Genomic DNA, 122179 nt, shown 5'->3' with positions numbered 1-122179 from the left:
GTTTTGCAGGGGTATTTGGTTTTTAGACAGGTTCCAAAAAAAAAAAAACCAAACCAAAAACAACCAACCAAAAACAAAAAAAGAAAAAGAAAAATTACACACATTCAAGTTACCAATTTTCATTTAAATACAGTATTTACTGATGCATTTCTTGAAGTCTTTAAACAAATGTTTATTCTGGAATAGAGAGAACCTCAGAATGGTATTTGACTAACCAGTAGTTTCTTTTATAATCCAACCCTGCTTCTAATGTTAAGATTTCCTGTATAATGGATAAAGAGCTAAGACAATTCTCGCTTTCAAGTAGAACTGTGAACGAGCAGAAAACCAGCAAGTTAACTTGGTGCAGTGGCACTCACAAGTACTCTGTGATTTTGTTGACTTCCACTTCACTGGGATGCAGTAGAAGGAAAGTGTTAGAAGTTTATCTAATAAGCTCTACCAAAGAAACAAAACAAGCACACCAAATACAGTCTATTATGCTCCAGGCATCCTGGCATAGCAAATTTTTGCATATTTGTTTTAAATCTTTTAAATTCCTATTACTGAAAACTAAGTGTTCTTTATCCCACCCAGAGACAGAACTGCCAAACATCAGATGTGAGGAACAGATGTGAAACTGAAAACCACTTGTTTGTCACATTTTTCCCCTCCCCACTTTATAGTCTAGGTGTAAGAAGAAAAAGTTCTGAGCAATACAGTTGTCGCACTGGGACAACCGCTGTAAGCTTTTTCTGTCTTTTCTTTCCCGCCCCCCCCCACCCCCCTCCCCCCCCACCCCCTTCATTGGCTACACTAACTTGGTGTGAAGCCATGCTAAATGTTACAGCATAACTATAGCTTCAAAGTGATTAACCTAATACCAGAATGAAAAAGGCAATGAAAAAAACAAACAAACAAACAAACAAACAAAAAGAGAGATCTAGGAAACAATGTTACATCACCAATTTTCCACATCAACCAAATCATTAAAAGGTTACCAGCCATCACGTTGCTCATAGTAAAATCGACTCCAGTGGCAAAGAATTAACATGAAGCTATTTTGTGGTTGACATGGATAGGCTTTTTTTTTGTTGTTTTGTTTTGTTTTGGGTTTTTTTTGTTGTAAAGGAGTTGATCTGACTGCCATGAGGCAGGCAACACTGGTTGCAGAGCGCAGCAGACGTATCAAGAAGTTATTATTTGTTGTTGTTTTTTGTGGGGTTTTTTTTTGGTGGGTTTTTATTTTTTTTTCTTTCTTTTTTTTTTTTCCTTTCTTTTATTTTTTTTTTTTGGTAGATCTGTGAGTCTCATCAAGACAAAAAAAAAAAAAAAAAGAAAAAAGAAGAAAAAAAAAAAAACAACCAAAAAAAACAAACCAAAAACGTTTCTTGCTCAAGAATTAACAGTCAAACATTAATATACTATATACACCTTTGCCATTTACACATTAGCATCAGGCCATTTATTACAAAACACTATACACTTTCCACTGCAGGCGGGTTATATATGGACAGCAATTTTCTGCAGATAAGACAGTGAATAGACTCTCCACTCCAGGTTGATTAGGAATAGTTTGGTGGGCCTTTTTTTTTTTTTTCTCCTTTTCTTTTTTTTTTTTGTGGTTTTTTTTTTTTTTCCTTTTTCTAGTTTTAAATATTAGCCAGACACAGAGAAAGGTTGGACTGTAAGGCCTGGGTGCACAGTCTTGATGGAGCGAGTTAATCGGTTATGTGCATTTCACTAATCTTTCGTCTGAGGCGGGGAAACTTCTTCACTGCCTTCGTAGTTTTCTTGTGCTCGTTGGCCAGTTCGCTGAGGGTTGTTCATATGGTGTGCTGCCGGGCCTGTATATGGCTGTCCATGCACGTGGTTATTCTGGAAGAAAGCACAGACATTTCAAAGGGGCATGAAACTTGGGGGGCTGTTTCCCAAGACTACTGACTGACTCTTCCCCTCTACAAGCCGACTATCACAAAATTCCCTCAAGCACACCGAAATTCCGGTGTAGTAGCAGCTACGTGAGCACATGTTGCAGTTTCTTTACTCCTCTGGAATCACACCTTTCACTTACCCTTTATAATTGACACAAAGTAAACACACTTTCAACTTGTGGAGATGAAAGGATTAAGTAAAACAGTAAACCAAGCTTTTGAATAACAGTTACATGCAAAGCAAAAGCAGCAAGAAAGGAACAGAAAAAAACCCGAAGAGTCCACCTATGTGCTGCAGACTTTGAACTAAGCACGATTTTATCAAGAGATTCAACCAGCCTGATTTTTTTCCTAAGACAAGGCACAAAAGGGTACTTTCACTTAGAAGGGAGAAAACTCTGATGCTACAGAACTGAATGAAATCCAGACCAGTAGTAGTTTTCTGCAGATGCTCTGCCCCACTTTCAAAAGCCATACACACATCTGGTGAATGAAAACATCTCATCTATCTACTGTTTTGCAGAGTTTAACCAGCTGTGGAGAAATCAGGAATATGAGGATTGTGTGTGTTAGTGAGAAATGCCATCTCTTGCAAGAAAGTGAACACATCACATGGGGAACGGTGAGGTTACAGTATGTGTCTGAGCTCAGGAGGAGCTCAGAAAGGAGTGGGGAAAATCTGCATGACTTACCAACTGCTCTGCTGAGAACACCAAGTAAGGAAAGCAAGATCAAGGGAAAATGGGTTTGGGCAGGAAAGGAAATTACATTAGCAGACTTGGAATACATAAAATGAATTGGAACAAAAAATGGCAGCTAACAGGGGATCTAGTAATTTAGTACATTAAGTTAAAAACTGGTTATGATTTCTTTCAGATCTGGCTTTACATGGAAAAACACTAACAAAGCAGCCACTTAACATAAAGAGATCTACATTTTTGTTTGTATTTAAGATGTAGAGTTCAGTGTTCATAGCACAAATTATATGTGAGAAAGCTATCTGCATTTTTCTGAAAGGCTTTTGAGATCTGATTTTGTATTTTAAAACAAGAATGCTAAACAAGCAAATATGACAGATGCAAATTTAATATGCCCTAGGCTGTGAAAACTTCTGTTCCCCTGTTCTTTCCATCACTCCCTGATCTGCTAAGACTAAAATTCTCACCTGGAACTCTGATGGTGAAACTGTTCCTGGCAAACTGGAGGGGTATTTACCTAACTGAGGGGTATTCACCTCTCCTATGAGGACAGACTGAAGGAGTTGGGGCTGTTCAGTCTGCAGAAGAGAAGGCTCCGAGGTGATCTTATTGTGGCCTTCCAGTATCTGAAGGGGGCCTACAGGAAGGCTGGGGAGGGACTGCTCAGGATCTCAGGTAGTGATAGGACTAGGGGGAATGGAATGAAGCTGGAGGTGGGGAGATTCAGGCTGGAGGTGAGGAGAAGATTCTACACCATGAGAGTGGTGAAACCCTGGAATGGGTTGTCCAGGGAGGTGGTTGGGGCCCCATCCCTGGGGGTGATTGAGACCAGGCTGGATGAGGCTCTGTCCAGCCTGATCTAGTGTGGGGTGTCCCTGCCCATGGCAGGGGGGTTGGAACTAGATGATCCTTGTGATCCCTTCCAACCCTGACTGATACTATGATACTATTTTTAATTCCCCTACATAGCATATTTGACCATAACACACTTTTGACTAAAAGCCTAGCATTTAGGGTAACTTAAATTATACAAAAAGCTAATGTGGAACTCTGAATAAATGGTTCAACTCTGGGCTTTTACCTGTTGATATTGGGAACCAGGTGAATGGGGATACAGTGGGGCATCTTCAGGTGGAGAAGACTCATGTTCATCTGGGGCATCAGGATCATCTGGTTCCTAAAGTTTGAAAAACATTTATTTAGGTAAAACATTACAGTTGTTCTATCTAGAATGAATCTCACACACAAGTGATTGTTTCAGATAGGCTTGGAGAAAAATTCCATCCTACTGTGTCACCTACAGCTTGGACTGCACGACATAAAGTGGAAAGAATGCATAGGAATGTAACTGAAACCAACAAAAAGATAAATCCACATTCATAGAACGTGTTACTTCTGCATCCACCAGAGACTGCTGCTAAGGTTCTATTGTTTTATAGCACCACTTCACTCATTTTTTCAAAGGAAGACAAATGAATTCTTTACCTCCTCTGGGCAGAGCTCACAAGCTTTTGCAAGAGTCACCCTAGCACTGTGTGACCTCTCTAGGAAGTAGCCATTTGATGTTTCATTGCTTTGTATTGGTGGAGACCAGTTGTTATAGGTGTACTGGGGATTGCCAGTGTATGGCCTACGCTCGAGCTCGTCTCCAAGCCATTCTACCGCCCAGGTCCATTTTCTTTTCAAATCGCCGTTGCTCTGCAGATGGAAAACAAACGATTCAGAGTTGTTTCCTGTATTCTGCAAAAGACAAATGTTTTTCCCTTCCTATACTCAGAATAACTGAATGGGCTGAGCCAGATTGGAGCTCCAATGGTCATCCAGTCTGACCTCCCCACAGTCAGCACGGACATCCTCAGTTAGATCAGGTTGTCCAGGGCCTCGTCGAGCCTCACTGTGAATATCTCCAGGGAAGGGGCCTCAACCACCTCCCTGGGTGTAATAGGTTGGGGCAGATCCCCTCCCCACCATGGGCAGAAATAACGACTCAAACAAACAGATTGCAAAAGAATCGTGGAAAGTTTAGATGAGAAAACAAAAACCAACCATGAAAGTTTCACAGAGAACCACAAGCACCATGACAAAAGAGAGAGATCCCAGAACATACCCAAGAACGTCCCATCCCCACCTGAGGGTACACCCAACCTCCCCAGAGCTCTTTCTCCCCCCGGCCCCCAACCCAGCCTTGGGAGGCGGCTCACGCCGTTTTACCTAGGCAGCAGCAGGGGACGAAAGAGGAAGTGAAGACCCCAGGAGGAAGTGAAGACCCCGTGCTGATCTATTATAGGGGAGCAGGGCATTATGGGAAATGGAATACCTGGTTTCCTGTGACCACCCCCCTTGGGCTGGGCCCACCCCCTTGGGACCTCCCAGGTGTGGTCCGTGCAGTGGCATCCGGGCCAGCACCCAGCCTAAACCACCACACTGGGCAACCTGTTCCAGTGTTCCACCACCCTCGCAGTACAGAGGTGGTGGAGTCACCATCATTGGAGGTGTTCAGGAGGAGACTTGATGGGGTGCTTGGTGCCATGGGTTAGTTGTTTATTATTATTATTATAATTACTATAATTATTATTATAAACAACTTGTTCCTACAGAAGCTATTAGAGAACAGAGCACAAACACATATACTGTTGCTTAACAGATCCCTGAAAAATCCTTTTTTGCACAAGGAAAATGTTGAATTTGAAAATGATTCTGTAGATTTGTAGCTGTTTCACTGAAAAATGAGTGTAAATGTAATCAAACTGCAATCCCATATATTGACCATCTGATACAGGAAGGTTTGAATGAGTTGTACTTAGAAGTTGCAATTTCCTCTAAGTGATGGTAACTGAACAATTGGTGTTCAGGCTTGTTGTTTTCTTTCTTTTTTTTTTAACAGAACTGGAAAAAAACATCTGAAAAAATAAAGCATCAAGAAATAGAACAGAAGGTATCACCTGAAGAATCTGGTAGGCTACAGCACAGTTGGTGAAGAGAGCTACCATGCACTTTATACACTGGTAAGCTCTCTTCTGATAATGATTCTTCGAGCGTTGAATGGTGTCGAATAGTCCATCCCTGTCATCTGGGATTCCCTTAAGTGCATTGTGAATCCTACAAAACAACAAACAACCCAAAACTTCAAGTGTTAAGAATTTTAGTGTTTGAATGAAACTTTCAACTTACAATGTAATTACAGAAAGGACAGCTCACATTCTGACTCCTGGTTTTAGCAAAGAGGTTTGTTAGAAAACTAACTTGACGTCACTTGGGTAACTCATACTTTTAGCACAGCTGGTAATATTTAAACACTTTCTATTAGAGATAGATATACATAAAAACATGCAAGTATGACTAATTCTAATTACAGCAATCAAGTTTAACTGCTTAATTTTTATTACTGGTTTTTCACACTGACCTCATTTATAAAACAAACCTGTTAACCCAAAAGGCCCTTAAAGAACTGCATCAGTTAAATCCTCAACCTAACAGTGCTTCTCAAAGATACTCTCCTTTAGATGCAGCTGGTCTGAAGAGGGATGAAGGATATGGACTTGTGCATGAGGAAAGGGATTTGGGCATTCCCTGGAACTAAGCCCACTTTTCATGCCTCTGCACCTGAACAAGGGGTTGATGAATCAACTGCCACCCTGAAACTGGGCAAGAATTTTTGTCTTTGAGAAAAACAGCCAGGAGGGCATGGTACCTATGTGGATGTCTCAAAGAGCTACACTCTCTGTAGGAAAAGCAACTGCCCTCTTTCTTTACAGCCCTGGTAACAGCCAGCAAAGAGAGTCCATGCAGCCAGCAACCCAGGCTCCACTTGTAAAGCATCAATGAGCTGATTTTTAAATGAATGGAACCTGTAACACTATTATCCCAAACTTGGCAGCTGAGCTTCTCAAATCAAGAGAAAGCTATGAGAACGATGCCAAGGAACAGCAGCAGCCATCTCACAGTACAAGAGCAGAACAAGCACACCATCAGAAGATCAGATGATGTTTGTTTTCTAGTAGTCAGAAGATACTAACTACCATTTGGGGCTTTTTCTTTGGAAGAGAAGACAAAGATCATTAAAACTCTACAATTATCACAGCAAAACCCAAGAACAGGACAGAGACTAGTCCTTCATGTTAGTGGAAGAAGTGACAGCAATAACTCAGGGGGTGACTGCAGCTGGCCACTTGATACCCCTCTGCTGAAGCCTCACACAATTCCAATGAACACTGCTATTCCTGAGACTGCAGCCTTGAACAAGAAGTGATGTTCCTCTTCAAGTATAGCGAAAGCCACACTACAACATTCAACCTCCTTTATAAAACACAGCACTATCCCTAACAACCACTTCCATGATTTCACAGCTGTATTTCCACCCTGAAAATACATTATTACACTTTGCATCTACTGAACCACGCTCAGCCTCCTGCATTCTGGGGATTTAAAGACACCTTCTGAAGTCCTTTTCAGGAAGAAACTACACACAAACTGCATTATATTACAAACAACTATACACAAACCTGAAAAGCCTATGCATAAAGGGTATTCCCATCCCTTACCTAAGCTGCAGTTCTTAGAAAGAACAAAGAAATCCCTCCAACTCAGTCTTCATGTTTTGGAGTGGGGTAAGCTAGATCACTATCTCCTCCTAGAGTATCTTCTAAAGCAAGGCTAGACAACTGATAAAACCCTAAGAATGCAGTCTGCTTCTCCAGATTAAGTACACGAGTTCATTCCAACACCCTTATTGCCACAGCTCTTACACAAAGTATTTTACATGTCATGAGACATGGTTGAGAATTATTTTGTAACTCCAGTACTACCTACATTCACTTCTTATGACAAAAAAATATGTTCTGAAATATTGACAGCTCTCATGCTGATGACTTCTATTTTGTGTTTCCACATCTACTACTACTTCTGTATAAAACACCTGAAGAAATTTACTCTTCTCTTAAGTGGTCAGTATTTGCAATAATTGCAATTTCAAATCCCAACTTTCAAATGCCCTATTCTGTAGGGAGACAAAAATTATGTTTGAAATTGGATGAATATTTAATATACCCAAGTTGAAATTGACTTGAAATGTGATCACACCGAAAATACTGATATATGAATTATGCTTCTCTCTCCAATTCACGCAACTGACCTGCTTCTTAATAAGACCAGGCTACAAATGGACCTTGAATCTTGAATGAGATGCTTCCACAAAAAAAATCAGAATCAATCTAAGCATCTCACAGTAAATGACAATGAGTTCAGCCTAAATGGCACGTTCTCTTCTATGTGAAAAATACTGGGTTTATAGGACTAAGTAGCAAACTTTTCAATAGTAAGGAAATTGAGAAGGTGAAAAATTGTAGTTTAACATAAAATTTGAGATGAACTGGAAAAAAAAAGCTTTGTTCCTTTATTTTGATGTGATGTATGTTTAAAGTCAAATTCTTGAAAGGATTAGCACCAGAACCATGGGAAAACAAGCAGTACAAAACATAATAATCCTGAGTTATAAAACACCAGGTAAATACTAACCTGTGAGTTTGCCAAGAGTCCTCAATTAATAGGATTTGCAGAAGCAGATCCAAGTAAGGTCGAAGCTCGTATGTATATGAGTATGCAACCTGAAAAAGTAAAGATGCAGAGGATCTAAGAAAGCACTCCTTGAAGCCTGCAGACTGCACTGTGTAACACAAGAACACAATCCACCTGGATTTTAACAAATTAAAAGGGTACTTCAAGACATAAACACCTCCAGGGATGGGGCCTAAGCCCAGGCTGGATGAGGCTCTGGGCAGCCTGATCTAGTGTGGGGTGTCCCTGCCCATGGCAGGTGGGTTGGAACTAGATGATCCTTGTGGTCCCTTCCAACCCTGACTGATACTATGATACTATGATGATGTACACTATTTAAAGAGAGCTGATTCTGTCAAGAGTTTCTTGGAGGTTGTGGGGGGGGTTGGTTTATGTGTTGTTTTTTCTTCTTTCCTTTTGTTTCTTGGCTGGGGGGGTGGTGGTGTTTGTGTGAGGTTTTTTTGGGGTGCAGGTGTTTATTGGTTGGTTGGGGATTTTTTGGTTTTTCTTTTTAATATAGTAAGTTTTGTAAAAGACAAAGTGTTTCCTCATGGCTTTTAACATAACTGATCTGAAGCACCAAGTATAAGGTGCTGAAAAAGCTACCTTAAAAAAATATAAAATGGTGTTTTTCACTGATACTGCTACCTTTGAACAGTATATTCAAAGGTTGTCCCAAAATGTACAATATTTGGCTTGCAAAGTGATTATTATTATGATTCTTTCAAGTGCCAATCAAAAGACCATAGAAAAATCTCATATTTACATGGGGGGGAAAAAAATGAGTGAATATAAAGACGAGCTAACAGACGTTAAAAAAAGAATTATTATTTGGAGTGCAAAAATCTGAGTGACTTACAGAGATTACAAAGGAAAAACAAGACAGTCCCAAAGACTCTTTTCTGAGTCTAAAGCCAAATATGTTCTGCAGACTTGTAATAAAAAACTTAGGAACATACTCAAAATAATTATGAAGGAGATCTTAAGAAATAACTCTAACTGGCCATGCAGTACAAGAAAAGCTTTAGGAAATGTTCCTGCAATACATTCCTCAGTCACCTTACTTCCCATCCTTAACATCCTAACACATAAAAGCTCAACTGCTTTCCTAAACTCATAAAAAGACATCTCAGCACTCCAATATGATGTAAGACCTAAGAGTGTAAATACTGATGGAAGATGTCATCATAAGTAAAGCTTATTTATCAAGCACCTGTTCAGTATTTAATGCAACATTCCTGTATATAAATACACAGCTATTTTTCCATCTTTACCTGCCAAAGAAGTTCACTGAGGACAGTGGAAGAAAACTGAGGATTCTCCCAACAGCAGAATCGAAGCAGCTTAATGGTCTCTTCAGAGTTGCTGCAATCTTCAATAATTTTCTTCACATAACTAGTTCTCACAAACAAAATGTCTGCTACGTTCTGCTGCAGTGCCATTATAGGCTGAGATAAATTAGGATCACCGTAAGGGTTGCCAAGTGGGGGATTACCTAGAACAAATGGTTATTACAGATGAAAAAGCACTGAAGTACTTTCTGTGTAGACACAACAAAATACAAACTGCTGTAACTCACCCAAAACCAACAGATGCAGGGAAACCTCAAGCCTGCCTTAACAGTTAGTGTTCTTTAAAAATAACTACGGTATGAAATAACTAAGTTTGCTGATTGTGAAGCTTGACATCTGCTGCCTGAGAGAGCTGCTTTTCCCTCCCAGGTAAGATGATGCAGTGACAATAAAAGCAGAACAGCTGGGGACATGTTCATACACAAGAAGAGAAATTTGTTAGTTTCCTCAGTGAAATCCTCTTATCTGCTTCACTGCTTGTGTAACAGCCTGCATCTATCGTACTTTTAGGACACAAGGTTTATTTACCTACTCACTAGGCAATGGGAAAGAGTTCAGAGGAATATTTGTCAGAACAAACCCATCTGAATCACTGAAGTGTGGAAAGAAGTAATACAGTCTTGAAAGAATAAAAATTACTGCATCTTATTCAGCAGCCTTCATTTTATCTACGGCAAGACTGCTGGACTTGCTCCTGCTGTTTCTAAACTTAGTAGGATTCAGCATTATTGTTTGAAGATGCCTAGAAGCCCAAGGGAGAACTCTTCTAGCCTAACATTCTGAAGCAAAAAATAACTTTGTTCTACAAAGAGTAATTATTAGTAGTCAGAATAATGTTCCCACATCATTTTTTTTTTTTCAGTAGAACATTCTGAACATTGTGAATATACAATTATTTTTCACAAGCAGAAATCTCCTTTTAGTGTAAGCCTCAAAGAATGCACTGGAAATAAACCCAAATAAAAACTGCCAAATTGTTCTGAAGCTTATTATAGCACAGTAAAATTTTCAGTTCATTAATCTTACTATAGCACATTCTGGCTTATTGACTTCACAGCCCAACACATCAGGCTGTAATGAGTTTGCCATTAAATAGATTCTCAACAAATTCCTCATTAGGTTTTCTAAATTATGCTTAACAGAACATGTACATACACAGGCTATAAAGTCCATGCAGCCCAACATTCTGTCACCACTTCTCAAAAATAACTGCACTCTGTTCAGCTACGAGGTATTAATGATTTATAACGTGGCTGAGCAATTTCTAGCTGATTATCTTTTATAAATCAAAGTGCTGGCTCCTGTTTCATGTCTTCAATGTGAACAAGCACCAAATGATTTTCAAGAGCTATCCACAATGCAAGGCCTCTTCACTGACAAGCAGCATGAGGCATTTCAGAGCCTGCTATAGTGTTTTCCCTGCATAGATTTACTTTTATACTGGTCATATGAAAGTAATCTATTATATTATTGCCTATTCAGAGTCAAAAGACCTTTATGCAACTCTTCAAAACAAGATTAAACTATTCTAAAATCATTGCTATTTTGTAATCAACAATCTACTACTTTACTACTCAGATTTTAGCTTTAAGGAATAAGCCAGAACAGCACAAATACAGACCAGACTTCTGTCTTGTGCTTTTTAGTAAGGCAGACAGCTTTGTTTACAACAAGGAGATTTCTGTCTTTAAATAAAAGGAGTTACTAAACATAAAAGGCAAACATGTTCCAGTTCATCCATTTTACACATAACAGGTAAATATGCACAAAATACATTTATTGATATATTCAATTAGTGTACTCTACCATTAATAGAAGACTGCATCCGGGATGACACATTGCAGCAACGGATCAGTTGTGACACAACAGTGTATAGTTTCCCCAGTTCAGCATACTGGTATTTAATTGGAGGACCTGGACCCTCATCCAGAGCCACAAGCATGAACGTTGCAGGAACATTTAGTTTCAGAAGTTGTGTCTTCTCTGCTACACCTTTATGGGGGGAAGGGGTAAAGATGCATTTTGTTTCTGGTACTTCCAACACTTTCTTTTTTTTTTTAAAGAAAAGAAAAAGAACTACTCTTTACATGATTCAGAACTTTTCACTTGCTGGGTTTTATTATAACCATCCCTTATGTTTCCTGAGGAAAAAAGACGGTCCAGTCAGTAAAGATGCACGAGACAATAATGTTCAGCTGAAAAATCACACTGAAGGGCAGTTGAAAATGACTACAATTTCTTAACAGTACTCATTAACACTTAAGTAACTATCATCTGTGTTAACAGCAAGGCATCAAACAAGTCTTAGACAAATTCATCTTTTTATGGTGAGGGCCATGATAGGATGAATACTTCCAACAGTATGCATGTCCTAGATACACACTACAAATTTAAGACACTTCAAAATGTGTCATAGCAAACAGTTAAGTGTGAAAAAGTGGCAAACTCAATTTAAGAAAACAAACAAAAAGTGGTCAAAACCAAACAAACCAAGAAAAACCTTCAAACCACACCCCAACCAGAAGTCCCCAAACATACAGCTAGTTTAACTGCAAGAATACTTTGTCCATACTACACAAATGCTTACCAGTAAATTCATGCTCCTTCTGATCTCGTATTCTGTCTCTCAGTTTGGTTAGAAGTCAGAATTTTTTGTATGCATTTTATTTCGAAATACAACTGGACCTTACCTATCATCTCTCTGACAAGAAGGAATCCAGGCAGCACCTTATTAATTTATGGCATTTTTAAAAGCCATGTAGATAGTTCTGTAGTTACATCCTCTGTAGAGCTGATCTCTCACTTGCTTTGATGTGAAGAATGTATTACTTGATTTCTCAAGTGTCAGACAATTTAATCTTTCCCCTAAAACTTTGGGTGCTGCAGAGAGTAGCTATTGTGGCTTCTCAACACTAAACATCCATACAGCAACCTTCAGTTAACAGCAGTAAAACAACCACAGCTGCTTAATATTTTTGTGTTTATCTTTGCAGGGTAGACTGTGATAATGACCAGACCCATAAATAAAATTGTTATGCTTTTCTGTCTGGCTTCTGAGGGCTTTCCTAGTCAGAAGCTTCAACTGCACTATGATAAGCTAGCAAGGAAGAAAGTAAGTTAGTTACAGGAGAACTGAATTTCTCTTTTCAATAATGACACGAAGTCTGCTCTGAGAGTCAGAGTGCAGACAATCCCGCCTGACAAGAGAATCCTTTGGTAGACAAAAGTGACACGCATTATAGATGAAATTAAGGTAACACAATTGCCTAAATTAATTGCACAGATAGCAAATTAAATTCCATTAAAATTGTTTACCTGTATGAAAGAGCTTCTAGAACTTTGTGTGTGTCAATTCTATGTGGAAACATCAAAATAACTCCATTTGGACTGATATATTTGTCTAGCAATTTAGCCACCAAGTCATCTATCAGGAACTCACATTTTAATCTGCTTGCATGAGCAGATAACCAGCAATGGTCAAGCTGCTCACTACTGTAGGTGTTCTGTAAAACTTCCAAGGGCACTTGATCTCTCAGCCTCATACCACTTTACATAAAACAATGAAAATACCTTGTGTTGGAGTGAGGAGAGTGACAAACTATCACTATGGCACAGTGTTCTATCTTGTTTAGAACCTGCTGTAGAGAGATGCCTTGTCACTTAGGCTACCACAGATGAAAGAGAAATGCTACAAGACCCTAATAACTTGGGAAAGCAAGAATGAAGAGCTCTGTGACAATTCATTAGATGTGAAACTCTGACTATCCTCAACTTCAGAGTGCCAAAGTAATCCTTTATTCATTTGACTTGCATTTTATTACTTTTAATTGCTCTTCCTCAGGGCAAATATATGAAGTAGCAACAGATTAACCCACCTGAGAAACAGTTCATTCAATCAATCACCAATTGACTTTCATCATGCTGGTAATGCTAACAGAAAGCATGATTACAGCTGTTCATTTGAATGCCAATAGGACTGATAGCAGCTTATCATTTTTCTTGAAATAGTTACCACTAGTAGTATTATATTCTATTCCTAGCATACAGCCTAGTGACTCTATATGCACAGAGCCTACATAATCCAGAACTTAATACAAGTTTTTGTATACTTCTAAATCTATACCTATTTTTATTTTCATAATGCTAGACACAATTAAGATCCTGAAGAAAAATGGGTGATGCTAGAAATGCCACAGTCAGTATTTCATGCCCATCACAAAACCGATAACCACCTCATCTCAGATGCTAAAAATACATATTCCTTTGTGGTCAAACTCCCTCATTCCATTTTTCATCAGCAAATTCAGAAAATCACTTGTCTCAAGCACGGGGAAGCTTTATTTAGGCCTTGCAGAAACCTTGTTTTTTCTTGCCCATTTACCTTGAAGGAAAAACACCATCTGATAAATTTACAGTGGAATTTCCTGATGCATTCTTTTACCTCTTATGATGTCTATGGTGAAAGCATTCTGGCAAGAAGTGATGTCTAAAAACAGACAGATTGATCTATTTCCTGTCTGCCACAGAGTCTTTAAAGGGAAGACAGATACAGAATCAGTGTTTTGCATTCGTATCTGTGAACTTGAAAGGTGAACTAAAGAAATTAATACTGAAAGGGCACAACTGGAACATACAAAGCATGATCATCTACACTGGTGTTTCCACAAGGGAGAGTCATGCCTCTCTTCTCTCTTTTGAACTTTTATCTTCCTCTACTTCTTCAGGCTCAAATCAGCTGACAGACCCACATGCTCCGTGGGTCTCATGACTTCTCTGCAAATGAGCCATGCACAAAGCATTACCTCTCTTGCCATTTTTTCACCCTCACACCCTCTCAAGACAGACAAGTCATGTATAATCTTCCAAGGATGGCAGAAAAACTAAAGCCCCAAACTCCAAACTGGAGGAAGACAGATGCTCTAGAGAACATTCGTACGCTGTCTAACATTTGTGTGTTGCCACAGCAACCCCATGCAGTGCTACAGGCTGGGGTCAGAGTGGCTGGAGAGCAGCCAGGCAGAAAGGGAGCTGGGGTGCTGGTCGACGCTAGGCTGAACATGAGCCTGCAGTGTGCCCAGGCAGCCAAGAGGGCCAATGGCATCCTGGCCTGCATCAGGAACAGTGTGGCCAGCAGGAGCAGGGAGGTCATTCTGCCCCTGTACACTGCACTGGTTAGGCCACACCTCGAGTACTGTGTCCGGTTCTGGGCCTCTCAGTTTAGGAAGGAGGTTGAGTTGCTGGAACATGTCCAGAGAAGGGCAACAAAGTTGGTGAGGGGTTTGGAACATAAGCCCTGTGAGGAGAGGCTGAGGGAGCTGGGGTTGCTTAGCGTGGAGAAGAGGAGGCTCAGGGGAGACTTTGTTGCTGTCTACAACTCCCTGAAGGGAGGTTGTAGACAGGCAGGGGCAGGTCTGTTCTCCCAGGCAACCAGCACCAGAACAAGAGGACACAGCCTCAAGCTGCACCAGGGGAGGTTTAGACTGGATGTTAGGAAGAAGTTCTATACAGAGAGAGTGATTGCCCATTGGAATGGGCTGCCCAGGGAGATGGTGGAATTGCCATCATTGTAGGTGTTCAGGAGGAGACTTGATGGGATGCTCGGTTGAATGGGTTAGTTGATTAGGTGGTGTTGGATGATAGGTTGGATGCGATGATCTTGAAGGTCTCTTCCAACCTGGTTTATTCTATTCTATTCTAATGACAACAATCCACCTGAGGCTGAAAAACTGGGTTTTCCTGCTGATACCTGTGTAACTGGATCATTAATAAAACAGTTTAATTCAGTGTCATAAGCATAAAGATGTGTAATTTGCTTACCTAGATTGGCATACATCACAAACAGATTGAAATACTGCTGCAAATGGCGCCCATGTTCAGATACTTCCCTTCTTAGAAGATTTAGTACCGCTCTCAGTAAGTGATCACTTAAACTTAAGTTATCATAAGTCTATTAAAATAAAAGAAACCAATAATTAGTGGTTCAATCTGAGATTCATACAAGCTCCAAAATACTAGCACTGGTTGGTCTTCTGCACCTCACAAAAAAGAAGATAGAGAATAAGACTCTCATCACTAAAGACCATGTAAGTTGAAGAAATCATGCTCTTAGAGAAGCTTTCAGTTGAACTTTTTCACCAATAGCAGCTAAGCTTAAACACTCAGAAAAGCACCTGCAGTTCCACTGAACTTTATAGACTCAGAAAACCACATCACCTCTACAGGTGCATTTCAAACATCTCAAGAAACAAAACACTGTCAAACCGTGTGTGGCCTGAACTTAACATGAATTATTTTCCTGGATACGGTAGTGAAAACATTCCAAGAAAGTAAAGTGGGACAGTACGAATACAAAATGTCATGCTGTAGGCATTGAAACCATGACAAAGCAAAGCTTCTAGAAGGTTTATCTTTTATCATGGTATGATACTTATCATAGTATCAGTCAGGGTTGGAAGGGACCACAAGGATCATCTAGTTCCAACCCCCCTGCCATGGGCAGGGACACCCCACACTAGATCAGGCTGGCCAGAGCCTCATCCAGCCTGGTCTTAGAACATTTTAATACAGTCCAAGCAACAATACTGTATGACAATTATTACATTAAGACTTTGTCTTGTTTTGGTTTTGTTTCTTTTGTCAGTTCCAGGTGTATAAAATTAGGCAATTCACTGCCTACTCCTATTCAAAGCTAAAATTTTTGGCAATTTCAGTGTTGCAAGATACAGAGGAGAAAAACCTGGGGAACTAAACTCCTGCACGTTTTGCTGGGTTTTGTTTGGATTTTTTTTGTTTCTTTGTTCTTGGCTGATTGTTCTTTTTTTAAATTCTAAATTAAAAACAAGGATTCATTCCTCCTCCTCCCCCCCCGCCCCTTAATTTGCTATAACCCAGGACTGACTTTGCTGATTTCACACCTGCAACTCAACTCAAAGCTCTCACTACTTAGCCTTCACAGAGGTTTACAAGCAAGGGAAAAATGGGATGCCAGTGACAGCAGCTCTCACACAAACTGGCTGAATTACATCATGTTATGTAGTGCAAAATGGGACTGTTCAGCTTTCTTGTCAATACTGATGCATCTGCTCCAGAATTTACTTTACATCAAATGCTCATAATGAAGAAATAAGACTAAATTTCAGAACCTTTCCATTAGTATCAAACTTATTTAGTATTTACCTGACTGGAAGGTCCAGGAGAGGCAAAAGGTGAAGGACAGGGTCCATCTTGCAATGAAAAATGTGCAATAAATACTATAAGTTTTGCAAATGCACCTCTCACTTCTGCACTAGGGCATTCCAAAAGGTACTCAGAGAAGCGGTTTGAAACATTAAAAAGGACGTTTTGTGCAAACCAAAAGCGTACATTCTTGCTGTGACGAAGGAGGATGCATAATGCATCATACCTGAAACAGAAGATGACACAGCTGAGAGTATGCCCAAACACAGACATGAATGAATTTTAGCAGATACACTCCTTGAAGAAAGTTTAAGTTAAAGGCAATGCCCAAATATTTAGCTCACAAAATGCCTACAATCAGAGAAATTGTAGTCCCTACAGTGAGGCTCTGTTACTAGTAAGGCACATATTTAAAAGTTACTTTTGATTAGAAATCTTAGCACTCAACTGTGACATTTTCTACTATTACCCACAAGAAATATGGGATGATTATATCCCCTAAATCTGCTCAAAGCAGGTCCTAAATTGGCAGCCATAATGGCTGGGAGAGAGGTGGGGGAACTGGGGAAGAAGATGAGCAGCAGAAAATATGAGGTGGATTTTGTGAGCCATGTATGGGACATAACTAAATATGTAACCTATCAGAAATGTATATTCTCAGTTACACATGTACATAAAAACCCCTCAGAGTAAAATTATCTGTTGCAGAGAGGGTCTTGGGTGACTTAAGCCTCTTTTCTTGAAACAGTATTTGAGCCCTGCTTAAAACAAGAGGAGTAACTTAGTTACTCTAAAAGCTGGTATTGGAAAAAATCTTCATGGGTTTTCCATGTGTTAGACAACTGCTTACTAGTAGCTCATAAACTCCTGGTCCTCACAAATGTTAGATTTTTCTCCCTAGTTCTATTCACACTCCTCTTCCCAACGCAGAATAATCTACCTTAAGAGCTAAAAAGCTGTGATGCTATGAGTATCACAGTATAACTTAGGTTGGAAAGGACCTCGAGGATCATCGAGTCCAACCTATCAACACAGACCCCATGACTAGACCACGGCACCAAGTGCCACGTCCAATCTCCTCCTGAACACCTCCAGGGTCGATGACTCAACCACCTCCCTGGGCAACCCGTTCCAATGATGAATGACTCTCTCGGTGAAGAACTTCCTCCTCACCTCAAGTCTAAACCTCCCCTGGCGCAGCTTGAGACTGTGTCCCCTTGTTCTGGTGCTGGTTGCCTGGGAGAAGAGACCAACCCCTTCCCGACCACAACCACCCCTCAGGTAGTTGTAGAGGGCAATGAGGTCACCCCTGAGCCTCCTCTTCTCCAGGCTAAACAATCCCAGCTCCCTCAGCCTCTCCTCATACGGCTTGTGTTCAAGGCCTCTCCCCAGCCTTGTTGCCCTTCTCTGGACACATTCAAGTGTCTCAATGTCCTTCTTAAACTGAGGGGCCCAGAACTGGACACAGTACTCAAGGTGTGGCCTAACCAAAGCAGAGTACAGGGGCACAATGACTACCCTGCTCCTGCTGGCCACACTATTCCTAATGCAGGCCAGGATGCTATTGGCCCTCTTGGCCACCCGGGCAGTAAGATTGCACTGGGAGTGCAATCTTACCTGGGAGTAAGATTGCACTGTTGGTTATACTACAGATTTGAATAACAGGCCCCATAGCCATGTACATAAAGCACTCTCTTAGGAGAGAGCCTGAAGACTAGCTATGTATTTCAGAAACAGAATACACATTAACTGCAAAAACAGGCTGAAAAAAGGGATTTCTTTAAAAATACTCAAACCATGAACAAGCCATTCTGGGAACTTGTCAGAATACATAACCTGTTAGTTTTGCCCTAGCTATAGATTCTACTCCTTTATCCTTTTTTAAAATAAGACAGAGACATTGAAGCTCTACTTGAAAATTAATTTTGAAGATGTTCAGCTCAGCAGCTTATTTCAAAGCTATCCCCACCCCACCCCCAGTATTTTCTGTTCAAAATTTCCCTCCTTTTCATGTGCACCTTGATCATGTATTCAGAGGAGAGGGGGAAAATGGGACTGGCCACTAACATCTTTTATTGTAATATGTATCTGAGTGGGATCTTTTAACAAACACCAAACTTCCAAAACTGTTAAAAGACAAGATACCAATCACTAGCAGGGCCACGGACTATTTTCTTTGTATGAAATCCTGTGGTGAAGAGAAATCTAGCAGCAAGCTGAATACTAATCATCGTTATTTCTTCTGCATCAGGCAACAGATGATCTTGTCCTAAAGAAAAATCAAAATACTCACATGTAGACAAAGTCAAAGCAATTAACTTTGAGTAATTTACATTCCAGATTGCTATTTTCATCTTGATACTGTGTTCCAATTTACCAAGACACTTGATCAAACCAGCCTCTAGCTTCTGTAACATATCATTTGAAAATGCAAGCTTTAGACAGGTACCTGGAGGCTAAAATGTGTCAGTTTTAAACATTCCCTCACCTTTGAGAACTATCTTCAGCAGAACAGCACACAAACAGAAGTATTTTAACATGGCCTGTACATAAGCTGAATAATAGTTTAAAGTTTATAAAAGCATTTTTTGTTAAGTATTCTGGCACTTTATCACTTAGATGATAACAGGTGTTTAACTGCAGAGGTCCATAATGAGAGTATTCATACAACCATAAAAAGGCTTGAGTTGGAAGGAACCTCATAGGTCATCTAGTTCCAACACCCCTGCCACAAGCAGCAACACTTCTCACTTGACCAGGTTTCTCAAAGCCTCATCCAGCCTGGTGTTAAAACACTTCCAGGGATAAGGCATCCACAACTCCCCTAGGCAACCTGTTCCAGTGTCTCACCACCCTCACAGTAAAGAGCTTCTTCCTGATGTCTAATCTAAATCTACCTTGCTCTAGCTTAAAACCACTGCCCTTTGTCCTATCATTACATGCCCTTAGAATCAGTCCATCAACAGTTTTCCTGTTGGCCCCCTTAAGGCACTGGAAGGCCACTCTCAAATCTCCCCAAAGCCTCCTCTTCTCCAGGCTGAATCCCCTCAGCATGTCCTTACAGAAGATGCGCTCCAACCTTCCAACCATCTCCTCTGGACTCTCTCCAACAAGTCCGTTCAAAGGAGAACACACAAAACCTTCACCGGCTATACAAATACTTCACAACACAAATCAAAACTCTTCTTGCAAGAAATTAATCCACAATTATTGCATTAATGTACTAACCTGGAGGAGGATTTAAGTAGACACTATTACAAGTAAGCAATTTCTTTATGAACTGGAAATATTCTAGGCTGTACTGCATACGATTATGCATGAACTGCACGTTCTGCTTCCGTACGCTCCGTTCGATGGCTGATGGCATTTTAATCTGATGGGGTTTAGTGGTGATAGCAAGTTCTGAAATGTATTTTATTAGTTCATTGTCTTTGTCTATCGTGTCCATACGCTCGTAAAAAAGAATGTAAGCGTTCCACCACCTCTTCTGGCGTCTGTAGGACATACGCTTCATCATGTGATCAAACACCTCTCCCATGTACTCTCCACCAAAACATTGGTTCTTCATCTCTTCGTCATCGTCCATTTTACACTCGGTCACATCACCATCATCGAATTTATACCATCGATTCTTCTCACCATCTCCCCCATTCCTCTGGATGATGTAAGAGTAATAATGTCCTCCGCTGGCCTGGCCGCTGTGCACGAGTACACCGACAAGCCTGTATTTTGTGCTCCCAGAGTGCTCGTTTTCAGACTGTTCATTTTGTATTATCTGGTTTTCAGGGTTTACATCATCTCCTTCCAATTTCGCTACACCTGCCACTGTGTAAGGCTCCATGTCCAGCTCTCGTGGAAACTCAAAATAATCATTGAATTTGATTGCACATTCCCTTTCCCAGTCATAATCAAATCGTTTCAACTGGATTGCAAGAACCGGAGGCAGCTTCTTAATCAACAAGCGTTTCACTGTATCAACCTACAAAAGGACATCAACAGTTACCAGCTCTTCAGTTTCCATTCATATACTCTCATCAACAACCAAATTCAGTAATTACAGGGTAATTTTTTTTCCCCTCAAGATGAACTAAGTATGGAGGTAACATCACAGTTACACACAAACTTACTATATAAGGCATTGTTACCTTTTTGTTGCATTTTTCACAATGATATGCATTTGCACCTTCCAATAAATCTCCCTTGACGTACTGCTCCAGAGAATCCAAAAGGTTTTGGTGATTTCTTATATCAACATTTAGAGTTGTGAAGGATTCCTCGCATTCATACCTACCAATGAACAGACAGATGTATGAGATAGGCAGAAACACTTTCAATTTCCACCTTTTATCCATGTCAAATCCTGGCAAAAGGAGTTCAGCGGTTGAAAAAGAACTGAATTCTTTTATTGCAGTCTTCCTACAATTACATTACAGTACCTGCACTAACTATAGCTATTTTATGAAGATCACAGAAATGACTTGTAGGTCTCTAGTCCACTGAAAACCCTCCATGGAAGTTAAATGTTTTAGCATATCTCGTTTGTAAAGCAGCTGAAGGAGCATCACAGACTCTTGGATAACTTAAGTGAGTAGACACAAAGCACAGACAACAAAGTAGAGTACTTTTCCCATTACTGACTTTTGCAGTCATGCATTAGACTGAAAAATATTGTATAGTATCTAAAGACAACAGTTCAAAACAACTTCCAATTAAAAAATTAAAAAACTAAAAGCTTTTAATTTTTCTAGCTGAAAAATCCTGAATAGCTGTGAATAGAATAAATAGAATAGAATAGACCAGACCAGGTTGGAAGAGACCTTCAAGATCATCGTGTCCAACCTATCATCCAACACCACCTAATCAACTAAACCATGCAACCAAGCACCCTATCAAGTCTCCTCCTGAACACCTCCAGTGATGGTGACTCCACCACCTCCCTGGGCAGCACATTCCAATGGGCAATCACTCTCTCTGTGTAGAACTTTCTCCTCACCTCCATCCTGAACCTCCCCTGGTGCAGCCTGAGACTGTGTCCTCTTGTTCTGGTGCTGGTTGCCTGGGAGAAGAGACCAACCTCTGCCTGTCTACAACCCCCCTTAAGGTAGTTGTAGAGAGCAATAAGGTCACCCCTGAGTCTCATTTTCTCCAGGCTAAGCAACCCCAGCTCCCTCAGTCTTTCCTCATATGGAGAAAATCACTTTGCATATTTATGACTTGCTTTTTCTTACTGTGTGCTGATACAACCTTCAAACACATTACTAGCAGCAATACTTGAGAGACAACCAGTTAAAATACCTTGGAAACAAATAGGTTTTTGTTTATTTTTCTTTAAAGATAAAGCAGTGATGAATAAATGAAAAAAAGTTGCATCTAATCTAACATAACCCTGCAGGGCTTGTTTCTCTGCTATGCAATCAAGCAAGATTTTATAACGCTGAATAAATTAGTACTTAGAAACACTTCAACCAAAACAGTACATTCATTAATTAAATAAGTTACAAATTTGGAAAGGCTGTTAAATCTGTCACACCCCAATCCAGTAGTTTAGGGGAGGATAAAATGGATGACAAACTAAACTACAACCAGGGTAACATTTTTATTAAGAAGTGTAACAATGCAAATCCAGTGGAGCTCCAAAAAGACAGGTAATACTTCAAGAGTGGATGGTAACTCCCATTGCCTCACATCTGTGTGTTCCATTTAATTACTCATTGCATATAAAATAACATCAGTGCTTTCATTGTATCTTCAAAATTTACTTCCAGCTACACATTCTAACCCATGAAACAGAACTTTTAAGTGGAAGACCTTAAAATTCACATGAGCTCAACTGAAGTTGAAAGTTTACCATAATAAAATCAGATTACATAATTTTCCCCCCTGTATTTTGATTGCCAACTGTAGAACAGTAAGTGGCCAGCATTCATAACAAAGAGAATTTGCAATGGTAAGGTGCAGAGAGATCTATATTGGGAATCATATGAGATCTGAAAGATATAGTGAACAGTTAAAAAGGCCAACTCTTTGGGACAAAAAATTTAACAATTGAAAAAGCCAACTGCTGCACAAGTCCATCATTATGGCCACTTTAAATCTTGCACACAGTTTTAATCATCCACTTCTCTAGACTTTTTCTTCCATATGCCTGGTGAAGTGCAACTGTAAATGCCTAATTCTACTCCTTCACTAAGTATTTGACATTGATGAACATCAACAAGATAAGGAGCTACAGACTTAAGTCTGATGTGGTATGGGTGTTTGTTTGGTAACACACCCTCCATGCTGAAATTCATCATTCATATTTTACATTAATTAAAAATATGGCACAAATCTTAAAAGAAAAGCATTCTACACCATCCTCCTTAATTACAGCTTAAACAGTGAGTATCAACTGAATTTCACCCATTGGAGTTTAAGATTCACACTGGGGTCAGCTCTATCCACACACTACACAACACAGAATCGGTTCTTGGCCATGCCATAAATCTTGAACATTGCATTTAGTCCTTCAATTGTTTCCACTTTTAACAAGGTAAAGCTTTTGCTGTATCTTTTCCTCCCCTGATCAATATGAAATGTTTCACATACAATCTGCTGTGTAGAAGCAATATGAAGTATTTCAAGGCACCTGAAGACACACTAATGTTAAAGCTGCAGAAAAAAAACCCTAAGATATCAAAACCTACAAGCTTTCAAAAAAAAAAAATCCAAAAGAGGGGAAACAAATCAAAACCAAAAGCAAAACCCAAAAAACCACCACCAAAGCAAAGCAAACAAACACACATCATCACCACCACCACCACACCCCTCCAACTTTGACTCTTCAGTCACTTTTATAAGGATACAAAAACACAAGTTGCTTTTCTGTAAGAGGGAGGAATCTTAGACACATACCGATGTGGGCATCCTTGACAAATCTTCTGATCAGCAAAGGACCCTCCTAAAACTTTACTCAGCATTGCTGGATGGCCCAAAGCTTTTAAAGCTTCATCTAAACTGTCCACCAAGGAATTAAAAAATTCTAAAGCATCATGTTGTTCACGCAGATTTACAGGTTCACCCCAAAGTCTGAAAGCAAAAGCACATTCTTGTCAGACATATTTGGCAATTTATTTTCTAGGAAAAAAAGAAAGAGTATTCAAGCTATTAGTTGCTCTTTCTTATTGAGCAAAACTATGTATTGTTTGATGTACTTTACCACCTGATATCAGTTTATATCAGTTTTTTTTTCTCCTGTATTTTGATTGCTAACTGAAGAACAACAGTAAAGGGCCAATATTCACAATAAAGAGAATTTGCCATGGTAAGGTGTAGAGAGATCTACATTGTGAATCACATGAGATCTGAAAGATGTAGTGAACAATAAAAAGGCCAACTGTTAGTGACACAAAATATAACACAATAATAAAAAACATGTCCCTGACACTTAGTGGTAAATAAAACCAAGCTTTTGTGTGTAACTTCACACAATTCAAAGTCTCAATATCAATGTTAAGAACTGCCAGAATTCAAAACAATCATATTGCAGTAAACTATAGTAGTCTGTTAACACACCACAGAATAGTGAAAAGGTAAGACAAAAAGAAATGCTGATTTGCACCTAACATCTTTTCTACTATGATCAGTTTTGTTGCATTTCAGTGGTCCAGTGAACAGACATTAATACTAAATTTTCTATTTACCTAAATTGTTTCCAAAACCCTCTTGGTACATAGTACTGTAGCCTGGAAGCTGCTAGATGGCCAAAAATTACTTGGAGGTGCCTCAGAACTCCAATATTGTACTCTTTTCTATCTTCTGTTTTACTCAGTACTGGTTTGTCTTCATATTGATGTGGGTAGCCAAACACATCATCCCGTGGGTCAACGTTGCTCTGAAAGGCAGAAGAAAATGTGTGCATTAACTTTGATAATTAGCTGTCTCAGCTAGTTATATCCTTTGTTTAATTCAGTAATTTTAATCTGAAGAAATAATTGTCTTTGTATGCACTAAGGTAGTTGTGGTAGCAAAATGGTGTATGGTGCACTTTCAAGTACCAATTCATGAAAAGCAAGTCTGCAAACCCTGATGCTTACATCTTTTGAACTGCTTTCTCTGGCAGCAAGCCCATTCAAGCAAGAAACGTGATGCTATTTTCTCCACTGCTAGCAGTGGAAAGCAGAAGGGTTAGCAACTTCCATTTGGTATAACATTCCCATAAAACAGAATTCTGTTTTAAAAATAAACCAGTTCCACGTAATTAAATTTACCTCATTGTCCTGCTTTTCATCCCCAGACATGTCATCATCTACATCACTGCCTGTGCCTTCGATTGCAAGAATCCCATTCCTGATGGCAGGAATCATGTACAGCTGCTGAATGACAGAATTCATGTAACAAGTGGCACCAGCATTTTTCAGTCCTACAAATCCCTTTGGTGGCCGAGGCCCAACAGGTGGTAGATATTCCCATTCTGTAAGCGCTTCACAAGCTGAAAGAGAACAGGAAGATATTTTGTTATAAAAGATCTAGAGCATCGATGCAGCACAAAAGGGAGTTGCATAAAATTAGCATTCAGCCTGCATCACACTGTGACTTAATAATTTAACTGCTAGGATTAACAGAACTTCTAGGAAGAGTAGTTCTATCTGCAATCTTCACATTAAACCATTTTTCCTAAGACATAACTAAAAAGGTGGCCAGACAAAAAAAATCAGTCTATTAATGTATGAAACAGAAACCTTCCCTCAGTAGCAGCAAGTTCTTTACCTGAAGAATTCAGATGAATGACTCTAGAATACTAATATAGCCTTTCACAAATTTATGATTCTTTCAAAACTACAATATTTCACTGACTCCTCACTTGCTAGGATGGGCAAGTTTCAGATAGTTGTTTTTTTTTTGCTCCTGAGCTTTCTCCCTCAGACCTCTCATCTCTTCAGAGTACATTTACACTCACGTTTCCTGTGCTAACCTGTTGCTCTGTGATTTTAACACAAAGATTCTGATGTAAGAGAAACAGCAAGCATGCATGTTCTCAAGCAAGCTTCACTCGGTATACGAAACACACAGCATGCGCAGCTCATACGTGTTCTCTCTTCTGTCTGACATAGGATGGAGATCTGGTGTTCCATGGTGCTTATCAAGTACTTCAGTGGAATGCAATGCCAGAAAAATCTTTCTCATGGTGAGGTGATAAGAAATACACTATTTCCCAGTAGAAAAGGATGAATAAAAAGCATAAGATGGGCTGAATCAAGAGGAGTGTGGCCAGCAGGCCAAGAGAGGTGATTCTTACCCTTTACACTGCTCTTGAGAGACCCCACCTCAAATACTGCTTCCAGTTCTGGTGTCCCCATCATAAGAAGGGCACAGAGCTGTTGGAGGAGGGCCACAAAGATGATCCAAGGGCTGGAACACCTCTGCTATGAGAACAGGCTGAGGGAGCAGGGATTGTTCAGCCCACAGAAGATTCTGGGGGGACCTCAGAACTACCTTCCAATACATGAAGGAATCTTACAAGAAGGCTGGAGAGAGACTTTTTAAAAGGGTGTCTAGGGGGAATTACTTTAAGCTGAGGGAAAGTAGGTTTAGACTGGATCTTAGAAAGAAGTTCTTCAGGGTGGTGGGACTCTGAAATAGCTAGCCCAGGGAGGTTCTGGATGCTGTTCAAGCCCTGGATGTGGCCTTGAGCAGCTGAGACTAGTTGTGAGGCATTCCTGTCTATGGCAAAGAGGTTGGAGTAGACAATGTCTAAGGTCCCTTCCAACCTAAGCCATTCTATGATCCATTTGTTCACGTGAGTTGGAACTGAACAGGAAGAGATTAATAAAAACTCCAATCACTCACTGATACCACCAGTTAGGCAAATAGCACTGCCATTATCAGAGGTAGTGCTGTGAAATAGTACCCCACTAGAAACAGGATCCCACTATGCGATACTATTTCTAGATGCTTAGTTCTACTACACTCTGCAATTTTAAACGTTGTTAAATCATACAATGGTTTGGGCTGGAAGGGACCTTTAAAGATATCTAACCCAAACCCCTGTCATAGGCAGGGATGTCTTTCATCCAGACCCTGAACATTTCCAATAATGAGGCATCCACAACTTCTCTGGGGTAACCTGTTCCAGTGCCTCACCACTCTCATCATGAAGAGTTTCTTCCTTATGTCCAATATAAATCTACCCTCTTTCAGTTTAAAATCATTTCCCCTTGTCCTGTCACTACAGGCTCCAGTGAAATGTTTCTCCATCTTTCTTACAAGCCCTGTGTAAGTACTGGAAGTCTTTCCAGAGACCTTTTTTCCAGGCTGAACAAGCCCAACTCTCCTTGCCTTAGAGTCACAGAAGTGGTTCATGACTGTCAAGTCCAACTGTCAACCTAACACTGCAATCCATTAAGCCACATTGCAAAGCATCATGTCTACACTTCTTTTGAACACCTTCAGGGAAGGTGACTACACCACCTCCCTCAGTAATCTATTCCAATGCCTGACAACTATTTCAGTAAAGAAATTGTTCCTAATATCCAATTTAATCCTCCTCTGGCACAATCTGAGGTCATTTCCTCTTGTTCTATCACTTGATACTAGGGAGAAGTGATTGACTGCCTTGCCTCACTACAACCTCCTTTCAGGTAGCTGCAGAGAGCAATGACATCTCCACTCATATGCCTCTTCCCCGGACTAAACAATCCCGGTTCCCTCAGCTGCTCCTAAAGACTTGCTCTCCAAGCCCTTCACCAGCTTCACTGCCCTTCTCTGGACATGCTGCAGCACCTCAATGTCCTTCTTATAGTAAGTGGCCCAAAACCAAAGATTGTATTTAAGGTTTGGCCTCACCAGTGGTGGTTACAGGAGCACCATCATTTCCCTAGTCCTGCTGGCCACACTATTCCTGATAGAGGCCAGGATGCTGTTGGCTTCCTTGGCCACTTGAGCACATTACTGGCTCATGTCCAGCAGACTGTAAACCAGCACCCCCAGGTCCTTTTCTCATACAACTGACCTCAGCCCATCAATCCAACCTGTCTAGATCCCTCTGCAGCCTTCCTACCTTTTAGCAGATGAACATTCCTACACAATGTGGTGTCACCTGCAAGCTTACTGAGGGTGCACTCAATCCCCTCATGCAGATCACTGAAAAAGATATCAAGCAGAACTGGCCCCAAAATTGAGTCCTGGGCAACACCACTTGTGACCAGCCACTAGCTGGATTTAACTCCATTCACCACCACTCTTTGTGCCTGGACATTAAGCCAGTTTTTAACTGAGCAAAGTGCTCATCCACCCAAGCCATGAGCAGCCAGTTTCTCCAGGAGAATGCTGTGGTAAAGTGTCAAAAGCTTTACTGAAGTCCAGGTAAATACACTAAGTGGGTCATCTTAGATCATAGATCAGGTTTGTCAAGCAGGACCTGCCCCTCATGAACTCATGCCAACTAGGACTGCACATGCAGTCACACCTCCCAGTTAGCAAGGACTGCAGGTAAATGATGGAAAGTAGCTTGGTGAACACTTCTGCCAGTTCTCCCAGCACCCTCAGGTATGTATGCCATCTGGCCCTGTAAACTTGCATGTTTAAGTGGTGAAGCAGGTCACTAACCATCTCCTCTTGGATCATCGCTTCATTTTGCTCCCTATCCCTATCTTCCAAATCAGGGGTATCCAGTAAACAACTGATTTAGCTACTAAAGACTGAGACAAAGGTGGTGTTGAGTACCCCAGCCTTTTCCTCATCATTTAGCACTATCTTACCCCCTGCACCTTAGCTGTCTCCCTGTTACTAGTGTATTTCTAGAAAGATTCTTCTTCCCCTGTAAGCTTGGGTTTGCTTGGTTTGGGATTCTTTTTGTTGTTATGTTTTGTTTCTTTGGTAGGTTTTGTTGTTATTGTTTTGGGGTTTTTTGTTTATTTGGTTGAGTTTTTTGCCCCCCATCCTTTTCCCTATTAACACTACAGCCAAAATGGCATAGCTACCCTATTCAGGGCTGCAGAAAATCTGCTCCTCTTTGCTCATTTTTAAGAAAGTCTTACATGCTTTTTATTGATAACAAAATCTATGTAAGTATGAGCCTTCTGCCATCCTTGTGGAGAATCAGCCCAAGTTTCACCTATTGGCTCCTGAAATACCAACATTTAAAGTTTCTGTACATACTGCAACTGCTATAATTTTTCTCCAGTGAGAAGGAGAAAGTCCTTCAAGTGCAGAGCTGTGCTGAGACAAGGCCCAAACTGAGAGAACAACCATCTGAGAAAGGACTATGACAGGCAGAGAATGAGTACCAAACTAAAAAGGGCAACAGAACAGTGGACCTGTGTCTGTGTGTAGACAATGACGACAAATTAGGTGATCAAGAGACTGGAACTAAAACTAAGTCAAAGATACCTGATGAGGTTCTGGAATTGGTTAGGCAGAGCCTGAAACAATGAGACAAAAGTAGAAGATACAGACAGAATGAGGTTCCTGGGAGCTGGAGTGGACAAGAAGGAGTAGCCACAGATTGGGGTAGGAAGGGTCAAGACCATGTAAGTGACTGGGGCTGGAACTTGGGATGCAACCATGTAATGCAAGTCAGTACATTTACTGCAAAAAGAAACACAAATAAAGGCTACACTGACAAACTGCTAGATTTTGGCAGCCTGATTTCACAGCATTAAAAGCAGCTGCAAACAAACCCCAAACTAAAAAACTCAGCGTCTAGTTCAGTTAGTAATACAAAAAAAAGCCACACATAGTATCTACATTAGAAAGTAGAAAATAGGTAACAAAAATAGTACATACTAGTGATTGCTGTACCTATGTAATACATTTCAGTCAAGGTGTCTACTATCTGTTTGAGATTTCGCACACATCCAACTGCTAGTGCAACTAGAAGCTCAAAGCCAGCATTAATAGTAGCCGGTGAACTACAGACTGGTATGGCCTGCTCAGCAGGCAATTCTCCATTTCTCATGTACTGTAGATAAACATTGGAAGCTGGAAAGATGAAATCATCTATCAACTCCTGAGGAGAAAAAAAAAGGGGGGGGGAAATGAAAAAAATAATCAAGTTACCATAGAAAGACACACAATTTTGTAACAAAGTTAAGAGTTATTACTTGAATTAATGTCTGATAACCAGGTGTCCTTGTCCTTAAAAAACCCAAGAGTTAAAATTAAGTCCAGTACCATAACAAGCTTTTAAATATGGAACAGAGCAACTCCATTCTAAAGTGGCTCCCTGCAAATCCACTCTCTCACTGCAAGTTAAAAATAAATCTGTATTATTCTTGGTGGAAATTTTCTCCTGTCTAACCTATCTACAAAGCTCTTTATCAATTAATGCTGAAACCACCCCCCGCCCGCCCTGAAGAGTCCTACTGTATAACATCAGAGGTATAAGAAAAAAGTGTCTGGTTAGAGATTCTCAGATATCATGCATTTATTCAAACCTATCATAAACTTTAACAGCAGTAATTAAAATATGTGGGAAAAAAGACAACACAGTGATACCAAAAGAGAGCAACCCTGTATCTAGCTTACTCTCCTCATGAGGACATGAGGCCACAGCAGCTCCAAACACAGTGGTTCCAAAGGATGAGAACATTAAGTACTCTTATGAATGAAACATGTATATTTTTAAATTGTTTTTATTGTTCAAAATACATTAAACTCCAATTGGAAGCCCTTCCCAAGCAGTTAAATTGGGAGATTTTAGGGTTACAAACCACAAGATGCAAAGGTTTTGGTTTTTTTTTTTAACCTATTTATAGTAAAAAAATCGTAATAGTGATTAGAAAAAACAAACAAACAAACAAAAACCACAAATCAAACCAACCAACCAAAAAAAAACCCCAATCCAACCCACAATGTCTTCCATTAGTCAAAAAACTTACTTTAATGAGATTAGCACCTCCTTTTTCACAACCAATATGGTATTTCTTCTCAGGTGCCTGGAATGCTAACAACTCTTTCGTGACTCCAAGGTGACCCTCTAAGATAGTTTCTTCAACACCTGTTTCCCCTGTTCTTTTTACTTCATCCTGCCATTTAAGAGACAATCAGGATACTCTGAACAACTCACATTTACCAAGCCTAAAACTGAACTTTACAAAGCAGCAAAAAGCAGACAATCAGATAGAAATTGATCCCAAAACTTACCCTAATCCTCTTAAGCCAGTCAATTTCATTATTGAGAAGAACTTCAGCATTTGGAACATTAATGCTACTGTTGTAAGCATAGTTAAGAAGATGCCTTAAGAGAGTGAAGTAGTCTCCAGAATGCTTAGCTCTCTCTCTTGCAGTACTCTAGGCAAACCAAAAACAAAGGATAAAGAATTCATATGTGCTTGTACTTATGCTGGTATTTCCCCCCAAACTGGCAGTAAATAATAAAGAAAAGAAGTGTCATTTCAAACCTTTTATAAGCTTACAATTGTGTTTAACTATCAATAAAATCACTGCTGGCTTATTTTAGTAGCAATTTCTATACTGGAACGGGGAACAAACGGTGAAGTGATCAAACATGCCATAAGAATGCAGAACTGAAAAGTCTTGGTAGGTCCAGTAAAAGAGCATATGAACTGCAGGTAGCTACCTAATTTGTTAATGATTTTTATTTGGAGATGTTGACTTGCTGGAGCGTGTCCAGAGAAGGGCAACAAAGTTGGGGAGGGGCTTGGAACACAAGCCCTATGAGGAGAGGCTGAGGGAGCTGGGGTTGCTTAGCCTGGAGAAGAGGAGGCTCAGGGGTGACCTTATTGCTGTCTACAACTACCTGAAGGGGGGTTGTAGACAGGAAGGGCTTGGTCTCTTCTCCCAGGCAGCCAGCATCAGAACAAGAGGACATAGTCTCAGGCTGTGCCAGGGGAGGTTCAGGCTGGAGGTCAGAAGGAAGTTTTACACAGAGAGAGTGATTGCCCATTGGAATGGGCTGCCTGAGGAGGTTGTGGAGTCACCATCACTGGAGGTGTTCAGGAGGAGACTTGACAGGGTGCTTGGTTGCATGGTTTAGTTGATTAGGTGGTGTCAGATGATAGGTTGGACGCGATGATCTTGGAGGTCTCTTCCAACCTGGTCTATTCTATTCTATCATAGCACACACACATTGAAGCTTATTGTTCATGCTCTTATCAAAAAGTGCAAAAAAGTCCCCTTTCTCCTCACCTAATTTGAATGGAAACCAACTGTGCCGCTTGCCTGAATGTCAAAATCTGTATTTTAGTGATTGTTAGTAGCTATTTGCCTTTTCTTGCATATATATTGTCTCATTACTTTCTACAGAAGCACACACTTGACTGAAGCCTTCACCTCTAAAAACTTACCCCTAGAACAGTAAACAGCAGGGTAATGAAGAAAAGGAGAGGTCTCTGTCCCATGCAGCACCTGGTAGCCATCAAAAAGAATTGCTCCTGTGCCATCTGACGAACAGTTCTGAAAAAGCATTTAATAGAAACATTAAATTCAATCTCCTTATCCAAACAGGACATTAAACCCCCTTCAAACAACCAAATTTGTGCTTATCTGCTTAAAGCCATTTTCTAAAACTGCATGTAATGGAAGAAATAGGAATACTTTCATTATTCACTACCCATCATCTTGTTTCTCCTTGCAGTGAAATGTTGGACACATGAATTGCTATTGCAAAACCTGTTCCACAATTTATTATTTCAAGGTGAAAGAAAAGGAGACTTATCAGCACCTGACTACTAAACCTTCCCAAAAGCCAGCAACTGTTGCATAACACAATTTTCAACACTGGTAAGTTTTTGGCTTTCTTCTTATCTATCACTAGCTATGCCTGAAAGACACAAGCATCCTTGTAAAAATCACTCTTATGTATCCCTACAAGCAGTCTGCTGAAGAACTATGCAGGGATCAAAATTTGTCATTAGTAAAAAATGAACGTTCAAGTGGCTAGAATTAAAGGAAATTTTCCACTTAAGAACTTAATCTAACCATTGTGTCTTATAAAAACCCAACTCTGCTTGGGTGGGGAGAGAATATAAATGAATGCTGTGCTTTATGGAAATATCAATGCATAAGAAAGTGAATTTTGCTGTGGCTGTTACTGGTTTGTGCCCATGAGATCACCGCGGAAAGCACACAAAAGAATCCTGCTTCCTTCAGAGGCCTTTCTGTGAAACTGCACTTCAAAGATGTGCAAGAATGACCACAAGGTCAAGATGCACCTAGATGAGCACCCCATCCCTGGCATACACCTAGGGACATTTCTCCAGAATGTTCTCTTGACTTCTAACAATTTGTGGTTCAGGAAGACTACCAAAAAGCACTATTTCATAGTCCTCACCAGACAATTCATGAAACCCCTCAAACTATTTCCAGACTACAGGTTTATACTGCTGAAATGTTATGCTCAAGAATTTCTTATACAAAGAAACACTGTTCTCTATTCTCCCTTAGCTACTTCTGATTTTAAAGGTCTCTCTGGAGCTCTCCTCCCACCATTTGTCTCTCCTCCAATACGAAGTGCCCCAAGCTATTCAGCTGTTCTTCAGATGGAAGTAATTTCAGAGCTTTGATCTTCCCTGTCACTCTTCTCTGATCGTTGCAAGTTCTACTACATTACTCCGAGTTGCAGAAGATTGTGGGGTGGAGAGGGTTTGTTCTATTCTTAATAATAACTGACATTTTATGGGATCTGATTGCTGATCTGATGATTTGATCAAATGTCTTACAGCAACACTTCAACTGCTTAGGACACACCACACAGAGAGGTGACAGTGCTATTTTCCCCAAACAAGAAACGCGACTAAGGAAATAGATACTTCACACTTATGTCTCCAAGTAATATTTGAACACAAGTAGTATATTTTTGTGAGGCTGTAACAATGTCAGAGCTCTTGAAGAACCATGAGAAGGGTGCAGCTTCCCAAATGCAAGCATATAGTGTCATGTTAGACACAGAAACAACAGTGTAGAGCTCAGTTGCATGATGAACTTGGACTCAAGCAGTGAAACAGCTGGAGACCAAATGACAACCAAAATGCCCTCCTACTGATAGCTCCAAGACAAAGACTTCTGGTTAGTTAACAGAAGTCAGTCTCAGAATTTTTACTTATATGGGCTATGTATGTGCAACCACCAAATACATAGCAGGCAAAAGTGGAACACTTTTGGGTTCTGGGATACTTCTTTTTCATCTATCTGCTGTCAACTAAGCCAGTCCTGCATTCAGAAGTCACTACTATAAATTAAATTACCATGGAGAGTTAAGAGCTGCTCTACTATTTAGACAACTCCCATTTTGTTTCTCAGTTTATAGGTAGCACAGCTACATTATGGTGAAACAGCAGAAGTTCCATATAGCTTCAACCTCTGAAAGGATCCAACAAAATCCACCAATCCACCTGATCTTTTCCAGAAAGTTTGTATTTGAGAGAGCTAAACCAGATCATCTTCCTTGGCTTTTATGGTGCACTGAAAACATCTACTCACATGCATATTTTTGCTCACAGTGTTCTCTAACTAAGGGTAGGAGATCAGAGAGCAATAGTTGAAAATGGAAGGCTATTCAGAATTCTCTGGTATGTTATAACTTTTATCTGCACTGCAAACTAATTTGTTTCCACATTCATTCAGAAAAGGATCTTTTCTTTTAGCTAGTTCAGCTTTATCATCTTCATTTTCCAAGCAGTCTTCCATTTCTGCTCATGTTTATGCTAGTCCAGCTATCATGTAATGACAAGCAATTCCATTCTAAGTGAGATTATCATCTACCCCAGAAGTTTTACAAGTATATGAGAGAGAACAGCTCAATGGTGAATTTCTTGTACAGACATTATCTGGTAGAGAAATAAAGCAGAGATAAGGAACTGGGCCCCTCAGTTTAAGAAGGACATTGAGACACTTGAACGTGTCCAGAGAAGGGCAACAAGGCTGGGGAGAGGCCTTGAGCACAGCCCTGTGAGGAGAGGCTGAGGGAGCTGGGATTGTTTAGCCTGGAGAAGAGGAGGCTCAGGGGTGACCTCATTGCCCTCTACAACTACCTGAAAGGTGGTTGTAGCCAGGAAGGGGTTGGTCTCTTCTCCCAGGCAACCAGCACCAGAACAAGGGGACACAGTCTCAAGCTGCGCCAGGGGAGGTTTAGACTCGAGGCGAGGAGGAAGTTCTTCACCGAGCGAGTCGTTCGTCATTGGAATGTGCTGCCCAGGGAGGTGGTGGAGTCACCATCCCTGGAGGTGTTCAAGAGGGGATTGGACGTGGCACTTGGTGCCATGGTCTAGTCAGGAGGTGTGTGTTGATAGGTTGGACTCTATGATCCTCGAGGTCTCTTCCAGCCTTAGTTATACTGTGATACTGTGATTCTATGAACTGAGCAATGGTCCAGCTGGGTAAGAGAAGCCCTTAGAAATTTTATCCCCCCTGACAAAAAAGAAATCCCAAACATCCCCCATCCATTAAATCTACTCTTATTTTTACAGGGCAAGAAGTTTACACACCTGGGGAATTAAGCCACTGCTGCTCAAACATACCAACAAAACATGTAGAAATAGAAGCCCAGCCCCAGCTTGGGGACACAGCTACTTTATTAGAGTATTTTAGGAAAAGTACAACACTCAACTGTTCACTAGGCATAACAACACAGTCAATAAAAATCCTATCAGCAAGAAGAGTAACCACTGGAAGAGACTAGAAAAACCATGACAAGTACTCCCACCTGTACATCAGGACTGCAGGTTTTCCTAAAAGACATTCCACCTCCATCACAAACTGTGTTAGATGGAACCTGAACAATGAAATTCAGAAACTGAACTGTTTAAGATTTGCAGATTTAGAAACTCCTGATATGAGCCAACAGTTCACTTCCTTAAAGGAAGAATGACCAGAACAGAAAAATCCTCACAAAAAGCACCGGCAGTTTGCAAAGACTGAAAGGGTGGCAAAATATTAATACCAAAGACTAACAGAAACAAACAAATGCTGGTGAACAGTTCCAGAAGTATCACTTAAAATCCAAATCCAATGCCAGAAAGTCAGATAACTACACTGACATTTATTGTAAGAAATATCACCTATTACTTCACACTTGTACAATTTAGATCATGTAAAACAGCCAGGTATCTGATAATCTTTGGACACATCAAAAATCCAAGTATGGGGCAGCACTGACACCTGCCCACGATACTAAACTGCACTGGGACTCTTAATCTGAGGAGTGGCTGACACACAGTTACTGTCAAAATAGTAACTTGGTATCAACTGTTGACAGTTTTAAAAATAAAATTCAAGATGTTTTACTCATCAGCCTTGAAAGCTACAGAAAATGAGAGACAGGTAGGGGTTTTTTAATGTGTAAAATGACAACATGTATTTGTCAACACATTTTGTTAAACTTAGCTCTAACTTAAGTGATAATAACAAGGTTCAGTGAAGCTGAAAATTCAACATCCTATCCTAGATCACGCTTTGGAAAATAATAAAGCCAGTGGGATTCTTGTAATCTGGGCTCTGAGCAGCCTGATCTAGTGTGAGGTGTCCCTGCCTATGACAGAGGGGTTGGAACTGGATGGTTTTTGAGGTCCCTTCCAACCATTGCAATTCTGTGATAATAATAATCTGTAATTTCAGCAGTGTTTGTGAATAGTTCACTGTAAAGAAATACTTTTGTTATGGTTAATATTCCTGAACATAGCTTGCTCTATCTGGAAGAGTAAAAAACCTAAAACATGGTGCTGAAATTATGATTCCATTCATAGGAGGTAATTAGGATCCATTTAAAGGTACTGAAAGGCTTAGACAACTTCACACATGTCTGATTTGGCATTTCTCAAAGGAAAAAAGTATTCATGGAACAACAGCAAAGACCTTACAAAGCTAGAAGTACATTTTTCAAAGCACTGGCAACTAAGTTTAATAACATACAAAAACTTTCCACCTGGATGGCTTCTTAAAAGACACACCTCAATAGTTCCATTGTAATTTCAGCAGGGCAAACAGTCACAAGAAAATGCACATATGCAGATGCTGGCTAAAGATATCTGTGAGATAGCAACAGATCCTTAAACTGTGGCAGGGCTGCAAGGCAATTGAACCACATTGCTCTTGGCAGCTCCTGCTGGTTTTCCCCATCTCTCAACAGTGCGAAGAGGTACCTTCAAAATCCTGTTCTTGCAACAGGTGACAGCTCCAGTTTGACAGCTCGACATAAAACATGAGTCACATGAAGAATCACAAGCATAGTGCTCTAATGCAAGAAACCCAAAAGACTGAATCTTAACTTCCCCCTCTCCTCAAACTTCTAGTACTGTGTCTTATCTTTACCTACCGGAAAAAGGATAGGAAATTTCTTCTGAACCTAAGTTACTTGACTATTCTAACTTCTGACAAACAAAATAGCTAGTATTTTTGAGTAAGCTGCTGCTAAAGCCATCAGTAGCTCATAATCAGGCATCCACCTGACTTCACAACATCCTTCTTGTGAGTACAAAGAAGATGGGCCTGATAGAGCTACCACTTTAGGATAGGTATCCAAATTGCAGATTTAAATTGCTCAACAAGAAACTAAGACAACTGCAGGACAAAAATGAAAACAAACAAACAAACAACCCTCAACCACTTAAATGAGAAGTCACTGCTCTGTACTGAGACTCTACACTGGTTCTGAAATTTAAAAGATATGATTAAAAAAAGACCCCCAACATCCCCAGCACTTACTTGCTGTGACAGTGCAGTAGCAAATCAATGATAAATGTCTGCCATGCCTTTTCTTTACTGAGTGCATCCAGTGCTGTTGGAATCAAAGCAAAACACAGGGTCATCACCTCCAATGCTTCACAGCAAACTTGTTCATCTTCCATGTCTGGTTCATTTCCTGCATTTGTCTGTAAAAACAAACAAAAGAGCACAAAGTGGGTATAGAGAAAAATCTTGAGAAATCCAACTGGCTCCAAGGTGTATACACTAAATACAAGCATGAACCACACATTTGTATACTAAGTGATTATCAGTGCCAAGCATTTTATGCACTCTGATCAGACCTGATTCCAAGAGCCACACAGGATGACCTCAGCCTCCACAATACTGTGCTTCATAAAGGAGGATTCCAAGCATGACCCTAAGCAGCCAGAAGTTAAACAGGGAAAGAGCTTGTAGACAAATGTTACATGAAGTTAGTACTGCTGGGATTTGTATTTGGGTTCTGTTTGTTTTACTTTAAATATGTTTTCCTTCACAACTCAAATCTTGAGAGTTTAAAACTTTGAAACCAGTTACTACTTAAAAAGAGACAGGCTATAGTGCTGTGCAACTCACCAAGAAGTCTAGTTTTACAAAACTGTGATACGCTCAACTTATTTGTCCAAAAGCTATCTTAATGCTGCTCAAATTTATTCATCAATTCACTCTTTTTCAGAAACAGGAAATGGGTGAATCGAATGTCAAACATAGTTGATGTGGTGAGGAGAAAAGGACAGTATTTTATTCTTGCAGTTAAGCATTTGTGCCAAATGAGTTAATCTGGGGACATTTTTCCAAAATAAATACTTCAAGAATAAAATCTCCTCCATCTAAACCAAAATTCATTAGCTTGAAGAAGTTCTGAAGAAACTGAAGGTATGCAGGTTTCAATCTTCATTCATTAGTAATCCCAGCTGTAGTTTAGCAGCATTAACTACAGGTATAAAGTATTTGTTTTATAAATAGAAAAGTATAAAGATTGAATAGGCAGAAAGAAGGCATCACAATGCATAGAAGATAACTAATTGCAAACAGCAACAAAAGAGGACAAAGTATGTCTCATTCTGGCAACAAACACTATTTTGTCTCTGCACAACAGCTAAAAACCAGAGACAGTCACTACCACTGCAGTGGAAGGATGTGACAATTCTGACATCTCAAGATACAAAAGCAAAGTAGAAAGCTTCTCAACAAGCTTTTCAACAAGTTCAGGACTGCACCTGCTCTGCACTGAAGCCCTGTTCTGAAAACAAAATTATTTCTGCATGGGTGCAGGAAGCCAGTAGAAAGGTAAAATGCATTTTATACTTGATGAAGTACAAACAGCATACTTGCACTATTTCACATATGTGTCCTCTCTGATGTACCTGCTTACTGCAGTGGAGGTTGGACTAGATGACCTTTAGAGGTCCTTTCCAAACGAAACCATTCAATGGTAATGTAGCAGTAGGGACTTGACACCATGGAAAGTTGCAGAGTTTTCTTCAACTACAGAGAGTACTCCTGTATGAGATTTTTCTGAGGCAGAAAAGACTCCATAGAAGTTATGCTCTCAAAATTATTTCTCATTAAAGTTCAACCGAGCTTAACTTCAGCAGTTCAGTTCAGAGCCTTCTCAAAGTGATCACAGCGAGGCGAGTATTCTGAAATGCCTCTTCAAAACGCATTTACCATAGTTGCTTTGATGTTTTCAGATTCCTGATTCCACAAAAATCCCAGATTCCCAGATTGTATTGAGTTGGAAAAGGCCCTCAAATCATCTTGTCCAAGCCCCCTGCAGTGAGCAGGGATACCTCCAACTATATCAGGCTGCCCTGGGCCACCTTAAGTTTGATCTTGAATGTCTCCAAGGACAGGGCTTCAAACACATTCCTGGGCAACCTGTTCCAGTATCAGGCTGCTTTAACTCTTAAATTAGTATTTAATGATAAATATTTAACCCCCAGACTTTGCCAAATATTCCTGCTATCTATGATTTAAAAGCCCAAGGTTCAGTGGTCAACTTAGAAAACAGAAAGCTCTCTTTCTTTACTTTCTCCTCTAAGCCAGTGTTTGCAAGTCACCACTAAGGTCTGTCTTTATGAAACTACCACACAAGTTACTTCCACATTAGGAAAATAGCATTTCTTGTATTATATCCCTCTATTTGTGCATTACTTTCCTCTCTTGTAATGTTATTTTAACTAACTGTATTTTATTCCCCCTTATTACTTCTGTAAGTTTTTCCCCCTTTTCGTTTCCAATTTTCCACTTCAAATTTTACTTCCTTTCACCTAGCATACACCAAATGCATCTGCTATCTACTACAAATATCTTTACAAGTGACAGTAATTTAAAGGGGAAAAACAATAATTAACAAAAAACCTTACCATGTTCTATACGCAAGTTTGTGACCTCAAAAAAACCCTGACACAAAAACAGACCAAAAACCTCTAACTTATTTCATGAAGTCCTTCTCACAGTAACAGAAACAGATGCCATTATACCACTACACAAGCCCATCAGAAAGGTGTTGCATTTTGCTGAAGTAAATTTTCTTCCTCTAATTGATCATTTAAGCACAACAGCTAATACACAGCAAGAATAAAACCTCTCAATATATTCCTCTCCCTTTTGCTCTCAGGCACAAATTAATGAGTACTAAACTTGATTTTGTAAGATGAACAAGAGAATATCTTAGACAACACAAAAAATTTTGGCAAACCACTGTTGAAATACAGATTACTACTCCCTGCAACTGTAAGAAGTCTTTGTTAAACACAAGTTGTGCAATCATATACTAATGCACAACTCCAAATTATTTGCATAAGTCACAGGTGAAACCTTGAAAACCTTCTGCCTATCAATGTAAAAGGAAAAAAAGCCATACTGGATTAGCAATCATTTTGTTTTATCAGTGCTTCAGCTCTAATTTTGGATCAATAGCTCTTGCTTATCATTCCAGACTGAATAAATGCTTTAAGTCAACTGCTGTAGAACAGACCTTTAAAAAGTCTGAAGACTAGAAAAACTAGCATAGCAAGAAATGCTCATTCATTATTCAGAAAAGGAATCTAACTGGGATGAAGGCATGTTACAGCAGCTTACACAGCTGGTGCACTTTTGAACCGAAATCAGATTCAGTTACAATCAAATAGTTACTGAGAAAAGGAATCTAGAATAGAAAATTAAACTGTGGTATGACAACTGACATATACAAGAGCCCAAAATACATCATCATCAAGATACCTATCTAAAAGGTGATAATTTTATAAGCCTGACCTGGTTCAGTCTTCCTTTTATAAACAAAGGAACAAGTACATAGAAAATAAGTTTCTTAGGAATCCTTACCTTTTCATAGATTTTACTGATTTCCTCATTTGAGCTGAAAACCAGCTGAACTGACCCACAACCTGATGCCCAAACGATTTTTTGTACTGCCCTAATAACGCAGATATCAGGGATGTACTTCGAAGCCTGAAAAAGAGAGAAACAAACCAAAGCGATGTTAAAATGACATAGAAAACAACACTACCATGGGTGCTACATTTTCACAAATGCATTTTATAGAAAGATTAAAAAAACCCTGTTTGATTCTGAGTATGCTTTACAAGAAACTACCAACTCTAATGCTAAAACATTCCTATTTCAGAAAAGACTCAAGAAACAACCAAGCCTGGATCTGGAAGTCAGCTAGCCTCTTTGCAAGAAACCGGTTAAGGTTTTGTCCTCACCATGGTACTTACTGTGCTAGCTGATAGCTAGCCAAACTAATGCTTATGATGTGATCTATACGTAAAGGGATTGCTCTATATTCAAGTTAAATAGGGTTTTAAAAACACAGACCATGTGTTTCTAAAACATCACCATCACTCCTCAGCATTTTGGGCATGGTCTGAGTTATCATCCAATAGTTTCAACTGATAGAAGTACATTACAAAACATACTACAACTGCCACTATTCATAGTTAGCATCAACTTTCAAAACAACCTCGAAATTATTTGGAGTCTACTTTCAAAGTAGAACTGTCCAAAAACTAGCTAGTCTTTAAAACAAGACAGTTGTCAAAAATTTCAATGTAAATTTCCTAATGCTGATGGCACCAAGCTGTGTGGTGCAGCAGGCACGCTGGAGGGAAGGGAGGCCATCCAGAGGGACCTTGACAGGCTGGAGAGGTGGGCACAAGCCAACCTCATGAGGTTCAACAGGACCAAGTGCAGGGTCCTGCATCTGGGTCGAGGCAATCCCAGGCACAAATCCAGGCTGGTCAGGGACTGGCTGGAAAGCAGCCCTGAGGAGAGAGACTTGGGGGTGCTGGTGGACAAAAAGCTCAACATGAGCTCTCAATGTGCACTTGCAGCCCAGAAAGCCAATCAGATCCTGGGCTGCATCAGGAGAAGTGTGATCCTCCCCCTCTACTCAGCTCTGGTGAGACCCCACCTGGAGTACTGTGTCCAGTTCTGGAGCCCCTATTACAAGAGGGATGTGGAGGTGCTGGAACGTGTCCAGAGAAGGGCCACGAGGATGAGCAGAGGGCTGGAGCACCTCTCCTATGAGGACAGACTGAAGGAGTTGGGGCTGTTCAGTCTGCAGAAGAGAAGGCTCCGAGGTGACCTCATTGTGGCCTTCCAGTATCTGAAGGGGGCCTACAGGAAGGCTGGGGAGGGACGTCTCAGGATCTCAGGTAGTGATAGGACTAGGGGGAATGGAATGAAGCTGGAGGTGGGGAGATCAGGCTGGAGGTGAGGAGGAGGTTCTTCACCCTGAGTGGTGAAACCCTGGAATGGGTTGTCCAGGGAGGTGGTTCAGGCCCCATCCCTGGGGGTGTTTAAGCCCAGGCTGGATGAGGCTCTGGGCAGCCTGATCTAGTGTGGGGTGCCCCTGCCCATAGCAGGGGGGTTGGAACTAGATGATCCTTGTGGTCCCTTCCAACCCTGACTGATACTGTGATACTATGATAATGCTCAGACTTAAAAACCAAAGGAGACACTCAGAAGCTTATCCGGTAAGTTACCTACATCAGGAAACCTGAAAAATGTGGACTCTTGATACTCCTAGGGACATTAACATGCTACAAGAATAGGTATTTACATTGTCCGCAAGCAGAGCAACCTTAAAGTAACAGCATCACAAGAAAAATTGCTGGCACAGAAAAAGAGTATTAAAACAATCACCATCTTATTGCAGTTTTACATTCCTGAACTACCAACATTTGTTAAAAAGGTGAAAGATTTTTATCAAGTCTCCTGTCTGTTCTATGGAAACCACGCCAGACTATTTTTTTTCAGCAAGTTGTGAGGTCAGCTGGAAAGAGTCAAAACAAACCCACAATGGCAAACAAACAACAACCCCTCCACCCCCCCCCCCCAACAAAGGCAAAGCCAATTTAAAAAAGCAAGTTATGCTACATATGAAATTGTGATCAGCAGTTTTCATAATTTCAGCAATCTGTTAGCCCCACTTTAACAGCAGTATTGTTAAAGAAATTCAGATGTTATTTCCTTCAATGTGAAAGCCTGGTGAAAGAAGAGATATCTATTTATTTATTTATTTAGTTATTAGAAGGACAAAGGCACAATTGAAAACCTTTCCTTGTATGTCACCTCAAAAGGCATTTTCCCTGTGAAAGGAATTTAGTTAAATCAGAGTTCAGCTGGTTGATATTAGACATACTATCACCTACTGAACGTGATACCACCACTAATGGAAGGCAGGAAATTCAGTCTTGCAGCCTCTGTGCTTTCTTTAGACACTGCTCTTAGTTCAGAAGTAGTAGTTTACTTTACAGCTATGTGTTTTCAAGACTACTTTCAAGACTAGTAAGATTACTTTTATTCAGATAGGTCAGAAATGCTTTGAAGATAGCTCTGCAGATACTTTACATAGTATAGAACAATAATATCCACTGCTTGCATGCTGGAAACTGAGGGATCCCAATTCACCATGGAAGAGGAAGTCGCAGGAGTTCTGATTTTAGCTTCTGCTGAATTCAGCAGAATTCACTAATGTGGTTCACTGACAGAACTCCATTTCAAATACAAATGGACTTTGGCCATATCATACAGTGCCACAGAGAGAAGTTATTATAGTGCAAAGCACACAGAGCTCCACAATCCCAATTTTTCACTTGTATCATTAATGCATTTTCCATACATGAAGATACAATGATAATGATTTGAGACTTTTCTCTTTCAGAATTTAGAAATCACACTCAACATTCAAAAACTCCCTCTCTTTTTTTGTGTTTCTTGTCTAGCAAGAGAATGTTACTCAGAAACCAAAACATAAAACACTGACAAAGGAAGAAAACATCACAAAAATGTTTCAAAATACCCATTAACTTCTTTTAATACATTACATCAATTTTATAGACTCCTGATCCGAGTGTAGTAATACTCACAATCCATTAAAGGGCTTGTACAGAACCTGTCTAGCTCACTATGCTATCAGACACTGAATTGCCTAATTATATATGGAAACAATTCATTCAATATGTTTAATTAACAGCTGATGAACCATATGCATATTGCCTAAAATGTTTCATGAGAAAAGACAGGAACAGGCCACCCAGGGAGGTGGTTGAACCACCATCCTTGGAGGTGTTTAAATGTGGTGCTAAGGGATGTGGTTTGGCACCAGACTTGGTAGAAATAGATAAGGGTTGGACTTGGTTTCAAAGGTCTTTTCCAACCAATTCTATGATTCTATTCTATACTACAGGAAAAAAAAAAGTGACACAGAAAGGAATTCACTAACCTCGTCAGATATTTGCTGTGCAAGACGTATTGCTACATTTCTTAGCATGCATTCTGAAGTTGGATTAGGAATGTTTTGTAGGGCATTTTGTAGCACCACTGCCTGGTCATGTGTAGCCTGGTTTATCTGGAAGAAAGTATTATACTTATTTTTAGGTAGAATAAAGAAAGTAAGAAGATAGAAAAAAAATCTAAAGCTACTTGGAAAGGTTTGGTACAAGTAGGCAAGATCTTGGAAGAAAAACTACTTACAGAAACTGCAAACACCAAGAAAAATAAGACTCCTCATTTTCAAATAGATACCATCACATCTTAAGACAATGTATGTGACTGACCACACGCAGGAGAGGCATTTGCTCAAAGCTATTAAAGGTTTGGGGGTTTCTTCATTGAAATATTATTTCAAGTTAACAGAATGTTTAGAATTACAGTTCTCCTCCCCTTTCAGTTGATGTAGGAAAGAAAGGTTTGCTACAACAATGGGTCTCTCTCTGTATTAGCTAATAGTGTCCAGAAGAACATAGTTGCAGTGTTCATTACATTTATATACATTTTGAGCTCAAGTGAAAGCACTACCAAAGAATTCTGTTTTGAATTATCCTTCCTGTTGAAAAGGAATGAATGAATCTGGTGTCTTCCAACAGATGCAGCTGACTACAGTAGATACTTGTTTTTCACATTAAGGTTAAGGGAAATATACTTTTCTGTTTCAGAGAAGGATCTTGTTAAACATCCTGGAATAAAGTGCTCTGAAGAGGAGCCTTCTATGTATTCTTGAGTAAAGGTTATAGCTCAAGCAACTATTTGGGATTGAATGTCACCCAAAAAAACCCACAAAAACAAACAAACAAAAAGGCTGGAATACCTACAACATGCCCAAGAAGTACAGCAGCAAATTTTAGGGTTTGGGCCCAATGCTGTACACCTACTGTACGAGGCCAGAAATAAAAGTCTTGACCCACAAGCTGTTTGTCCAAATGTACAAAAACTAACTAGCAATACTCATGTACATAAAATCTACTACTATGGACATGTGAGATCACAGTTCAGAACAGCTGTACTACACTTCCTAACTCTGAGAAATCTTGGGGTAGGACACCTTTCAACTATCAACACTTAACGTTGCAATATAGCTAGATGTTCTCTGCAAGAATGTTTCCATGAGCAACGGACAGAATAGGAACCTGGTAAACTAAGAACTTTTTACTTGTAGGAAAAGAGTTGGCACGGCTCAGCATAGATTCTGTTGCTTTATACTCTAACCATAAACAGGAGATAAGAAATTCAGAAGAATATCCTTCAGTAGACTCAACACCTCAAAAGAATCCAAATTTGAATTCAGAGGATAGATATACTTGAAAATGGAAAGTTACCTGTACTGACAACCATGCAAAGCATTAAAAATCACAGACAGAGCAAGTGGACCTCACACCTAACTTTTCTATAGTCAGAAAGAAACTGTGTCTTGTATTTAGGAAGTGATCACTTTTTTACAGTTGTCAGACAACACTATCTGAAGTTATCTTGACATGTAACTCACTCAAAGGGACTACCAAAGGAGTAGAAGATAGGCACTGCAGAAAACATAAAAACACTGCTATCTGCAGCAAGGAAGATTTGTATTACCGGTGAAATGGTACTTGTGCCTTCCACAACTGGCTGACAAGCTTCTGCCACAGCTCGAACATGGCCATATCCAATTGCTGTTAGCAATAATTTGGCTATTTTTAGAGCATTAAGGTAGGCACCCCTTCGAGTCTCCATATCTGCATTTGGCAGGAAGTTATTTCTAGTCAGCATGCTCAACACAAGAGGCAAACCACCACTTTTTAAGAAGTTGTATTGAAAGTCACTGGCATCTTCTCCCAGAGGGGCACTGGCAGGCATTAACAAGGCATAAACTACCTGCAAAACAAAATGAAGAGTTAACTAACAGAAATACACTGGCCTGAATACAGATGATTGAACTCCAGACTACACTGGAATGCTGCTTACGCAATGCTTTGACAGCATTGGCCGTGTATCAGTTTATTCCAGTAAATTGTTAAGTACTTTCAATTGTTAATTTCAAACCAGAATTCGACCTTAGGCTTCCATAATGTTACAGAAAAGACTGCCAAAGGAAGAGTTGGAGATTTTTAAAGAACAGGCAAAGCTTTACAAACCTCTGTTAGATACAGCACTTGTGAGGCAGAAGGACCAAAGAACAGAGAATCGAGAGATGGACTAAGGCTGCTTTCCCCGAGTTTTGCATGATCTAAACAAATAGCTCTTAATTTCTCAACCGTAGTGTTATCTGAAATAAAAACACAACTTATAAACATTCTGTAACAGAACTGCTCCAGAACAAGCCAGTAGTAGCTATAAGTTTGAGGGGGAAAAAAAAATTTAAAAATTAAGAGACATTGCAAAAATTGACAGACAAGAACAGGCTATGACGTGTTCTGCAATGATTCTTTCTGTCAGTACAGAAGTGCTCCTGTGGCATAAACCCACTTCAAAATACAATGCTTATCCCATTTCCACAGCACATAACTGCACTGTGGCACTTAACCCCAGCACCAAATGCCAAGTGCACAATTATACAACAGCAAGAGATAACTATGTGGAATACATTTACAATTCTCATTAAGGCAGCAGTCATGAATTATCGTATTGATAAATTACTACAAAGTGGAAAACGCTTCCCTAACTTCAGCTGAGAAATTATGACACAGGGTATTACAAGATACATCAGGATAAAATTAAGTTTTACCTGGTGGCATGAGCTTCATAAGAACACGTGCTCCGTCTCTAAGAGGTGGCATATTTAGGCTACTGCCCAAGTCTGCAACTTGCCAAAGAAAGGAGATGTATCGAGGATGCAGTGACATGATCTTAAAATAAGCAAATAACCCCCCCACACCAAATAATTAGTTAAATATGAAGTACAGGGAAAAAATGGGTTTAAACTGTTCAATTCAGAATATGCTTACCACTCCAGGCAAACAGCTTTCAACTTCTGGATTTGGCCCATCACTGTAATGATTGCCATGGTTGCCTGGAGAACCAGTTGAAGAATCAGAAGAACTATCTGGACTTGAGGGCATATTAGAATTTATCTGTGTAAGTTTAGCCGTAATTAGCTGAAAAACACAATCATAGTATTAATAGGATGTACAAAAGTGAAGGTTTCTTTACTAAGTAAGAATCTGATAAAACACTAATGGCGTAACACAAGGAGGAGGAATGGAACCATTTCCTAAGAACAGGCGATCCCATGCACGGTGTTTCTCAAGCACTTACAAAAAGGGAAGCAACATCTGAATTGACACAATCGACTCACAACGCAACACTTACCGTTTTATCTTTGAGATTCAACTGCCCAATTAACTTTCTGTCATCTGCAGGGTCCACCAGCTCACCGCCAATGAACAGCTCTACTTTTGTGTGCGCGCTATTGGCTTTAATACGATTGAGAATACAGCGCCGTACTTGGCCAATCGTGTCGTTTGTGTGTGACCAAATATCCAGGTCCTCCACCTGCCGACCTTGGTTGGGAAAACGAACTACCAGTGTGATATGTTTACCACGGAAAGCTCTGAAAAATACAGCAGATAAGGTTATTTTGGCCTCATGAATTAACTTCTTCCTGTTGTACTTTGTGCTGCAGATATTTCAACATCAAATCTTTACATCAGGCGATATGCTCCAGCACAAGGACTTGTGAAAGCCCCAGCAACTGCGCAAATGTAACATACACGGAAACTCCAGGAAGCTACACTCAGCACAAGTTCATTAAATGTGTGGTCAGCTTCACAGTCAGGTTAGGAACATGACAGAACTTTAAAGTTTTGTATGAAGTTCTAAATCTTTCCTCTGGCTCCTAGATTCCTGATCAAAATGTGAACACAAAGCTCACTCAGACTGGGAACTGTATTTTCCTCTTCCAGCAAGCCAACTCAGTTTTAAACACACCAAGATCAGAAAAAGCCATCAGATAAGCAAGTCTCACTATGCTGTCAAAAGCTGTTACAAGTTTTCCATTTGAACTCCATTTCTAAAAATCAGAATTCTTTAAAAGCACCTCACATTAAAGAAGTCAAAAAATGGAGAAATATTTTCACACTAGCAGTGATCACATTTTGCACAATGACAGTGAACTCCTTAGGAATGATGTGCCCAGATAAGCCCAAACTAATCCCATGCAACAAAAGGCAAAAAATCCTCATAAAGGCTCCCTGCTAATAAGACCTGTGGAAAAAGTTAGTCTAATCAAATAAGCAGCCCAGATAAAAAACAGGCACCCAAAATAAACAGGAGAGCTTAGTTAGGACTAATAAATCAATGTATACAATAAAAATGCTGAAGAGCGCTGCAAATTACTCACACAATATGAGAAATGGAAATCTCTTAGATTTCCTTGACAAAAAAAGGCATTTAAAATGAGGGGATAATAACCCCCCCCCGCGCATCTAAAACTATGTGATGCATCATAAAGCCACAGCAATCTCAGTGTATTTTGGAGACTTTCTTCCCACAGAAAGCAGCTACCAACACTGGAACATTTAAACAATCACACCTGGCTTGCCTTCCTCTCTCAAGAAATAAAAGTATTATATTGTGTAGATGCTTTCACAAACATTAGATGTGTTTGTTTCCTTTTAATTTGTACCAATGAGCAGAGTTAAAGGAGCCAGCTCTGTAAACAACTCTGAGAGATGAAGATATACACTAACATGTTTTTGTATGACAAAACTATGAAAACAAAGCTTTAGTCATGCTAACTTAAAGAATAATTATCTGAAAACCAAAACTACATCCAAAATATCTGAGCCACAAGGTACACAGGGCTACTTATAGAAGAAACCACCAGAAACAGGTTTATTCTCAGGTTTTTCTCTCCCCTTTACATATGCCTGTATTTCCCTGGGTTTTCAATTATTTTTCCCCCCTCTAGATCAGGCTTTCAGGTATTAGCAAATAAATTGGACATTTCCCTGAAAAGAAACCCTTCAGTATGAAAATGAAAGATACTAGTTAATGGAAATCAAAGTCATAATAGCCCATTTTCACACGTACCTTGACATAGGTAGAATAGTTCTCTCTTCGTGGTAGTCACTGTCACATTCATTTATATACTCTCTTAAAACAGTCAATACTCTCACCATCCGTATTGCTTCTTGTCTTGCACAGTTGATACTGTCTTTGTCTCCATCCAACACACACAATGTATCATAGGAGGCTTTTAGACGATCAAAACAGGACTGAATGAAGTCTTCATGAATCACTACCTAATGACATTTAAAAATTGATACAGTTACAAGAAATGGGTTTTTTTGTTGGTTTTGTTTGGTTTGGTTTTTTAATAGGATAATCCAATAGTAAAAGTGAAAAATAAAGCTCCAAAACAAACCCAGGGAAGTTACTGTACAAAGTTGGTTTACTTTGTTTTAGAACAAAATCCCTACACAGCAGTAACTCACTGCACACTTCAAAAAATGTTAGATGTCATCAGTAGCTGCAACTGTACAGTGCAAATTTCCACTTACAGAGAAAAAATGTTTGCACAGAGAACACTAAATTGGACTTTCTCTTACTCACTTCCTCATACTACGTTAAAGAATCTCTAGCTGATAACACTGTAAACTTACTTAACCATAGTGACCACAGAACATTTGAAGACCAGCAGAACAACTATCCCTTCCCACTCCACAGTCACACAACTCAGAGATACACTCTGTTCCTGCATAAACTCAGAAATGGATTCTGAGTGAAATTCAGTACAGTAGCAGCTGTAGCAAATTTCTTCCTTCTGCCCAATATCTAAACATCTCCTTGCTCCTAGTCTACAATGACATATAATCCACAGCACCACTGTGAAGAGTTTGCAGTGTCTCCAGGTAGGGGCCTGTAACAGAAAACCACAGTCCAGTAGCTACTTCTCTTAGAGGCAGCTCAGGAGCAGATGAATTAGAAGCACCAAAAGAAAATATTTGTGTGCATGTTAAGTAATTCCAACACTTCCTGCAAGTGCCAAATCCAAACGTGCAGATTAAGAGATCTATTGCATGCTTAGTAAGACCAGACCTATAGCACCAGACCTGTAGCAGGAAAGAGGCATACAGCCCATCTTCCACTACAGTAAGGCACAGCTGAATGGCTGGAAATGCACCACCTAGAGCAGCTGTGCTGTATCTAGCAGACTGGCAGCTCTGAAGACTGTAAAAGTGGTTTTGAGTACAAGTATGAAAATTGGACAAATAGGACTAGCAAGCTACCAATTGGAGATTGGAGGATAGTATTCCCCCACCCCAAATGTGTGAAATACCAAGTTCACTTCCCCTGACCTTTCAGAAACTCTTCTCTGTCCACTAAAATACACCTCCCAGCAAGTATTTATGTAGGGAGATAACATCTGATTTACCAGGGCCCAGCTTTACTGTTATATGAAAACTCTGTGACCCTTTGCAAGGGACATGACATAAAAAAAGACTATATTAGCTTGTGAAAACACTTCAGCAACAGCTGGAATTGCAACCAAAGGCTTACCAAAGCATATATGGAAGTATTTTCTCAGTATAAAGAGTAAACCAAGAAGTTCCAACTTAATTATGAAAAATATCAAACAGTTCAGCCCACAACTATCAAAAATAACTCTCACTTAGGCATCTGATCAGAACCTGGTGGCTGGAGTCAGAAGTATACTGTCCCAAAACAGGAAAATCATTCTCTGATTTCAAAGATTTCAAGTAGCAAAGTATCAGCAATCTGGATTTCATCCCTGTTTCTCCATCATCTTACAGTCCAGTTTTCTTGTTACTTTTGTTACTTTTTTTTGTTACCTGATTAACTTGTAACCTTGGGCCAAGATTTGTGTAGATCTCCTTAAGAAGATCTATTGCTCTGTTTGCGATGTCATCATTTCCCTGAATAACAACCTAGGCATAATGAAAGTAACAAACAAATAAAAGAAGGTATTAGAACTTCTTAAAACTTTCTGGTATAACATTAAAACAAACAGAAAAAAAATCCACATAAGTATCCCAACACAACAGCATCACGAGGTCATAGTGACTGAAATGCTTAGTTACAACGTACAAGCAACACAACTTACTTGTGTAAGAGTCAAAATTAACTAAAGGAGTCTGGAGGTAGCAAAAGAAGTCAACGCTTTATAAACAGAAGTAGTATTTATATACTCATCTTCACATTACATTTCCATTTTCACTAGCTGCAGAGAATATGCCAATTATTTTTTCAGATACTGGAATGACCTACATCACCAAAGAGGTTAAAATTCTCTTTCAAAACATTTAAATGACTGTGAGTGGGTGGAAGATGGACAGACAAATGAGTGCAACTTCCAAACAGATAATCTAAATTTTAATTACCAGCCAGCAGGTCTGAAAGCAGGCTGTACAGATAACCCCTGCAGGATACTGACATGAAGCTTCACGAGCTCTGTCATGCTGCCAAGTGGCAGGGCAGATCTAAGTATGTCAGTTCCCACAAATAAGACGTGCTAGCATTATGTGGGCACTCTGTACAGAAACACCATGTGAAAATTCCTTTGTATAAAAATGGTGATATATTTTTGTTTTACTATTATCATCACGATTAACATACTTGAACTTTCAACCAAATCAGGTTGTGAGGACATCTCCGCCCAAGGCAGGGAGACTGGCATAGATGATCTCTAAGGTCCCTTCCAACCTAAGCCATTCCATGTTTCAATAAGCTAAAACCAAAATGACTGCTGCTTTATATACAGCATGTTTTGCACAACACTGCCACAGGGCACTACTGTGGGTTCTATTGTGTCTCCTCAAAACTAGAAATACTCTGAAAAAATGAAGTGTCAAATTAGAAACTGATGGCTTTTAACCGATAGATCTAGCAAACTTCAGAAAGCTACACTATTCCTGTAACTGTACTTCCACCACCTTTTGCCTGAACAAGAGAAAGAACAGACCAGCGATGAGTTGGTTTATCACACTGTGACTGTTTGAGGCTACGCCTTTAAGAAAGGGACGCCATGGCTGAATGTTTTCTAAACAAAGGACAGGTCTAAATGAATTTCATTGGTGGATTGGTAGAAAGCAACTTTAAGCTCTGAGTCCAGCAGAGACTTCAGGCAGTCTTGCACTTTCCCCTCCTCCTTTCGCAGCTTGCGGCTTCTAGGCTTTCTGCCAGACTGACCTTGGACTGATAAGTGTGAGGCCTGCAAAACCTACTAACATTTTGCTCTAATTTATAACTGCTTTTAATTAACAACTGCTCCTTTTCTCTCTTTCTAACCCTCTTTGGGGAAAAAGGGGAGAGAAGGGGGTACAGGGGGGGGACCCTCCTCCTGGCAGGGGAGTGGAATCTCATTCCTGTGTTACTTTGTTGTATATTTCTGTGTATATATTGTAAATCTGTAAATTGTGTATATACCCTGCACTTCTTAATATTGCTTGTAAATACAGCATCCCTTTTTGCTCATCCGGCTGTGGTTAGCTGTGGTTTTCTCTCTTTTTTTTTTTTCCCTTCACTTTGTTGGGGGGAGAAGGCTGAGGCCTTCCCTTCAATCCCTCAACACATACTAGACAATGATATTAACTAGCCTATGAAAGGCACATAAGGAACTTTAATTTCTGTGTGTGAAGGGGAAACCTACAGGAAATCCACCTGGAACTATCCTTCCACAGCACAGGCAAGTTTTTAGTAACATGCACGCACAAACACATTTGATGTTTCAGCTAACTGTCCATTAAACATCAGTCTGCAAAGCTACCAAGTTGCACACTTGCTGGGAAGACAGCACAGTAAATATCCAGGCATTTAATTGGAAAAATATACCTTTCTGCAATCTCAATCTACAACTAAATAAATTACACATTACTAAATATATATAAAAGGAGATAGCGAGATTCAGCAGTTAACCATTCTGATGTTTCCTCCAATTAACTCACCCTCCAAAGGTAGTCTAATCCTATTAATTCCAGATCATCCATCATATAGGCTCGTCTCTTTGCTATTAGCTTTCCTTCTCGACAGTTCACAGCTTTGAAGAAACGTTCAAAACATTTCATTCCATTTTCTGTTAATAGGGAAGGATCCAGCTGAAGCACATTATTTTCAAAGAAGTCCTTATTAATGTCAGGGTCTAAGTCTGGTTCATCCCCCATTAGTTTGGAATACCATTTAAAACAGGCTTCACGATCGCAAAGATAAACCGCATTTTCAGCTAAACACTTCCATATTTGCTTCGCCTGAGGGGCACAGAGCCACAGCTGACCATCCTTCAATAAAAATCTTGAGTAAAACAAAGAGACAATTAACAGCACTGTCTAACAGACATCTAGTTACAATTCAGTAAAAAGTACAGGCAAAACATCTATATATAAATATTATACATCTATACCATAAGTACCATCCCCAAAACTTTATTTACATCATCAGTTCACTCATAATTAGCTCCATGATTTCTTAGATTAGAAAGGATCAAGACCTTGTGGTCTGCACATAGAAAGGACTAAAATTTGGCAAAAAAAATATTTTACACAATAGTACTACTAACCTTTGCTTACATAGGTACAAAGAAATGCACAGCATCTAATGCAAACTGCTTAGTTTAGAAGTCTGCTCACAATGTAAGAGATCAAATTACTTCTGCTATAATTCACTATGTTTAAGCACTCATTTCTACCAAAATCACAAAATAAGGTATCACTTTGATAGAATCGAGTCAGAAGCAGAAGTCAACGAAGTGGAAATGTTTCCTTCTAAGTACATTTCTCATTTATGTGAAATTATTGTTAAAGAATTATTATGAACTTAAATTCTGAACGCTTACACTAAAAATGGGTCAGGAGGAACAAACGATCGTGTTCCTCAGAAACATTTTTCTGATTCAAAATATTTTCTATGTACATCAGGGACTAAGTCATGGCACTGCTTTTCAGAATAACTACCTACATATTCTAATTGCAACTGCCATTTGACGTAATGCAAAGGAGTTCAACAACTAGTGAACTTAAAGATTAATCAAGTTACAAATTGTAACATGCAGGAGTAGTAAATTAAGTCTGCTATCCACATGCTACTGTATCATTTCATTAAACAACAGCAGTTTAATTCATAAAAGTTCTTGGTATAATTAAAAATGTTGAAAAAGCTCCTTTCAAAGCCATGTAAAAATACTTCAGAACCTGAGAGTTTGACAGTTCATGTGTTTTCACTTGTCTAAAAACAAGTCAAATCCATGTAAGAAGATCCAAGAGAGACAGAGCCTAACAAGTATATGTGCTGCAGCCCTGTGATGAGTAGAGATCCTTTGTTTTCCTATCTCACTCCAACAATAGCCAGTGAAAGCTAATCCAAACATTTTTTTTTATTCCAACTTATTTCTAAGGCTCAGTTGCTGACAAGCTACTATCGGTGTCTGACAAAAGTATATGTCAGTTTATGACTATAGTTTTAAATCTGGTGTTGTACAACAAGGAAGGACACATGGACACATCCCTACACAGACTACTTTAAAGTACCCCAGTACATATGCAATTGTACCCACATACACATTTTATTCAGCTCAGTAAAGTTCTGAACTCAGGAAAAAAAAACCACCCAAACACAAAAACATTCAGCCTATTTTTGCATTTGACTTTTGAAACAAGTTAACACAGCAACTGAAAGCTAGATTAAGAGATACCAGGAGTTGTGCTGGTTTGGGTTTTTGTAAGTATTCTGACAGATGCTAAACAAATGATCAAGTTAAAACTAACCGCAAGAAGTTAAGTCGCTCCTGTACTTCCTGCACGTGACTGTATCTGCTGCCTGGTCTTACAGTTTGAGGATCATATTCGCCATGCTCTGCAAACATCAAATGTTTTATTAGACAACCTATTCAGAAAAGACATGTGGACTCTAACACCCAGGTCTGAAGACTTGTTAGTCTGCATATAATTACAATGACTGAAGAAAACAGTAATTTTTCAGTAAGGTGTATGGAAATAGTTTCAGCAGCCTGATACCAGTTTAATGGTTCCTCCTAAATTAAGATGGGCATAGGCAAGCACTACTGAGGTATCAACGACCCAATTTTTGGTTGATTATTATAGTTACGTGCAGATACCACTCAGTATAATGAAAGTATTACAGAACAATTAAGAATCTGTATGCTACTTATTCATATGAATCTTCCCTTATTTCAGGGAATCACTTTGAAGTCAGAAATTATTTAGAGTAACAGTACACCAGGATTTCAGTTTGCCATTTTTAGGGCTTTTCTTCTCCAGAGGAAACAGACTCCAGTTCTTTAACATCTTTATAAGTAGCTATATACATGACATCACTTTGAGAAGAAAGGCAGTTATTGTATATTTACTGCAAGTTTCCAAGTACAAAGCCCAAATGTTTGTAACACTGACAAGTTTGAAACAGAAGTAATTTAAAAGGCAAGAAAGCCAAGCTTCTGAGTACATTCTACTGTATCTCAGCATAATGTTTTGCTTAAACAGCTGTTTGCTGCACAGGAACTTGGGTTTGGTGTGGTTTTGCTTGTTGGCTTGTGGGGGAGTTTTCTGGTTGTGTTTCTGGTGTGTTTTGTTTGTTGTTGGTTTTGGTTTCTTTTAATTAAAGAGATAAAAATCTACATCTGTACTTGCACTGCCTTCATACATACTAGTAATATTTCATCATAACACATGCCCATTATGACAACTCTATCAGATTAAGTAATGCTATAGTTCTGCATTTAACTGGAATGGCCCAGCTGTGGGAGCCTCTATCATGACAAACCCCAGAATCATAGTAAAACTTACTTTCAGAACTGAAAATCAGCATCTCCTATTACACCAAGGGAGCAACAAACAAAACAAACAAAAAACCCCAACCTGGCAGAACAAAACAAGTCTAGCAGCTGAAGTGAATCACCAGCATTTCAAAAGCAGAAGACAAATAAATACTGTTCTCTATATAGAAGTCCAAAAGGTGTATTAGCTTCAAAAAAATTGAAAAGAAGGGAAACCAGAAGAAGAGTAGTTAACTAATGTCTACAAAACTGGAAATATCATTGGCTCTGGCCAGCCTGATCTAGTGTGGGGTGTCCCTGCCCATGGCAGGGAGGTTGGAACTAGATGATCCTTGTGGTCCCTTCCAACCCTGACTGATACTATGATACCATGACCAGCACAAACCCTTCAAAAATTTAAATTATAATCCTAGTAAGTGAGCACAAATGGGAAATATCAAGAGTGAGTAAAATTCTGAAGTAACACAATAAAAATGAGTTAAGTATTGGAGAACCTGAAAAATAAGCTGCGAGTCTGACAATTACATCCCGTTGCAGAGAGATTGTAACTAATTACTCCAAGTGTGGGGTAGGTTTTTTGTTTGTTTTATTTGGGAGAAGGTGGTGAGAGAGTTAGCTTGTTTAAACTATGGGGAATATCTGGGCTTTTTTCCCCCCTGAATTAAGTCACAGACACAACCACCAATAGGGGCAATGACAGAATAATTCAAGCACTAAAAGCCAGTCAGTTGCCCAAAGGCATACTATGTACATACTTAAGAAATCTGAAAAGCTCTAAATTACTAGGAAAAAAAAAAGTTTTTCTAAACATTCTCCATCCTAGCATCATTCTTTATTTGCCCAACTTGTTTTCTCCACTGCGCATCCCACAGCAAGCCCAAGCGTGATCTCCTTAACAGTTCTTTCTATATCCAGGAACAGAAGAACAAACAGAGAAGCTACAGATTATAAAAAGGACTGGTTGAGAATGTATTAATTATGATGATTATATAGTTCAATTTCTACACAACTCATTAACACTTGAGATTTTATTTATTTCAGAAGAACAAAACAGAAAGGAGAACTAACATTTTCAAATAGTCTTGGATAAATAGTCATGAAGATGAAACTGTCACCTCCTTCAGGACTACACAGTGCAATAGCAGTTCTCTCATCTCATGGAGAACTTTGCAGAGATGGAGAAAAGGGTGACTTCAGAAGAACAGAAAATCATAGATAGAAAAAAAAACTCTGAAACAGACTGGCCTTAAAAAGGCAAACAATTAAAAATAAATGACTGAAAATAATATCCACCAGTGGATAACAGAATAATAGGAGCACTGTTCTCCATTATAGAACACAAATATGGAAGCCTTCAAAGAAAATAAAAAGTATGGTAAATGCAAAATTACCATTAACCAGAAATTGTCAACTACAGTAATTGAGGCACTAACTGTGTCAGAAAGATCTGTGGGTAACCAGATTGGTGGGGTTTTCCCTATGATCTCTATATTCTACTCTGTTTAGTATTGTGTATGACACTCTTGCTACAGTATTTGGAATATTAGTAGTTTTTTTCCCTCTGGCTGCCCTTAAATCCCATAACAAAGCATCTAGTAAAAAATCCACGCTATTGTTCACCTGCACTCTGATGCAAACAAGTAGAAGTATTGCAGCAATTTAACTGCTTTGTAATTAGATTGCATTTTAACTCCTTGCACACCTTAACTCCTGTCCTGCTGAAAATGTTTATATCACTGCTTTAAGGAGTCATTATGGTTAGGGAGGGACAGGGCAATGGGAGTGTGTTTTGGGCACATTAAAAGAATCTTGCAGGTTATCAGCCTAATTTTCTGCCAAAGTCATCAACAATTTGATGAGTAAACAATATTGTCAAACATGACCTTTCAGCTTCAGAGCTCAAGAATAATTCAACTTAGTGAATATCAGTTCATACATTAATAGTATGTGTAGGTTATTTTTGGACAAAGACAATACTGCATTAGAATATAATTGCTGATTAGGTTTCCTTTCTAACTCTGAGTTCAAACCCTAGATTTCGTAAGTGGCCAAAGCCCAAGAGAAAGAGAACATCCTAGAATCATAGATTCTAAGCTATCCACATAGCTGAGAAATTTGTCATAAATTAAACTGCATTTTTGTGTCACTTCAAGGAAGAAAAAGAGCTGTTTAACTTGTTACATGTCATTCTCGTTGACCTATACCTCACTGAAGCCCTCATCTTCATATAGCACCACTATTCTAACACATCTTCAAGGATGCATTTTGGATATATTAAGTTCTCCAGAGTTAAACTAATTCCAAAATTAAAGGAGTCCTAGCAAGTCACCCTGAAAATGGAAGACACAGACATGCTTTATAACATCCAAATAGCCTATCCTCTCTGAACCTCTACACTGAACTTCAATGTAACATACTGTCTCATATTTGAGACGTAATTAAAGGCCTGTAAGGATGATATGATGGAGGGGAGAATGGTCTCTAGCTCCAGTCAATAAAGTAGTTGGAGGAGAGCATAGATCTCCCTCTCTCACTTCTGTTGGCTTAAACCAATATATTAAAATACTATGGTTCAGTGTAACACGGACTTTCCTAGTCCACAAGTCTCCTTCACTTCCCCTTTCCTACTTCTGTAGCTAGAAAGCTAACTCAGCATTAAATGTAAGTTCTTTAGCGAAGGCAAAGGGTTGAGTTTAGCCTCAAGTATGTGACTACTAATATGATATGCTGACAAAGTATTGCTGATAACAAATGCAGTGAAAAAAGCAACTAAACAGAAATGGGAATTGCATGGTAAAAAGAAATAGTGGTTTAAAGTAGTACTTCCTGACAAATTCCAAACCCTGTCCTTCCATTAGGGGTGATTAAAACCAATCTCAAAAGAGCCTACACAATTTCAAAACCAGAAGTAGGACAAAATCTAACATTATTATTGGGACTTTCACAAAAATAACTACTACAGTGGCAAGTTGATGTTTATTAATTCACAGATACACAACAGCTGCCACTTCCTCATATTCTGCTGGAAAACACATTTTCAATTATGAAATAAAATGTCAACATTTTATGCTTGCCCAATCAGACACCACAAGGCCATCAGCCCCACCTCCACAGTCACTTCATTGTAAGGATTTACTTTTAACTCCATTTTCACCTCACGTTTTCATACACTCTATTTATGAGGCAATTTTTACTTTAAAACTTACCTTTAGCATACTGCCTCATGCTTTCCATATAGGCAGAGAGATTTTCTGCAACCAATGTAACTAGGGCATGATTGTGCTGGAGCTGATTGATTAAGTCATGTCGGTAAAACACATGGGGACTTCGCTGAGTTTGACTGAAATTAAAATACAAATGTTACAAGAAAAGCAAGGAAGTCTTGCACCTAACTGTTCAGAAACCAATTTAAGAAGCTCATCTTTGATGCAAGAACCAAGTTTTCCTAGAAGATCTCTAATAGAAAGCACTCTGGTGTTCTTTTTTTCCTTCTGACACTTTAACATTTCTTACCAGTTACTAAAACCAGTCAATTTATGAGGATTATACAGTTACAGTATGCATGGAAAACATCAAAGGAATCTGAGTAGCTAAGTGCTGGAGGGAGAGTTATCTGCAGGAAGACAGGAACAGAAATACTTGCCCACAAACTGCATACAGTAAAGGTAATAGACCTTCAACGGTAGTATGACTACAATAAGCATAAGCACAGTTTCTTCTCTAACTAATATTATTTTCTAAACTTAATATTAAAACATTAAGTTAAACCAATCCATTTTCAAAATGAAAGGTCATGGTCTTAAAATTAATGTAAAACAACACTAGCTAATAACCACATCAATTATTTCAATAACTCAAAACAAGTTGCACAACTCTGCATTGTTTTGGGAGGTTTGCCTGGTTGGTTGGTTGGTTTTGGTTCTGCTTTGGTTTTTGTTTGTCTGTTTGTGGGGTCTTCTTCCTAACAATATCTATCAGAAAAAGAATGTTGGCACAAACATAAAAAAGCACAGTTACACAGGGCATGTAGTCTAAGAATAAAATAGAAAATAAATACTCCAGATAATTAGATGATGATTTAAGTCTACTATCAAGATCTCACCAAAAATGCTTTTCTTGAATAACAGACATACTTACATTACACGAGTTAACCACAAGAGAAAATAGGGAACCATGAACACTATCGAATTCTACAACTCAGGGACTAATCATCGCTGCAGAAGAGTCTCACAAGGCCATAATTTCTGTAGCTCAGAACACCAATCTTGGCTGCATAAACAATGCAAACCTGTGCTGCTCTTCCATGGTAAAGATAGGAAAATACAAGAAAACAAAACCCCCAACCAATCCCAACAAAAGAAAACCCAACAAAACAAAAGTAAAACAAAACCAAACCAAAACCCCACACCAAACCATCAAACAAACAAAGAATCACAAAACCAACAAAAAAACAGGGCATGAGGTGGGAAGAGAGGCATTTCTCATTTGCCACCCTGAAAATCCAAGCCTGCCCAGAAGAAATACAGGTGTGATTTCAAAGCTGTTATCCTTTTATTCAGCACTTAAGAAATTAAGACTCCAGAATTAGCAGGATGTATTGCATACAGAAATTGCTTCCTTGAAAACAGGCTCTCCATAACTACATGACCTACAGCATTCTACAGTATTGCCACACATTGTGAGAACAGTAGGGAAGGCAAGAAATTCCAGTTCCAGCATCAGCTGGTAACAATCTTGCAGCTGATAAACCACATTTCACTGTAGATGTAACAACAGCAGAAAAATTGATTCATTGGGCCAAAGACCACTGACGTGCTGGGTTTCAAAGACCGAAGTCGTGAATGCCCTTCCAATAATTTTATCTGCAACTAACAGAATTTGGCCTGCTAAGCACAAGATTAACTTTCACATTATGCAGAGCTTTCCAAAACAGCTTGAAAGAGGTACTTAACACTAATTGTCTTTTAAAAAGACTACTTGTTTGAAAGAAAGCAAAGATAGAAGCATAAAGGAAGAAAACATACACAACATCATACACCCAGAGAGAACATCCTGTTTTCACTTTGAGAAATTTTCCAATTACATTTCATTCCATCTCCACTAACCCTCCTTGCTCAGCACAAACCAGCAGCAAAAACAGGAAAAGACTGGATGCCTCTATTTTAGCAGCTACCCAAGATGCTACCTCTAGATAGAGGCATGCATTTACAAAGGACAGCAGTAAGTAAGAACACTGACTATATGCAAAACACACAGGATGAAACAACTGAATGAAAAAGCAGGAGCAAGATGGAGTGTTTTGCAGAATCAAGGTGTTAGAACTGCATAACTATATGCTCTTAATGTTATGCATTTGTATCAGTCTTAATAAAGGTATCACCAAAAGACTAAAATCTGCACTAGATATCGTTTGTTTTTCCCCTTACACACGTGCACACAGTAAATTTGGATACAAGGATTCATCTTGGTAAGCAACTACTTCTAAAAGCTGAATAGTTTTAGTAACTGGAGTTATATGAGCTGTTAAATAGTATTTATGAGGCAGATTAGAGATGTTATCTTGATCATCTGCCAGCATGAATCAAAAGACAAAACACTTGTCTTTAGAGATAGAAAATGTTGACAAGACTTTCTAGCATGCTTTCTAAAATTAAAGGAAACTCCATGTGCAACTATAAAATTATTCCTGAAGCATCAGAACAGACTATATGGTGATGTTACCACTGGGACATATTCCTTTAATAATAACTAAGGACCGTGAAAAATTGACGTTAACACCAAAACTCTCCACTGTGTTTTCACTCAGTGGCTATAAAAAGCCAGCGAAAAGTCAGTGTTTTGAAATGGATACCAAAGCACTCTGGAAATACTGCAAAGGACATTTCATAGTTAGAATGCATGTTTATTTGATAGAAAAGTATTTGCACTGGCAACGTTCCATACATCTCAATTTCAACTCCTTTAAAAACAAATTACTTATCTGCACCTATACCTTGCCCAGCATAAGACTGCACATTCTCAGCTTCTGAAGTAGAGAGTTACAGATGAACAAATGCTATGCACCACTACAAGCAGACATTGTGGGTCCAGAGAGCAGTGACCAAAACCATCAAATCTTACTAGTAAGGCTAAGAAGTGATCTGAAGTTAGCATCATTTTTGCCTTAAAGCACTAACCAAACCACTAGACTCTGAAGGAAAGGTACACTAACTGTTTAGTTAATTCTTCTGGGCAAGTAATTTAGGAGACCAATCTTACACTGCTTGAGTAGACAAAGGTCAAACTTAAGTGCTTGAAATTGGTTAATTGGAGGCTCTACACAGAAAATACACTAAAGGCCAGTATGTTGAGTAATAAAGTTGACTACTCCTTAATAAGTACCTAAATAAAACTTGTTTTGTTATGCTGCTGCAATTCTGATTAAACTAATTTTCACACAATATGCAGCATTTCTTTGTGGTAAAGGAATTAAGTTTTGCAAAAGCAATTGTATGACCAATCTGTCACTTTGCTCAATTGCAACAAAAAGACTTCCTCCAAAGAATTTCTGCAGTGCCTATAACATAAGATAAATTATACTTTCTGCCAAGAATCCGTAACCGTAGCTGTTCTGGACAGAACTTTCAATTGCCAGTGACAATCAACTGAACCACCCCAAGAGAGTAACAAACAGATGACGGGATTCTCGTACACAAAGCTCTGTGAAATGGTTTTGAGACAGTTGTCACAAACTCCTGATCTACTTTTGACTCAAATTCTGTAAGGTCATTAGAGACTAAAGTTTTAAGTCAGACAAGGCAAACTGAAAGGAACAAGGTATTGGATGTATAAGTTACAATTTCCAAACTGTATCCATGTTAAGAATTACTGGAAAATGCAGAGGACTGACTAGAAAGTCACTCAGTACTGATGTTTTTTTCAGTAATGATGTTTTTCACTCACTAGGTTTCCCAGTAATCTAGGCAGCAATACTACCTAAGGAAAAAACCTCCCTCAATAGTATCTTGCTATCAAAGGGTTGTTCACTGAAGAGGTCTTTACAAGTAAAGGTTTTAATCAAGGGACTTTTATGTTTACTTTCCTTCCATGTGTTTTTAAATTCTGCATAAAAAATGAGAGAGATATTCAAGTCATCTAACTGTACATATGCCATACAAGGAACTTCATTTCCACAAGCAAAAGCAGTTAGGTTCCTCCCAAGGTTAATTCAGAGCACCAACTTCATCAGTGCCTTGAATGGGCTCCGCTTCAGTAATTCCTCAAAGCAAAGCCTCTTTGTCAAGGCACTGTGTTAAAAAGCATTCAACTTGAACAAGTACTATGAATAACTAGATAGCTACATACACCCAGAAACTTACAGTGTATAAAAGGTTAAGGATTCTAAGACACATAAAACAGACTTACCTGCTAAAAAGCAGGCAGTACTGTGACCTTGTTGGAAAAAACTTAAACAAGCATTAATGTTAAAATGTAAAGGATAAAATGTCATGAAAATTGACAATGATGTTGCAAAATAAACAAATAAAGAAACCTCCAAAAGCCAGGAATGCAATTACTATCACAGCTCCTTATACTGGTAGTAAGAATATGGAATGTCAACTGAAGGCCTATTTTCTTTACCTTTCCCTACCCTGAGCCTTCTTGTAAGTAGACTCTAACAGTAACATTGCTCTCAATAGTTTGTCCGCTTACAAGAATTAAAGCAATGAGGCAACACTGATAAGCAAACATTTTTCTGGAGCTGGTAAAAACACTGATGTGGATAATACTAAAAACAACTGTCAGAGGCACAGAATCTCAGATATTTCTATAGTGAAAAGACAAATAACGAAAATAATGAAAACAATCACAGGACTCCCAAAGAGACAAAGGCTCTTCTTTTTTCCTTCCTTTCAAAAACAAGCAAACAAACAAAACCAAACCTCACAAAACCGAAAAATCCCCAACCAAACCAACCAAACCAACAAAGCAAACCCAAAGCATTTTTAACCTTTTCTATTCAGGACAGAGAATCAGTAGAGTATTTTTCCCAGACAACAGAAGTCACATTTGTTCTCAAGTATATAAACTAGCTGACCTGCATACATTTATCATCACAGAATAAGGATGGATGGGTATGTGTATGCATACATACATGTATGCACCTAAAACGCCTGTATGTTTCATAATCTAATACCATTGTCATGCAGGAAGGTCCATGGATAATAGAAAAATAAACCCAGCTGTTCCACAAATTAAGACTACTGTTCTAAGGATTAGTAAAAGTACATTCAAGGAAATAGTTAATGCTCTGTCTGATTTTTTTAGAGGCTATTTACACACACTGAAGGTGTTCTTCAGGTTTTTCTTTAAACACAGGTTATAATCTTACCTAAAAGTTAAATGGGTTGGAACGAGGCAAATTTTAACTTTTAACAGACAAAATGCTATTTGCAGTCTGTTCTTACCTTAAGTTTTGTGGTGCTTCACCAAACAAGCTGCAAATTTCTCTAATTTGTTTCAGAGCAGGAATGACCCATTTGTCATTTGTGCGAAGCTCTTCTATAAAACGATCTATCCACTGGATCTTTTGTGTATCTCGATCCTTGAAGAATAAGCATTTATAATCAAAATAAAGCCCATTGCAGAAACTATCACCATCCTCTTTGCTTCTTTCCAAGACAGAACAGAACATACAAAGCCCCACAAATACTAGAAAAAATCAGTTCTGAAGCATAAGTGCGTAAGAAAAGAGTCTGAGCAGCATGGTATGTTGAGAGAAGCTGTAGGTGTGTTAAAAAACTCTCTGCCTTGAGGCATTCAATAGCTACTCAAAAAAGCCTGTAGCTAGCTAGGCTCATCAGTTTAAATAATTTGATCTTTCCCTTTCATTTATTTCTGCTCACTGGTACTCAGAGTAAACTGAATGAGAAACTGTTTCTTAACAACTAAGAAACAAAACCTTACCAGTGTTTGCCAAGACAGATAATGAATTAATTTTGAGCCACAACAGAAGCTTGGGTGGGCAAGGAGAACTTGTAACAGTTCTCACTGTCCTTTGCTAGGCCCTTTCTAATGAAAGCAGGGAAACATAAGGACTTACTGTAAAAAAGGCAAAAAAAATTAGCATCATTGAGTACAGAATAAAATGAACACAGGACAGGGTCTGGGGTAGAGTTCTTTTCCAATTCCCAGACATGGTCATTACAGTATGTTGCCAACTGCAACAAGACACACAATCTGATTAATTTCTCTCTCTCCAATTAAACCACAAACCTTGTTATTTAAAACATGTCCTGTAATATTTTTTAAGTACCTGGATGTTGGTACAGCAATACGAATCCATGACAAAGAACACAACTGTTAAATCACCAAATGCCTCAAATTTTTCATAGGGGACGGGAGGAAACTGATTTTGCAATAGAACATACCAGATGACTCACCTGTGAACAGCTGTAATCTAAGATTTTAATATGAGCACTAAGAGCCTGGTCCATGATATCGACTGGTACGTCATCACTATGAGCCAAATTCCACAAGAGGTTCAGCACCTTGTGTGCCATTACACCATCCTTGTCATCCTCTGCGAGACGACGAATTAACTCAAGCAGTTTCTCACGCTGTTTCTTGCTCGCATTTGTCCAACTTGCCTAAGAAAATATTTTGATGCAACAATGAAGCAAAGCAACTCTGTAAAGAACTTTCACCTATCTTTCATTAAAAATAAACAGCAGTAACAAGTCATACACAATTAAATAGCTCTTCCAGTGTTCAGAACTGAAGTGTTCTCGACTTCAGACAAAAAAGAGAAGCATCTTCAAATAAAAAAAGCAAACATTACCACTGACAAGCTCACCAACAGTCAAAATAACTGTTCTCACAAATGCTGTCTCAAAAGTCCTATACTTAAAAGACTTCTTCAGTAATTTATAAGCACTAAATGAGTACAATTCTAATATCACTTATGCCTCTAAATCTGACCGAAACAAACACACTCTGCATTACATTAACCTTTTCCCCAGTAAGCTTCCAACAAAACATTAATTTATATTCATGTCAGACAAAATTTGTGATACTGAACACACAGAATTTTTGAGCACTTAGTTCAGTATCTGGATTGTGGAACATTAGACCCCCATTCACCCAACTAGAGAACTCCCATTAATCAGAGCACAAACTGCATGTAAGCTGAAACGTGACAATAATGCATTTATCTAACACCAGAAAAAAGAGGGTCCACAAAGCTGATTTGCATTTTCTAACTACAGCAAATCATCTCCTAGAAGTGAAACAGAAACACAGAACAGAAACAGAAACAGCACCACTACTGGAAGCTACAAATGTTGCCAGCATACATAAAGAGCCAGGAACAAGTTGTTTGGGGATTTCAATCAAATGCTATGTTTCTATACATTCAACACGGTATTCCTGGGATGGCTTCATTCTGTATCTATGTCAATTAGAGAAAAATTATTGCATGATGAAGTTGGGGAAGTGGGGAACAGAATTCCTCAATGTCCTCTACTTAAAGATCAAAAGTAGTATTTACTAAATCACCAACACTTAATAATTTGGAACAATTGCCAAAAGGTATTTAAGATAAAGAACTTCATTTTAGTTATAAAATTCAGTATTCCAAAACCTGCTAAATATTATTTTAATAATACAGGCCTCAACAAATGTGCATTACCCAAAAAGCATTCAAAGCAGAAAACAAAACTGTCAATTAAACTAGCCTAACTAATCTTTAGTTTAGACAGGAAGAAAATCTCACAGCAAATGCTCATTAAAGAATCTAGCACAACCCAGCATTTCTAATAATAATTACAGACTGGTGCTACCCATTAAGAAGTCTTTCAACATAAGGAAATTGTCTGTATCTAAAATAATTAGAAAGTAGACCTTGAGTCACAAATCTGTATCCACCATCACAACCCATTTCCTGAACACAGCCAAGACACAGTTACCTTAAAACAATCAAATAGGTGATCAAGCTGTTCAGGTGAGAAATCCCAAGCTAATTTTGCAAGGAGATCATGTACATTTTTCACGATGGCTTCATGTTTTCCTGCCTGTCAAAGAGAGAAAAGGAATCAACTTTTGTGGCAATCCATAATTAAGTCAAGCAGCAAGACACTGCATCATTTATTACAAAAAGACTGAGGTGGTCAGCAAGAAAAGGTGATGCTGTGGGAGCAGTGTGGCAAGCTGGATACTCACTTCACTGGAAAATCACAGTATTTAGATTTCCTTGCGTGGGCAAGTATTTCAGTGTGCTCTGCATGCACACAAGTAGCACTTACTTAGAATACAAATACTGCAGTGTCACATTATATACTGTTTTATCAAAATCATGCTGGGAAAGCAGACAATAAAACCTGCAAGGGCATTTTACCTTACAAATCAGCATTTACATTGTATGTACTTTTGCTTTTCTTTCTAAAAAAGACAAGACTCCAAATCCACTTCCTCAATGAAAGTCATTGAAGTGTTTTAAGCTGTAAAATAATTTGTAGTATTTCCAGAGTTTCTCAGGCTGAAGTACTTCCTGTGTACCAGTGGATTTGTTGGCAACTGAAGCTATTACCAACAACTTTTTATCAGACGGCATTTTTAAGTCCCGCAGCTAATAAACTTCCAAAGCCTAACAATCAAACTAATGGCTAGATGTTGAGTTATATACTAGACACAGTTTTAAATGAGTTTGGTATATGTCACAATTTTGACATTTAAGGAGGAAAATAATAAAGAAAAAACAGCTAGCACAATGCTAACTCTGGGTGAGAAGTAAATTTTCTTCCTACATGCCCAGACTGGAAAATGCATCCTGTACTTTAAATCCCCACTCAAAACCAATGATTTTGGACTATGTGAATCAATAGCTGCTTTACTGTACAAATGCTTCCTGTAAGTGCAGAGTAAAAAATTGTAAACCAAATACCTAGAAAACAAACTCTGATGCCATTAATCTTGTACAGTATTAAAAATGCATGCATAAGTTTTGAAATTCATTTCCTTCTAAGAGCCTCCATCAGTAGTTCACTCAAAACCAAAAAAAACAAGAGACTAATAGCTTTGCAACATGTTGCACCATAAATTCTTTATAATGTGACAAAATTTGTTCTTTACTAAAAGCAAACTAAGTAGGAAGGTTAGTTTTCATGTTATGGGTCAGGTTATGACAGAGGGAATTACTGAACCACTTACTCCATTTTGCAAAACATTTTTTTTCCTCATATCAGATTATTTTCTAGGTACAAAGAAAAGAGAGGATACAGGGCCGAAAAAATATCTACAATACAACAAACAGAAGAAGTATGCACAGCTGCTTAGGACAGGAGGCAAGAAGAGTAAGAACAATCTTGTCTCAGGTTTTTAACGGGCCTGAGGATGATCTCAACAGAAAAGGATGGGGAAGCAGCACAAGACAGTAGGAGGAGGTAAGGAACCTGGTGTGTGAACGGTCAGCTTGCTGTGCAGAAACAGGGAAGTGCCTGTAACATTCTAGTTAATGCTCCAAAATGAGACCCCAGCACTAATCTCTGCAGTTTTATTTCTTGTCCAGCTGGACGCTTCCCTACAACTCAACAGGCTGCAACTTAATTCTTGCCTTTAGAAACTTAGATTTCTTGAATTAAATGCACTTCTATTTTGTGAGCACTCACTTTGTAAGACATTAAAACACTGCAATTAATCTTATGTTGCCTTCTACAGGCACAAACAGCATGACCTTTATTACTTTTCATAAACTACTTATTTTTTTTCTAGCTCTATACTGAGATTCTGAATGCACTCCTGTAATACCAACTGTAAGTTCGTGCATGCTCACCCTCTAAACCCAGGCAGCAACACAATGGCTCTCATCTGAAAGCAAGGCCACTTTGTTGTCGCATTGAGCCAGAGCTAAAATAATCTGCCTGTTATATAAAGCTTCACAGTAAGTCAACTCCTCGCTACTGAATTTCATGCTCCAGCTGCTCTTAGAAGCTGTCCTTTAATAAGAACTTTTAAAAACTATTAAACACAGGAAGTAGTGAAGCTGGGAAGAATCATTCTCTATTAGCAAATTTTAGTATTCCTACATTTTAGTCTCTTTTAATTCCATGGCCAAAGCCACAGTGAAACCACCTATCTGAATAAGGCTTACTGAATTCAACTTTCACATAAAAAAACTGCAGGACAAAACTGCAGCAAGTGCACTGTGGCAACTACTGAACTGTAGGCAAAAGAAGAGGAAGATTTGCTTCCTTCCCCCCAGCCCCCAACTCCTTGGGGGGGGCTATCCCTACCTTTTAAAAGGTTGCAATATCTTTCACAACCTTTTGGAAGGGTAAAGATTTTTGTTTAAATTAGTTTATCCTCATGTCCCATTTGCAGGCACTATGAGTAACACAACTGCTTGGAAGACTTGTTTACAAATTTCAGAATTTTCCTTATAAAAGGTGAGGCTCTAATATAGCTAAACCAAGAGCACTAGCAGCAAAATAATCTAAGCTGCCTTGTCCCTACAGACTTCTTACAAGGATGAAAACACTATGATGACAGAATCCAATTCAAGTGATCTGTGTACTGCTCTGTCACATAATGTAATTTTTCAAAGAGTATTTAGGGATAATAAGAAAATAATAAAGAGTTTCCTGAATTTCAGCCAGGGCAATTACTATCAGGCTGGAATTTAAGTCAAGAGGTTCTGTAGTTAGTTTAAAGACCAAAGAGCTCAAAGTCAATCCTACACTACTGCAGTTAGTTCCAAGTGCTTTAAATATAACTTGGTATCAGTGCACCTGAAAATAGGGACATCTGCACAAGTCCACGTCAGCCAAATTGTCAGTTTCAGGACAGTGTTAACACAGGTGAACTAAGGATATAATACTGCCCAATTCCTGTATTAGTCCTTGCTGTGGTATGACCCCAGTTGGCAAGTAAGCACCACACAGCCACTCACTCACACTCTCCACTACAGGTGAATAGGGATTGGATCAGAAGAGTGTGAGAAAACGTAAGGTTTGAGATGGAGAGTTTAAAAGGAAAATCTTTTGCTTCACCTACACAGCCCCATATCTGCTACTATGATTTAACTCTACCTGTGCCAAAACCAGTACAGCCCTCTATCCTGGAAACCTGGTTTAGCCTTCCCACATTTGAAAGACTGGCTCAAGAGCTTACTTGTACTAGTGAATTATTAGAGTTTCACTACCAATTACTTATGAGCAAGGACATAAGTACTCATGCTTGTTTCTATTCTTAAGTGACCTTTTATTTCATGTCCACTCAGTAAGTAATAATGAACTTGTGTTTTCAGCTGCAAGTGAATTTTGTATGGTGCTAAACTTCACACAGGCACAGCTAGGAAGCTCAGCTTCACAGAATCATCTGAGAACAAGTCTGTATTGCAAAATCTGTAATTTTTCAAAAATGATCATTGCAACACAAAGAATTTGCTGTTAAATAATTTCTACAACAGTCATTTCTATAACTCTTATTAATAGTGCTCTGTCCAGAAGAATGGATACAACTGTGGTGACCTTTAGAGATTACCAACATGTTAGAATAAACCTTTATTATTAGAATAAACCTTTATTAGAATAAACCAAACCAGGTTGGAAGAGACCTTCAAGATCATCGTGTCCAACCCATCAACCAATCCAACCCACCCAAACAGCTAACCCATGGCACCAAGCACCCCGTCAAGTCTCCTTCTGAACACCTTCAATGACGGCGACTCCACCACCTCCCCGGGCAACCCATTCCATAGCGCAATCACTCTTTCTGTATAGAACTTCTTCCTAACATCCAACCTGAACCTCCCCTGGCGCAGCCTGAGACTGTGTCCTCTTGTTCTGGTACTGGGTGCCTGGGAGAAGAGACCATCATCAGCCTGTCTACAACCTCCCTTCAGGTAGTTGTGGAGAGTGATGAGGTCACCCCTGAGTCTCCTCTTCTCCAGGCTAAGCAGCCCCAGCTCCCTCAGCCTCTCCTCATAGGGCTTGTGTTCCAAACCCCTCACCAACTTTGTTGCTCTTCTCTGGACTTGTTCCAGCAAGTCAACATCCTTCCTAAACTGAGGGGCCCAGAACTGGACACAGTACTCGAGGTGTGGCCTAACCAGTGCAGTGTACAGGGGCAGAATGACCTCCCTGCTCCTGCTGGCCACACTGTTCCTGATGCAGGCCAGGATGCCATTGGCCCTCTTGGCTGCCTGGGCACACTGCAGGCTCATGTTCAGCCTACCATCAACCAGCACCCCCAGGTCCCTCTCTGCCTGGCTGCTCTCCAGCCACTCTGACCCCAGCCTGTAGCACTGCATGGGGTTGTTGTGGCCAATGTGCAGAACCCGGCACTTGGATGTGTTAAATCTCATGCCGTTGGATTCTGCCCATCTGTCCAGCCTGTCGAGGTCTCTCTGCAGAGCCTCTCTACCCTCCAGCAGATCAACTCTTGCCCCCAGCTTGGTGTCGTCAGCAAATTTACTGATGATGGACTCAATGCCCTCATCCAGATCATCAATAAAGATGTTAAAGAGCACAGGGCCCAGCACTGATCCTTGGGGCACACCACTAGTGACTGGCTGCCAGCTGGATGTGGCACCATTCACCACCACTCTCTGGGCTCGGCCCTCCAGCCAGTTCCTAACCCATCGCAGTGTGCTCCCGTCCAAGCCATGGGCTGACAGCTTGGCCAGCAGTTTGCTATGGGGGACGGTGTCAAAGGCCTTGCTGAGGTCCAGGTAGACTACATCAACAGGCCTCCCCACATCCACCAGGCGGGTCACCTGATCATAGAAGGAGATCAGGTTGGTCAGGCAGGACCTGCCCTTCCTAAATCCATGCTCTTACATGTTCTTACATGTTCTTGCATGTTCTTACATGCATTTTAAACTACTAAGTCATAATGCATCATGCTCTTTCAGAAGCTAGACTTTGCTCAACACTGAGGGCCCTTAACACTTAGAAAATATAATCTTTGTACCATGATCTAAACTGCTCCTCTAGACTTCACATAAAATGTGTAGCTGATCCCTTTTACTGAAGAGATTTGAAGACAATTTTGAGATTCATGACCCCAGAAAAAAAAAACATCATTTGATTTCAAATTTTTCTTTTGTCTAACTCCAAGCTTGAGAAGCACAAGTCATCATCTCAATGCATGACATACAAGATCCCTTCCAAGCACCAGCAGACAAGCAGCTCAATTACCTGTGCAGCCCAAATGTTGTCAAGATCCTGCAAAGTGAGGGCTTTCTCTTTGATGACAAAACGAAGGATCTTCTCTAACTTCTCTACATATTGAGGTTGATGAAGGCTGTCTCTCAGTACAATTGATAAAATATTATTCTGCTGGATCCATTCCTGAATATAAAGAGAAAGTAGTGCATCTCAAATTACTGAAGTGCTGTCACTGACATTTAAGCTAAAAAGAAAGAAAAACATAAAAATCAACCTGTTATATATTAATGACTGTATATGCCATCTTCTATTTGGGAGAAGTGAGAAAAATGAAGCACAGAGGGAAAGTACTTGCCTGCAATTGCAATTTCCTTTCAGAAAAAAAAAAAGACAAAACCAAAACCAAACTACATTTTAAATACTCCACTATGCTAGTTGCTGTGATATCTTAAGAAGGCTTATTAAAATCATGAACTCAAAGCATAAAAGATAGTCAAACAACTTCAAACACAAAAAGCTAGTGAGAAGAATAGTTAACTCTTCTATTCAAGGAATAATTTTTAGTTCATCCAATTCAAAATCATTAAATAACAAACCTGAAGAGTTTAAAGACTTCTAGCTCTACTGGTGTGCCTACAGCATATAGTATCATAGGATCATTCAGGGTTGGAAGGGACCACAAGGATCATCTAGTTCCAACCCCCCTGCCATGGGCAGGGACACCCCACACTACATCAGCCTGGCCAGAGCCTCATCCAGCCTGGGCTTAAACACCTCCAGGGACAGGGCCTCGACCACCTCCCTGGATAACCCATTCCAGGGTCTCACCACTCTCATGGTGAAGAACTTCCTCCTCACATCCAGCCTGAATCTCCCCACCTCCAGCTTCATTCCATTCCCCCTAGTCCTATCACTACCTGAGATCCTGAGAAGTCCTTCCCCAGCCTTCCTGTAGGCCCCTTTCAGATACTGGAAGGCCACAATGAGGTCACCTGCGAGCCTTCTCTTCTGCAGACTGAACAGCCCCAACTCTTTCAGTCTGTCCTCATCGGAGAGGTGCTCCAGCCCTCTGATCATCCTCGTGGCCCTTCTCTGGACACCTTCCAACACCTCCACATCCCTCTTATAATAGGGGCTCCAGAACTGGACACAGTACTTCCAGGTGGGGTCTCACCAGGGCTGAGTAGAGGAGGAGGATCACCTCCCTCGACCTGCTAGCCACACTTCTGATGCAGCCCAGGATCTGATTGGCTTTGAAGGCTGCAAGTGCACACTGAGAGCTCCTGTTGAGCTTCTTGTCCACCAGCACCCCCAAGTCTCTCTCCTCAGGGCTGCTTTCCAGCCAGTCACTGCCCAGCCTGTATTTGTGCCTGGGATTGCCTTGACCCAGTACATACAGTGAAAGCCAGGAGTGAATAATAGAACAGCCACATCATTTAAGTACTGCCACTTAGTGATTGACTTTTTTAACGCTTCCAATTGAATTAGAGGAAAATATTCCAGTTATATTTAAGTAAATGCAGTTATTTTCAGTGGTGTCATTGACACAGTCAGTTTAGGGGCATGCATGTTTTGTTCTGACTAAAGCAGATCACCGTTGTTTTTTAGCATTGAAAAGTAAACAAAGTTACACAGCATCAAACCTTCCAGTAGCATCTCCTTCACTGCAGATGTACAATAATCAAGCCAGTCTAGTTAAATATTCAAATCTATCTTGTCTAAGATGCCAAACTATAGTGAGTATGTAAAAGAGAGGCCTATTTCCTCCTACTGCATTTTTAAGTCAAACTACAGCAGCTCTTTTTCTTTTGGTCAGGTGTCCTTTTACAGATTGTAAGCCTCACGACAGGTAGCTAGTCACAAAGATGGGGCAGAATAGTGCAAAAATCACTTAATACAATTTAACTTCAACAAAAGGAAGATAAAATTGCCATTACTTTAACTTTAAAAATGCTAATTTTAACAGTTCCCTCTATATATGCACTCGAGTATGAAACAACAGTCCAAGTATACAAATATTGACAACAAAAATGTGAGTTATGGAACTTTTTGTACCAAAGAATCCAGCCCCTGAAACGTGAAAAGCAGAGTAGTCACTTAGACATCTAATGGGTAAAAACTAACTTGAAGCACAAAACCCAGACTAGATCCGTATTTAAATGAACATTCTTTCTTTTATTTACAGTGGCACTAAACTTTCAAATGAATCACACCTCTTTATCTGAGTTTGGTTTGGGATTTAAAAAAACATCCAAAACCACTAAGTAAGAACCATACTACTCAAGCAGTACCGAAAAGAATTCTCCATAGCAGTTTTGAAACAAACACTGCCATTTTTCACAGACAGGCTACTATTAAAATTACCTATTACAATGGCATGGTATCTACTGTTTATAACACTAGATAAGAAAATCAGCAGTGTATGCAAGATCTGTAATACACAGCTACTTAGACAACTGAAGCCATATAAGAGAAGGAAAGTACATTCAATGAATTTTGATGAGGAGAACTTACTGCCATTCTTTCAGCTGTAAGCCATTCCTCCTCTTCAGGATTACCATGACGATGAGTGTAATATGACACGCTGGATATTACTTTGTTTACTTCATTTAGTGCATTCATTTTACCATTGAAAGAAGAAATTTGTAACAACCTGTAACAGAAAGCCATGTAAGAAGTGTGGGAAAACAACACCTCAAGAGTGGTGTATCATATTAGGAGTAGTATCTTACCTAAGTATCATTTTTAACCTAAATATTTCTAAGTTTTTTACAGTTTCTTCTTGTCCTGGAACTCTTGAAGCTAAGTTCTTCAAAGATTTGATTATCATTGACAGAGCATCATTTTTGGCTTCGTTCTTTGCTTCTTTTTTCAGTTCATCATCAGTTAAATTTTCTAAAAATTGTGGAACCATTTCTATAATTGGAAGGAAATATTTCTTCACTGTGTGTAATGTTAGAAATTCGTAACATTGTCCAAATGGCCTAAAAAGAAAAACAAACAGACAAAAGAGACAACAATGGAATCAAAGTGCCATAAGGGGTAGTTGCGTAAGGTTAGTATAGTAAGGAGTAATTCATTCAAGGAACTCAAAGTCTATTGACAAGGGCATGACAAGCTGAAGGGAAACGCACTAATTAAGAGATGGAGTGAGGGGAGGTGGCTCAAGAAGGACGAAGCTTGGTGCTAACCAAATATTTAAATTAGTCCAACTTTTACAAATATTTTGTTTTCAAAAACTTACTTAATAAGAGCTGCAATTATCTGAACATTCAAAGCTGATCCACTCATGAAGCGATCATGCAAGATCTGAAATCCATTCAGTGTGCCAAATTTGTTGATGAGATCTACTAGCCAGCCCTGCAATAAAATAAACAGTTATTTTCTGGTATTTGCAAACAATCATCTAGAAACCTCTTCCAAGAGCCTCTCAGTAACAAAACTTGCTCAACAAAAAAAGTCCTTACACAATCAACTGTTAGCAAGTAAAACAATTCAGAGTGAACTTGCCTTCAGACCCAAGAACCAGACCAGATTACTAACCCACCACTCCTAGTTCCAAAGTAACCCAAATCAACCAAACATCCCCACTAAAATCCAGCAAAACCCACCAACCTAAAAAGCTCCACCAAACCCCAAAAAATCCAAACCAAACTCCCAAAACCACATGGACACAAGCATGCCATGTCCAATTAAAACTATTTATCTTATCACTGGTAACTGTGAGAAAAGTGAAAGAAATTTGTTATTTCATCACAGAATCTCCTCCTCAAAATGTCACCTACAAAATCATGTTGACTTGGAAGGTAAATCCACCAACTACCAAAGGCAAGCATGCTGGTTAACACAGCAGGAATGTCATTCCAATAGAGTTGTGCCAGCTTACCATGGAAACACATGACACACTTTGATAGGTATTTAAAAGACGCAAAGACGTGGTGCTTAGGGACATGGTTTAGTGGTGGAATTGGCAGTGCTGGGTTAATGGTTGCACTAGATAATCTTAAAGGTCCTTTCCAAACCTAAACAATTCTATGGCTCTATGACTGTGAACCAAAGCTGGAAAGATTTATAAGGGGAAATTTAACTCATTTAATTTACAAGTCAAAAGCAGCAAATCATCTCAGTGATATAAAAAATGAAGGGGCTGTTCCCCCCTGTCGTCCCCCCCCCAGCTAAGACCACTTTTTTATGGCTACTGTGTAATTATGTAACACTGCATGAAATTTAAAGTACAGGTCTGAAAGTGCTCTCATACCTTTGGTGATCGTGGGTCAGGAGGACGGGCATAAAGTTCATCCTCAGCAAGCTGGACACCTGCAGGAACTGTTTCTGAGGGCCGAGTACCATTGTATAGATGGAATTTGCAATGAGGATTTAAGGCCATGGCGAGAAGTTCAAGAAGGGGAAACCAATCTTGGGACAGCTTGGCCACACAGAGTTCCACTAGTCGATGGGTGTTGTTTATAATACATCTCTATTAAGATAAAAACCACAAAGAACACATCTGGTGACCATATAATGGTTATGAACTAGAAACTCTGAACCATTTTTAACTAGCATGCAGAGTTGCATAAAAGGGTTCTATAACACTGTATTTGAATCTCTCAATAAAGACTTAAGCAAACTTTACATTTTCAGCTAAAAATTAAAGTTCGAAAAAAAGATGCAAATAATTTTTCATATTGGAGATATTCACAAATCATCAACTATTAACTACTTCAAGTTTATTGTTCTCAGATTTGCTTCAGTTTCTCAAATGGCACATGACTAGCCATCCAACCAGTAGGTTTTATATTCAGACAGCTGCTACAAACATTCAGAAATTAGGCTGTTAAAAGCTTTTACTAAAAAGCAAGTTTTCATGTCCTAGCATGCACATACAACCAAGCAAGTCTCCAGACATCTGCCCAAAGACTGCTTAATAATACCTGCACCACTGAACATATGAAGTTCAGTTCCTTCCAAAGAAACACCAGAGGTAGTAAGATGCAACAATGCTAGGAGGGTAACTTCCCCCCCTTCCCAAGAGCGGCATATACAACAGTTCTGCAAGTTCTCTGTCGATACCAGTTTCAAAAACGAGATTGGGTTCCGGCAGTCTCCTGACAGTCACAAAGCAGTCTCCTTCCTCATTTTCACTACCATGCTTTTCAGAAACACAATTTTAAAAACTCACATGAATCTCAAACTTCCAGCCACTCACTGCTTCGTCTGTAAGGATTTTTGTGAAAGATATTGTTAACCCATCTCGAAAAAATCGCTGGCATGCTTCACTTTTGACATCAAGGCCTATTTTAACATAGAAAAGAAAAAAAGGGGGAAAAAAAGGTATGCAAATTCATTAGTTTACATGAACTTCTCAATATTGAAAGATGTGATTTGTACTTCAAAGGTTTGGTGTTTAAAGTTTTAGAAGTCTCTTTTAAAAAGAAGCCTATAAAAAACACCCAAAACCTAAAACCAACCATTTTGCTAACCTTTAAATTCACTATGATGTTTATTTCTGGAGCAAACCTCATGAACTGAAACACTTCCTAACTAGTCTAGAATGACTGTAAAGATAAAACATCACTCCTGCTCTTACACACTATTCTTCAAATAGGTTTTCTTCCATTAGCAAGTAACTCCAGATTATCATTTGATAGTCCCATGGCTTGCTTAATAAAGCAGTAATGCATTGATGCCTACACATAAAAAGCTAATATTCCATAAATAAATGCATCTGCCTGTCTCAGTCTAGACAGGATTTGCACTGTTCTTGTCCAATTTGCTCCTTGCACTTGCAGGTGGTAACGATGACATCTAACTCTCACAAGTACTTTCAATTCAGTTCAGTTATGTTCTTTTCAATTTCAGTTCCTGAAAAGACTTAGAGATGATACAAATATAACTCTTATTTTATAGACCGTCACAAATGCAAGAGTTATCCCACTCACTCCAGACTCACTCCACAATGCCAATGCCCACTGGCAATGTCAGAAATTAAAACAAGCTACTTAAGCCCCCTAACTACTAGAAATTCAATCACAGAATGATTTGGGTTGGAAGGGATCTCAAATATCATCTAGTTCAAATCCCCTTGCCACACACAGGGACACCTTTCACTACATCAGGCTGCACAAAGCACCATGCAACCCAGCCTCAAACACTTCCAGGAATAGGGGAGTCCACTGCTATGGCAAACTGTTCCAGTGCATCAGCACCCTCAGAGTATTAACCCTCACCATATCACTACAATCCCTGATGAAGAGTCCCTCTCCTTTTTCCTGTAGGCCCCCTTTAAGTATCTGAAGGCCACATGGTCTTGCTGGGGCCTTTTCTTCTCCAGGACAAACAATCCCAACAATCTTAAGCTTGTCCTCACAGAGGAGGTGGCTGCAGACCCCTGAAATGATGCTTGATATAAATTAAGTGATCATAGAATCATAAAATCAGTAAGGTTGGAAAAGACCTGAGAGATCATGAAGTCCAGCCTGTCACCCAAGACCATATGACTACTACACCAAGGTACCAAGTGCCACGTCCAAACCCCGCTTGAACACCTCCAGGGATGGTGACTCCACCACCTCCCTGGGCAGCACATTACAACAGCTAACAACTCTCTCTGTGAAGAAGTTTCTCCTCGCCTCCAGCCTAAACCTCCCCTGGCACAGCTTGACACTGTGTCCCTCTTGCTCTTCCCTGGGAGAAGAGACCAACCCCCTCCTGGCTACAACCTCCCTTCAGGTAGTTGTAGAGAGCAATGAGGTCTCCCCTGAGCCTCCTCTTCTCCAGGCTAAACAATCCCAGCTCCCTCAGCCTCTCCTCATAGGGCTTGTGCTCAAGGCCTCTCCCCAGCCTTGCTGCCCTTCTCTGGACACATTCAAGAGTCTCAATCTCTTTTTAGGATTTGTTGCTTCACAAACGTAAATGATTACAAAATAAAATGCATGTAATTCCTAGTTATCTTTCAATTTCTCATTTCATTTCTTCCCTTTTGAAACAGAATTGCTCAGATTAAGAAAAGTGAGATAATGGCCACATTTCTGATCTGTTAAGAAATGTACACAAGAGGGCAATTTATATCACCTCTCTATATATACACACAGCTCGGTACCGGTGTTCGCCAAGTTTTGAGCTATCAAAACAGTGTCAGTTACACCAAGTGAACACCCTATCATATTCCTTGAGCACTGGAAGTTATTTAAAAAAGAACCATCCTAGCCATCATGTACTCCAAGTAGTGAGAGGGGAAAAAAAATGTTAAAAAAATCCAGGATCTAATTGTAAAGATAAAGTTAACAAAACCCACTCCTGACAGCTTTCCTTGCTTTTCTAATCCATGCATACATACACACAGAGGAATTCATGTAGAGGTCAAGAGGAAGAACAAAGAGATAGCAATGCAGAAACCCTTTGCAGAACTGCACATCGACAACTCAATAAAAATCAAAGCACATAAAACACATGAGTAGATTTCCACCATTCTTCATAACCTCAAGAGGCAAAAGTGAAACCTATTGGGGAGCTTTCCACTACTTCTCATGCTTTGGAGATGCCTGTTAATGCTAGCAGCCAGAAATCTCTTTCTGTTCTTATTACTTCATTACATTTGACAGTTTTTCGGTTGTGTGGTTTATTTGTGGGGTTTTGTTGTTTGTTGTTGATTAATAAAAAAGCAAACAAACAAACACCAAAAACATGACATAACAGCTGGCAGTACATAGAATCAATAAGGTTGGAAAAGACCTCAGAGATCATCAAGTCCAACCTGTCACCCAACACCTCATGACCAACTATGCCATGGCTTCAAGTGCCACTACCAACCCTCTCTTCCCAAGCATGACTATGTCTTGCTACTGCACTGTTCCAACAGCCTGGACACACAGAGGGCTACATTTTCTTGCCGTAAGCCAGCATTTCTTTTGTCCCTGAAAAGGGGAACAGTCACTTGAAAATTCTACACTCACCTCAGGATTCTCACCAGACCTAGCTACATTTGAAGAAGCCAATTCCAAGCGCAACCACAGCTGATAAATCAGCGTTTGCAACAACATGTCATCCCGTGTTGGATGACAAGAGCACACCATAACTTTTGTTTCTCCAAAGCAGAGAAGATTTACAGAAAATAATTAAGAAAATCCAGAATATCTTGACCAAACTTTTTATTCTTAAAACTGCCCGTGTTTATTAACATGGAACTGAAGCCATCCTTGTCCAACTGTGCAAAACTAAGTCACTTTGAAATGTCATTGCATTTAAAACAGAACTAGCTGGTAAGCGTAGATATCCTAGAAAAATATTTTTATCTGACTCCTGATATTACTCAAATACTGTGGTGACAAACATTGACTGGAACAGGTGATCAACTTTCTAGGAGAACAAAACTTTCCATAACACACGACGAACTCCTCAATCTGACTAGTACAATTCAGCAAACATATACACAGATACAGAATCCTCCTCATTTCAAGCAAGCCAGACACAGCAAGCAGTAAGCTAGAGTTATTAGTCATGCTGTTTAAAACTCTAACTTTTTTCTAATATTCTCTAAAGTATGTATGTGCCAAACTTGGAACAAAAAAAATTATGGCAAGCTATTTGGAAAGCTACGTTAAAGAACTCGGATTATTTGAGTTTATTATCTGTTATAAAGACCAAACCCACTGGATGTTATATTAATGTGAATTCAGGAAACAGGTAGGACAGGAATGACAGGATTTTTATTGCTGTGAGTTTATTCAACTTCCCTACTTACGCTATGGCAACTAAATTCTAACTACATTGATTGCTTTCTAAAATTTCTGATCTATGGAGGTTCTGCATACCACTCTGACCACCCTCACGAGCAGGCCTGTAACAAGTAATTCGGAATTTTTAAGATTCCACCAAGGATTTAAGTTACAAGAGAAGCCTTTGCACACTGTCCCAATAATCACTGATTGTCTTTCCAGCTTACCTTTTTTACTCAGGTCAATAGCAGCTTCTAGAAGAACTTCTAATTCCCCTTTCGGCAATACTGGAACAACCCATCGAGGCCTGTATTAAAAAACAAAACACCAAGCCCCACTGTATTTCAGTTGTGCTTCTTAAGAATCCTTGACCCCCTTGTAATGCTTTTATTATATAGCAAGAACAGATAGTTTCAATGTTCCTCATAAGCACAGTGTTTAAAAAGAACAACCGACCTAGGATTTGAGCCTCTTTCTCTTTGCAACCCAACAGAACGAAGTATTTCAAGAAATCCAGTGAAACAAAGGTGTAAGAATTCTGAACCCACTGTCAAGGTATTTGCTAAAATAATCTACACCCTCTGCAAAAAAAGTGTGAAAGTACCTGTTGATCATGTCATCCAACTTTGCCAGGTCTGTGTGTGGAAATGCAGGCTCCTCATCTTCGAGCTGGGGTGGAGCATCTCCCTGGCCCTGCTCATCAGGCGGGGTAGCTGGAGAGTTCTCATTGGAAGAATCAGGTGAAGAAGTCTAAAATAGGTATGGAAAATACTTTAAATGCTGTCTGCATTTATGTGCCATTTATGGGTAAGTCCCTTTTTATATCAAGTGTGTGTATATACATGTGTCTACTAAAAGTACCTTATAATAATTTTATTTCAGGTTTACTAACCAAACACAACAGTGCATTAATTGTACTACATGCTCTCTACTTCAACAGTTTAAAAATTAAGCTGTTTTCCCCGTGAAGAAAGTGGGGCTTTTGTAACAGACTTCTACCTTCAGCAGACCACCTATCTAGAAGGGGAGAATAAAGGTTAAATGGATACTCAAGTTTTTGCAGTTCTGCAGAAAAGATCACTATTTTAGGCAGAAGAACAAACTTCAAAAGCACAGAAAAAAACAATCATGACAAATATTTTCTAAAAGGAGTCTGCTAAGAATGAGTACCACACTACTACAGCTAGCTACTAAGCAACCTCCAAGACTATGAATACATAAGCCAATTTTGATGGACCATGCAAAATATATCACATTTTGTAGACACACTTTTATTCACATATAGAAATAGGATGAATTGACAACAGTAAAGATTCAGATCAGAATTTTCCCAAGGTAGATGTTGCTTGGGCCTAGCTGGGCATCCATCAGTTAGGGGCATTTGCATCAATTGTATTCCCCCCTATCGTTTCACTAATTAAACTGCTTTTAACTCAAGCCATACAATTCTCACTTCCATCCCACTGAGGTGAAGGGAGGGAGCGACAGGGTGCTTACCTAGCAGCCAGGGTCAGCCCACTACACATGTTCCACAACACAATTCATTCAAGAAGTAACAACCATTGACACTTGTTGTGCCAAGTGAGGAATGAAATGACGAAGTATAGCTTCTCTCTTGAACGGGTTTGGCTGCACTGTTTAAAAGCATCCTTTCTGGTACTTTTTCCCCCTCACATAAAAGAATCATCACATCATGATGTATTTGAAAGCAGGATAACCGGTTCAACCGAAACACATGAAGTTGTTCACGAAGCCTAACACAATGCACAAAGACTTAAAGAGCTGATGTCCGCTTGTAAACTGTTTTATCCAAAAGGACTTTTGCAGAACTGAGTACAAATTGGGGTCTGCGGTGTCAGGTTGGACTTGATGATCCTCGAGGTCCTTTCCAACCTAAGTGATACTGTGATACTGTGATACTGTGAAATTGAACTCACAGAGAGCACTTCTACAAATTTGTGGCAGGTAAGCCTACACCATGGTCCTTAGGAAGCTTCTGATATTACTCCAAAAAGGCTTCTAATCCAACACACACATGCTTGAAAGAACTATGCCACTGCATAAAAAGGAAGCATCTTTTGCAGTGGTCCTGAGCTGTATCTACTTAGCACTGCCTTGATCCCTTCAAATCATTTTGTGCTTCCAGGCACAAAAAACTTATTTCACTTAACTAGACACACTCTAGCAATATACATACTCCAACAAATGAGAATAACCATTTCTAAAGACCTAACCCCTTTAGTGTTAGACAACTTGATTGTTAATACCATACCTGATTCTGCTGGAGGGGAGGCTGGGACTGTCCATCAGGAGCCTGGCCCTGGCTATCATTCCCTCCTACCGGAGAGCCACGAGTCGTGGCTGTCATACTCGACACAGGGCAGATCTTTGCAATTTTGTCTGCTTATGTAGTTGTTGTGAGAGAAGAAATTATAGTCCACTTAGTAAAGCTGAGGTACCAGCATATGCTTGTCTTAAAAAGCTCCAACTCAAGAACACGCCATCTTGCAGAGACCATTGCATAACCTGAAAAAAAACCAAAACAAAACACAATATTGCTATATTGACACATGCATGGAAAAATAATACATAGCTGGAGAAGAACACTACAAAAATCCCCACAGTGTTATAAGGAATCTTTTCTTTCACACTCAGTATCTTTTATTAAGTATAACTGACATCAGAAGAAGGTAACATTTCATTACCTCTACACCACTGAGAAACTCTTTTGCTTCAACTGCTACAGTAGATTTGAGTTCAAGGTGCTGACCAAGGTCTACGTAGAAATGACCTGGTTGAGCATGAACAGCCAAATTTGTCACCTTTTCCAATACTTTTCTCTTGACACTCCCTAACTGCATGTGTCTGAGAGGAGTTAGAGATTGATTTTACCTCAGCTAAGACTAACAGAGACCCTACAGCCAAGCTTCTCTTAACAGACCAGCACACCCAGGGCATTTGACCTATATTCCCTTCTTTCCTGAAGGGAAATGAAAGGGCCTATGAAAGCCACGGTCCACTGGCCTTTCAAGTCTACTACAAAGCCCATCACATCCTCAGCAAGTATTTTAATGGATTATACAAGGAAAATTCTGACACTGGATTTGTTGATCTTGTAATCATCATATACCAACAGTTCAATAATCACTGTGTACTTCAACTTCACTGTATTGAGAAATAAAAAGCTGCATTAAGTTGAAACAGCAATTCCACTCTACCACAGGGTATAACCACAGAAGACAAAATGTAATTTGACAGAGCAGCTCAGACTTCCAAGCACCACATAAACCAACACCACTTGGGAAGTTCAAAAGCCAAGTAGGGTGCTAGAAAGAGCTGTATGAGCTTTCAGCAAGACTCACTCGGCAGTGCCAAGTTCCTGATTCAAAGTCTCCAAGTTAACAAGTTAGAGTGAAATTTATACAGTAAGACTATGCATATTTGTGGTTTATTATGTCGTCTCATCTCAAATTAACTTGGCAATGCTGTTACCTTTCTCCAAGACACTTTAAAATCCTTTCTTAAATTATGCAAATCTGCAAGCCATTACATACCCAGTAAAATCTGTGACTGAATACACTATTCCTCCCCTGCCCAGTCTCCAGTATTAACAGCATCAACAAGTTTAGAGATAGTGTCACCAAACTAATGTTAACTTTTGAACATAACTGTGTACTTTTAGTACTGCAATCCCCCCCACCCTTCAAAATTCATACATGCATAGGGCTTAGGAATCCTGCTAAGTACAGAACAAAAGGCATTATCAACTCAAATTTTCACAGATCTTTTAAATGCAGTTAGAGAAATTTATTGTAACTAGTGATCTTTTTTAAATGCCATCCTGAGAATTTGTTTTCTAATGACGTTTAGAACAATCACTAGGTAGACAGTATTAGCAAGACTAAGCTTCCTTTCCTATATACATACACTCATATATATACACACACATTGTCTGCAGCCTGCCACAGTTCAATGTAACCAGTTGTCCTGCACCGCCTGATTGAGGCTACAAGGTCCTGGCATAAAGTAATGAAACCCAAAACTTTCCAATTGGCACTGTACTTTTCAACAGCCCTTAGTCAACTACCACCACAATAAACCTTCCCTAACCACCACCGTTCTTCCTTAATAGGTCTGGTTCATAAAACATAAATCGTAAAAACTTGTGTGTACAGAGTGACTGAGCTAACAAAGAATCAGGAAAAGGGAAAAACAGCTCCTTTCAGCATCAATCCTGCTCTAGATTGGCTTTAACTGCAGAATAGCTCACAATAACTTCCTCGAAGTGCAAGCTCCTTCAACCTCATCATTATTCTAACACTTTTGGGTGAGTTACCATGAACTGAGCCACTTCAGAGGACTAAAGAAAGTAACAACCAAACAAACAAAAACTTACAAAGATTGATTTTCAGTTTCTTTAATTACCCAAATGACTGTACTGAAAGGCCAGAGAGTACTCATCATAATGCCAGCCAGGGAGCCAGGACAAAACTGCAGCTGCTAAACCGAGTTGCACTGATGCGGATTTACCCTCAGATTTTGCCTCTGTGCTTAGTTGAAGGCTCTGGGCAAATCATTCTTCCAAATTCCATTCTGCTCCAGGAGAGTAACATAAGTTAACTATGACATACCAGAAAACTACTACTTAAGTAATTTTTTTTTGGTATAACAAAAAATACACAGTTTTGTAGACACTACCAAATACAGATCATTTATGAGAAGAATTAACCTCTTATTTAGTAACTGCTTAACATTCACAATAGCCTATGCCTATTAAACATTCCCAAAAAATTGTATTTTAGGGCCTCTAGAGAAGCTCACTTGGCTTAGCTGTGTGCCTAAGGCCAAGTTCTTAAATCAGTTCATCACCTCTTCCCCCTATTTGTGTGATGTCATCAGAGATAAAAAAGTAACTTCAAGTTATGCTGCAGTTATCTAAGACACTACAATAAATGGCCCAATTGCTCTGTAGGATCTGCTCATAGTTCAGGCAGCTTCCTTCTAATTACAGAGTATACATGGTTTTATAAGCACAAATCATCATCCAATGTACGCATTCTAAACATTATTAAAAGGGAGTAGTTCACCAGTCCTGTTTTCAGCCACTGACTTAACTATGTTTTAGAAAAAACATCAACTTGCATGCCCAGAGATCATGCTACAAGAACTAATTGACCATGAAAGCTCAAGTTTCTGTCACTTCTTTAACTCAATATGAATTTTTTTAGAGTTAAAATTCACAAAGGCACAGTTTGACTTAGCTCAAGCTTAGCCTTTATATTTGTTTCTAAATAATCAAACGAAACTGATGCAGAGATACCTTAGAGTACACCGAAAGCTCAACTGAAACAATTCAAACTGCTTGTACCCATCTGAATCCTAGTGAGGATTCTACATTAATTTTTATATACATCTCATTTCTACTGTATTCAATTTTGGATTCAGCACACTAAGCCATGTTAAAAAAAAAAACAAATAAATGATCACCTTTACCCAAAGCTTTGAATGGATGTTTCAATAGTGTCAAGATGAAGACAGACATCTATTAAATGACAAGTTCACTACTCCACTGTTAATCAAGTGACATATGAGGCTATGAAGATTGAGTCAAATCCCACTGACGTCTGCTTTTGATTGCCAACTGACCAAACTGATTTGCCACACTTTTGCCATCCCCTTATATCACCCTAATCCACACTAAATTTTAAGTGAAGGTGAGCTTTTGCTTCATCTGTAATTTTACTAACACCAGGAAAAGACAACTACAGTTTTTTGACTGCATGCTCCACCATCCACCGCAAGTGACATTCCAACACAGCCCCAGCAGACTGCAGAGAGGATGCTGGGAAGAGCTGCCCTCCAGAAGGGACCTCTGCTTCTAGGCTCAAGCAGTCAGTACAGCTGTAAGCCTCACCTCATCTTTCACAAGCAGCAACCTTGTGTCTGTGTGGAGGAATGGGTTAATTTTGCTTGAGGAAGAAACTGAGCACCTTTCAGACAGGTTCCTGGGTAAGCACTAAATAAGAAGCAAATATGTACACATTACTCTGTAACAGAGTAACATGTAACAGGAAATACAATGGATGGCATTTTAGCATATAATGATCAAGGAACACACATTTTTTTTCTAATACAATTGACTTTTAGAACAGCTTTCATCTGAGTTTCTCAAAGACATTTCAGAACTAACTGAAATACTCTAATACATACACAGCCTTTCTCCCACATTAGCTACCTATAATGAGTCTCAGAAAAAAGCAAAGGCAAGGTGACAGATGACAGTAGTAGACCTCAAAAGACAATTTATTATTCATGCACATTACCTAAGCCATATCTAGGGACACAGACCTGTTTTTCCTTTAAAATGTTCAGGTTATATACAAGTGAAGATATATACCTTGTGGTAACAACGTATGCCAGGATACTAGTCTGCTGAACATGTAACCACAGAGCTTTCTAAAAGCCACACAAGTATGTTAAGGGGGGAAAAAAATAATCTCCAGTATTATGTACAGAATGACATATCTATCTTAAAAGCATCTCACAGAAGATGTGCTGTACTGCATAAGCTTACCTGCAGCAATACAAATTTTAGGTCAAAAAGTATCACAGATTTATTTCACATAGGATTCTGGGAAGTGCTTTCTTAGAATTCTAATAAATACTTACTCATCACAAAGATTATGATGTGATCCTAGTATAAAAATTCTACACTTAGCAATCTAACCTTCTTCTACCCTATTCTTTTATTTCAATCAAAACACCTTCTCATGTAGAAACACTTCCCTCAAAACTGTAACACTGACCTATTTCAGTAGTTAGAATCTACACACACCTACACACATTTATCATTTTCTTTCTTCTCTGTGCCTTGTCTCTTTCCAGAAGGATGAAATTATAATCAGAAAATGAAACTGGTGGTCACAGCACTTTGCTCATTAACACTCAAATGCACTAAAACTGAAATGCATTCAAGGATTAATGAAAGCCTTGTCATTAAGTTAGAACTGCCTAACTCTCAACATTTAAAAAATAGAATAAAATAAACCAGGTTGGAAGAGACCTTCAAGATCATCGTGTCCAACCCATCAACCAATCCAACCCACCTAAACAACTAACCCATGGCACCAAGCACCCCATCAAGTCTCCTCCTGAAAACCTCCAATGATGGCGACTCCACCACCTCCCCGGGCAGCCCATTCCAATGGGCAATCACTCTCTCTGTATAGAACTTCTTCCTAACATCCAGCCTAAACCTCCCCTGGTGCAGCTTGAGACTGTGGTGCAGCCTGGGACTGTGATATACCTGCAGAGAAATCTACAGAATATTTTCTCTGCTGATCTGCAGAGAAAATATTATTTCATATAATTTATACTACCAAAGACAATTAATTTAGATTCCTTCTCCTAGTACAGAAGTCAGTGTACATAGATCTTAGTCAACTACATCAGGCTCCAACAGGTTATTGCAAAGCAGTAAATTCCTAAGTGATACAGCAAAGGACACTACCGTTGTGATGAACTAAAAATGGTTTTATTAAAAAACAAGTGACTTCAAGCAACTTCTTTTCACTGATATTTTTCATAAGATACACCTGAAATTAAGACACTTAACTGTCTAAGTTTCTAGATCAATGCAAAAGTGTAATTCTATCTGCCATAAGTATCTTATGACAAAATAGAGAGGGGTGTCTTGGAATATACTTCCATTCTTTCAGGGTTGTTTGGTTGAGCTTCTTTAGCCTCAAAGGTTAGTGTTGACACAAAGTGCAGCTAAGCTACACCTACTTAATTGTGTGCAACTTCACTTTGTACAAGATGCTCCTACACCTACTATTCACACAAATTTAAGCAAGCAGTAAAAGCACAGAATGTGAGCTTCCAAAAGAAAGCATTACCACTTATTTTCAGGTGAAGGGCAAAACGGATGAACCACAACTCTCAACCTTTTAGTCTCAAAGGAGTCATCTAAATGTATTAGGATCATCAAGCACCAGCTAAGCAGCATTCCATGCTGAAGAGACTATAGCAGAATGCTGCAGAAAATGCTAGTTTTAAGCAATGATGTTTCCTCCTCTTTGAACAACAAACATGAGTATTACCTGTATCACAGATTTATGGATGTGACAGTCTAAATGTACTGTCTTCTGTCCATACTTTGGAGAACTAGGGAACTTCCACAGATGTATGGTTAAAAACATGAAGCTGTGAGGACTTTCTAAGATTGAAGACTTAATGTGAATGAGATTTGGGGACAAAACAGTTCAACAAACTCCAAAAAATAAAAATACCATTATTTACACTCTGTGTTAACCACAACATTCATATATGTGGCATAATTCATTAACAGGGATAACACTTCTTTTTTTTTTTTAAACAATGATGGGGGAAACGCTAAAACAACAACAAACCGAAAGCAACAAACAAAATCAACCAACTACACACAGAAGGCTTAACGATGCATAGGGATATTTGGGTTTTTTTAAAGTTTGCTACAGAAAAACCACACAGATTAATCTCTAAATAAATATTTCCAAGCAGAAAGCTGGACAACGGTACTGGATTCTCATGTATGTCGGCTTGAGACGTACTGCTGCAGAGCAGAATCTGACCACAGTACTTGTTCCAGGTGTAACAGGTAGCCCAAGCTTAGAGTTCTCAGATTCCCTTTTCAGGTGATTAGAAGTCTTTCCTCAGGCTCCTCTGAATAAAGTTTTTCAGTCCTGGTATAAAATTCTCACTGAAATGCCAAGCTCTAAGCCCCAGAAATTCTAACCAAACTGCAGACTGCATTCCATTTGGCCCTGAATGACAAGGCAACAAAACTGAAAAATTCTAAACATATTAACCTGTTGCTTCCACAAGTAGTGATTTCCCCAAAAGGCTAAAAAAACCCCAACTACAAATAATAAAACACCACCAAACCACCAAGAAAATCCTTTACACAACTTCAAGGAGACAGTCACAGTTATCACCAAGGTTGGAAGAGACCTCAAAGATCATCAAGTCCAACCTGTCACCACAGACCTCATGACTAGACCATGGCACCAAGTGCCACGTCCAATGCCCTCTTGAACACCTCCAGGGATGGTGACTCCACCACCTCCCTGGGCAGCCCATTCCAATGATGAACGACTCTCTCAGTGAAGAACTTTCTCCTCACCTGTTCCAGCTCTACAAGTTATACAGTAAAGTTCACTGTCCAGAATGCTTTAAGAACCTTTTTTGTTCCACAAAGCATTAATCCAAGTGTTAGCAAGTGCAAGATGTTACACCATTACATGAAGGCTTTTCTCAGGAATTAGTTTTCACAGCAGAGCAATAGGGAACAGAGGAAACTTTTAACTGTTTTGAGCACTGAAGTATCAATGGCTTCCTACTAGTTTCTGAAGCACACTACAAAAACAGAATGAAAAGCATTGTGAATGTACAGAATGGAATAATAAAGTCCAAAAGAGACAACACAGTAAGTGTTACTTAAGTTTACACTGTAGCGCTCATCTCTGCTTTCTCTGCATGAGGATGCATACAGTACAACCTACATGAGGATGCACACAATAACACCTACAATTCCTGCCAATTTATATTCTTCATAAGAGCAAACAGACATAAACTGTACTTCTGTACTGGCATTGGCAGCTTTCTTTTTCAGTAGTCATAATAATATCTAGCAGTGGTGCAGGTGCAGCAGCAAGTTCAGCTTCCTAGCAGAATGAGTCTTCAAAGCTGTTTCAGGAAAACACATAGGTTTGTATACTAATATGTGAATAAGACACATCATTTCTCTTGCACTCAGTCTCAAATAAACATACCACAATACACTAACAAAACAGAATTATACTTCCCAAAATATTTTTTTTCATCCAATTCATTTTATACATGGTCTCCAAATTGATTGATTGATTATCCTTTTTTAGCTAATACATATCTCCTAGTACACATTTATAATTCATAATTAACACACTTAAAGTACCCTAATATATTAAATAAACATTAAACATCTCAGCCTTTTCTGCTGAGGAGAGAGACTTGGGGGTGCTGATGGACAAAAAGCTCAACAGGAGCTCTCAGTGTGCACTTGCAGCCTTCAAAGCCAATCAGATCCTGGGCTGCATCAGAAGTGTGGCTAGCAGCTCGAGGGAGGTGATCCTCCTCCTCTACTCAGCCCTGGTGAGACCCCACCTGGAGTACTGTGTCCAGTTCTGGAGCCACTATTACAAGAGGGATCTGGAGGTGCTGGAAGGTGTTCAGAGAAGGGCCACGAGGATGATCAGAGGGCTGGAGCACCTCTCCTATGAGGACAGACTGAGGGAGTTGGGGCTGTTCAGTCTGCAGAAGAGAAGGCTCCGAGGTGACCTCATTGTGGCCTTCCAGTATCTGAAGGGGGCCTACAAGAAGGCTGGGGAGGGACTGCTCAGGATCTCAGGTAGTGATAGGACTAGGGGGAATGGAATGAAGCTGGAGGTGGGGAGATTCAGGCTAGATGTGAGGAGGAAGTTCTTCACCATGAGAGTGGTGAAACCCTGGAATGGGTTGTCCAGGGAGGTGGTTGAGGCCCCGTCCCTGGAGGTGTTTAAGACCAGGCTGGATGAGGCTCTGGCCAGGCTGATGTAGTGTGGGGTGTCCCTGCCCATGGCAGCGGGGTTGGAACTAGATGATCCTTGTGGTCCCTTCCAACCCTGAATGATACTATGATATCCAGTAATATCTCTGCTCTGAATCTAAACACAAAAGATGTAGCAATGTCATCACCAAAATAATAAATACATCAGTTTCTATGATTTATAAGGTAGTATGTTAAAACAACTTATATCCACCACAAACATGTAGGGAAAAAAGTAACAATGATACTCTCCACATTGATTAAGCTGCTCCAACAAGATGAGAGGGCAACACGCTGAATCAAATTTCTGAACCCGTTAGTAGACTGGCCACAGGGCAGAACACCAGAGATCTTCCACTTCCAAGGCAGTGTAGCTGTTCTAGGATTTCCAACTGATATTTATCTTATTCCCTTGAAGTAAGGGGCCATGAGGGCCTACTTTCTCCCTGGAATTTTTGAGAACAGGTACACAATTTTCTATTCATTGGCATGATATTTCCTTTTCAGTTCTGAAGCCCAAAGTTATAAACGTAGTAAGATATTATTTCATGCTAAGGGCTTTTAATGAAGAGAATAGGATATTTAAGAAAAGAATTATTTTTCAGCTGAAACAAACCTACAATGATCATCTGTTCAGTCTGCAAAAGAGAAGGCTCCGAGGTGACCTCATTGTGGCCCTCCAGTATCTGAAGGGGGCCTACAGGAAGGCTGGGGAAGGACTTCTCAGGATCTCAGGTAGTGATAGGACTAGGGGGAATGGAATGAAGCTGGAGGTGGGGAGATTCAGGCTAGATGTGAGGAGGAGGTTCTTCACCATGAGAGTGGTGAAACCCTGGAATGGGTTGTCCAGGGAGGTGGTCGAGGCCCCGTCTCTGGAGGTGTTTAAGCCCAGGCTGGATGAGGCTCTGGCCAGGCTGATGTAGTGTGGGGTGTCCCTGCCCATGGCAGGGGGGTTGGAACTAGATGATCCTTGTGGTCCCTTCCAACCCTGAATGATACTATGATACTATGATCTAGTTCAACTACCTAAGGACTAATACTGTGACTGTGGACAAAAAAAAAACACAAACCTAAAACTAAATGAAAAAACAAAAGTTTAAAACAAAAAGCTTCCTTTGATCTGCAGTATTAGAGCAATCTCACACTATCTACAACTTAAATTCTTCCTGGGGAAGAGACCAAAAAAGGAAGTAACAGCATTCCATTCTTAAAAGATCCCATCAAACCGTACAAATGTCCAAACCACCATTTCTCATGTTCAGGCACCTCCCTAGCCTTGGCTTTCCCCTGACATACAGAAACACATTGTGGCTTCTGTTATTTCTCATGAGGTTTACACACGCTACTAGGCTGCTGGTAGGTGATGAATAGCTTTAACTACCATCAATCTTTCTCAACTATTTGAAGGGAAGCATAATGGCATCTTACAGGTTCATTCCACCTGTGGCTTTAAAACATTAATTTATTTTCAGTACACTGCTCTTAAGGCTTTACAAAACTCAGCCCTATAAATGTTTTAAATGTTGTCTACAGCCATTCAGCTAATGAATTACAGATACTACTACAATGTTGTATCTCTGCATTACTCATGTGCTATTCTTTGTTACACACAGCACCTGACATACCACCGAAGTGTGCAGTAGTACCCCATGCCACTACCTCAATTACACCATAAAGCCTCTTTCAGAAAAGTGAACTTTAAAGTTAACCTGCAAAAATCAGGCTAGCCCCTCCTGACTCTCTTCCTGTTTTCTAAGGAGAATTCAAGGGTGTCTTCAAACTATGTTAAACATTACACTAAATTATTAACTAATTATCCTTATTCTATACTCCTAAAATCTTGTGAGATTAACACATTACATAAATTTTCCCTCATAGTACACACAAATTAACACCTCTTACTGCTTGGTTAACTGCAAATAGCAGTATCTTAACCAGATATTAAGTTGGAAACATTTTACATTATTGTATCACAACAAAATTACCTTTGTGAAATACCTAGATACCTTGAAATGCTTTACATTCAGATAGTATAAATATTCCCACTACTACAGTAGCTCTAATTTCACTTTTTTCAAAGCTCTGCATTTCATGTAACATTTGATCAGAAAGCAGGAAGAAAAGCACCACCACCATCAACAACCACAATTTGAAATGTCTCAAGTACCGAAGAAAGTCTTACCGGCATTAAAATTAATGTTTCAATAAGTATCTTCGTAACTTCTCATTCTCAGCCCAAACTTCCAACTATTTTTTAATGTACCAACTGCCTAACTCAGCCTGCAGATTCCTGTACAGTTCCATGCTAGCTAACTGCAAGTAAACATTTTGCCATTTCCTGCTGCCTTACAGCCATTTCAGTCAGAAGATACTTCCTCTGAAGAAAATCACGCTTGCACACACTCACTAGAGGTGTTATAAGACCAGAGCTGTTTTGATTTTTTTAAGACTGTCTGCCTTAAATGTGTTTCATTCTAACTAAACTCATACAAGCCATCTGCCTAAGGAAACTGAACTTTCAAGAAATCACTGAAAACAATCTATCTGCTCTAGGGAACTTGCATAACAACTCCTCTCAAAAATCCTGGCCTCTGCAGGGAAATCAGAAGTAACTGAAACAGCAGTTTTGTCTTTTGTCTTGATGCTCCTTCTGCCAACACAATGAAGCATGCCATTTGATATAAATGCCACAAGGTAAATAATAGCAGAGGAAGGTGGGTATGAACAAGAAGCACCTAGAAAGTGTACTAAGAACAAAGCACAGGTGTAAACTCGAGAATTATTTCCCCTACACTCACTCCTCCATAGAATCAGAATGTGACTCCACTGTCCCAGATACATGTACATTAAGTTTCTATTAAAATCAAGAAGCATGTCGTAATCTTCTTTATTGAGAAATGAGACAATGAAAAACTACTATGACAACAGGGTTTTTACATTGTTGCAGCTGTCTGAAAACTAGAAAATCATGAAAAAATAAGAAACACAAACCACTACACCAAAAAAAAATTCCAAACCACACATTACTAGTAATCCCCCTGCACTGAAAACGCTTAACTGTTAAATCACAGAAACCTCCCTGCTGAAGAGCTCCTCCCTTCAGTACACAAAATAGACTCCAGTTTTCAGCTGAATCCACCAACAGGCCAAGAGAGGCAAGAGGAATGTTTTAACTGCTTTTAAGGACAGTACTTGAACTAGTAGAAAGTGACAGAAACTTAACTCTCAGACAGTTTAGCCATCACAGTGTGTACATCGATCTTTCGTGCATCCTTTGCCATTATCTTAATTGAGAAAGTGCAATCTCATTCTCTAGTAAGAGTATTATAGTTAGATACATTTTAGAACAGAAGTTCCTTTTTATTTTTGCATGTGGAGAAGCTATAGCTGAAGATACAACTTCACAGTCTGTTTGAAGCCAGGTAAGTCTCCACTGCTAAGAGAAGGAAGGCAACTTGCTCACTTTCATCCTAACCACCCTCTCATTGCTTGTGTCACCACATCCTGAGACAAATCAAGTCAATCTGACTGAAAGGGAACTAGGGGGAAAGGGTTTAAATTATTTCAGTTTTCAGCTGCATCACATGCTTTTTGAACACTAATAATGGCACAAGAAACAGGAAGAGTACATAATCATGGATAGAATCCACTCTTAGCATCAGTGTGAATCCATCATGAAATACACCCTGAAAGACTCAATCATGAAAGAAATATATATGGAACAGATAAGGCTAAGTGCAAGAAGTCTCAGCAGGTGAAAGCAAAAAACTGCCTTTGCACTGAAAATTATGATAAATCCAGGGAAAACCTCAACAGAACAATCAGTCAGAAAAATCACTTTAGTACTAACACTTTGAATAATCTGACCACAAGTACGTAAACCAGCGACAAAGCTACAGCAGGTAACACAGATGATGTAAAACACGGAAGCTGGCAAAAATTTTACTTCTGCTGACAAAAAGGACGCCAGAGTTATGAAACTGTAAACAAAACTGCACAATTCAAATATTATCTGGAAATTCAGGTCAAAAATCCCCCTGTAATTAGAGATGACAGAGTATGAGTAACCAAGTACAATAGCTGTATTCACTGTGACAGCCAGGATCTTCCTACTTTTTAGCAAAAGAAATTTTCACGTAACAAAATTTGGTGTCTGTGTGAGAGACACAGGCAGACAGAACATGCTCTCTAAATTTATCAAAGGCTCAATTTGTCATTTTTCTCCTACATAATTTGGGATTCTCGGAGTAATCTGTTTTCCACTGTAATTTCATTTCCATCAAATTAAAGTTTGTTTCCATCAAGCTAAGTCCCCTGGGTAAACAGTAATTGACTAAGGCACCAGGAAGAAAAACTGCCCATACCTTCTTTGTTGCAGAAGTTAAATGATGTTTCACAAGAAAAGAAACAGAACTTTGACTGCAGGAGTCCAAGGGAAATACCTGGATTATAAGGTAACTATACAGAACCCCAGAGTTAATTCTGTGTCTTGTTCATATACACTGATGAAGAAATCAAAAACATTTCAAATTTATCTTTTCATCCTTCTGTTGTTTTTCTGGGTATCAAGATAAAGGCACACTGAGGAAGAGTGAGGAGGCCCAACAAGCAACATCACACAAGAGCTGTGTCCATAACATCTGAATGTCTAACAAGAATCTGTGGAAAAGTTATGGCAGAAAGTACTTCTGAAGTTTACAGCCTCTGTGCCTCAATTCTTCATCAATAAAACAAAACACCAGCTTTTAATTTACTGAGGTGAGAAATAATACACTCATATCTGGAAAACATACAGGCTAAGAGTGAAAAGCGCCTAGCAAGTTTATTAAGAGAGTAATAAATCTACTCAGTACAGGACTTACACCAATGTAACACATGCATTTACAGAGCAAATTCCAAAGACAATTCAATCCATCATCCAGACTGCATAAGTCAAGGATCCAATGGGAAGTAGAGTTTATCATTAAGTGGGGGAAAAAAATCCATTGGTTTAATGATGTTTTATTCTCATATTTCCCCATTTACTTCTACATAGAGTTAGACAAATCTTCTTAAATTACCCATGGCTCATATGAAAACATCCCCCTTAAAAAGTGAAATGCTTAAGCAGAGCACAACTTAGGCAACTTTTCCAAAGCTCATAACATCATTTGTTTGTCACTGCATACAATTTTTTAAGTAATGTCACTAAGCCATATGATAGTTCACCTGAAAAATAAATAATGGAAGCATTTTTAAAAAACAGAACTTCAAGTTCATCTGAGGAATCCATTCTGAAATACTACAAGCTCCAAATCCTGAAGTAACAGGTACCATCACTGGGAAAAAAGGTAATACTCTTATCCAAATTCCACTTATGCTTTAACTTGGGGGAGGTGGCAGATATAGAAAAGAATAGAATAGACCAAGTTGGAAAAGACTTTTTGAGTTCAACTTATCACCCAACACCAGCTAATCAACTAAACTATGGCACTAAGTGCCTCATCCAGTCTCTTCTTAAACACCTCCAGTAATGGTGACTCCACCACCTCCCTGGCAAATTGCCATTCCAACGGCAAATCACTCTTTCTGTGAAGAATTTCTTCCTAACATCCAGCCTAAACCTCCCCTGGCACAGCCTGAGACTGTGTCCTCTTGTTCTGGTGCTGGTTGCCTGGGAAAAGACACCAACCCTCACCTGGCTACAACATCCCTTCAGGGAGTTGTAGACAGCAGTAAGGTCTCCCCAAAGCCTCCTCTTCTCCAGGCTAAGCAACCCTAGCTCTTTCAGCCTCTCCTCATAGGGCTTGTGCTTCAAACCCCTCATCAGCCCTGTTGCCCTTCTCTGGACACATTCCAGCAACTCAACATCTTTCCTAAACTGAGGGGCCCAGAACTGGACACAGTGTTCACGGTGTGGCCTAACCAAAGCAGAGTACAGGGGCACAATGACTTCCCTGCTCATGCTGCCCACACTGTTCCTGATGCAGGCCAGGATGCCATTCGCCTTCTTGGCCCCCTCGGCACACTGCTGGCTCATGTTCAGCCTACTATCAAATTATCAAACCTCAAAATAATTGTAATTTCTATAGATGAAAAAAACCACTGCAACCGAACTGTTGAAGCATCAATATGGTTAAGCCTTCTCCCAACCCATGCCCTCCCATTTCTGTCACAGAAGTTTTGAAATAAAAATTAGTAACTGAGTCATCACACATGCCAGGGAATGTGATTGTTAAAGAGACATGGAATGAAGAATTCTAGTGGACAACCATCATGTAGAAGTTAAACTGCATACATAATAAACTCACATTTAAAGTAAAATTTGCTGTTGGAACAATCAAAAATGTAACTGAAGGGTTAGTCTTCACTGTGTGAACTGCATAGTGTGAACTACAACTGTTGATCGTATTTTCAGACCCCTGAACCACAGTGGCTCCTCAGCACTGAAAAAAATCAAACTCTATTTTAGGCACAGTATAGTGTAAACACACACTTAAAAGCGTGAAGTAGCTCTCATGGGAGTGATTTTGATTCTCTGCTCTCAACTGTTGGTTACTTCTGCTGGTCTACATAATGTATTTAACTTGTACAATATCTCAATCTTCCCATGTGATACATATAAACAAACAACACATCAAGTATTGAGTACAATTTCAGCTTTAGAAAAAGAGGACCTTCCCATCTGCCAACTAAGGATCAGTCAACACACTGCATTTGAATCGTAAATCAAATTCTCATTTCAGCTACTTCTCGTCCACAAGAAAGCCAAGCAAACATGTTGGTCATTTGCTACCTTCATCCAACTGCCTCCAGGCACCATGTCCAGAGCTGCTGCTGGTTCTAAATAGTCTTTCCATTTTCAGAAAAGTGGTACGAAGGAAAAAGAAAAATTCAAGACAGGACACGTTCATCTGGTCAAAAAATCTTACGATGGTGCAGATAAATGAAAACTTTCAGTCATACATCTGCTAACCAGAGGATGATAACTGATCACATGGGGGTTTTTCCATGCCTGAAGACACATTAGTTGACAGCAAGGCTTCATTACCTCTATGCTAACTGCATCTATTGCCATTGATGACAATGAAGCTTTTAATTTCAGTTCCATTTTTTCATTTCATTAAAAAACCCCAAAACCTGTTTTCCCCATCCTAAAAAACAGAAAGGAAAGGAAAAGAATTAATGGTTTCTCAAATGCCATAAGGAGAATTCATGTTTCAAGTTACATCTTCACTAGACACGTTACAAACTGTCAACCACAGCAATCTGGTTCAACTGCTACAAGAATAAGAACAGTAGGGGTTTTCAGGCAATCTGGAGGTTATCTTCTTGTCAAATTACCAGATCTATCATGAAGAAACTCCAACACAGCAAAAGGGCTATAAAGCACTTAAGAAATCTGCAATTACCTAGGGAAAACAGTGATTACATCATCTTACAAAAAAGGTCTCACTGCATATGTGTGTGTACACAGTTACAAGCAGTCACAAGAAGCACCCAGGATTCTAAGGTCCCACTGTGACTACTAAAGCACTGTCTCAATGACACGTCAAAGCCTATGGAGGGCTGAGCAAAACTGGAGCCTGAAACTGTAGAACAAGGCACTGGAGTTTGCACTTTCAAGCACCACAGAATGTATGTAACAACTAAACAAAAAGTTTAAAACAAAAAAAAGGGAAATCCTGACAGATAAAGGATTCAGGGAGATGCATTAGAAGGAAACATCAGAAATCAACAAAGCAATTAATACTTTATTTCTAAACTAGAAATATATGAAGTCTAATATAAAGTATTTAAGCTTTTAGTTTATCAAAATCTTCTTTCACCAACTTACCTAAAAGTTAAGCTAAGCAGATCCACCTTTCTTATTTAACTTTCAAATTCATGGATTTGTTCTGTTGAAACTTATTCAAAAATCACACTGAAGTACTTAGCTGCCAAGACAGCAGAAAAACTAAACAGTGAAACATGCAAGGCTCATACATTGATGTACCAGTGTATTTAGAAAACACTCTCATATCAGAAAAGAGACTTTCTTCCCATCACCATCAATTTTCATTTCTGGACAAGAAGACTGAAGTTCCACTCACAGCCCATAAGTACAGGCCTGCCCACACCACAGTGTTAACAAGGACACTCCCCTCCAACCACAAAAACCTGTCTGATAACAGAAGCATCCTACCTGGCACACAGTAGTGCCTTATTCTCCTTTACTGAAACATTTCTAAACAATATTTTTTTTCCCTTCTTTCACTATTTCAGAACATTACAGCAAAGACCACCCTGAGACAAAACATACCTTTTCATCTTCCCACATCCAGTCCCACTGAAGCCAGAGAAAAGGTTAAGCAGCTATTAAGTGACTTAGGGATTGAAGCCTATGGAATTTATAATCATAGAGTCAATAAGGTTGGAAAAGACCTGAGAGATCATCAAGTCCAACCTGTCACCCAAGACCTCATGACTACTAAAGCATGGCACCAAGTGCCACGTCCAGTTCCCTCTTGAACATCTCCAGGGACGGTGACTCCACCACCTCCCTGGGCAGCCCATTCCAACAGCTAGGGCTCAGAACTGGACACAGTACTCAAGGTGTGGCCTAACCAGTGCTGAGTACAGGGGCACAATGACTTCCCTGCTCCTGCTGGCCACACTATTTCTGATGCAGGCCAGGATGCCACTGGCCTTCTTGGCCACCTGGGCACACTGCTGGCCCATATTCAGACAGCTGTCAGTGTAGACTTTTGTGTCACTCCATGTTACCATTTAGTTGTTATGATGTGTTACTTGCCTTAAAAGCTCTTCTAAGGACATATTTTTATTATTTGAGTTTTGAAGAACTCATTTCAATAACATTTCAAACAAAGAGAGGTCTTTTACAGTACACAGCAGAGGGGGATATAAGCAAATATTAAGAAGTCACAATATTTGTGTCTTGATTTCAACATAATCTTGAACCTAAACAAAAATAAATAGGGGAAAAAAGTTTCTTCTGTTAGTTATCCATTTGGATATACGTCTTTAAGGAATGATGCAATTTATGAGTGAATTCATGGCTAAAAACTAACTACCAAGCTGTATGATTTGCTAAGATGCCTGTGCAAGGATCTGTTTGCAAGAAAACTACATTCTTCTATTGGCAGTTACATGTGCAAGGGAAACTAAATCACAAAGCAGGGTTACATGCTTTTCTTTGAGGATACTACAAATAAAAGCTTCCCGGAGTAACATTTCTGAGTGCTATGCATTACATTTAAAGAAGTATTCCTTTTAACTTAATGAAAAAAGCTTAAAATACTACATTTGCAACATGACTAGTTTTTAAATCTACATCTCATGGATCTCTTTTGGAAGTGTACTAATGCAAAGAAGTTAACCAAAAGCAAGTAGTAATTCTCACAGTTAATACTAAGTGATCTTTGAAGAAAGTCATACATTGGTAACGTAAGCAAGTAGGCAGCAAGCCTGTGAACACATATGTATCCAAAGGGGTTTATTCCCAGCATCCTAATTTTTATTTGAAAGCACATCAACATCAGGCAACCACAAAACTGTACCAATCAAGCAGACTAAATTCAACTCTCAAATGAGTAATAGCTTCTTATAAAGTCAAACAAGCATCAGAAAATACAGAAAGAGTTGGCTGTGCTTTCAAGCTCCCTTAAGGAAAAAAAAAACCACACAAACAAAAAGAAGCAAAATGATTTTATACTAAGTTACAACTGGCTACCTTAAGAACGTATTTACTCCCCTGCTCTCCGTTATAATGGGGAAAGTTATTAATAGCTCTCCTGTAACCTTACCAACTCTCAATATTTTAAATCATTTTAGTAAATCAGATCTACAGAAAGTGCTCAAAACACCAACGGGTTCAAGTGGACACTGTAACGTCTCAGAAGTGCAGTAACCGACATTGGGCATGCAGTCATTACCGAACATCTTTCTGCAGCTATCTGTTCAAGACTCTAAACAAGATCCAAGTCAAAACATAGCTCTATCATGAACTGCAGAGGAAGCCTCTTTTAATCATATTCTCAAGTCCCGCTACAGCCTTAAGCATAACACAGACAGCAAATACAATGTAACTGTTTTAGAAAGACATCTCACTACAAAACTGTACTTTGTTATAGCACTGTGAGAACTTCTAGATGTTCTTACATTAATAAGAGAACAAAATCTAGGGTTTACATATGAAAAATGCCACTCACTGCTGTAACATGAATGTAAAGTAGCTCAGATTTCCCATGTAGAAAAATTCAAATCTCACTGCATGTGAGCATGTATTTATAAAAGACTTTCTTGCCATCCCTTGCCTCTGCTATGCAAAAAAACTTTAACTACCATTCTGCAATACAAAGTTTTACCAAACTGCTCCTCCTAAACATAACCAACTGCTCGGCAAGACAGCTAAATATCTGACACTGATCATTACTGGATACTGTAGAACAACAAACTCTTGTGAAAAAAGGAACAAAATAAAAATTGCAGTGCTGTTTTACACTGATGGCAAAGGGCAGGTATAGCAGCAGAGGTTCATTTTTAATTGCTTTTTGTCATTAGGTTTGTCTCAGGGAGGCAACATGCATAACACACCATATGTAAAAAAAAACACATGTATTTTATAACACAAACATTGTGTATGATAGCTACAGCAACAGCACGTGGCATTGCTAACCTTGCAAAACTCAAGGTACTGCAACAAAAGACAGACATTATCAAGCCATGTTCCCAAAACATACCCTCAAGCACAGCTTTACATTTTGAACTGTGATTTTAAACAAGGGTGATAAAGATAATAAAGCTGGATACTGCTATCCTGAGTTTCAAGAGGAGATGCACTGATGTTCTAAGAAAAACTTAAGATACCTGAACAAAAAAAAACTATGCCCACACGTTGAGATTAGTAACACTAACCCATCCAGGAAACAATTTTCTAAAGGACACAAAAGCCTTCACATGTACAGCTTTTCAAGTGAACAGAAAACTCAAAGTTTCTTATACCTTCAGACAACTTCACACCCAGCTCTGCAACTACTGGATAAGCGAAACTCTTGCTTCAACTACATGTTTGTGATTACAAGGAAAACAATAAAATTTAAAAGCTTTTGTGATTTTGTGGGGTTTGGCTTGTTTTGTTTATTTGGCTTTTAATAAACAAATCATGTCTTAAGTGAAAAACAGTAAGGGACACTTATGATTCATTTACTTCAAAAAGGAAGCCATCCTGCTCAGGATGTTTTCAGAATATACCTAGTTTTTAGATCTCTCAGAAGAGAGAAAAGCAGTTATTTCTGAGAGGCAATCAATAAATACACTCAGGGTACTGTGCCACACAAAAGTGCTTGCCATTCAAATACCTAAAATGTGTTCTCAACTTCTTTCTAAACCAGAGCAGGAAGGTCAGAAATATTTCCCATGGAACTTAAGATATTTCCAATACACATTTGACAGAAACACAACTTTAAAGACAGTAAAGGCATAAAAAAAAGTTATTTGTTTGAACTAATAAAAAACCTGAATTCCTATCAATTTTTGTGCAAAGCCCTCAATTTGAAATGTATGATAGTTTGGGACAAAGGTATTAAAGGTGCTTCTAGTCTCTAAAGTCTATTTGATTTTGCAGAATAGACACTAATCCACTACTTTTGTTTATCCTGAGGCTCGCTTGCAACAATTCCAGAATATTAATAAAATTCATAAACCTAAAAGCATCCATTTAGAACACAGAGTAGTTGCACTGGTCCATTTTGGAGTACAAATGCTCCACAATGTGGGAAATAAAATGTTTATGTAAGGGTGACAGTGTTCCACAAATACAGAAGAGTAAACAGCTTTGCTACCACTAGCTTTATTGATTACCATCTCTAGATGTAGTCCTTCTGTCAATTCAGTGGGCAGAAGTGTCACCACAAGGGCAAATTCTGCAAGACATGAAGTAGCAGCCTGGAAAGACTAAGGCACAGGCTACTCAAAAAAAAAAAAAAAAAAAAATACCATTAAGGAAACCTCCGTGAAAGAAAAGTACAAAAAGACAGTGGGCAGAGAGGAAAAAGTTACTATGACACAATCTTACACTTATTTTTAGCTAGATTAATCCCTGTCCCGTCCCCCTCCCCAAATCAAAAAAGAAAGCATGCTTCCAGTACAACTTTATGTTCATGTTTTTTAAAGTTATCTTGATATTAGCTACTGTACCTGGTTGGTTCAAAGAACAAACATTACCTCAACTCAAAGAATCAAAGGTGTTATTTGGAAGAAAACCCTAACCCGAAGCAAAGCCCTACCAAAACTCTCATGCATGACTTAGATTCTGCTGCAATAAAGATGTTGCTTGATAGCAGCGTAGGGAATTCTAACAATTTCTCCAACAATTTCTAACAGTTTTATTGAAATACCAAGAATAAAGTTATCTGCCTACAGCTTTGAGTCACCCTTAAATCTTTCTTACCAGAGGCACCATTTCAATTTTATAATCAATACAGTTCAATCCTCCAGATACCCATCAACAGTCCCTTCTCAAACACTATTTTAATATCCCTTTGCCAGGCATTTGAGAAGTCTGCTAAACAACACAAGTTACCTAGTCAGTCTGTCACAACAAGCACTGCCACTAGTATACTTTCACTACATATTAATACCTACATTCAACAATTTTGTAAAAATACAGGCCCTAGTTCTGCAACTAGGTCAGCAAAAGTGGGCCTTGTGCTACCTTTGAGCCTGTTGACTTCAGAAGGCCTTCAAGCAGATACAAACGTCCAGTGATACGAATACAACTGTGTAACTGTGGATATAAATCAAGTTGTACAGGCAGCATGAAGACAGCCGAGACAGACACGGTATGTCTACAGTGAGCCTGGGAGTCCTTGTAACACTTAAACAGAACAATTCTTTTCTGAAAGAATTTTTCTCCCTACATAGTCATATATTATTGTACATCTTCAAAATACTTCACTGGACTTCTGAGGGAGTAACCTGAAAAATAAGCATAGCATCTTAAAAGCCACCTCAACACTTCTGGATGTTTCTATAAGAAAAAAAAAATCACTTAAGAACAAAATACATTATTCTCAAACACTACCCCCTCTGCACACAATGCCAAACGAAGTTAATAGAGTGATTATCAACACAAAAAAACCTCAGCAACCTATTCAACCGGTGAAATCTTCCGTTTTCTTGAGGACAATAATAGCGAATAACTGTGGCCAAACTGCAAGCAACTACCCCTGCAGCACATCTCGGACAAGGGGAGAGGTTTATATTGCCTAAAATAAGTCGCAAGAGACAAGCCTCAAAGATAGAACTTCGAAGAGAAGCAGCAGGGTGAACGAGAGGAAGAAGATGTAAAAAGCCACAAACGTTTTTTTATGCATCGGAACAGGGTTGCTGCAAACCGAGGCTAGAGGAGTGGCCTACGTCTTAATAATGTTTACAGCGGGCGTGAACGAGCTGGTGCTGGTGGTTTTCATTGAGACTGTAGGAAAAGCGTCTCGGTAGGGCCTTATTTCCAGGCGTCGCCCAGGCCTACACGGCTCCAATCACTCCACCTCAGTAATGGCGTTCGGTGCGAAGGGAAGCGAGAACCAGGGGAGGCAAAGGGTGCAGCGCTGCGGGGAGCCACCGAGCCCTCCTCGGCCGGCGGCACCGGGGAGGGGACAGCAGGAGAGGCCGCCCGGCAGCTGGCAGAGCCCGCCGAGGGGCGCGGAGAACCTCCACCCGCCGGCCGCCGGGTAGAGGATGAGGAGCCGTCAGCCATTTTCCCTTGCCCTCCAAAACACCAGCGATGCAGGGCCACACTCCGGGGGCTGCGAGGGAGGCGCTGCCGCCACCCGCCGTTCGTTATCCCCACCCCACCCCCCCCTCCACCTCCGCTCCACGCCCCGCGGGGCCCGGTTCGCCCCCTTCTCTCCGCTGCACCCCGCTGTCCCGCACCCCGACCCGGGAAGTCCCATCCCTGGGGATCGTCTCGCTCCGCGGCGGCCGGCTGCAGCACAAACAGCTGTCCCCGGGCAGCCGCTTCTCCTCATAGCGTCCCGGCCCCGGCCTCGGCTCCGGCCCCGCCCGGGCAGTGCTCGGCCACTCACCCCCGCACGGCTTCCCCTTGTCCCGCGGCTGCTGCTGCGACGGCCCGGTGCCTTCCTAGCTGCTGCCGAAGAAGCGCGGCCGAGGACTGCCTCATCCCAGACAGCCAGCAGGGCAGAGTCTCATGCCAGGCCCCGGGATCCCGAGCGTGCAGCCGGCTGACTGAGGGGGCGGCTCCGCTTCAGTTCCCGGTTCCCCCCCCGGGCGGGCGCCGTATACTGCGACGGGAAGAGGGAGGGCGAAACTGCCGCCGCTACCCGCGCTTCAGGATCCTGGCCCTGGCCGCTCCGCTTTCTCCGGCGCCGACGGCACCGCCGGGGCGTTTTTCCTGCGTCACCAGCTTCTGCCCGGCGGCCCTGGGCTTCGTCTCCGACTGGGGCTTGGCTGAGGCCTGCGCGCTCCGCTCCGCCCCGTCCGGGGATCGGCCGCACGCGGGGGAGGGGGCGCACAAGCACCCTGCGCTTCTCTCTAGGGTCCGGGGTTCGGTTGGGCGGCAGCAGCCGCTGCGCGCGGGGGCAGGCAAAAAGGAAGGAAGGTGGCAGCGGAGGGGCCGGCACGGGAGACTGGAGCGCTCTGCGCTGACGGCTCCGTGCGTGCGGCTGGGGGAGGGGAGAGCGGATGAGGGGGTAGGGAGGGAGCGAGGCGAGACGCGGCGACGGCTCCTCGCGCTCCCGGCGGCGCACCTCCGTCCGGCGGGGCTCTGGGCAAGATGGCGGCCCCGTCAGAGCCTTCCGCGCCACAGGCCCCAACCCAACGCAGCAGCGGCGGCGGAGGTTCCGCCACCCGAACGGCGTGACGCGCTCCCCGCCCCCGTACCCTCGGGCTGTCACTCAAGCTGCGGCGACGAGGCTCAGGCCGCGGCCCGTCTGCCCCCACCCCTGGGTGTGCAGCGAGGGAGCGCGCGAGAGGAAGGGGGATGGGGGGAGGTGTCGCGTGCGCGCGCTCGCGGCAAATTCACGTCGGTTGGACTCGAGCTGGTTCCATTGTGACCCACGGGGCGGGCCGTAAGGGAGCCCGGAACATGACGTCAGCGCGGCCGCTGCCTTTTGGGGTTGGGCCTGCTCGCCGCTGCTGCCGCGCTGGGCCCCGTCGGAGTGGGGGTGGCAGCTGGGACCGGTCTGCCGATGCAACCCCTCTGGACCTCGCGACGGCGGCAACGGACAATGCCGCTCCGCCTTTGGGTCGCCGCGCGGTGGTGCGGAGGGGCAAAAGTTGGGGGAACTGGGGTAGGAGGGTCCTGGCTGCCCATAAGTGAGCCGAGGCGAACGGACGGGCGGCGCTGTCGGTTACGGCGTGCCCGCTCACCGTTCGGGGCCAGGAACGCTCTGAGCAAGTAAGGGGAAAGGCGGAGCTTATCGGTGCGTTTGCGGCGGTTGCCACTTTCGCCCCGGTGAGCTTGGCTACGGCCGGGCACTTCCTTTGGCACTGATCCCCTCTAGGCATCGGGCCGGGCTCGCCGGCTAACAACGGGCTTGGGACTGTGCTTCGAAGCTGATTGGGATGCGCGTGGGGCTGACTTCATGCTTCACAAAATACCTCCCTCAGAACTGATAACCTGGTTAGAGGACGCCAGCATTTAAAAAAGCCAAGTGACTGTTACCTTGTTTCTTCCTTCGTGTGCATTTCGGTACGTGTCTGAAGTATGAAGTCAGTAGAACCCAAGTCTGCGTAGGTGCTTTATAAAACAATTGAGGAGCGTTTAAATGTGGTTTTAAAACCTGAGAAAAAATGCCCTGTGAAAGGTCATAAAGTTTGGCAGACATGGAGAACTTGCTCTTGGAGAGTACATGAAATGGTGCTTAATGTTTTGTTTTGTTAGTCTGTATTGAAAGGTCAAAGTCTCATTTTTACAACATCATTAAAGAATTTCTGAGCAGGAAGTGAAAAATACAGTATCCAGCTGAAAACACATGAGGAATTTAGGTTACATGGTTTGGAATTTGCTCAAGAGGCTGGGGCTAACAGCCTTAACTCTTGAGCAAAATGTTTATCTTTTGCACTGAGCAGTGGCAAAGACTAAAATGCCAGCTGGTCACTGCAGGAGCTGCAGGCAGGTGTATTTCTGGAAAAAGCCAGAGCTCAAAACTAAGTGGTGATACCCACTTTTACATTTAACATTAACAAAGTTACACCTTCGGGTTTTTTTGCTAACCACTAGGTTGTATTTGGGAAGGCAATATCAAGTATCCCTCGAGCACTCCGTAAACAAAGGGTGCAGTTGCCATTCAAATGCAAGTTTGTTGGCTAAAAGAGTGGTTTCTTATGCGTTTTCTTCACCAGCAATAAAAACAAGCCATGACAACAGTGAAAATCCAAGTGTAAGACTATTCATGTTTGGATTAGAAATAGGTATCATCATAGAACAGCCCTTTTATCTCAGATTTTCATGTCTTTGAGCATGTTACTGTGGCCTCTGCTTTTGTCTCTCATCAATCAATTTGGGCTTTCCCTGCCATTTCCAATTGATCCAGTTTGTTCTGGGAAAGCATTTAAAGCCACTGCACCTGTAATGTGTTTAACTTTTCTTGCCTGCTGCAGTGTTCTCCCTCAAGCTCTTCACTGCTTATGATGCTTTGCACAGGCACAGTGGCACCTCAAACAATTGTCATTTATTTTTTGATGCTTCTTACCCTTAAAAATAAACTGCTGTGTTTATTGATGGTCATTTCTTTTTATTGTTAAATAGATTCCATTTTTATGACAGGTCAAATACCATTTTCCTTCTAACTACTATGGCTTTTATTTTTTTGGCAGAGCCAAACACATCAGTGGATTTTTTTGATATAGGCAATTCTCCACTAAGAAATTGACAGCTCCCATAAAAGTCAACCCAAAAACCCCAACCACCCCAAAACAGAAACACACACAAAAAACCACCACCTGCTCTTCCTCCCCCCCCCCCGCAGGAACAATACTTGTGGAAACAATACTAGTACAACTTACTTCTTTTGAGGCTAAGATAAGAGCAGAAGCTCAGATTGATTGAAACCTTAGGTTTGGAACATACTAAGAACCAATTCCCCCGCAGCTTTCCAGGACCTTTGATGGTATTTTTATGATTTTAGATTCTACTTCATGTACAGTTTGCAGAAGCGTGAGAGGAGAGGACTTGGAGTTGTATGGAAAAAACAACCAACCGACCATAACTTCATGTTTATTCTCTTATTTTCACATTTGACCTCCTTTCTGGTTTAAAAGTGGGGTTTGACGTTGTTTGACATAAAGGCAGTTGATTGTAGCCTGTTAATCAAAGGTCACTCTAGGCTGAAGTAGGCAGCTATTTATGGCACCAAATAAAAGAAGATACTGGGATGGCAACAGCACTTTGTGGTTACTGAACAAGCAAGCTGCACACCATACTTCTGACTGGGGAGTTCTTCCTGTTCCCCCAAACAAAATTCTATACGTGCGCCTGTTTGCTTGGGCTTCAAGAGTTCTCTGGGGCCGTTGCTGTGGTTCACCTTGTACAAAGCTGCTTTGCCTTTGGAAAAGATTGACACTTCTCCTTCCTCCCCCAGTACTGCAAATAAATGTTACTGGTTTATCTTCATGCAGCAACTATAGAAATCAAAGAATATGAGTGAGATAAATTGCTGGTTAAAGAGTATCTGATACAAAGACAGAGATCAGCAGGCACTCAAAAAACTCCCTGCTAGTTCTAAAGTAAGCATACACAGACAACTACCAAAAATTGATTCCTCGGTAGTTCTGGTTAATTGCCCTCTGCACACAACCCTTGGTATGATTAGAAATGCTTTTGCAACATTTTTAATTGAGTGCAAAACTGAGGGGAAATGGAAGTGTTTCCCTATGGGCTTCCAGCTCATGCACTGCAGTCAGCCTATCAAACAAAAAGTGAAACTATTTGCAAAGCAGCTGGCTATGCTATTCATTGACTAACCCAAAATAAGTGAAAAGGGAATTGTGCTGAAGGAATAACTCAGAATATAGAAAATATGTTAAAACAAGGCATTTGTCAATAGAATAGAATAGAATAGAATAGACCAGACCAGACCAGACCAGACCTGGTTGGAAGAGACCTTCAAGATCATCGTGTCCAATCTATCATCTAACACCACCTAATCAACTAAACCATGGCGCCAAGCACCCTATCAAGTCTCCTCCTGAACACCTCCAGTGATGGTGACTCCACCACTTCCTTGGGCAGTCCATTCCAATGGGCAATCACTCTCTCTGTGTAAAACTTCCTCCTGACCTCCAGCCTAAACCTCCCCTGGCGCAGCCAGAGACTGTGTCCTCTTGTTCTGGTACTGGTAGCCTGGGAGAAGAGACCAACCTCTGCCTGTCTACAACCCCCCTTCAGGTAGTTGTAGACAGCATTAAGGTCACCCCTGAGTCTCCTCCAGGCTAAAACTCAGTTCTTAAACTCTTGATTAATAGACAAAAAGTAAACTTCTAACATTGCTGATACAGAGCAGTGCTATTGAACTTTGCAATTGGGTAGCATAAAAGAGCAGTCACAGAAGAGAGAGTTTAACCACGGACTTGCAAAAGATCATTTTTTCCCTTCTGGCTCAGCCTCTTAGACACTGCATTGCATGGTACCTACCAACTCTCAGTGAACAAAATACACAGCATAGCAGATAAGGAAAATTTCTGTGAGAAAACAAAACACTGCTTGAAAAGCAGACAAGCTACTGCCTGGACGTGAAGGTTTGTTTTAAGGGATCATGTCAGGGATCAGTCTTACAACATTTCCAGTATTTTTGGGCCTGATCCAGCGAATCACTTAAGCACATGAGTAGTGCTCTTGGTTTACATAATTTTTCATTGAGTTATTTAAGCCTATGTGTAAGAGCCAGTAAGTAGAAAAGTACTTCTCACTTGCCCAAGCCTTTGGTTTATGCAGTGTATGTTTTGGATAGTGTTTTGACAATAACAATGTCATTCTGTACTACACCGAATCATAGGACTGACATCCTTTTCAGAAAGAAACTATTTTTCACTATCATACTTTTCAGTGTAAAGTGTAATTCAATCCTAGTGGTCACAGAACATTATACAGATGATGAAATGGTATTTTAATTCATTAAATAATGACAGCTCCCAAATACAACATGCAAGTGCTAAACAGCGTCTGGTATTTTCCCACCCGTGCTCAGCACATGGGTTGTTGCCTACCATTGGTTGAATAAAGCATGACAAAAGTGAAAGAGGATTCCAGAGATGTGCAGAGATGTTCCCCACTGGAAATGGCTTTCATCAGGGTACTCCAGGGATGAGTTTTTACTTAGGGACTAGGAGTATCAGGGGCTCTTTAGGGTGCCTGGGCAGGCCTTGGGATCTTCCCTCTGCCCCAGCCAGGAGCAGTCATGGTCACTGGGGCAGCCCCCAGCTGAAGTAAGGCATCTTCTTACTTGGCTGGGCTGAAATAAGGTCCTTAGCAAGAGTGCAGAGAGGCCCAGGGGAGGCTGCCAAGGGGTCCTGTTAGTGCCCTCAGAACCCTGGTACTTCTATATTATCTAGCCAGCACAGCCAGTGATTAGTGTATCCAATGGGAACATGCCAAGCAGCTCTGTGTGACCTTTACCCTCTGTATCCCTTAAATTGAGAAGCAAAACCCAGGAAATTTATTCCAATAACAAATAATTAAGATGAGTTTAAAGAGTTTAGCATATATTTACTATATCTAGACACCATATATTTAGGCTTTACTATGTGGAATGAAGCCAGAATCCAAATGCAAAGGGCAAAAAAAGTAGCTCTTGTGTACGTATTCCAAAACTCAGATGTAATCTCTGTCTTCCATACTACCCTGAGTTTAATAAACTTGGGGCAGGGCAGGGGAGGTATCACCTTGAGGTATCAGTACTCACTATACATATAAATTAACATTCAAAATCAGGGAATAAAATTCCCATGAAAGTAATACATCAAGAAGTTGCAAAAACTGTTATGGAGTGATGCTGTATCTCTTTTCTATTACATGTAAAGGTCAGGTAGGGGCACTTCATTGCAGTTTTTCCTGTGATGGCTACTTTACCATTCCTCACATCAATATAAGACTCCTCTTCACAGTCATAACTTTCCATCTTACCACTTTTGATTTCTGGCTGTTTGGCTCCAGCGATGCTGGAGTGGGCATAATATCACTCTTGAAAGACTCAGAAGCAGTTGAACCCAATTTATGCTCCATACTTAAGAGGAACAAAAGAGTGCTTGCTTAGGTAGAAATCACAGAAATCTGATAAGAAAAAAGGTTTTGAAGGGACCTGTGCTCGCTTATGTTGAAGAAAGAATGGTGTCTGATTAGAAACAATTCTTGTGATAAAAATATGGTGTGTCATTTTGCTGTTATACATTTAGTTGTTCAAATAAGGGTTAAAGTGAACATAAACAGAAATGATTAGAGGATATCACAGAGACCAGTTGTGAAAAATTCTGTTTACAGGCCCCAAATTGTATCTCATCCATCTTTTGGAAAGGGAGCAATTCAGAGTATTCTCTTTTTCCTGTCTAGCTGGTTCCTTGCCGAACTGTCCTTGGATAAACCATGTGGTGTCCATGTGAAAAGCGTCCGTCACATAGCATTTGGAGAAAGTTCAAGAAATTGATTTGACAACCATATGGTCCTCTTCATCCACATGAACTTTGAAGAAGTCTGACTTCCTTCCAGGCCTAGGAGTAGGGTGAGGGAAGAAGGGAATAGCTCTTAAGACTTGTCAGTGTTATTCCTAAGTATGTCAAAAATATAGCAAGAAATTCTGTAGATTCATGGGCTACTGCCATCTCAGTTTGTCTGAGTGCACCACCACACACAGTGTCTGTCACTGCACCAGTAGAAATTTGGAGGAGACTGTTGCTCACAACGTTTTATCCCTTACAATATGATGTGATTGCCTTTTTCACTTACATAGGGTTTCTAAACACAGGAATTTCTATGTTCACAGTAGAACTGAAACAGATTGTTTTCCTGAGCATCTTATACCCTTCCAACCCTGTTCTCCCTCCAATCTCACACACAAAAATTCCTGCTTGATGTTAAATGTGCTGAACTAGACAGGGGATTAATTAGCTAATAGTAAGCAGGAGGTATAATAACTGAATTGCACTTGCCTTTCCAGTTGGGGACTTCTTTGACATTTCTTCCTCTTCTTGCAATGGTCCTCCTAAAATTAGTTGGAATTAATATTTCTCTGACAGCTCTTAGCCCTTCTTTAAAATTTAGTGAGACTGGCTGAAAGGCTCAAGGAGAATTGGTAGGCAGAGGAACAGCGATACCACAAGACCACGTGAAACTCTGAAAAGTTTCAAAGCAGGGTAGTCTGATAGGAGAAAGGTTACTACTACAGTTTTGGAATAGAAGAAACAAAGACAGAAGTGTGACCAGAAAGAAAAGAAACAAACAAAATATTTAAGAATAAACCACAAAATTTGAAACAAAAATGCTAACAGGATTTGAACCAAAGCAGAGATCCATTTCAGCTCTTGTATCAATAATTTCATCTGAGCTTTGTAAAACAGCTTGTCAGAAAAGCTTAAATCTAAAAATATGTGCAGGAAAGAAGTTTGTTATTTTGTAAAGCAATTTTTTGGAGCCTTTAGGTACAGGTTTGTCACTCCATTCTTTTTTTGCCAGAAGTTTTATTGCCAGTTACCTGCAAAAAGAATGCCCATAGTCAGAAACTTCTCTGAAAAGATAATAGTATCACAGTATCACTAAGGTTGGAAGAGACCTCAAAGATCATCGAGTCCAACCTGTCACCACAGACCTCATGATTAAACCATGGCACCAAGTGCCACGTGCCATCCCCTCTTGAACACCTCCAGGGACAGCGACTCCACCACCGTCCCTGGAGGTGTTCAAGAGGGGATTGGACGTGGCACTCTCTTTGCATAAAATATCATAGTAAGCATATGTCAGTGTACACTGCTGATTTATAAAGACTGAATTTTGGTAACTGCCATTGCATTGCTGTTACCTCACTGTGATGAGTCACCTCAGAGCATAATTCAGATTATGCCAAGAGGCCAATGGCATCCTGGCCTGCATTAGGAATAGTGTGGCCAGAAGGAGCAGGGAGGTCATTGTGCCCCTGTACTCTGCTTTGGTTAGGCCGCACCTTGAGTACTGTGTCCAGTTCTGGGCCCCTCAGTTTAGGAAGGACATTGAGACACTTGAAGGTGTCCAGAGAAGGGCAACAAGGCTGGGGAGAGGCCTTGAGCACAGCCCTGTGAGGAGAGGCTGAGGGAGCTGGGATTGTTTAGCCTGGAGAAGAGGAGGCTCAGGGGTGACCTCATTGCCCTCTACAACTACCTGAAAGGTGGTTGTAGCCAGGAAGGGGTTGGTCTCTTCTCCCAGGCAACCAGCACCAGAACAAGGGGACACAGTCTCAAGCTGCACCAGGGGAGGTTTAGACTCTAGGTGAGGAGGAAGTTCTTCACCGAGCGAGTCATTCGTCATTGGAATGTGCTGCCCAGGGAGGTGGTGGAGTCCCCATCCCTGGAGGCATTCAAGAGGAGATTGGACGTGGCACTTGGTGCCATGGTCTAGTCATGGGGTCTGTGTTGATAGGTTGGACTCGATGATCCTCGAGGTCCTTTCCAACCTAAGTTATACTGTGATACTGTGTGATACTATTAACTTTATGCCATGTTGTATTTTAAGTAGCCCTGTAATCTTTCTGAGAGGTTGCACACATTAGAAATATGCTTGATAAATATGAATTAACTCATACTAAGATTGTTGTAGCTGTAGTGTTATTTTAGCTGGGAGAGGTGAGTAGTAATAATAATGCTTGAGCCGTAGCACTCTTCCTAACCAGAATGGTATAAGGCAATAAGCAAGCCAGAACGTGTGAAGGGAGATCATATCTTTTATTAGGTCTGAAAACAGGCTTGTGTGCATCAAAGCTTGTGGGTTTTTATTAGACATATCAGTCAGTCTATTGAAACAATATATATGTAGATCCTTTATCATCCAGAGGCAATCTGCTTTTTCTCAGCACACTAACTCTTTTCTATTCTTTTTTTTTTTTTTTAATTCCATTATTTGGGGAAAGTAAATATCATTCAGTATTTAAATTTATGGAAATAGCATCAGGGCACAAAAGCTAAAGTTTGTGCTGTAAACAACAAAATTATTTCTGTGTTTTGCCTGTTTCAATAATAAGCAACTTTAAGAGTCCAATTGACTTCTCACTGCTGTCTTTTGCACAGCTCTCTGTTACAAATTGAGACCAAATGGACCAATAAATTGCATATATATTTTTTTAACCTTAACTACTAGAATCCTGTGGCAATGCCAGCGACGAGCAGTGTGAGCAATCTGGCAGTGCAGGCCTAGAGCCTGACATGGTGGTAGGCCATGCCCAGCATAAGTGCAGAGCCAGCTAGCAGTGTAGCAAAACAGTGCTGTGCCTGCAGCATGGAACTAAAACAGGACACTGGTAGCTATAAACAGAGAGTTATCTTGGGACAACAGGACATGCACCTGCATCAACAACCTCGCGTGTCATTAGTAGCTGGACCAATAATCTATAATAGTGCCATGTGTGGTCACTCATAGGGAACCAATGAAGCTATGCCAACGAGGCTCTCCGAGTTTAGATAAGTTGTAGAAGTTCCCTTGATACACACTTCTGCCTTTCCTTTCCCTTCTTCTTTGCTTTACTTTACTGTGCTATACTCACACTATAGGCCTACAGTACTGGAACAATAAAGGAACAATACTCGATCATATTGGTCAGCTGTATTGACTCCAATCTCCGTCGTCTATAGAATCCTGTAGCTGTTCTGCTTTTAAACTTATCCCCAGTTATTTCCTAGTTCAAATTGGAGTCAGATTTCAGATTGTAATGTCTTTTTAATTGCTTGCCTGCCCTTGTGTTTGTTTTTTTGCATGCACATGTTGACATATTTTTAAATCTTTAACAGAAAATCTTAACATTGATAGTTCATTACATTGCAACATTAACAATACAAAACAAAATGTGAATGGACAGAACAATGCATTTTAACTTCCCAGAGACTCCCTTATTTTCTGAAATTACCAAAAACTACTATATCATCCATTGTTTTGTTCTGGGCTGTTTGTTTTGTTTTGTTTTGTTTTGCTTTGCTTTGCTTTGCTTTGCTTTGCTTTGCTTTGCTTTGTTTTGTCTTCTCTGAAGAGGATTTTTAGTAAATTAATCAAAATGCCAGCAGTTCTTAAGGATTTTAATTTGTGACTATACATCATTACAAAAGACTACTTCCTTACTCTTAGGTGGAGAGTCCAACTACAGTCCATGGATTAATGCCATTAGTAGTATTCATTTCACTGAGCAATAGTAGACTTTGAAGTTTTCCTTGAATCCTAATTCAAGAAATGTTACAAGTATTAAAAACACATGGCTGAAAGCGTAGCCTCTATTTAGTGAGCTAAATCCATCATAAGTCTGTCTCTATTTCAAAGGAGAGTGAGGCTCCTAACATGTCAAACACATCAGGTTGTAACCACCTACAAATGGGTGACCTTGTCAGATGTGGCTGCCTGGTATCCCTAGGCAGTCATAAGGAAAAGCCTCACTCCACTGTCCCGTGGGGCTGCTTTCCTTTCTCCCATTGCTGCAGAGAAAGCTTGAATGGCTGAATAACTTTCAGCCTGCCAGTGTTAGGTGATACGAAATTTGGGTTCTCAACAAGTGAAGGTGTCTGACCAGAAGAGAGTTTTACAGCTGTAAGCAAGCTGATCAAGGAGCCCTGTGGTCAGGGATAGGAGGAACCCTGTAAACCATGTTTCCCATAGCACACAGACTGGAAGGGTATTACAAACTTACCAGTCCAGAGGGAGAGAAATGTGCTGTTCAGAGCATCTGAAGTACTCTGAGAGTAGATATAATGAGTAATTCATGTAGTGGGGTAGATGACAACCACTTATCTGTTTTACCAGACATAGATAAAGTGCCATGGCAGCTAATGGGAGAGAAAGATAGGGTGAGAAAAGAGATGTGATAAGGAGAGTCTGAGCAGAAACACTTCTTTCCAGAGAACAGTTTCTTTAATTTATCCTAAACAGTGAGATACACTCCACAAATATTACCTATGTAGTACTTGAGAACACTCATTCTAATAGCAAACAGCTCTTTGATTCAACTGCTTATGCCCTTTGGTTAGTCTTCATGGACATTTGTATGACTGGAGTTATAGTCAGCTGTTCCGGAAATGGTTGATATTCTAAGTGTCTCAACTACACATGAAGATATTCACTGACTTCATTCAAGCAGTATTCCTCATTTCCCTCCTTCAAAGGCTTCATTCGCTGTATCACAGAGTGGAAAGCACAAAGTGGCTATTGTTTCACATGTAGATTGAAAATTTGGGGTCCAAACTGTACTTGGGAGGCACAAAAATTGACTGTTAGAAGGACAGTTTTCAGGTTGCAAAGTGGACTCAGGTAATGTGGGGCTCATCAGGCTGCGCACGTTTTTCAGGTGTAACATCTTGGAGCTGACTTCAGGGTGCTGAATTTCGTTACTAATGGTGCTTTCAAGAATCACTACATGGCAGACTAGCCCAGTCTCATATATATGAAGAATTCATCATGATTATACTTGTGGCTGATACTTTTTTGTTCACTTACTTTTAATGCTAATCAAAGGTAATCCTTAAAAGACACAGAGACGCCCTCAATGGCAAAATTTAGTATCATGCATTTGAAGTCATAGTAATACTTCTTCCTGTCTGGGATAAGTACCTGATTAATTCAAAACCATCTGGAAAAGAGTTTTCTCAAAATCTGATTCTTAATTTTCTGGGAGGAATATTGTTCTCTAGCTCTATGATCTCCTAGTTAAAGACCAAAAAGATGGCTCAGAAATTGAGGATTACTATTGTAACAATACTGAATGTAACTTGGAGCGCATGTACAGACTTCAAATTGTCCTCATATTATACAGAGTAACAGAAACAGAGAAATGACAGGAAATGCATTGTTGGCTTTCTCATCTGTCATGTATTCATGAATAGCCATCTAAGTTTCTTATTGATAATATTCACTCTCATATTGGCTGGATACAAAAAAAATATAAAAGAAGAATAAGTTGCCTATTTTCTATAAATATTGCTTGGAAAGATGTTATTCTTGCTAAATCCCTCTATTTGTATTAAAGAAAAATGCAAGCTAAAAGTTTGGGCTTTTATAAAGGCTTAAGCTTAATAAATATTACAATTGCCTGTCTAACTGTAGTACACCAGCTTGCCATACACTCTACAGCTGTAGTACACCAGCACCTTTTCTGCTGTTCTGGCACATATCTTTTAAGGAAGTTTCTCCCACTAAAACCTACTGTAGAATAAAGGGACAAAAAAATTACTGCCAGGGGTTAGGGCTGGGCTGGCGACTAAATGAGTGACAATGCTCTCTACCAGGCCCTCTCCCTCCCCAAAGGGAAGAGAAAGGAAATCAATTATCACAGTATCACAGTATCACTAAGGTTGGAAGAGACCTCAAGGATCATCAAGTCCAACCTGTCACCACAGGCCTCATGACTAGACCATGGCACCAAGTGCCACGTCCAATCCCCTCTTGAACACCTCCAGGGATGGGGACTCCACCACCTCCCTGGGCAGCACATTCCAATGACGAATGACTCGCTCGGTGAAGAACTTTCCTCTCACCTCCAGCCTAAACTTCCCCTGGCACAGCTTGAGACTGTGTCCCCTTGTTCTGGTGCTGGTTGCCTGAGAGAAGAGACCAACCCCTTCCTGGCTACAACCACCTTTCAGGTAGTTGTAGAGGGCAATGAGGTCACCCCTGAGCCTCCTCTTCTCCAGGCTAAACAATCCCAGCTCCCTCAGCCTCTCCTCATAGGGCTTATGCTCAAGGCCTCTCCCCAGCCTCATTGCCCTTCTCTGGACACATTCAAGTATCTGGATGTCCTTCTTAAACTGAGGGGCCCAGAACTAGACACAGTACCCCTCAATTAGAAAAGAAAACTAAATCTACTTTAATTAAAATAATAACAATAAAATATACACAAATATATACAAAACCACTATGGAACCCATCCTCAGTCCTGATGGAAATTACTCACTGTCACCACTGATGCTGTGGCAGAAGTCCAGACTCAGGAGCTGGATTTTGGAACTGGATTGAGCTTGAGCAGAGAAAGGACAGAGTCCTCCACAGATGCCAGCCATTGAAGAAGAGAGCAAAGAAGAAACTGACCCTTGAATATGACATATATGAAAATGAGTACCTTGTTGGTCACTTTAGGGTCATCTGCCCTGTCCAGTCCTGTCTGCAGCTGTCGCCTTTTATTTTCTGCACCCCACAATGTGGTGCACAGGATTTAGCAGTGATCTTGCTCTGCATAACACTCCTTGGTACTAACTAGAAACACTGAGTGTTCACTACTAGAAGCAGACAGTGTCTTCAAAAACATGCAGATAACTTTAGAAAGTGCAGTTACTCAGAACAGATTGAGCTGAAAAGTAAAATCCCTGAACAGTAGAATCACTGAACGGAATTTTTTCCATTGTAACTCCAACTGGGACAGTAACTTACCACTGAGTGCATTACTCAGCTTCTATGAATGTGAGATTTTTACCCAACTGTCTTGTAAACTAAGGAAAAGTAGCACTATTTCTAAGTAAGCACTAGCCATTCACTTATGAGACTACTGTGCGTTAACAGGAAAACATTATTTAAAAGAAACAGAAAGCAGAAGTGTACAGTTAGAGGGTAGGAGGGCTCTGCAGAGGGACCTAGACCGACTGGACAGATGGGTGGAGTCCAATGGGATGGCATTTAACAAGTCCAAGTGTTGAGTGCTGCACTTTGGCCACAACAACCCCATGCAGAGCTACAGGCTGGGGTCAGAGTGGCTGGAGAGCTGCCAAACAGAGAGGGACCTGGGGGTGCTGATTGACAGCTGCCTGAACATGAGCCAGCAGTGTGCCCAGGTGGCCAGAGGGCCAATGGCATCCTGGCTTGCATTAGGAATAGTGTGGCCAGCAGGAGCAGGGAGGTCATTGTGCCCCTGTACTCTGCATTGGTTAGGCCACACCTTGAGTCCTGTGTCCAGTTCTGGGCCCCTCAGTTTAAGAAGGACATCGAGACACTTGAACATGTCCAGAGAAAAGCAACAAGGCTGGGGAGAGGCCTTGAGCACAAGCCCTATGAGGAGAGGCTGAGGGAGCTGGGATTGTTTAGCCTGGAGAAGAGGAGGCTCAGGGGTGACTTCATTGCCCTCTACAACTACCTGAGGGGTGGTTGTAGCCAGGAAGGGGTTGGTGTCTTCTCCCAGGCAACCAGCACCAGAACAAGGGGACACAGTCTCAAGCTGCGTCAGGGGAGGTTTAGACTCGAGGTGAGGAGAAAGTTCTTCACCGAGCGAGTCGTTCATCATTGGAATGTGCTGCCCAGGGAGGTGGTGGAGTCCCCATCCCTGGAGGTGTTCAAGAGGGGATTGGACGTGGCACTTGGTGCCATTGTCTAGTCATGGGTCTGTGGTGACAGGTTGGACTCGATGATCCTTGAGGTCTCTTCCAACCTTAGTGATACTGTGATACTGTGATACTGTGATCAGCCTTGCAGCTTGTCACAAAGCACTTGCTGCTTGATCAGCTCACCCAAGATGTGAAAAATTTCAAAGACAGTAAGCAAATCCTCTTCCCAGATCTCACCACTCTAATTAGCTCTGGCTTGATATTCCTTCTGTGTAAACAGAGAAATTTATTTGACTTCACAGACATCCTTAGCACTGCAAGATGAAATGAGAGTCCTTGAGCACAGCCCTGTGAGGAGAGGCTGAGGGAGCTGGGATTGTTTAGCCTGGAGAAGAGGAGGCTCAGGGGTGACCACATTGCCCTCTACAACTACCTGAAAGGTGGTTGTAGCCAGGAAGGGGTTGGTCTCTTCTCCCAGGCAACCAGCACCAGAACAAGGGGACACAAGCTGTGCCAGGGGAAGTTTAGGCTGGAGGTGAGGAGAAAGTTATTCACCAAGAGAGTCATTCGTCATTGGAATGTGCTGCCCAGGGAGGTGGTGGAGTCCCCATCCCTGGAGGTGTTCAAGAGGGGATTGGACGTGGCACTTGGTGCCATGGTCTAGTCATGGGGTCTGTGTTGACAGGTTGGACTCGATGATCCTTGAGGTCTCTTCCAACCTTGGTGATACTGTGATACTGTGAAATAATCTATAAAGTCTGTTATTTGGTATGGTAAAACTGGGTGATGTATTTGACACAGCCAAATGACAGGTAAAAGGTCTGTCCCACGGTAATCAGAAAATGAGTTATCAGTGCCAGTTTTCTTAGAGGCATTAAATAAACATTTAAAAGTGTATAATGCAATGGTACAGCTACACAGCTGTTCACATAGGAGGAAATGCAGAAAGAAAATACACAGCCTTAAGTCATTCCCTGTCACACACGTGTGTGCAGTGTATTGGTGAGTGATTACGTACTGTGCATGCTTCACTAGAAACTAAGAAATAATCATAAAGTCTGGCTTTCCTAGCACCTTAATGATATGGATATATAGATTATGGAAGATCAGATAAAGATGATAGACTATTTTGCTGCAGCTATGAGGCTCATAGTAGGAGGAGGTGTTTTTTTAACATGCCAACTGTCATAACTGAAGAATTCAGACAAGCTTTCAAAGAGACAAAGCCATTCTTCAGGACTGGAACAAAAGCAGCAGATTTCAGAGATCTGGAATTTGCACTGGATTGTCTTTAAAGGTCTCTTCCAACCCAAACTATTCCGAAATTCTGAGTCTATAAGATAAATACGAACTGAGAGTTCAGAGTTTAGCAAAGTATTTACCAATTGGATCATTGCTTAAAAAGAAAGATGATTGGTACCTGCAAAGTATGGAGCATACTGTGGGAGAGGAGAAAATGCCTAAGAGATGGGAGAAATTACAGGCATGTTATCTACTGGGGGAAAAAACTTTCTACAGTAGAAAGTAGAAATACTTTCTAACCTGTAGAACACAAAGAGGTTAGCAGTGGAGAAGAGAGTTTATAAAACATCAAAAGTACATCTCTCTTAATTCTCTGGCTTCTGGGATTGTGCAGAGTTATAAAGGAGCCCACAGTTGCCAGCTTTATCTTCAAGAGGTTTCTCCTGAGAGTCAGGATTGAAGGATTAGGACAAAAAGACCCTTTTGTGAGAAGCATTTACCCACTGGCAAGTATGTGTTTCTTCCTCTAGAAGTATTTAGTGTGAATTCTTCCTAGGTCTAGACATGGTACTTTGGGCTGCAAAGAGTTTGCTTCTACTCATATGCTTGGTGGGACTGGTTTGAAGGCTAGGATGGAAACAGCTCTGTCCATTTTTCCAAGTAAAATATTCTCCTGTAAGGACTGTGAGAACTTAAAGATTTTCTGTGCAGATTACAAGGCAGAATGGTCTGTGACAGTCAGAAGTGTTATCACCAAAGGGAAATCCCTACAGAGTGCTTCAGCATCTCTTAAAAACAATGCTTATTACTTTAGAAACTTATTCCTACATAAGGATGAGAGAAAACAAAAGTGGTTTTAAACAAATAAAAATCCCACCAGCTGAAATCCTGATGTATTTTTGCCAGTGATAGAACACAAAGATGAGAAACAGTATTTAATATGAAAAAAAGTAAATAAATGTACATTTCTAATAAGAAATGAGATAGTGCAGGAGAAAAGCTTGTAATAAATGACAGGTGCAAAGGGTAAATACTGATAATGCAGCCAGCAAGGGGTTTTGACCTGGAGAATTCACTCCAACACCATAAAAGGAAATGTATCAGGTTTTGCCTTTTTATTAAGGAAAGCATTAATGTGATGGACTTGTAGATG

General features: G+C 40.2%; 1 protein-coding gene and 1 long non-coding RNA gene across 3 annotated transcripts; both read right to left on the bottom strand.

The window, feature by feature from the left end:
* Positions 1-779: 779 nt before the first annotated feature.
* On the bottom strand, positions 780-105500 carry USP9X (ubiquitin specific peptidase 9 X-linked). Of its 2 annotated transcripts, none has more exons than XM_068155095.1 (45): positions 105393-105500; positions 82996-83249; positions 81328-81473; positions 80951-81030; positions 77189-77301; positions 76268-76486; positions 75254-75369; positions 74742-74993; positions 74524-74662; positions 72040-72192; positions 66811-66915; positions 65287-65493; positions 64312-64448; positions 59071-59204; positions 54837-54924; positions 53025-53367; positions 50913-51008; positions 49150-49361; positions 47428-47668; positions 47064-47213; positions 46844-46964; positions 46254-46384; positions 45715-45993; positions 44090-44215; positions 40684-40809; positions 37333-37499; positions 31980-32088; positions 30817-30963; positions 30552-30698; positions 29458-29680; positions 24942-25162; positions 24375-24565; positions 23587-23760; positions 20838-20979; positions 19921-20671; positions 18838-18961; positions 16693-16918; positions 15334-15463; positions 11323-11508; positions 9439-9659; positions 8126-8214; positions 5554-5710; positions 4097-4309; positions 3693-3788; positions 780-1857 (listed from the first exon to the last, which is right to left on the bottom strand). In XM_068155095.1, exons 2-45 carry the CDS (start codon positions 83089-83091, stop codon positions 1723-1725), a joined length of 7659 nt encoding a protein of 2552 aa, XP_068011196.1. In that variant the 5' UTR covers positions 83092-83249; positions 105393-105500; the 3' UTR covers positions 780-1722. The 2 variants fall into 2 exon arrangements, with proteins under 2 accessions (XP_068011196.1, XP_068011197.1); XM_068155096.1 differs by having other exon boundaries at positions 29473-29680.
* A 2539-nt stretch (positions 105501-108039) lies between these two features.
* On the bottom strand, positions 108040-116257 carry LOC137449527 (uncharacterized). Its single transcript, XR_010989416.1, has 3 exons — positions 116172-116257; positions 112468-112520; positions 108040-112029 (listed from the first exon to the last, which is right to left on the bottom strand). It is a non-coding gene; the product is annotated as an uncharacterized lncRNA (long non-coding RNA).
* Between the last annotated feature and the right edge of the window lie 5922 nt (positions 116258-122179).

Source organism: Melanerpes formicivorus, unplaced genomic scaffold (assembly GCF_026170545.1).
Source record: "Melanerpes formicivorus ecotype bairdi unplaced genomic scaffold, bMelFor1.0.p_v2 SCAF_30, whole genome shotgun sequence".
NCBI lineage: Eukaryota > Metazoa > Chordata > Aves > Piciformes > Picidae > Melanerpes > Melanerpes formicivorus.
This window is presented reverse-complemented; position numbering and strand designations above follow the sequence as displayed.

What these genes read in the sequence shown, in the direction of transcription:
- USP9X (XM_068155095.1), bottom strand. Translation starts at nt 83,091, where the DNA reads ATGACAGCCACGACTCGTGGCTCTCCGGTAGGAGGGAATGATAGCCAG. An exon ending in GCTGGAAGTTTGAGATTCAT is followed by an intron (nt 76,487 to 77,188) that starts GTGAGTTTTTAA and finishes TTATCTTAATAG; the next exon opens with AGATGTATTATAAACAACAC. An exon ending in AAAGCTGTTTGCCTGGAGTG is followed by an intron (nt 46,965 to 47,063) that starts GTAAGCATATTC and finishes GCTTATTTTAAG; the next exon opens with ATCATGTCACTGCATCCTCG.